A 144,179-nucleotide genomic window follows, 5' to 3' on the forward strand; every position below is an offset into this window, starting at 1 on the left:
TAATGTGGATTAATTATACTGTAAGGATAACAATGGTAATGACGGTGAAACTGAGGCTGGGAAAGTTTAAGTGATTTGACCAAGAACACACAGCTAGCACATTCTTCCGAATCTAAGACACATGTGGACCAAACTTGCTTCTTTATTTCTTAACAAATTTATTAAATGGTGATTGCATATTGAAAAATATTCTGCATATTTATATTTTGCCTCTACATTATCTTTGATTTTTTTCTTCTAATATCTTCTTCTGTATTTTTTTTCTCATATATTCTTAATTTCTGGTTTTAACTAATGGGTCCTTCATAATTTTTCCTCCTTTCTTGGAACTCTAAAGATGCATGTCTTACTCTTTTTTCTTCTAAACACACATTTTTCAGAAGTTGCTCTTGCTTGCTCTAGTTTCCAAATGAGTGAAACAATCCTGTCCTGTAGCTATCTCATGCTGACTCTCAAATATATATTTCTAGGCCTGAATTCTTATTTCATTTTCAGCCCCATATATTTAACTCTCATTTTCTTTTGTATGTTTTCCTCTCAAATTAACCTTAATATGTTAACAATGGTGTATTGTATGATCCCATTTTGTTAAAAAGACATATATGCATCCCAGCTGTGGTGACTCAGTGGTTGAGCATCAATCTATGAACCAGGAGGTCACGGTTGATTCCTGGTCAGGGCATATGCCTGGGTTGCAGGCTCGATCCCCTAGGGGACATGTAGGGGGCAGCTGATCAGTTACTCTCTTCATTGAATTTTCTCTCTCTCTCTTCCTCTCCCTACCTCTCTGAAATCAATTAAAAATATATAAAAAATACATATATGTATATAAACATCTTTTATATGAAGTTAAATGAGTAAGTGGGGGACATACAGGGAGTTGTCCCTTTTTACTTTATACTTTCGTACCTTTATACCTGCCTACATTGTATGAAGGTTATAAAACAAGTATAAGTTCATTTTAAATAAAAAAGTCACAGTTATAAGATTTTATGTCCTACAATCATGGACAAATAACATTTATATAACTATAAGCTGAGAATATACTTACACTTGACTTCAGGGCAGTGATGTGGGATTTTACCCACACATGTCCTGGGATGAATCACAAGTTAGAAGTCAGATGTGAATGAAAGATGGCATAAAACTGAACTTGTTAGCTTTCCCACCAGTACTTATTGACCTAATTATTCACAAAAACTTACAAGCTTATGAAAATTTAGTAGAAAAAAATCCCACTGATCCTGCCATATATGAGCTTATCTGTCACTTGCTACTTCTTATTTCCACATTAATTTTAAAATGCACCCTGACGTATATAATTTTATTAAGCAACGTAACTTCAATAAATTTGATACAAAATAAAAAATATAAATTGTACCCTGGCCAGTAAATTAATCCTTTGAGAGGTGATTTATTTAAGTTAAGCATACTTATAGTAGTGATAATAAAAGCATCCTCGCTTCAAAGTCTTATTTTCTCTGTTCTGACTTGTTTGAGCCGGGATATATGCTGCTTCTAATTTTATATGAGGCCGAAACATATTTTAAATGTTTGTATTTAGGGAGACCTTAAGATAATTAGTTGAGGAAAGAAATGAAAGTTCCCAGGAGGCACAAATTGAGAGTATGCTAATGAACCCTATTTGTTGAGAACTCTGGAATTGAACCTTTAATGGGAGATTGGGGAAGAAGTCCAAAGAGACGCCAAGGAATTTAACAGGAGAACATCAGGATATTAAGAAAACTTTGTGGAAACTGCAGTAATGATAATGATTAAAAATAACCATAGAAAGTAGAAAAACACGTTTATTTTGATCAGTTTACTGCATGCTGGGCATAATGCCAAACAACATATCTTTATTATATTTAAGTACAATGCTGGATAATATTTAAAAAGTCACAGTACAATGCTAGATAAAAAATTAAAAAAGTCACAGTTATAGGATTTTCTGTTCTATAATCACAGACAAGTAACATTGAATAAACTATACATTTATTATTTGTTACCGTTCATAACAGCCATATACTCCTCAAGAACAAGATAGTAGCAGTTAGAGCGTTTGTCTTCTGTTGCTGTGGTGATGTTATATTGGTCAAGTAACCTGAGATACAAGGAGGGTTTAGCATTTTCTCCATTAGTGCCTTTCCTTCTCATTAGTCTTTGGTGTCCCGATAAGTGTTCTCTGATGGAAAACTGGAGGTCCTGTGTCCTTCCTCTCTCTCCTCTAAAAGGCTTGAAAACCCTCTTCCCCTGTTCACTGCCACTCCCACGCAAACCTTTTCAAATCCACACAGTCTCAATCTCTACATCTTTACATGGAAATGGTAATTGTCATGTGGCTCTTCAAGAGCTTTCAAATAAGAAGCTCCTTGACAAAAGAATTTTCAGATTGCATGAAGCAGAGGAATATGATCTTAGAGGGATCAGCGATTGACTTCAACCAAGACCCTTTGGAGACCGGGTGTAAGCTGACAGAGTCCTTGCACCCGAAGGGACTGATAAGATTCAGTCCCCTGCTCACACAGTGTCCCCTGACTTGTTTGGACAGCAATTTCCAATTGTCAGCAGAATGAGAGTGACCTTTCTTGGCTTACCTGAAGTCTGTAACTATTTACTGAGGCTTGCTGTACTGAGAATTTGGCTTCCTGCTTTATCTCCCTTAGAGATTAAGAGGAACGGAGGGTACGTTCCTTTTGAACTGACCTCCCAGTCAGAGTTTGTGTATAGAAGGTATTGCGCAGTTAATAAAGCTGCTGCAGTCTGTCAATGGCTTGCAGTCCTCCCGATGCTGCTTTCATGTCTTTCTTTTTTTTTTTTTAAATAAATCTTTATTGTTCAGATTATTACAGGTGTTCCTCTTTTTTCCCCCCATAGCTTCCCTCCACCTGATTCCCCACCCCACCCCATGCCCTTACCCCCCGCCACTGTCTTCATCCGTAGGTGTAAGCTTTTTGTCCAATCTCTTCCCGCACCCCTCACACCCCCTGCCCCTGAGAATTGCCAGTCCACTCCCTTTCTATGTCCCTGATTCTATTATCTATTATATTCACCAGTCCATTCTGTTCTTCAGATTTTTTATTCACTTGATTTTTAGATTCACTTGTTGGTAGGTATGTATTTGTTGTCACTTTGTTCATAATTTTTATCTTTACCTTTTTCTTCTTCTTCCTCTTCTTAAAGAATACCCTTCAGCATTTCATGTAATCCTGGTTTGGTGGTGATGAACTCCTTTAGCTTTTTCTTGTCTGTGAAGCTCTTTATCTGACCTTCAACTCTGAATGATAGCTTTGCTGGGTAGAGTAATCTTGGTTGTAGGTTCTTGCTGTTCATCACTTTGAATATTTCTTGCCACTCCCTTCTGGCAAGCATAGTTTCTGCCGAGAAATCAGCTGACAGTCGTATGGGTGCTCCCTTGTAGGTAACTAACCGTTTTTCTCTTGCTGCTTTCAAGATTCTCTCTTTGTCTTTTGCCCTTGGCATTTTAATTATGATGTGTCTTGGTGTGGTCCTCTTTGGATTCCTCTTGTATGGGGTTCTGTGTGCTTCCTGAACTTGTAAGTCTATTTCTTTCACCAGGTAGGGAAAGTTTTCTGTCATTATTTCTTCTAGTAGGTTTTCAATATTTTGCTCTCTCTCTTCTTCTGGCACCCCAAAAATTCGGATGTTGGTACACTTAAAGTTGTCCCAGAGGCTCCTTACACTATTTTCATATTTTTGGATTTTTTCTTTTTGTTTTTCTGGTTGGGTGTTTTTTGTTTCCTCATATTTCATATCTTTTGATTCTTGGGGTACGTTGATCTACAGTTGAGTTTCTGTATATTCTTTATTTCATACAGTGTGTGCTTAATTTCTGACTGGTCCTTTTCTATTTTTTTGGTATTCTCATCAAGATCCTTAAAGGTCTCACTAAGTTCCTCAGCGGTTTTTAGAAGATTCTGGAGTAACCTTATAAATGTGGTTCTGAACTCTATGTCGTCCAGTAGTTTGCTTTCTTCCATTTCTCTCATTCGTGACATGTTTCTTTGTCTCCGCATTTTGTTGCTTCCTTGTGTTGATGGAGTGGCTTTGTGTGGTAGGTGACCTATAGGGGCCAGTAGCTCAGCCTCCCCAATCACTTGAGGTGGACGCCTTTGGTACATCCCTTTGTGGGCTGAGTGCAAAGTCTTGGTGTAGTTAAGCCTTGATTGCTGTTGGTACACTGGGAGGAATTGACCTCCAGGCCAATTGGCTGTGAGGACCAGCTGTGTCTATAATGGAAGAACTGCTATGCTGGAGACACGCTTATGGTGCAGGACTTGTTTCAGTGGGGCTTTGGTGCTCACTGAGTCTGCCTCTTGAAAGTGTCACTTATGGATGTGAGGAGTTGAAATCTGGTGTCTCACACTGACCACCAGGTACACTGGCTTCTGGATCTCCAATGGGGTGCAGGTCAGCTACTGTCTGAGGCCACCCAGCAGGCACTACAGCGAGAACTACAGTTTTCTCCTCTTTGCTTGGGGTTTGGAGGTTTTGGAGCTGTCTGACCCGGGCTGCAAGTTTGCTAGGTTAAGCTGCAATAGGGCAGACCATTCATATGCTAAAGCCGCTGCTTAGAGCTTGGGTGGGTTTGTAGGTTGTGCGGGGCGGGGTCTCAGGGTGTCACTAGGCTAGGGCGTGGCAAACAGCGATGGCTGCCAGAAGTCCGCTCTGCGTCTCTGACCGTGTCCCCGCGTCCCGCGCCCCAGCACAGTAAACAATTATTCCTGCGCGCAGCCCTGCAAGCAAGCCTCCCTCACTTTCCGACCCCACGGCAGATAGTCCAGCTTCTCCCCGTAAGAGTTTGGGTTTCCTGCGTCTCCCCAGAAACTGGAGTTTGGAGTAATCGGGAGCTTATCTGCCTTCGGGTTGAAAACAGCAGTGCTCCCGATTCCCGCATCTCCGTACCTCAGCTTTTCTGCGCTTGTGCACCCCTCAATGCTGTTTGCTCTTTCCTTCTAGTTGTAGAACTTCCACTCAGCCAGCTTTCCCATGGTTCTGGGTGATAGACGTTTTGTCTTTTAGTTGTAGTTTTGAAATTGTTGTGCGAGGCAGCAGTTTAGGTGTTTACCTACGCCGCCATCTTGGATCCTCTCCGTCTTTCTTTTTTTAATTCCCACCTCCCTACCTCAGTCCGGTTCACCTGTCAGGCGGGCACTGACAAGACCCTAGGTGGTATGACATTAGTTTTCTTTTTCTTTTCTTTTTTGACTTAGAGCTTTATTTTTTATTTTTTAAAAATAAATCTTTATTGTTCAGATTATTACAGTTGTTTCTCTCCCCCCCCCCCAATAGCTCCCCTCCACCCGGTTCCCACCCCAACCCATGCCCTTACCCCCCTCCCCCACTGTCCTCATCCATAGGTGTATGATTTTTATCCAGTCTCTTCCCGCCCCTCCCACACCCCTTTCCCCCCAAGGATTGTCAGTCCACTCCCTTTCTATGCCCCTCATTCTATTATATTCACCAGTTTATTCTGTTCATCAGATTTTTTATTCACTTGATTTTTAGATTCACTTGTTGATAGATAGGTATTTGTTGTTCATAATTTTTATCTTTACCTTTTCCTTCTTCTTCCTCTTCTTAAAGAATACCTTTCAGCATTTCATATAATACTGGTTTGGTGGTGATGACCTCCTTTAGCTTTTTCTTATCTGTGAAGCTCTTTTTCTGACCTTTAATTCTGAATGATAGCTTTGCTGGGTAGAGTAATCCTGGTTGTAGGTTCTTGCTGTTCATCACTTTAAATATTTCTTGCCACTCCCATCTGGCTGCATAGTTTCTGTTGAGAAATCAGCTGACAATCATATGGGTACTCCCTTGTAGGTAACTAACTGTTTTTCTCTTGCTGCTTTCAAGATTCTTTCTTTGTCTTTTGCTCTTGGCATTTTAATTATGATGTGTCTTGTTGTGGTCCTCTTTGGATTCCTTTTGTTTGGGGTTCTGTGCACTTCCTGGACTTGTAAGTCTATTTCTTTCACCAGGTAGGGGAAGGTTTCTGTCATTATTTCTTCAAATAGGTTTTCATTATCTTGCTCTCTTTTTCAGGCACTCCCATAATTCTGATGTTGGTACCCTTGAAGTTGACCCAGAGGCTCCTTACACTATCTTCATATTTTTGGATTCTTTTTTCTATTTGCTTTTCTGGTTGGGTGTTTTTTGTTTCTTTGTATTTCAAATCATTGACTTGATTCTTGCGATCCACTAGTCTGCTGTTGCATATCCTTATATTATTCTTTATTTCGGTCAGTGTATGCTTAATTTCAAGTTGGTCCTTTTTCATATCCTTGAGGGTCTCGCTAAGTTTATTGGCCTTTTCTAGGAAATTCTTGAAAAACCTTATAACCATGGTTTTGAACTCAATATCCAGTTGTTTGCTTTCCTCTCTTTCTTTCATTTGCGACCTGTTTCTTTGTCTCCACATTTTGGCTGCTTCCCTGAGTTGATAGAGTGGCTTTGTGTGCTAGGTGTTCTATAGGGCCCAGTGGCTCAGCCTCCCCAATTACCTGAGGTGGACACTCTTGGTACACCCCTTTGTGGGTTGTGTGCACAGTCTTGTTGTAGTTAAGCCTTGATTGTTGTTGGTATCAGTGGGAGGAATTGACCTCCAGGTCAATTGGCTGTGAGGATCAGCTGTGTTTACGCTGGGAGAACTTCTGTGCTGGAGACACCCTTATGAGACAGGACTTGCAAAAGTCTCTATGCTTAACTTGGATGGGGTGGAGTCTCAGGGCGGAGCAGATAGCATTGGTTTCCCATCAGCCCTGCCCTAATAGGCCCCTGTGTCTGAGTGTCCTGTGGTAATTGCTGCAAACACCTCTGAGAGAAAGCTGCCCTCGAGTTCTGCCCAGTGCCAGATAGTTCAGTTTCTCCCCGAATGAGTCTGGGTCCCCAGAGTCTCACCTGGAATTGGAGTTGAGTGCAGTCGGGAGCTTTTGTCTCCCTCCCGCTTGAGAATGCCAGTTGTGTACTCAGTTGCCTGTCCTCTCTGCGCGCGCCCTGGTACCTCTGTCTTCCACAGTTCCTTTGAGTCTCAGTGTGCTTTTGTCTTTCTAGTTGTAGAATTTCCACTCAGCCAGCCTTTCTGTGGTTCTGGATGATGTCCGTTCTGTCTTTTAGTTGTAGTTTTGAAGTTGTTGTGCGAGGCGGCAAGTTCAGGTGTTTACCTATGCCGCCATCTTGGTTTCTCCTATTTCTTTTTTAAAAAATATTTATTTTATTTTTTTGTCAGTTTACAGACATTTTATTTTATTTTTATATGTTTATTTATTTTTTATTGTTTAAAGTATTATATATTGTAGTACATATATCTCCATTTTTCCCCCCATTGACCTTCCCCCAGCCTCCCCTCCCCCTTGTCGCATGCCCTCATCCTTCCCCCCTCAGTGTCTTGTGTCCATTTGTTGTGCTTATATGCATGCATACAAGTACTTTGGTTGATCTCTTTCCCCCGCTCCCCAACACTCCCCAGCCTTCCCGCTATAATTTGACAGTCTGTTCAGTGCTTTACTGCCTCTGTATCTATCTTTTTCTTCATCAGGTAATAATGTTCTTTATTTTCCATAAATGAGTGAGATCATGTGGTATTTTTCTTTCATTGCCTGGCTTATTTCACTTAACATAATGCTCTCCAGGTCCATCCATGTTGCTGCAAATGGTAAGAAATCCTTCTTTTTTATAGCAGCATAGTATTCTATTGTGTAGATGTACCATAGTTTTCTAATCAACTCATCTGCTGATGGGCATTTAGGCTATTTCCAAATCTTAGCTATGGTGAATTGTGCTGCTATGAACATAGGGGTGCATATATCCTTTCTGATTGGTGTTTCTAGTTTCTTGGGATATATTCCTAGAAGTGGGATTACTGGGTCAAATGGGAGCTCCATTTTTAGTTTTTTGAAAAAAATCCATACTGTTCTTCACAGTGGCTGCACCAGTCTGCATTCCCACCAGCAGTGCACGAGGGTTCCTTTTTCTTCGCATCCTCACCAGTACTTGTCGTTTGTTGATTTGTTGATGATTGCCATCTGACAGGTGTGAGATGGTACCGCATTGTGGTTTTGATTTGCATCTCTTGGATAATTAGTGACTTTGAGCATGTTTTCATATGTCTCTTGGCCTTCCTTCTGTCTTCTTTCGAAAAGTACCTATTTAGGTCCGTTGCCCATTTTTTTTATTGGATCATTTATCTTCCTTTTATTAAGTTGTATAAGCTGCCTGTAGATGTTGGAGATTAAACCTTTATCAGTGATAACATTTGCAAATATGTTCTCCCATACAGTGGGGTTTCTTGTTGTTTTGTTGATGGTTTCTTTTGCTGTGCAAAAGCTTTTTATTTTGATGTAGTCCCATTTGTTTATTTTCTCCTTAGTTTCCATTGTCCTAGGAATGGTATCGGTGAAGAAATTGCTTCGGCATATGTCTGAGATTTCTCTGCCTGTGGATTCCTCAAGTATTTTTATGGTTTCCTGTCTCATGTTTAAGTCCTTGATCCATTTTGAGTTTATTTTTGTGTATGGTGTAAGTTTGTGATCTAGTTTCATTTTTTTGCATTTATCTGTCCAATTTTCCCAACACCATTTGTTGAAGAGACTGTCTTGACTCCATTGTATGTTCGTGCCTCCTTTGTCAAATATTAATTGAGCATAGTGGTTTGGGTCGATATCTGGGTTCTCTATTCTATTCCATTGGTCTATATGTCTGTTCTTGTGCCAGTACCAGGCTGTTTTGAGAACAGTGGCCTTGTAATACAGCTTGAAATCTGGTATTGAGATCCCACCTACTTTGTTCTTCTTTCTTAGGATTTCTGTGACTATTCGGGGTCTTTTTTTTTATTCCAGATGAATTTTTGGAGAGTTCTTTCTAGGTCTGTGAAATATGCCATTGGTATTTTAATGGGGAGTGCATTGAATCTATAGATTGCTTTGGGTAGTATGGACATTTTAATGATGTTGATTCTACAAATCCATGAACATGGTATGTGCTTCCATCTGTTTACGTCTTCCTCTATCCCTTTTTTCAGTGTCCTATAGTTTTCAGCGTATAGGTCTTTTACCTCCTTAGTTAAGTTTATTCCTAGGTATCTTAATTTTTTTGGTGCAATGGTAAATGGGATTGCTTTTTTAGTCTCTCTTTCTGTAAGTTCACTATTGGTGTATAGAAATGCCATAGACTTCTTGGCGTTAATTTTGTATCCTGCTACATTGCCGAATTCATTTATTAAGCCTGTTAGTTTTTTGATGGAGTCTTTCGGGTTTTTTTATGTATAATATCATGTCATCTGCAAATAAGGACAGCTTTACTTCTTCTTTTCCAATTTGGATGCCTTTTATTTCTTCTTCTTGTCTAATTGCAATGGTTAATACTTCCAGTACTATGTCGAATAGGAGTGGTGCGAGTGGGCATCCCTGCCTTGTTCCTGTTCTTAGGGGAAATGGTTTTAGTTTTTGCCCATTGAGTATGATGTTGGCTGTGGGTTTGTCATATATGGCTTTTATTATGTTGAGGTATGATCCTTCTATTCCACCCTTGCTGAGAGTTTTTATCAAGAAAGGATGTTGGATTTTGTCAAATGCTTTTTCTGCATCAATTGATATGACTATGTGGTTTTTATCTCTCAATTTGTTTATGTGATGTATCACATTATTATTGATTTGCGGATATTGTACCAGCCTTGCATCCCTGGAATAAATCCCACTTGGTCATGGTGTATGATCTTTCTGATGTACTGCTGGATCCGATTTGCTAGAATTTTGTTGAGGATTTTGACATCTATGTTCATGAGGGATATTGGCCTGTGATTGTCTTTCATTGTGTTGTCTTTATCTGGTTTTGGTATTAGGGTGATGCTGGCTTTATAGAATGAGCTTGGTAGTGTTCCTTCCTCTTGAATTTTTTGGAATAGTCTGAGAAGTATAGGTTTTAATTCTTCCTTGAATGTTTGGTAAAACTCCCCTGTGAAGCCATCTGTCCCTGGGCTTTTGTTTGCTGGAAGCTTTTTGATGACTGCTTCAATTTCTTCCATAGTTATTCACCTATTGAGATGTTTAGATTCTTCCAGATTGAGTTTTGGAAGGTTGAATTTTTCTAGGAATATGTCTATTTCCTCCCGGTTGTCCAATTTGTTTGAATTGAGTTGTTCATAGTATTTTTTTTAACAATATTTTGTATTTCAGAGGGGTCTGTTGTTATTTCTCCTCTTTCATTTCTGATTTTGTTTATTTGGGTCCTCTCTCTTTGCTTCTTGGTGAGCCTGGCTAGAGGTTCATCAATCTTGTTTATCCTTTCAAAGAACCAGCTCTTGGTTTTGTTGATCTTTTGTATTGTTTTTTGGTCTCTAGGTGGTTTATCTGCGCTTTGATCTTCATTATTTCCTTCCTTCTGCTTACACTGGGCTTTGTTATTGCTCTCTTTCTAACTCTTTGAGTTATTGGGTTAGATAATTTATTACCATTGTTTCTTGTTTTTTGCAGTAGGCTTGTAGAGCTATGAGCTTCCCTCTCAAGACTGCTTTCACTGTGTTCCATAGATTTTGGATTGTTGTATTTTCCTTGTCGTTTGTTGCCATGATGTTTTTTATTTATTCTTTGATCTCTCTGGTAACCCAGTCATTGTTTAATAGCATGCTATTTAGTTTCCATGTGTTTGATTTCTTTGGGTTGTTTTTATTGTAGTTGATTTCCAATTTTATGCCACTGTGATCTGAGAAGATGCTTGATATGATTTCTATCTTCTTGAATTTGAAGAGACTTTGCCTGTGTCCCAACATATGGTCTATCTTTGAAAAAGACCCATGTGCACTTGAGAAGAATGTATATTCTGTGGCTTTGGGGTGAAATGTTCTGAAGATGTCAATTAATTCCATCTGGTGTAGTGAGTCATTTAGGATTGATGTTTCTTTGCTGATGTTTTGTTTAGAGGATTTGTCCAATGGTGATAGTGGGGCATTAAAGTCTCCTACTATGATTGTATTGCTGTCAATCTCTCCCTTGATATCTTCCAGGAGTATTTTTATGTATTTGGGTGCTCCTGTATTGGGTGCGTATATGTTTACCATAGTTATTTCTTCTTGTTGGATTGCTCCCTTTAGTATTATGAAGTGGCCTTCCTTATCTCTTGTTATGTCCTTCACTTTGAGATCTAATTTGTCAGATATAAGTATTGCTACCCCAGCTTTTTCTTTCATTTCCATTCACCTGGAAAACCTTTTTCCATCCCTTCACTCTTATTCTGTGTGCGTCTTTTTTTCTGAGGTGGGTTTCTTATAGACAGCAGATATATGGGTCATGTTTTCTTATCTAATCCGTAACCCTATGTCTTTTGATTGGGGCATTTAATCCATTTACATTTAAAGTTATTATTGATAGGTACTTGTTTGTCGCCATTCCTATTCTTTACCCCTGTGTTCCTTCTTTGCTTCCTATTTCTTTTCTTTCTTTTTTTTTTATAGCAAACCCTTTAGCATTTCTTGCATTGCTGGTTTGGTGGTAATAAACTCCCTTAGTCCTTTTTTGTCTGTGAGGCTCCTAATTTCACCTTCAATTTTGATTCATAGCCTTGCTGGGTACAGTATTCTTGGATTCAGGCCCTTCCTTTGCATGACTTTGTATATTTCATTCCATTCCCTTCTGGCCTGATGAGTTTCTGTTGAGAAATCAGTTGCTAGTCTGATGGGGGATCCTTTGTATGTAACTTTCTGTCTCTCTCTGGCCGCTTTTAAGATTCTTACTTTGTCATTGGTGTTTGCCAGTTTAATTATAATGTGCCTTGGCGTCGGTCTTTTGGGGTTCATTTTGCTTGGGACTCTGTGAGCTTCTTGGATTTGTGTGGATTTTTTCTTCCCTATATCAGGGAAGTTTTTTGTCATTATTTCTTCAAACAGGTTTTCTATTCCTTGCTCAGTTTCCTCTCCTTCTGGAACTCCTATTATGCAGATGTTGTTTTCTTTTGTGTTGTCCCAAAGTTCCCTTAGGCTCTCCTCCTGCTTTTTAATTTTTTTTTTTCTAGAAGCTTCTCTACTTGGGTATTTTTTCCTACCTTGTCTTCTAGCTCACTGATTCGGTCCTCTGCTTCTTCTAGTCTACTGTTGATGATTTCTATTGTGTTCTTTACTGCAGCGATGTCATTTTTTATTTCTTCTTCATTCTTCTTCATTTCCTCTTGGTTCTTACACATATTGTCGAATTTGTCTTCCATTCTTTCATCCACCTTATGACCATTTCTCTGAATTCTTTCTCTGACAGGTTGCTTGCCTCCATTTTGTTTACTTCCTTTTCTGGTGATGCCTGCTTTTCTTTCATATGCAGGCTGTTTCTTTGTCTCCCCATGGTCTCTATTCTCCGGATGTCTGTTTATATAGTTCTCACTGTCCTCAGCCTTTTGGAACCACAGGTGCTTCAATCATAGAGAAATGTTCTCTTCCCTGTTTTAGGTGCTGGGGTCCCCAGCTGTTGCTGCTCTTCTTGCTGCCACTGCCGCTACCACGGCATGATTGCCTTGGAGTGACCTTGGTGCCCAGAAAGTTCCTGGGACCCAGGCTGTGAGCGCTTGTTCTGGAGTTTCTGTGTGAAGAGCAGATGTGGTGAATCCTTGAATCCTTGCCTGATGTTCTTAAAGAGAATCTCATAATTATTTCTAACTTCTATGTCTGCCCTAAACATTTTACCCAGGTAGTAAGATTTGCTCAAAGAATTTTGAAGCACAGTCTCATTCGTTTGATACAGTTTTCTTGTAAGAAAGGCTCTCCTTACTTTTTCACCTTTCTCAATGTGTTCTAGGTCTGAGGAGAGTTCTATCTCTTCACGGGGCCTGCCAGAATAGGAAGCAGAATGTTGTGTTTTGGTCATATACATGAACTCTGGATCCAGGTGACCTGGATTAAAATCACAGCTTTTCTGTCTACTAGTTGTGTATCTTAGGCTCTATGCCTCAGTTTGCTTATTTGCAATAGTAGAATGATAATGGTAGAATGTTATTATTAACTAGGGGCCCGGTGCATGAATTTGTGCATGGTTTGGGTCCAGCCAGCCAACCCTGATCGGGGGAGGGGGGAGAGGGGGAGGGCTGATCAAGGGTGGGGCCAGCTGGGGGGAAGGGCCGCAGGCAGTTGGCCAGCCGGCCCTGCGCCCTGGTTGAACTCCTGGTCAAAGGGGACAATTTGCATATTAGCCTTTTATTATATAGGACTAGAGGCCCAGTGCATGAATTAATGTACCAGTGGGGTCCCTCAGCCTTGGCCTGCGGGATTGGGACAAAAGCAGCTCTCCAACATCCCCCTGGGGTCCTAGATTGCGAGAGGGTGCAGGACGGGCCAAGGGACCCCACCGCGGCACGATCGGGACCAGCTGGGGAGGGACTGGGAGAGGGGTTCAGGGCGTGTCTGGCCCATCTCACTCAGTCCCAATCGCCTGGATCCCAGCAGCAAGCTAACCTACTGGTCGGAGCGTCTGCACCCTGGTGGTCAGTACACATGACAGCAACTGGTCGACCAGTCGACTGTTTGCCCCCTGGTGGTCAATGCACATTATAGCGAGTGGTTGAGCGACCTTAACATATCATTAGCATATTACGCTTTGATTGGTTGAAAGGCCAACCTGATGACTGGACACTTAACATATTAGGCTTTTATTATATAGGATTATAATAATACTAGCGGCCTGGTACACGTATTCGTGCACATTGAAAGGAAATTAATTAGAAGAAATATTTTAGAGACCGGGGAGGCACCGTGGGAGGTTGGCTCCAGGGCGTGTTTGGTCCGTCTCATGCAGTCCCGATCGGCCAGACCCCACCAGCAAGCTAACCTTCTGGTCGGAGCGTCTGGACCCTGGTGGTCAACGTGCGTCATAGCGACTAGTTGAGCAGTCAACCGAACGATCGACCAATTGGTTGGACACTTAGCATATTAAGCTTTTATGTATATTGATGATAATAATAACATGCAATATATAGGGTTTCTAATAGATTCTATTTTCACCACACATATTACTTAGAGCAATGCCTAGCACATAATAAATACTATAAGTGTTTTTATTATTTCACTTGACCACAGGGATCTCCCTTCTGTATTGAAAGGACACAGAATCTGTGTCATCCACATGGCACTTAAATATATGTTGCCCTGTGCAATTTCTTGTAATGTTAACATTCATGGTTGTATATTTTATATATTGCATTGTTGCCCTAGGCAGATCAATTATGTTGAATTTTCTGTACTGCACAGCAAAATGCTAAACACATATTCAAATACTTGTTTAATTATGAAAAAATGGTATTGAAGGACAGAAAATTTCTAGGGCATTTTCTTTTCTTTTCTTTTTTTTTTTTTGCATTTCAAGTGGAAGTACTTTTATTTCAAGGCACCATACTATAATGGTCTCTCTAAGAACACATCTGCTTCCCTGTATGAAATTCCTAAAACATACACAAAAAGTCCTGCATGGTGATCACAGCCACCTACTGATCAACGTTCGTGAACATGAGTGTGTTCAACAGGGCATGGGTTCTGGGGGACCTGCCACAATCATTACAACTGACAGCCTTGGAGCAGATCCCCCTGCCGAGGCCCCAAAAGCACAGAGAGATCTAACTGAACACTTGTAATTAGAAAGAGCCAGTGGGACCCTCAAAACCAAAAGTCCGTGTGAACGTGTTAGCATTGGCGTCTTCCCCTTCCTCTTCCTCCTCACTTCTCCTCCTCGCTCAGGTTGGCATTCCCCTGGAGTATGGCTGTCAGCTTGTTTTGCAAAAGGGCTGCCAATTTTTTGGATGTCTTTTTGAGAAACGCGCTGCCCGGGTGGGCACTGTTCACGTGCAGGTACAGGTCCTCCTGGGTGGGGCCTGTGTAGCCACAATCCTCACAGACCTAGAGCTTGTCCCAGCGTTGCTTGTTGGCATACAGCTGCTGCACCCCGTGGATTTTCTTCAGGTAGGACTCCAAGGAGCAGCGCTGGGTGAAGGCTTTGTTGCAGACATCACATTTGTAGGGGCAAATGCCTTGATTTTCGATCTGGCGACCGGGCGCTGCTTCGCCGCCAGGTGTCCAACGGGGTCCTCGGCATCTCCAGGCTTCAGGGTTTCGCGCTCGGGGTGCGCGTGGACGAGTTGCTCACGGTGCCTCCAGGCTCCCCCGCGCTGCTGCTGCCGCCACCACTGCTGCCGCAGTCCAGGGGTAGGGGGGGGGGGGCGGTTCGCAGAGCAGGCGGCCCAGACCCACTGGGAAGGGAGGGGCCGAGCCCAGCCCCAGAGGAGATCACCGATCCTTGTGCAACCCATGAAGGCATGGAATTGGGGCTAGGGCTTTTTCTTTTCCTAGGAGAACTGATTACCTCAGCAAGAGCCTCATTAGCATTTTGGAGGTTTTTAAAGATCCAAGTAACAAACTTTGTCTCTCTCCTCAGATGTGCCACCTTGGGACCAATTGTGCTGACAAACAATGCATTCCCTAGGGGTCCTGGTTCTGAAGGACTGATAAAGACCTTTTGTTGTCTTAAAGAATAAAATTTAAATAGTTGCTTAGCAGAAGTCAGCCAACAGAGACTGGCGAGGAAGGTACAATGGGAGCATCAAACAGGTCACCAGCAGGTTAAGGAGAAGAATGAGAGATGGACTAATGAGGTTGAAGGGCATCATTGCATTGAGTGGCCTGCAAAAGAGATCTTTAAATTTTCTTTCAAATCCATCATTTAAGTAGCCGTAGATTTTCTTAACATAGAGAAAATAGTTGTCATCTAACTTGAGGATTGTATTTATTTATTTATTTATTTTTAAAAATTTTTTAAAATTTTTATTTATTTATTTATTTTTATTAAGGTATTATATGTGTACATATCTTACCATTGCCCCCCCCACCCCACTCCCATACATGCCCTCACCCCCAATGTTTTGCATCCGTTGGTTACTCTTATATACATGCATATAAGTCCTTCAGTGATCTCTTATTTTCCCCACCTCTCCCTAACCTTACCGCTGTAATTTGACAGTCTGTTTGATGCTTTACTGCCTCTGTATCTATCTTTTTGTTCATCAGTTTATAATGTTTTTCATTATCCCCAAATGAATGAGATCATGTGGTATTTTTCTTTCATTGACTGGCTTATTTCACTTAGCATAATGTTCTCTAATTCCATCCAGGTGCCTACAAATGGTAGTAATTCCTTCCTTTTTATGGCAGCATAATATTCCATTGTGTAGATGTACCATAGTTTTCTGATCCAGTCATCTGCTGACGGGCACTTAGGCTGTTTCCAGATCTTAGCTATTGTAAATTGTGCTGCTATGAACATAGGGGTGCATATATCCTTTCTGATTGGTGTTTCTAGTTTCTTAGGATATATTCCTAGGAGTGGGATTACTGGGTCAAATGGGAGTTCCATTTTCAGTTTTTTGAGGAAACTCCATACTGTTCTCCACAGTGGCTGCACCAGTCTGCATTCCCACCAGCAGTGTACAAGGGTTCCTTTTTCTCCGCATCCTCGCCAACACTTGTCGTTTGTTGATTTGTTGATGATAGCCATTCTGACAGGTGTGAGATGGTATCGCATTGTCGTTTTGATTTGCATCTCTCGGATAATTAGTGACTTTGAGCATGTTTTCATGTGTCTCTTGGCCTTCCTTCTGTCTTCTTTTGAAAAGATTCTATTTAGGTCTGTTGCCCATTTTTTTTATTGGATCATTTATCTTCCTTTTATTAAGTTGTATAAGCTGCCTGTAGATGTTGGAGATTAAACCTTTATCAGTGATACCATTTGCAAATATGTTCTCCCATACAGTGGGGTTTCTTGTTATTTTGTTGATGGTTTCTTTTGCTGTGCAAAAGCTTTTTATTTTGATGTAGTCCCATTTGTTTATTTTCCCTTTGGCTTCCATTGCCCTACGGGCAGTATCAGTGAAAAAGTTCTTTTGGCATATGTCTGAGATTTTGCTGCCTGTGGATTCCTCTAGTATTTTTATGGTTTCCCGTCTTATATTTAAGTCCTGTATCCATTTTGAGTTTATTTTTGTGTATGGTGTAAGTTGGTGATCTAGTTTCATTTTTTTGCATGTATCTGTCCAATTTTCCCAACACCATTTATTGAAGGGACTGTCTTGACTCCATTGTATGCTCATGCCTCCTTTGTCAAATATTAATTGCGCATATTGGTTTGGGTTGATATCTGGATTCTCTATTCTATTCCATTGATCTATATGTCTGTTCTTGTGCCAGTACCAGGCTGTTTGAGGACAGTGGCTTTGTAATACAGCTTGAAATCTGATATTGAGATCCCTCCTACTTTATTCTTCTTTCTCAGGATTGCTGTGGCTATTCGGGGTCTTTTTTTATTCCAGATGAATTTTTGGAGAGTTCTTTCTAGGTCTGTGAAATATGCCGTTGGTATTTTAATGGGGAGTGCATTGAATCTATAGATTGCTTTGGGTAGTATGGACATTTTAATGATGTTGATTCTACCAATCCTTGAACATGGTATGTTCTTCCATCTGTTCACATCTTCCTCTATCTCTTTTTTCAGTGTCCTGTAGTTTTCTGCATATAGGTCTTTTACCTCCTTGGTTAGGTTTATTCCTAAGTATCTTAATTTTTTTGGTGCGATGGAAAATGGGATTGCTTTTTTAGTCTCTCTTTCTGTAAGTTCACTGTTGGTGTATAGAAATGCCATAGATTTCTTGGCGTTAATTTTGTATCCTGCTACATTGCCTAATTCATTTATTAAGCCTGTTAGTTTTTTGATGGAGTCTTTCGGGTTTTTTATGTACAATATCATGTCATCTGCAAATAAGGACAGCTTTACTTCTCCTTTTCCAATTTGGATGCCTTTTATTTCTTCTTCTTGTCTAATTGCAGTGGCTAATACTTCCAGTACTATGTCAAACAGGAGTGGTGAGAGTGGGCATCCCTGTCTTGTTCCTGTTCTTAGGGGAAATGGTTTTAGTTTTTGCCCATTGAGTATGATGTTAGCTGTGGGTTTATCATATATAGCTTTTATTATGTTGAGGTATGATCCTTCTATTCCCACCTTGTTGAGAGTTTTTTATCAAGAAAGGGTGTTGGATTTTGTCAAATGCTTTTTCTGCATCAATTGATATGACTATGTGGTTTTTATCTCTCAATTTGTTTATGTGATGTATCACATTTATTGATTTGCGGATATTGTACCATCCTTGCATTCCTGGGATAAACCCTACTTGGTCATGGTGTATGATCTTTCTGATGTACTGCTGGATCCGATTTGTTAGAATTTTGTTGAGGATTTTGGCATCTATATTCATGAGGGATATTGGCCTATAATTCTCTTTCATTGTGTTATCTTTATCTGGTTTTGGTATTAGGGTGATGCTGGCTTCATAGAAGGAGCTTGGAAGTGTTCCTTCCTCTTGAATTTTCTGGAATAGTCTGAGGAGTACAGGTTTTAGTTCTTCCTTGAATGTTTGGTAAAACTCCCCTGTGAAGCCATCTCGACCCGGGCTTTTGTTTGCTGGAAGCTTTTTGATGACTGCTTCAATTTCTTCCATAGTTATCGGCCTATTGAGATGTTTAGATTCTTCCTGATTGAGTTTTGGAAGGTTATATTTTTCTAGGAATATGTCCATTTCCTCCAGGTTGTCCAGTTTGTTGGAATAGAGTTGTTCATAGTATTTTTTAACAATCCTTTGTATTTCGGTGGGGTCTGTTGTTATTTCTCCTCTTTCATTTCTGATTTTGTTTATTTAGGTCCTCTCTCTTTGCTTCTTGGTGAGTCTGGCTAGAGGTTCATCAATCTTGTTTATCCTTTCAAAGAACCAGCTCTTGGTTTTGTTGATCTTTTGTATTGTTTTTTTGGTCTCTAGGTCGTTTATCTCCGCTCTGATCTTTATTATTTCCTTCCTTCTGCTTACACTGGGCTTTTCTTGTTGCTCTTTTTCTAATTCTTTGAGTTGTTGGGTTAGGTAATTTATTACAATTGTTTCTTGTTTTTTTGCAGTAGGCTTGTAGAGCTATGAGCTTCCCTCTCAAGACTGCTTTCGCTGTGTCCCATAGATTTTGGATTGTTGTGTTTTCATTGTCATTTGTTGCCATTATGTTTTTTATTTCTTCTTTGATCTCTCTGGTAACCCAGTCATGGTTTAATAGCATGCTGTTTAGTCTCCAAGTGTTTGATTTCTTTGTGTTGTTTTTATTGTAGTTGATTTCCAGTTTTATGCCACTGTGATCTGAGAAGATGCTTGATGTGATTTCTATCTTCTTGAATTTGAAGAGACTTTGCCTATGTCCCAACATATGGTCTATCTTTGAAAAAGACCCATGTGCACTTGAGAAGAATGTATATTCTGTGGCTTTGGGGTGAAATGTTCTGAAGATGTCAATTAATTCCATCTGGTGTAGTGAGTCATTTAGGATTGATGTTTCTTTGCTGATGTTTTGTTTAGAGGATTTGTCCAATGGTGATAGTGGGGTATTAAAGTCTCCTACTATGATTGTATTGCTGTCAATCTCTCCCTTGATATCTTCCAGGAGTTTTTTTTTATGTATTTGGGTGCTCCTGTATTGGGTGCATATATGTTTACCATAGTTATTTCTTCTTGTTGGATTGCTCCCTTTAGTATTATGAAGTGGCCTTCCTTATCTCTTGTTATGTCCTTCACTTTGAGATCTAATTTGTCAGATATAAGTATTGCTACCCCAGCTTTTTTTTCAGTTCCATTTGCCTGGAAAACCTTTTCCTATCCCTTCACCCTCAGTCTGTGTGCGTCTTTTTTCTGAGGTCGGTTTCTTGTAGACAGCAGATATATGGGTCATGTTTTCTTATCCAATCCGTTACCCTATGTCTTTTGATTGGGGCATTTAATCCATTTACATTTAAAGTTATTATTGATAGGTACTTATTTGTCGCCATTCCTATTCTTTACCCCTGTGTTCCTTCTTCGCTTCCTATTTCTTTCTTTTTTTTTTTTTTTTTTACAGCAGATCCTTTAGTATCTCTTGCATTGTTGGTTTGGTGGTAATAAACTCCCTTAGTCCTTTTTTGTCTGTGAAGCTCCTAATTTCACCTTCAGTTTTGATTGACAGCCTTGCTGGGTACAGTATTCTTGGATTCAGGCCCTTCCTTTGCATGACTTTGTATATTTCATTCCATTCCCTTCTGGCCTGATGCGTTTCTGTTGAGAAATCAGTTGCTAGTCTGATGGGGGTTCCTTTGTATGTAACTTTCTGTCTCTCTCTTGCTGCTTTTAAGATTCTTACTTTGTCGTTGGTGTTTGCCAGTTTAATTATAATGTGCCTTGGCGTCGGTCTTTTGGGGTTCATTTTGCTTGGGACTCTGTGAGCTTCTTGGGTTTGTGTGGGTTTTTTCTTCCCTATATCAGGGAAATTTTACTGTCATTATCTCTTCAAACAGGTTTTCTATTCCTTGCTCAGCTTCCTTTCCTTCTGGAATCCCTATTATGCGGATGTTGTTTTGTTTCGTGTTGTCCCAAAGTTCCCTTAGGCTCTCCTCCTGCCTTTTAATTTTTTTTTCTAGAAGTTACTCTACTTGGGTATTTTTTCCTACCTTGTCTTCTAGCTCACTGATGCGGTCCTCTGCTTTTTCTAGTCTACTATTGATGCTTTCTAATGAGTTCTTTACAGCAGCGATGTCATTTTTCATTTCTTCTTGGTTCTTCTTCATTTCCTCTTGGTTCTTGCTCATATTGTTGAATTTGTCTTCCATTCTTTCAGCCACCTTATGACCATTTCTCTGAATTCTTTCTATGGAAGGTTGCTTGCCTCCATTTCGTTTACTTCCTTTTCTGGTGATGCCTGCTTTTCTTTCATATGTGGGCTGTTTCTTTGTCTCCCCATGGTCTCTCTTCTCTGGGTGTCTGGTTATGTAGTTCTCTCTCTCCTGCGTTGATTTAAAGGCACAAAATACAGCACTACCAGGTACAACTCACAAGGCACTGAACAGAAATGTATTCACTATATTAATAACCTCCAATAAAGGTGACCACCAGAGAAAATCAAATTAGGTGATAGGAGAGAAATAAGAAGAGGAAAAAGAAAGAAGAAAAAAAAGGAGTGTCAAAATGAAATTGGGAAAAGGGAAAGAAAAAAAAAGAAAAAAAAAGTAAGAGAGACCAGAAAGAGACTAAGAGAGAAAGGGGAACAGACTATATATATTGGGGATAAAACTCCAATAGAACAATCACTAATCCCAGCAAATGCCAGCAACAAGGGCCTGGGGATTAATACAAACTACAACACCAACTAATATTGAGTGAGGCAAGGGAAAGCTGAACAAAAAAATAAACAAAAGAAGAATAAGCAAAACAATCTCACCAAAAAGCATAAAAATTCGATATAATCTACATTCAAGCGAACAACAACAAAAGGACAGAGAGAAAAACAATTTTTTGGATAGTTAAGACAGAGAATAGAGAGGTGTGTATGGACTTGGAGCAGGGGATTGGAGATTAGATATGTAAGTAGGGTGAAATTTTAACAAGGGGTAAACAGAAAGAATAGGGAAAATCTAAAGCAGGAAAGGGGTAAGATAAACAGGACACTGAAAAGGGGAAGGTTAGGAAGAGAGTGATGGCATAAAGGTAGAGTTGAGATAGAGTAAAACAATGCTAAAGGAAAGATAAAAATAGAATGTAGAACACTAATCCCAAAATAAATTGAAGAGAAAATAAAATGATACTTAAAAAAAAATAGTAGTAGTAATAATACGGATTGAAAATACAAATGTATTAATTAAAAAGGTAAAATCAAGTGATGGAAAAAAAAATAAGTTAGTTTCTTGAGTAAAAGATGCAAAAAATGAAAATAAAAAAAATAAAAAAATAAAAAATAAAAATAAAATGTGGAGTAGTGAAGGTCATTCACTTCCTCTGTTGTTCTGTTTGGCACGCCTGTTTCTCAGTCTGTACAGTATTGCAGTTCCCTGCATTCCACTGCTCTTCAGTGTTGTAAGCCAGTCCTGATTTTAAGCAGGCGGTGTGTCTTAATTTCTCGTATTCCTTTATTTTTGATTACACAAGAGTCAATTTGTGATTCAGCCCCTGGGTGGCAGTGTTTCTGGATTGACTTCTGGGTCTATCTATGGCCTCTCTAGGGAGTGTTAGAGCCTTCTTTCCCTGTGGCACTCACTACCAGTTTGTGGGAGTGGGCTGCCTCAGAGCTGGCTCTCCGATGGTCACTCCCCGCTCCAATCCCCAGGTTCCAGAAAAACAACTTTCCTCTGCAGTCTCCCAAGGTGTCCCCAACTGGGTGATCCTATGTACTGGGCTTAGTAATCAGAAGCAAGAATTTCAAGAGGAAAAAGCCCAAGTGTGCGAACTCCGGGGCTGCGCCTAAGTCTAGGCACCCGGCGAACTCCGGGGCTGTGTGTAAGGTTAGGCAGCCTGAAATTCTTAGGGTGTCCCTGCACTTCAGATCAAAATGGGTTGCTTCTTAGAAAGCCCTTCTGTTAGCAGCTCTGAGGACCCCCTTCCACATTCACAGATCACGCCAGCCCAAACAGCCACGGATTTTTCTAGGCACAGACTTCCCTGGTCCTCCAGCTCCCGCAAAACGCGTGTTCCTCTCTCCCGCCGGGACCAGAGACCTCACCTTATCCCAGGCGAAATCTGACCTTTCCGTGGTGGAGTGTAGAGCTCCTCTGAACCCGTGTGTTTGCGCCAATTGGGGACCGTTGTTCTGGGGCTCGCAGCTGTTCCGTGGGTGCCGCAGTTGTGGATTCTCAGGCTTCCGATAAGCTCCACTTTTCGGTTCAAGATGGCGCATACTCCGCGTCCAAGCCCGCAGCTCCGGGAGGGGACCCGGCCGCAGTAGGTGCTGCCCAGTCAGGGGAACCCGTCTAGCAGTCCCCCACCTTCTTCTGGAGTTCAGCTGTCTCCCAACTTGCCAACAAACACTCCTCGTGCGACCCTCAGCTGTTCTTTCTTTCTGCTCCGGGACAAGGCTCAGAACACGTCTGTCTATTCCGCCGCCATTTTTTCTCCTCCCCTCTTTTTTTCAGGATTGTATTTATTTTTAATAGACTTTATTTTCTTTAGAATGGTTTAGATTTACAGAACAATTGAGAAGATAGTATAGATTGTTCCTGTATATCATATGCTAAGCTTCTTGTATTAATATCTTATATTAGTATGATGTATTTGTTGCAATTAATAAACCAAAACCAAATCATTATTTTTCAATATTATTTTTCATTCTTTAATTTTTTAAATTGAATTAAATTCCCCCATCACCATTTATCCCACCTATACCCTCTTCCACCTCCATTCCCCCTCCCATCACCACCACAATCATCACACTGTTGTTCCTGTCAATGAGTTCTTTCTCTTTTTTCTCTTTTGCTCAATCCCTCCAACCCCCAGCTGCCACCCCTGTACAGCTGTCAGCCTGCTCTCTATCTATGAGTCTGTCTCTATTTTGCTTGTTAGTTTACTTTGTTCCACATATGAGTGAAATCATATGGTGCTTGACTTCACTGACTGGCTTATTTATCTTAGCATAAAGTGCTCTAGGTGTATCCATGCTGTTGCAAAGGGTAAAAATGCCTTCTTTTTAATGGCCAAGTAGTATTCCATTGTGTAAATATACTTTAGCTGTTTTATCCTCTCACCTACTAATGGAGCCTTGGGCTGTTTCCAGATCTTGGCTATCCTTATATATAAAAACCCTGGGTCATAATGTCAAGTAACAAGGGAGCTCGACCAATGGGAAGTCAGTCCTGCAGTTAGTACTGGGTTGCTGTGGCAACCCAGGCTGACTGCTTCTGCTGCAGGTGCAGTGCCCCAGCACTGACTGCTGAGGGGGCTGTGAATCAGGGACAGAGAGAGGCCTGAAGAGAGAAGCAGGGACTGATCCGTTGCCTCTGTGGCAGCTTTTGATCAGCACTTGCCTCTCTTTTACTCCCAGAGTGGCCAGCGGCCACACCTCCATTTCTCTCCAGGCCTCCACTGGGGCTGCTGATCTGCCACGCCTTTATGATCAGGCACCGTTGATAGGCCCAGAGACACTGACTGGCATAGAAACCGATCAGTCAGAACCAAATCTGGGTGAAGTGTGATGAGCAAATGGCTGCCTAGAGGCGGAGCTTTTTATGCTGACTGGCATAGAAACTGACCAATCAGAACCAAATTGGCTGGCAGAGGAGGGCAGGTAGGGATGAGATCAGGCCTGCAGGGGAGGACAGTTGGGGGCAAGATCATGCTTGCAGGGGAGGGTTGTTGGGGGCAAAATCACGCAGGCAGGGGAGGGCCGTTGGGGGCAACCAGGCCTGCAGGGGAGGGCCATTGAGGGTGAGATCAGGCCAACAGGGAAGGGCAGTTGGGAGTGATTAGGCAGGCAGGCAAGTGAGCAGTTAGGAGCCAGTGGTCCCGGATTGCAAGAGGAATGTCTGACTGCCGGTTTAAGCCTGATCCCCCAAATGGTCCCTGATTGGAAAGGGTGCAGGCTGGGCTGAGGAACCCTCACTCCATGAATGAATTTCATGCACTGGGCCACTAGTTGTAAATAATAGTGCAATAAACATAGGGTGCATATGTTCTTTCAAATTGTTGTTTGGGGTTATGTAGGCTCCCCTGTTGTAATTGAATTTTGATTGCTATTGGGCTGTTCATGCATGGGATCCACACTTAGGCTGCCTGCTGTGAGGCTCAGACCCCAACATGGCATGTGAGCTGCTGATCATACGATGTGGTATTCACCTCAGCAGGTTTTGGTGTCTGCTGAGATCTTGCTTTGGATATACTGTGTGTGAAGCTTATTGGATTCTGCTCTGTTGTCTGAAGCTTGTCACTGGGTGTATTGCATATGGGCCTCTTGTGGGGACTCTGATGTAGGACAATGTCAGACGTTGCCTGTGACTGGCCCTGGGCAACCTGTTTGGAGCTTTGAATGATCCACAGTTTGTGGCTGCCTCTGCTGGACTTGGGTGTGTGTGAAGAAAGGACCAAGTTGCACACCAAGTCTGGCTTTTACCAGCACTGGGCTTAGGGAAAGGCAGCAAAGTTCTCAAAGAACCAAGCCTATTTAGCTTAGTCACTGAAAGAGCCTCTGGCTGTACTCCTCAATAGGGCATAAGTTCCATAGGGTGGGGTGAGATGAATTCCACAGGGTGGAGCTATTGTTTTCCCTTAGGCTGCTAACTCATGGAGGAGAGTGCTCTGCCCAAGAAAGATGGCTTCTGCAGTGGGGGAATGACTCAGTATAGGGATCCTGGAGTCTTACCCTTCAGTGCAATACAGTCATAGTAGGGGACTTTAATATCCCACTGACACCACTGGATAAGTCCTCTAAACAAAAAAATCAGCAAAGAAACATCAATCCTAAATGACTCACTAGAACAGATGGAATTAATTGACATCTTTAGAATATTTCACCCCAAAGCCACAGAATATACATTCTTCTCCAGTGCACAGGGGACATTTTCAAATATAGACCACATATTAGGACACAGTCAAAGTCTCTTCAAATTCAAGAGGACAGAAATCATAACATGCATCTTCTCAGATCACAATGGCATAAAACTAGAAATCAACTATCATAAAAACAATGAAAAAAATCATACACTTGGAGGCTAAATAGCATGCTATTAAACAATGATTGGGTTACCAAAGAGATCAAAGAAGAAATAAAAAGCATCCTGGAAACAAATGACAATAAAAACATTACAATCCAAAATATATGGAACATGATAAAAGCAGTCCTGAGAGGGAAGTTCATAGTTCTACAGGTCTACCTCAAAAAACAAGAAAAAAAAATGGTAATAAATTATCTAACCCTGCAACTTAGAGTATTAGAAAGAGAACAACAAGAAAAGCTTATAGTATCTGAGCAGAAATAAACGACATAGAGACAAAAAAAAAAAAATACAAAAGATCAATGAAACCAAGAGCTGGTGCTTTGAAAGGATAGATAAGATTGATGAACCTCTAGCCAGGCTCACCAAGAAGCAAAGAGAGAGAACCCAAATAAACAAAATAAAAAATGAGAGGTCAAGTAACGACTGACCTCACTGATATAAAAAGGATTTAAAAAAAAATACTACGAACAACTCTACTCCAACAACCTGGATAACCTCCACGAAATAGACACATTCCTAGAAAAATACAAGCTTCCGAAACTCAATAGGAAGAATAAAAAAACCTGAATGGACTGATAACTACTGATGAAATTGAAACAGTAATAAAAAATCTTCCAGCAAACAAAAGCCCTGGACCAGATGGCTTCACAGGGGAGTTTTACTGAATGTTCATAGAAGAACTAAAACCAATCCTTCTCAGACTATTCCAAAAATTCAAGAGGAAGGAACACTTCCAAGCTCTTTCCATGAAGCCAACATCACCCTAATCCCAAAACCAGATAAAAACACCACAATGAAAGAGAATTACAGGCCAATATCCCTGATGAACATAGATGCTAAAATACTCAACAAAATCCAGCAAACCGAATCCAGCATTACATTAGAAAGATCATACACCATGACCAAGTGGGATTTATTCCAGGGATGCAAGGCTGGTACAATATCCGCAAATCAATAAATGTGATACTTCACATAAACAAATTGAGAGACCAAATTAAAATAATCATATCAATTGATGCAGAAAAAGCATTTCACAAAGTCCAACATCCTTTTCTGATAAAAACTCTCAGCAAGGTAGGAATAGAAGGATCATACCTCAATATAATAAAAGCCATATATGACAAACCAACAGCCAACAGTATACTCAATGGGCAAAAACTAAAACCATTTCCCCTAAGAACAGGAAGAAGACAGGGATGCCCACTCTCACCACTCCTGTTTGACATAGTCCTGGAAGTACTAGCCATTGTGATCAGACAAGAAGAAGAAATAAAAGGCATCCAAATTGGAAAAGAAGAAGTAAAGCTGTCTTTATTCGCAGACGACATGATACTAATAAAGGGGTAATATGCTAATTAGACCGGGAGACCTTCTGGACGTCCTTCCGGACAAAGTCATGGTGGCAAGGCAGAGGCAGAGGCAGTTAGGGGCAATCAGGCTGGCAGGGGAGGGAAATTGGAGATGAGCAGCCTGGCGGGGGGGCAGTTGGGGGTGATCAGGTTGGCAGGGTTGGGCAGTTGTGGGCAAGCAGGACAGCAGAGGGGGGGCAGTTGGGTGTGAGCAGGCCAGCAGGGGGGGCAGTTGGAGGCGATCAGGCTGGTGGGGGAGGGAAGTTAGGGGTCATCAGGCCAGAAGTGGGGGCACTTGGGAGCAATTAGGCCATCAGGCAGAGTGGTTAGGGGTATCAGGTAGGCAGACAGGTGTGTGATTAGGAGCCAGTGGTCCCGGATTGTGAGAGAGATGCCCAATCCCAGTTGGACATCCCTTGAGGGGTCCCAGATTTGACAGGGTGCAGGTGGGCTGAGGGACACCTCCCCGTGCATGAATTTCATGCACCGGGCCACTAGTAAATAATAAAAAACATAAAGCACATATGTACATACGTCAAAATTATGGAACTTTTTTCTTTTACAAATAAATGGGAGATGGCGATGTAACCACAAAACGATGTATGTCGAGTCAGACATAACCTGAGGATCGTCTGTAATCTCCAAAAAAGAATGAGAAGAGTGGTATTGTTTCACATTTTTGAAAATTTTCAAAATGTCTAGTTCAAAAATCTATTTGCTAGAAAGAAATATTTGTTTTTTAAGAAACATTTCCAATTTTTATTCATAAAATTAATCCAAACAGCAGAATAGATATACAGAGCCACATATCAGTAACAAACCAGGAAGGAAACAAAATATTCCAGAGACATCTTGAACAATTTTAAAGGAATACACACCAGGCTAAAAACCTACAGCTAAACCATGGATGCCCAACAGGTTACATTTATTCCTGCATGTTCTCAATAAGTTCTTCCTTATATTTGCCTTTTCTTTTCCATCTTGTCGAGACTTGGCTTTGTGTTCAAGAATTTTTTCCCGATCTTTGTCCAGTTTTAGCCTGGTGATAACCACCTTGCTGGGGTGAATGCCCACGTGGACAGGTGTGCCGTAGCCTTGTCACGCTGCACCCGCTCCATGCAGATGACATGTTTCTTCCTGTACACCTGCACTACCTTGTCGATTTGCTGACCTTTATAATGTCCTCGAACCACCTGGACCTCGTCGTCCATGCAGATGAGAATGGAGCAAACGTTGTACTTCTGCTGCAGCTCCTTGGAGGGCGGGGAAGACGTGATCTTGGGGCACATGTGCAAGGGGGCGTTTAAGTGGCGTTTGCGGTTTTTGCTGTGGTCCGAGGTCACGAAGGCGTTGAACTTCATGGTGACTGTCTGGCACTGGATGTGCTCAGAACTAGGAAGAAATATGTGAACTGGGTTTTTTTTTGGAAGATTTCCCCCTCATTGTCAAGTTTGAAATATAACTTTGATACCTTTTCATAATAAATTCATCTTAGATATTGTTTTAATAAGGTGGGTGTTAGAGAAGTTCTCCTGTGTTTTCATGGAGAAGAACTTTACGAATGTGTTCAGATTTTTCTTTGAGTTTGAGGTATGCTGCAACCTGCATGGCGGGGTTCAAGATCTGAAGGAGGGACCGATGCCCAAATGAAAATGCTAGACAAAAATATGAATTATTAAGGGGTGGAGGCCAGGTGGAGTTTCTTTCTTGAAGAGGCTCCTGAGACCAATGCTGTCTGCTTTTTATTCACTTTGAGTACACATTTGCCCTTTAGCAATGCATACAGGCAGATCAAAGGTAAAGTTTGGTAGGCAATGTAAAGTATCAGGTCAGGAAATTGCCTTGAGCCATTGCAATCACAGCAGGGCAGTCCATTGGCCTTCCAATGTCTCTCTGCACTTTTATGCTAATTGCTGTTTGCTTTAGCCTCCAGCAGAGGTCTTTATGTTCATTAAAGAGTCATAATCTTCCTGGTCACATCCTTGAAAGCTTGTTTTACTTGTTTATTTCTTAGAGTGTAAATGAATGGGTTCAACAAAGGGGCTACTGAGGTATTGAGCAGAGCTACTCCCTTATTGAAGGCAATTCCCTCCTTTGCTGAAGGTTTTATGTACATGAAGATGCAGCTGCCATAAGAGAGGGAAATGACAATCATGTGGGAAGAACACGTGGAAAAGGCCTTTTTCCTTTGCTGAGCAGAGGGGATCTTCAGAATGGTCCAGATGATGTTTGTATAGGAGATACTCACCAGCACCAGAGTGACCACCACAGTCACAAATGCTAAAATAAAGTCAACTATCTCCAGGAGTCTTGTGTCTGAGCATGATATCTCTATGAGGGGTCCATAGTCACAATAATAATGATTCAGTATGTTGGAGGCACAGAAATCCAGCTGACTGGTCCAGATGATTGGGGATATGATGATCAGGAAACCACCTAGCCAGGAGCAGAGAACCAGCTGGGTGCAAACCCTGCTGCTCATGATGGCTGTGTAATGCAGCGGTTTACATATGGCCACATAGCGGTCATAAGCCATGGCAGCCAGAAAGTAAAACTCTGTGGCCCCGAGGAGTATGGCAAAGAAATACTGAGTGAAGCAACCGGCAAAGCTGATGGTCTTCTTCCCAGTTAAGATGCTGAACAGTAGCCTAGGAGTGAAAGTGGTTGTGAAGGAAATTTCTAAAAAGGAGAAATTCCGGAGGAAGAAATACATGGGAGTCTGGAGGTGGGAGTCCAGTAGTGTGAGGGTGATGATGGCCATGTTTCCAATAATACTAAATATGTAGGTCAGGAAGAGAAGTATAAAGATGACAAGTTGAATTTCTGGGATGTCTGTTAGTCCCAGAAGAATGAATTCTGTCGGAAAGGTTTGGTTTTTCATCGCTAACTCTTACAGCCTAGGAAGGTACAAAGGAACAAAGTTGGTGTTTAGAAGGGAAGAAGAGCGCAGGAGCATTCAGGAGAGGCTAAGGATTTTTTGTGGAATTTATTCAACACTCTCGCCCTCCCACCCCCATCAATTTGACTCAAATGAGATTTTCTATTGGATAGAGTCTGCCTCTTCACAAAAATTTTTGTTAAATTCCCCACATAGGAGGATTTTTCTCCATGGCTCCTTTTCAGGCTCTTCATGTACTTTCTTAGCATATCTTCTAACCCAATGCCTAAGTTATCATTTTCTCCATTTAGTGTCTTTTGAAAACTAACTTTTGACCTTTTATCTGCTAATTTGGCAGTGGTGTCTCATTTCCATCACTCTCTTGGTTTTAGTGTGAGAAGAAAAGCTAACTATGTTAGCTCATAGTTGAGGGACCTTTAGGAGGGAATAAGCAATACTGTTATAACTGTGTATCCAAAGAGATCCCCAAATTCCCTTAGATTTTTAGAATTTGTGGACCATTGTGACTAACATCAGTCTCTAAATCTTTGCAGTCAGTGTCTGCTTTCCCTCCGGTCCCAGTTTGCAGATGACATGATACTGTATATAGAAAACCCTAAAGACTCTACCAAAACAACTAGAATTGACTAATGAATTCAGTAAAGTAGCAGGATACAAAATTAAAATTCAGATGTTAAATAAAGTTAATATTCAGAAATTGGGGGCATTTTTATATACCAATAATGAACTATCAGAAAGAGAAACTAAGAAAACAATCCCATTTATAATTGCAACAAAAACAATAAGGTACCTAGGGATAAATTGAACCGAAGAGGTAAAAGACCTATACTCTGAAAATTATAGGATACTAAAGAAAGAGATTCAGGAAGATACAAATGAGTGGAAGCATATTCTGTGTTCATGGATAGGAATAATTAACATATTAAAATGCACATATTACCCAAAACAATCTATTAATTCAATGCAATTCCTATTAAAATACCAATGGCATATCTCACAGAACTTGAACAAATATTCCAAAAATTTATATGGACCCACAAAGGACCTGAATAGCCTCAGCAATCTTGAGTTACAAAGAACAGGTTGGAGGAATCATGCTATCTGACATCCAACTATTCTACAAGGCCATTGTAATCAAAACAGCATGATACTGGCATAAAAACAGGCATGTAAATCAATGGGACAGAATAAAGAGCTAAACCCACACCTTTATGGTCAATTAATATTTGACAAAGCAGCCCTAGCTGGTTGGCTCAGTGAATAGAGTGTCGGCCTGTGTACCAAAGGGTCCCGGATTTAATTCCAGTCGAGGGCACATACCTCGGTTGCAGGCTCCTCCCTGGCCCGGCCCGTGTGGTGGCTTGTGCAGGAGGCAACCAATCGATGTGTTTCTCGTACATGTTTCTCTCTGTCTTTCCCTCTTTCTGCCACTCTCCCTAAAAATCATTGGAAAAATATCCTTGGGTGAGGATTAACAAAACATAAATAAATAAAGAAATAAAGGTATTAAAATTTTTTTTGACAAAGGAAGCAAGAACATACAATCGGGTAAAGAAAGTCTATTCAGCAAATGATGTTGGCAAAGTTGGAGAGATACATGCAGAAAAAAAAAGAAAAAGAAAAAAAAAAAAAGAAACTAGATCACCAACTTACACCATACACAAGAATAAACTCAAAAGGGATTTAAAGACTTAAATGTAAGTTATGAAACCTTAAAAAACCTAGAAGAAAACAGAGGCAGCAAAATATTGGACATTTTTTCATAGCGATATTTTTAATATGTTTCATGGGCAAGGGAAACAAAATAAAAATTAAACAAATGGGACTACATCAAACTAAACTGCTTTTACACAGCAAAGGAAACCATCAGCAAAATGAAAGACAACTCACTGAATAGGAGTACATATTCGTGAATGACATCTGATAAAGGGTTAATTTCCAAAATTTATAAAGAACTTATATAACTCAACACCAAGAAAACAAACAACCCAATGAAAAAATGGGCAAAGGACTTGAATAGACACTTCTTCAAAGAGGACATACAGATGGCCAGTACACATATGAAAAGATGCTCAAGGTCACTAATCATCAGAGAAATGCAAATTAAAATCACAATGAGATTTTACCTCATAGCTGTCAGAATGGCTATAACTAATAAATCAACAAACAAGTGTTGGCAAGGATGTGGAGCAAGGGGAACCCCTGTGCTCTGTTGGTGGGATTGCAGATTGGTGCAGCTACGTGGAAAACAGTATGGAGTTTCCTCAAAAAATTAAAAATGGAACTGCCTTATGACCTAGTGATTCCACTTCTTGGAATTTATCAGAAGAAACTCAAAACACTAATTCAAAAGAATATATGCACCCCTTTGTTCCTTGCAGCATTATTTACAATAGCCAAGATTTGGAAGCAGCCCAAGTGCCCATCAATAGATGAGTGGATAAAAAAGGCTGTGATACATCTACACAATGGAATGCTGTGTGGCTGTAAAAAAGAAGGAACTCTTACCTTTTGGGACAGAATGGATGGACCTGGAGAATATTATGTTAAGTGAAATAAGCCAGTCAGAGAAAGACAAATACCACATGATTTTACTTATATGTGGAATCTAATGAACAAAATAAATTAACAAAATAGAAACAGACTTATAGATAATGAGAACAGACTGACAACTGTCAGAGGTGAGGGAGGTGAAAAAGGTGAAGGTATTAAGAAGAAAAACACACACATAGACATGGATAATAGTATGGTGATTGCCATGGGGAAAGGACGTGGAGGGAGGTGGAAGTGGGCAAAGGGAGGATAATGGTGGTGATACTTGAGGTGGTTAGCACAGGATACAGTATGCAGATGATGTGCTATAGAGTTGCACACTTGAAACCTGTATGCTTTATTAACAAATGTCACCCCAATAAATTCAATAAATTTTTTAAAAAAGTTGCAAGTGTCATTTGGGAGTTTCTTTTTTCTTTTTCTTTTTAAAATATATTTTATTGACCTTTTTACAGAGAGGAAGGGAAAGGGATAGAGAGTTAGAAACATCGATGGAGAGAGAAACATCGATCAGCTGCCTCCTGCACACTCCCTATTGGGTATGTGCCTGCAACCAAGGTACATGCCCTTGACTGGAATCGAACCTGGGACTCTTGAGTTCGTAGGCTGACGCTCTAGCGACTGAGCCAAACTGGTTAGGGCTCTCTCTCTCTCTTCTTTTTTAAAATATATATTTTTATTGATTTCAGAGAGGAAGGGAAAGAGAGAGAGAGAGAGATAAAAACATCAATGATGAGAGGGAATCATTGATAAGCTGCCTCCTGCATGCCCCCTACTGGGGATTGAACTTTCAACCTAGGCATGTGGCCTTGACGGGAATGGAACCAGGGACCTTTTAGTCTACAGGCTGATGCTCTATCCACTGAGTCAAACCGGCTAGGGCTAGGAGTTCCTAATGAAGAATATAAATGACTAGGGGGCTATTCATACCATAATTAGAAAATTCAAGTAATTATTTGTTGTTTATAGCTGAGGAATAGGGTTCTTAATATTTACATAGCCATTGTAAAACTTAATTTAAATTATATTTCACTTTTATTTATTCTTCTCCATGGTTCTCAAATTCTCAAAACCATTCTCAGCAGATAACTCACCTACATTTTATTGATAATTAGTAAAATTTTCTCTGGCATGATCCTCCTGTCTACATTTCTTCTTTCAAGACAGTTCTGTCCTACACTCATCTTTTCATACTCTGTTCAAAAGAATTGATTATCCCTTTTGTGTCAAAGGTTAGTCCCTCTCTGACTTTTGAAAATAGAAACTAGTAAACATTTTACCATCTTCTAAATCAAGAAGCAGTTAATGTACATTGATTTATTTGGTTACAATTATAATAACAATAAATTATTACCATTAATTGAGAACTTACTATGTGCCAAGTCTTATCATTATTTTATTTGATACCCATAATAATCCTTTGAGAAAGGTATTGTTACTATCCCCATTGTGCAGATGAGGAAACTGAGTTTTGGAGCAGTTGATAAGTTGTTCCAGCTTCCACCGCTAGGGTACTGTGGAGTCTGACCCAGTGCCTCCTGATTCCACAGCCTGCACTCTTGACTCCCAGGTTGTGCTGATTTCCCATCCTCACAGAGGGGTAGAGCGATTATGATCATTATCTCAACCTTACAGATGAGATAATGTGGATTAATTATACTGTAAGGATAACAATGGTAATGATGGTGAAACAGAGGCTGGGAAAGTTTAAGTGATTTGACCAAGAACACACAGCTAGCACATTCTTCCGAATCTAAGACACATGTGGACCAAACTTGCTTCTTTATTTCTTAACAAATTTATTAAATGGTGATTGCATATTGAAAAATATTCTGCATATTTATATTTTGCCTCTACATTATCTTTGATTTTTTTCTTCTAATATCTTCTTCTGTATTTTTTTCTCATATATTCTTAATTTCTGGTTTTAACTAATGGGTCCTTCATAATTTTTCCTCCTTTCTTGGAACTCTAAAGATGCATGTCTTACTCTTCTTTTTTCTAAACGCATATTTTTCAGAAGTTGCTCTTGCTTGCTCTAGTTTCCAAATGAGTGAAACAACCCTGTCCTGTAGCTATCTCATGCTGACTCTCAAATAAATATTTGTAGGTCTGAATTATTAACTCTCCCATATTTTTTAATATATCTTTATTGTTCAGATTATTACAGTTGTTCCTCTTTTTTCCCCCATAGCTCCCCTCCACCCAGTTCTCTCCCCCATCTGCTCTCCACCCCCCACTGTCCTCATCCATAGGTGTACGATTTCCCATATTTTTAACTCTCATTTTCTTTTGTATGTTTTCTTCTCAAATTAACCTTACTACGTTAACAATGGTGTATTGTATGATCTCATTTTGTTAAAAAGACATATATGCAGACCAGCTGCAGAGACTCAGTGGTTGAGCATCATTCTATGAACCAGGAGGTCATGGTTTGATTTCCTGGTCAGTCAGGGCATATGCCTGGGTTGCAGGCTCAATCCTCAGTAGAGGACCTATAGGAGGCAGCTGATCAATTATTGTCTTCATTGATGTTTCTATCTCTCTCTCCCCCTCCCTTTCTCTCTGAAATCAATTAAAGATATATTGAAAAAAGACATACATGTATATAAACATCTTTTATATGATACAAAACTATATTTTCATGTATATTGTCACATACGTCTGAAAAAAATAAACAGTATTACTTCAATGAAGTTAAATGATGAAGTGGGGGACATACAGGGAGCTGTCCTTTTTTACTTTATACTTTCATACCTTTATACCTGCCTATATTGTATGAAGGTTATAAAACAAGTATAAGTTCATTTTAAATAAAAAAGTCACAGTTATAAGATTTTATGTCCTACAATCATGGACAAATAACATTTATATAACTATAAGCTGAGAATATACTTACACTTGACTTCAGGGCAGTGATGTGGGATTTTACCCACACATGTCGTGGGATGAATCACAAGTTAGAAGTCAGATGTGAATGAAAGATGGCATAAAACTGAACTTGTTAGCTTTCCCACCAGTACTTATTGACCTAATTATTCACAAAAACTTACAAGCTTATGAAAATTTAGTAGAAAAAATCCTACTGGTCCTGCCATATATGAGCTTATCTGTCACTTGCTACTTCTTATTTCCACATTAATTTTAAAATGCACCCTGATGTATATAATTTTATTAAACAACGTAACTTCAATAAATTTGATACAAAATAAAAAATATAAATTGTACCCTGGCCAGTAAATTAATCCTTTGAGAGGTGATTTATTTAAGTTAAGCATACTTATAGTAGTGATAATAAAAGCACCCTCGCTTCAAAGTCTTATTTCCTCTGTTCTGACTTGTTTGAGCCGAATATATGCTGCTTCTGATTTTATATGAGGCCGAAACATATTTTAAATGTTTGTATTTAGGGAGACCTTAAGATAATTAGTTGAGGAAAGAAATGAAAGTTCCCAGGAGGCCCAAATTCAGAGTATGCTAATGAACCCTATTTGTTGAGAACTCTGGAATTGAACCTTTAATAGGAGATTGGGGAAGAAGTCCAAAGAGACGCCAAGGAATTTAACAGGGGAACATCAGGATAGTAAGAAAGTTTTGTGGAAACTGCAGTAATGATAATGATTAAAAATAACCATAGAAAGTAGAAAAACACGTTTATTTTGATCAGTTTACTGCATGCTGGGCATAATGCCAAACAACATATCTTTATTATATTTAAGTACAATGCTGGATAATATTTAAAAAGTCACAGTACAATGCTAGATAAAAAATTAAAAAGTCACAGTTATAGGATTTTCTGTTCTATAATCACAGACAAGTAACATTGAATAAACTATGAACAAGATAGTAGCAGTTAGAGTGTTTGTCTTCTGTTGCTGTGGTGATGTTATATTGGTCAAGTAACCCGAGATAGTCTTGAGGTTTTAGCATTTTCTCCATTAGTGCCTTTTCCTTCCCATTAGTCTTTGGTGTCCCGATAAGTGTTCTCTGATGGAAGACTGGAGGTCCTGCGTCCTTCCTCTCTCTCCTCTACAAGGCTTGAAAACCCTCTTCCCCTGTTCACCGCCACTCCCACGCAAACCTTTTCAAATCCACACAGTCTCAATCTCTACATCTTTACAAGGAAATGGTAATTGTCATGTGGCTCTTCAAGAGCTATCAAATAAGAAGCTCCTTGACAGGAGAATTTTCAGATTGCATGAAGCCGAGGAATATGATCTTAGAGGGATCAGCGATTGACTTCAACCAAGACCCTAGGTGATATGACATTAATTTTCAAACTATGATTGGTGAGAGGAATGGGTCTATTGGGGTTGTTTCTAGACAAACAGCCTGTGATTAAGATTTACCTTCAGCCACCTGTGTGAGCAATCTCTCCCCCTGTTCCCAGTTTGGCTTTAGACAGACAAAACTAATGGATGAGTATGGAAAATATGGATCTTTGAGAAAGCTAATGTGCTATGACATTACGGAGCTCTTTAGGAAAGATGAACATAGATAGTCCTGAGAGATTGTTGGAGTCAGTAACATATACACCAGGAAAATAGGTGATGGGGAAAAGGCAAGAATCATGGAGGGGCAGAATAAGAGCAGTATAATGTTCAAAAGAACGGATTAATGCAATCTGGTCTAGGGCTTTAGGGGAGAGGGCATTTATTTGTGGGTTATCCTTGATGTCTGAATGCTAGACAAAGAGATAATTTTTTTAAAAATATATTTTATTGATTTTTTACAGAGAGGAAGAGAGAGGGATAGAGAGTTAGAAACATCGATGAGAGAGAATCATCGATCAGCTGCCTCCTGCACACCTCCTACTGGGAATGTGCCCGCAACCAAGGTACATGCCCTTGACCGGAATCGAACTTGGGACCTTTCAGTCCGCAAGCTGACGCTCTATCCACTGAGCCAAACCAGTTAGGGCCAAAGAGATAATTTTATATTAGATATGACAGATCTTACTTTTCTCCTAGTCCCCAGCTTCTTTTAGGAGAATTTGGCCAGAGGAGAATGACTAGGTGTAGATAGGAGCCAAATGGAGTCTATTATAGTCTCTTTTTTGAAATTTGCAGTTAGGTACAGAGTCTGGGTGGGTAAATTGACCACCTACAATTGACCACCAGCAGTGCACAAGGGTTCCTTTTTCTCCACATCCTCGCCAGCACTTGTCCTTGGTTGATTTGTTGATGATAGCCATTCTGACAGGTGTGAGATGGTATCTCATTGTTGAAGTGTTTTTAATATTGTCTCTTAATCTTATCAACCTAACTTGTAATAGCATTTACACTTTTAATTTTTCTGACAACTTCTACTGTTCCAGTTTGCTGCTTCTTATTTTAATCAACAATGTCAGAGATTATGCCTGCATCTCTAATCAGTACTTTCACAGAATTACAGAGGTGTCATACTTTTCTAATGACTTTTATAAAGGCAGCAATAGTTTTTTCTGTTCTTACTTTGGCCTTATGATTTATTTTTCAAATGTCTAAAAGCCACATTTTTTAATGAAGACAGTTCATTGGAAAAGTGAATTCCCACACTCGGCATACCTGATTGAAACATGCCAGCATCACTGTATAAACTAGAATCAGCAAGCAAAAGTTGATAAAGCTCTGAAGCATGGGGGTGTTCACTTTGTATTTTTCTGCCAAATACTGGCTGGTGATGGCTGTTCTACATGTACACAAGGACAACGTCTGACCCAGGGCAATTGTTTTCAAAATATTCCAGGTGAAGAGATTGCCCGGCAGCCTGTGCAGCGGCCGGCGACCAGTTCCACGGATTCCTGCGCCTGCGGCTGCCGCTGTGGCTGCAGTTGCGGGATGCAGGGCCCTGCCTATGGGGCTGCCTCCATCCAGGCACCTGAGGTCTCTGCGCCCGGAACCCCGCCTCCAAATTATTTCTTACTCTGACAAACTTTATGACTTAGAGTGTAAGATTCAGGAACGCATGAGCAATAAATGTGTGAGTTGAGTGTCTAAAGTGAAACTAGTTTGTGTTACAGGTCATATTATTCAAAAACTTTGTTTCTCCCTGGGTTTTAGAATCCCTCACCCTATTGACATCAGGCTTGATCTAATGGATTGCTTTAACTAGTGTTAATCAAGTGTGAGTGGAATGTTGTGCATTATTTTGGGGCAGAGGCTTTAGAGCCAACATGGGGTCCACCCTTTCCCTTCATGACAGGATGGCAATGTTCCAGATAGAAGCTACTTCATTAAGTCTAGACACTTGAATAAAAATAATGTGCAGTAGAGCTACCACAGTGGGCATGCATGCATAATGAACAAAAGACACATACCATGTAATTTCACTTCTATGTGGAATCTAAAGAACAAAATAAACAAAACAGAAACAGACTCATAGATACAAAGAACAGGCTGACAGCTATTGGAGAGGAGGGGAGTTGGGGGGCTGGGTGAAAAAGGTGAAGGGATTAAGAAAAAAATAAAAAACTCAACTCATAGACATGGACAACAGTATGGTGATTTCCAGAGGGAGTGTAGGGTAGGGGCAAGTAGAAGGAAAGGGAGGATAAATGGTGATGGACAGAGACTCGACTTGGGGTGGTGGACACACAATACAATATGCAGATGATTTATTACACAGCTGTAGACATGAAACTTGTATAATTTTATTAACTAATGCCACCCCAATACATTTAATAAAAAAAGAAATCAAGCTTTGTCTTTGTAAGCCTCTGAGATTTCAGGTTGTTTGTTATTGCAGTACAATGTATGTTTTCAGGCTGATACAGCTGGATTTGTATGTTGGAGCCCAGGGAAAATTTTGATAGTCAGTGCATTGAAAATGCAGATCACTATGACTAGTATAGAGATTTTAACAATATTAATTTTTCCAATCCATGAACACAAAATATATTTTCATCTATTTGTGTCTTTTTCAATTCTTTCATCAATGTCTCATAACTTTCAGTGTACAGAACTTTCATCTTCTTGTTTACATTAATTCCTAAGTATTTTATTGTTTTTTTTTATGCTATTGTAAAAGGGATTATTTTCCTAATTTCTCTTTCAATAGTTCATTTTTAGTGTAGAGAAGTTCAATACTTTACTGACTTTTGTATGTTGGTTTTGTATTCTGCAACTTTTCTGAATTTGTTGATTAGTTCTAACATTTTTGTGTGTAGAGTGTTTATGGTTTTCTATATATAAGGTTATGTCATCTGCAAACAGATGTCATTTTACTTTTTCCTTTCTGATTTGAATACTTTCATTTATTTTTCTTACCTAATTTCTCTGGCGAGGACTTCCAGTGCTATGTTGAATAGGAGTGGTGAGAGTGGGCACCAGGTCTTGTTCTTAACCTTAGCGTAAAAGCTTTCAACCTTTCATTGTTGAGTATGATATTAGCTGTAGGCTTTCCATATATGGCTTTTATTATGTTGAAGTCTGTTCTTTCTATACCCACTTTGTTGAGAGTTTTTATCATGAAAGGATGCTGTGTTTTTCTGCATCTATTGAGATGATCATGTGACTTTTAGTCTTCATTATGTTAATGTGATGTATCACATTTATTGATTTGCTTCTATTGAACTCCCTGTGCATCCCAGGGATAAATACTGCTTGATCATGGCATATGATGCTTTCAATGTGCTGTTGAATTTGGTCTGCTAGTATTTGAATAGAATTTTTGCATCTATATTCATAAGGGATAATGGCTTATAGTTTTCTTTTTCTGTGGTATCCTTGTCTGGCTTTGGTATCAGTGTAATGCTGACCTTGTGAAATGAGTGTGGAGTGTTCCATCCTTGTCAACTTTTTGAAGCAGTTTGAGAAGGATTGGCATTAATTCTTCCTTTAAGTGTTTGGTAGAATCCACCCCTGGAGCCATCTTGTCCTGAGCTTTTCTTTCTTGGAAAGTTTTTGATTACTGATCAAATGTCCTTACTCATTATTGGTCTGTTCAGGTTTTCATTTTTTCATGATTCATTTTGGTAGATTATATGTTGCTAGGAATTTATGCATTTCTTCTATATTGTCTAAATTGTTGGCATATTATTAGTCATAGGAGTCTCATGATCTAAAAAAGTCCATATGAGGTATGACTTGCTAATTCATTGCTCTCAGTGTATAAATTCTCAAGTGATCAAGTTTCTTCACCTTAAAAAATATTCAATTCTGGGCTCCCTCATTCATTTGTCCATCCATCCATCCATCCATCCATCCATCCATCCATCCATCCATCCATTATTCATTCATCTATTCAACAACTAATTATTGAGCAACTACCATTGCTTGGCTTTGTAGATTTAATTGTGATCGAGAAGATATTATCCCTGAACTCCTGGATCTTACAGACTACAGGTGAATACAGACTTTGATTATGTAACCATTACTTTAATATACTAGTAATGAGAAAGCACTGATACTAGTAATGAGAAACCATAGGGAACCTAAGTAGATGAATGGATACATTTTATATAATTTTCTGGCAAACATGAATATATATCTAACTAAAAGAAAAATTTTACAGAACACTTCTTACTATGTGATGCAATTTGATAGTTTAAATTTTATTTGATTAAAAATTTTTTTCCAAATGCTGGTTGCAATGAACTAAATTTGTTAAGAGGATAGATTTTTTTATATCCTTATTGTTGAGAGTATTACAGATGTCTCCCCTCCCCTCTCCCTAGATTCCCCCCCCCCCCACATTGATCTCCTCCACCCAGATCCTGCCCTGCCTCAGGCCTTCACCATCCTATTGTCTTTGTCCATGGGTAATGCAATTGAGGATGATTTTTCTCTACTTTAGTTGTAATTTCAGTTTGGTCCTGGAAGGAGGTGAGTGTAGCTTCCACTTAATCCACTGCCATCTTGGATCTTATAATCCTTTCAATATGTTGTTGAATTTGGTTTGCTAGTATTTTGTTGAGAATTTTTGCATCTATATTCATCAGTGATACTGGCCTGTAATTTTCTTTTTTTGTAATGTCTTTATCTGATTTTACTACCTAATTTTATAACACTCTTTTCATATCTACTTTCATTGCTTTCTATCTACAGATTACATGAAAAACAATTAGTCACTGAGGAGAAACCACAGGGCAGTAACAATGTTCATCCTGGTGAAATTTACACAATAACTACAGCCTTGAAATTTTGTTTTTGATTTTCCATTTTCACCTACATGTTGAGTATATTTGGAAATCTGACAATCAACTTTCTCACCTTGGTGGATTTTTCTTTAAATGGCTATGCATTTTTCTTCAAATGTTTGTTGTTAGAAATATTATTTACAACTGAATGTTTCCAAATATCTTTATGGCATATCAACTAAAATATTTGTTTAAAAATAAAACAAATATTCTTAGGTCTGTTTTAGTGAATTTTTGTTGTCGTTGCTGTTCTTGGAGGAATTTATGTAATCTCCTGGCCACCATGTTCTATGATCACTATGTGACCATCTACAAATCCCCACATTATACCACCTTTATATAAACAACAGAATCTGTAGGATCCTTGTCCTTTACCTTTGAATACTGGCATTAGTGGCTGGCTTCCAACTCTTAGTGGTTCCGAATTTGTGATTCTATGATCACTGACTATTTTATCTGTGATGTCTCTTCAATCTTAAAAGTTTGTTCTCTGACACATGGTTAGTAGGGCAGATAATTATTTTTTTTTGTGTTAACCTTAATCATAATCCTCTTGTTCTCTATATATACACTGAGTGGCCAGAGTATTATGATCTCTGAACCCATAATAATCTGGCCACTCAGTGTATATCCTATAAAATAAAAGGCTAATATGCAAATTGTCCCCTCGACCAGGAGTTCGACCAGCAGGCAGGCCTGCAAACCGCCCATGTCTGCTCTCCCTGGCCAGGCTGGCTGGACCCCATCCCACCCATACACAAATTCATGCACCGGGCCTCTAATATATACATACATATATATATATATATATATATATATATATATATATATATATATACTGAGTGGCCAGATTATTGTGCATTCAGAGATCATAAAAATCTGGCCTCTCAGTGTATATCTAAGAACAATTCAAATATAACCTCTATTCAGTAAAGGAAAGGCCTTGTTACACCCATCCTTTTCACATGATTGTGGTCACCCTTAGAAGCTGCATAGTTTTCTTTGTAAAACTTTCAGCATGTTGCTATTATTGCATCTTTTTCTCTCTAAGACTATTCCCATAGGTGTTTGGTTTAGGATGTTTTTTGGCAAAGTACATTGTATTGTAAATTCATTAGAGACTTTTGAATCAGGGCCTCCAAGGACTTTTTAATTGTTGTTTTCTGCACACCTGTTACAGGTGGAGGCCTTAAACAGGGTTGTCAGTGTAAAAACCTGTCTGTACAGAGAAATTCAGAGCACCCACTTTTGCAGCACTAGAGAGACTATTATCTTCCTTCCAGCTACCCTGAGTCCACAGAGATATTTAAAAAATTTTAATTACAATGGCATTTCTTTTAAATTCAGAAACCACATGTATATATGCGGTGAATATAAGTTCCTAGGGTTAGGGGCCTAGGATAACACTTAGATGATCCTACTGGTATGTTTTTTTTCAACTGTGAGGCCTACTCAGGTCATTTGAGGTTAGGCTTCCTAGTAAAACAATGAAGGATGTCAAAGGTATGTATTGGGATGTTTTTAAGCCAGGCATGTTTTCACAGGTAATTTATTGAGAAAGTACTGGCATTTGTGCTAAATAACAAGTAAATTACTATTTTCAATATTTGTTTGTCTTTGACATTTTATTAAGGGGGTAATTTTTGAGATTATTTAGAGAGCAGCACAAACCTGCACCAGATAAAAAATTTTATGCATCATTAAATTGATACAGTCCTATGTATAGTGATTTGATTGACACAGAAAACCCTTCCTGACCTCTCTTTCTCTATCTCTCCTTATCTCTCTGTCTCTGTCTCATTTGACTGTCAAGTATCTGTCAGTTTATATCCCATTTGTTTCAATTACCATTGGTAAACATTCCATTTTTTATATCTCCCCCCCATACCCTTTCAGTACCAGTATCACCTACTCACAAACTATTTGTCTCATAAACCCAGGTTAATGTTCCACTTTGGATCATGGTATTTGTAACCTGGCAGTGTACTGTAGTAAGTCTGTAGTTGGTAGGAGTTGATAATGCCTCACAAAGACAAAAAAGAACTTCATTTTCTTAGTTTTAAGGGGCCTATATTTCATAGACATTTGTGGGGTATATTAAAAAAGAATGAAAGCCATTTAGAAAACAAACTAATTTGTCTTATGAGAAGATCCCTTTTTAAAAGAATTGAATAATTGAAAACTGAGAACAGTATACTCCATTAGTGATATAGTGTGAGCCACACTTGTAATGTTCAACTTTCTAGTAGTATCATATAAAAGGTAAAAAACATATGTTATCTTAACTTTAATAATGAATTTTAGTTCACTTCATATATCTAAAATATTAACATTTTAAAATATATCCAGAATAAATTTTAAGTGGTATATTTTATGTAATTGTTTGCTAGGTCTTTAAATCTGATGGGTGTTTCACAGTTACAGCATATCTCAGTTTGAACTAGCTACATCTCAAGTTGTCAATAGCCATATATGACTAGTAGCTACCCTTTTGGACAGTTGAGGCCTAAAACATTGAATAAAGATAGCAAATAGCTGAATAGACTAATGTAACTAATTAGGTTATTTCAAGAGCAACTATTTCACCTCCACCCCCATTGACTCCCTCCACCCCACTCCCCATTCCTGTCCCTTCCCCAGGCTAGATCAACTCTTACATGTTGTTATTGCTCAGACCCCGAGTTACTACGCACCGTGTGATATCGCATTGAAAGATAAACTGAGTAGATAGAAAGTGTATAAATAATGACCAATTATCTGCTTGGCAGACATGATAGTTTCTTTTCTTTTTAAAATATGTTTTTATTGATTTTTAGAGATGGAGTAAAGGAGAGGGAGAGAGAGAAGCATTAACTGGTGCCTCCACACCACCTACTGGGGACGGAGTCCCCAACTCAGAAATGTGCCCTGACCGGGAATGGCAGTGGCAGCCTCTTGGTGCATGGGATGACACTCTACCAAATGAGCCACCCTGGCCGGGCATGATATATGATTTTTGACTACGTAGATTCACAATTTCCTAAAGTGAAAACTACATCAAGTGTATACTGATGGGACTGTCACTCCCAAAGAGTATGTTTCTTCCTCTTTTTTTACTATAGAGGAATATCATGTCTGTATGCTTATGCAATCAATATAGAAGAGTGGAAGAAATTGATGATGCAAGGAGAGAGAGAAAGAGAGAGAGAGAGAGATAGAGAGAGAGAGAGAGAGAGAGAGAGAGAGAGAGATTTCTTTTTTAATTTTAATAAATCTTTATTGTTCAGATTATTACAATTGTTTCTCCTTTCCGCCCCATAGCTCCCCTCCACCCGGTTACCACCCCACCCTCTGCCCTTACCTCCCTCTCACTGTCCTCATCCGTAGGTGTACGATTTTTGTTTAGTCTCTTCCCGTACCTTCCACACACCTTTCCCCTGAGAATTAACAATCCACTCCCATTCTATGCCCCTGATTCTATTATATTCACCAGTTTATTCTGTTCATAAGATTTTTAATTCACTTGATTCTTAGATTCACTTGTTGATAGATATGTATTTGTTGTTCATAATTTTTAATCTTTACTTTTTTTCTTCTTCTTCCTCTTCTTAAAGAGTACCTTTCAGCATTTCATATAATACTGGTTTGGTGGTTATGAACTCCTTTAGCTTTTTCTTGTCTGTGAAGCTCTTTATCTGACCTTCAATTCTGAATGATAACTTTGCTGGATAGAGTAATCTTGGTTGTAGGTTCTTGCTATTCATCAGTTTGAATATTTCTTGCCACTCCCGTCTGGCCTGCATAGTTTCTGTTTAGAAATCAGCTGACAATCGTATGGGTACTCCCTTGTAGGTAACTAACTGTTTTTCTCTTGCTGCTTTTTATATTCTCTTTTTGTCTTTTGCCCTTGGCATTTTAATTATGATGTGTCTTGTTGTGGTCCTCTTTGGATTCCTTTTGTTTGGGGTTCTGTGCACTTCCTGGACTTGTAAGTCTATTTCTTTCACCAGGTCGGGGAAGTTTTCTGTCATTATTTCTTCAAATAGGTTTTCAATATCTTGCTCTCTCTCTTCTTCTGGCCCCCCCATAATTCTGATGTTGGTACGCTTGAAGTTGTCCCAGAGGCCCCTTACACTATCTTCATATTTTTGGATTCTTTTTTTTTTTTGCTTTTCTGGTTGGGTGTTTTTTGCTTCTTTGTATTTCAAATCTTTGCCTTGATTCTTGTGATCCACAAGTCTGCTTTTAGATCTCTGTATATTATTCTTTATTTCAGTCAGTGTATGCTTAATTTCTAGTTGGTCCTTTTTCATATCCTCGAGGGTCTTGCTAAATTTATCGGCTTTTTCTAGAAAATTCTTGAAAACTTTATAACCGTGGTTTTGAACTCTATTTTCAGTGGTTTGCTTTCCTCCATTTCTTTCATTTGTGACCTGTTTCTTTGTGTCTGCATTTTGGTTGCTTCCCTGAGTTGGTAGAATTGTTTTGTGTGCTAGGTGTCCTATAGGGCCCAGTGGCTCAGCCTCCCCAGTTACCTGAGGTGGACACTCTTTGTGCACCCCTTTATGGGCTGTGTGCACAGTCTTGTTGTAATTAAGTCTTGATTGTTGTTGGTATCACTGGGAGGAATTGACCTCCAGGCCAATTGGCTGTGAGGATCAGCTGTGTCTACGCTGGGAGAATTTCTGTGCTGGAGACACCCTTATGGGGCAAGACTTGCTTCAATGGGGCTTTGGTGCTCACTGAGTCTGCCCTCTGAGTGTGTCCCTTATGGATATGAGGAATTGTAATCTGGATGGTCCCACTCTGACCACTGGGTACACTGGCTCTTGGATCTCCAAGGAGGTGCTAATTTAGCCTCTGCCTGAGGCCAGCCAGCAGGAGCTACAGAGAGATGTACAGATTCCTCTTCTTTGCTTGGGTTTTGGAGGTGCCCAGATGAGGCCCAGCTGTGAAGCAATGCAGGCTGCTGTGGGGCATTGGGCCTTCTTTTGGATGTTCTGGGTCTCTCAGAGTCAGCTGCAGTTTGTTATGTAATTTTATATTTCAAAGGACCAGGCCATTCATATGCAAAAGCCTCTGTGCACAGCTTGGGTGGGCCAGGGTCTCAGGTCAGAGCAAATAGCAATGGCTTCCTGTCAGCCCTGCCTCATGAGTCCCCTGGGTGTCAGTGTCCCTCGGTAATTGCTGTAAGCACCTCTGAGAGAAAGCCACCCTCGAGTTCCGCCTGATGCCAGACAGTCCAGCCTCTCCCCGTATGAGTCTGGGTCCTCAGAGTCTTGCCCGGAACTGGAGTTCAGAGCAGTTGGGAGCTTGTATCTTCCTCCCAATTGAAAAAGACAGCTGCATCCTCAGTTGCCAGCCCTCTCTGCGCACGCGCCTTTGTACCTCTGCCTTTAGTTCTGCATCTCCTCTTAGTCTCAGTGTGCTTTTCTCTTTCCTTCTAGTTGTAGAATTTCCACTCAGCCAGCCTCCCTGTGGTTCTGGATGATGTCCATTTTGTCTTTTAGTTGTAGTTGTGAAGTTGTTGTGCGAGGCAGCAAGTTCAGGTGTTTACCTATGCCACCATCTTGGTTTCTCCCCCTAATTTACATTTCAATCAACTCTCTTTAGTCTTCTTATGTATGCATTAGTTATTAGTCTTATGGGTTGAATCTACTCTGTTCATGTTATTACTTTCCCCTCCTTGCAATACAGCCTCTTTTAAAGTGCTTTCTATTTTCAGGAATGTAAGATGTTGCTTTTTAGGAAATATAAAGCTGCCCTTATCTTTAACTCTGCCTTATTTATGCTGCTTCACAATAAATATGTAGAGTTGCACAAATCCTATCTAATAAAAGAGTAACATGCAAATTGACCGTACCTCTGCTACACCCGGAAGCCACACCCACCAGCCAATCAGCAGCGAGTATGCAAATTAACCCAACCAAGATGGCTGCTGCCACAGAGAGAACAGGAGGCTTGGGTTTCCCCGGCAATGGAGGAAGCCAAGCTTTCCGCCTGCCCTGGCCTGCCTTGGCCTCCGCTTAAGGCTACAAAGTTTCAGTTATAGAAGATAAATAAATCCCAGATACCAGGGCCTCTGCTTGGGTCTCCAGGGGCATGGCCAGCCTGCAAACCACCACAGGCCCCTCTCCCAGGCCTCCCCATGCCCCAAGGGAACCCCACCCTGATCCAGGACACTCGTCTGGGCAAAGCAGTTGGCCCACACCGGAGAACCTGGCCTCTATCCTATCTAATCCTATCTAATAAAAGAATAATATGCAAATTGACTGTCACTCCAACACACAAGATGGCTGCCCCCATGTGGTCAAAGATGACTGCCCCCATGTGGGCACAAGATGGCCATCACAAGATGGCTAGCAGGGGAGGGCAGTTGGGAGGGACCAGGCCTGCAAGGGAGGGGAGTTGGGGGTGATCAAGCCTATAGGGGAGGGCAGTTATGGGTGACCAGGCCAGCAGAGGAGGGAAGTTGGGGGTGCCTGGGCCTCCAGGGAAGGGCAGTTGCGGGGACCCAGGCCTGTAGGGGAGGGCAGTTAGGGGTGACCAGGCCTGCAGGGAAGCGCAGTTAGGGGTTATCAGGCCGGCAGGGGAGAGTAGTTAGGGGCAGTCAGGCTGGCAGGGGAGTGGTTAGGGGAGCCGTGGGCAAACTACGGCCCTCGGGCTGGATCCGGCCCGTTTGGCTATTTTATCCGGCCCGCAGAACCGAAAGAGCGGAGGGTTCTCTTGCTCTCCCCTCCGCTCCTTTACTTTGAATTTATATTAGTTCACACCAACACTCCATCCATGCTTTTGTTCCGGCCCTCCGGTCCAGTTTAAGAACCCATTGTGGCCCTCGAGTCAAAAAGTTAGCCCACCCCTGGGTTAGGGGGTGATCAGTCAGGCAGGCAGAAGCGGTTAGGGGCAATCAAGAAAGCAGGCAGGTGAGCAGTTGGGAGCCAGCAGTCCTGGATTGTGAGAGGGATTTCCGACTGTCCATTAAACAGGCAGTCAGATATTTCTCGAGGGGTCCCAGATTGGAGAGAGTGCAGCCTGGGCTGAGGGACACCCCCCCCCACCCCCGTGCACGAATTTCATGCACCGGGCCTCTAGTTATAATATAATAATATTTCTTGCCTAAACTTACTAAAACACATGCAAAACTTGTTAACATAAAAATATTACCACATAGTCTTTAATGATAATTGATAGACTTCCTTTTTTGAGTAATTTTTCCAAATACAACTTGACTTGCAAAGTCAAGTCAAACACAAATATCATTGGCTTAAAGACATCAGATTTTGGCAAAATAATGAGGAATAAAGGAGCTGAGATTTTGAAGTGTAGAACTATGGAAAGATGAACCGATTGTAAATATCTGCTTTGTGCTTGAGGGCTTTTTCAGAGTCATGACTGTAGTGGATTAAAGATAATGGCAAATTCTTTGTTAATTTTCCTAATCAGAAAATGTATTTTCTTTCATCTTCCCTTTAATCTTGACTGGCTCTATGACTTGGTTTTGACCATTAGGATGTGCTAGAAGTGAAGTTGTGTGACCTCAGAGATTAGGTAATTGAAGTTTTGTAGCTTTCATCTTCTTTTTTTGGAACATATGATCTGGAGCAATCCAAGAGTCATGTGAGAAGTTCAAATACCCTGACATCACCTGCAATGCCAAGTTAGTTTGCTGAGAAGCTGGTAGAGAGAGCTCCTTGGTCAACCCCCATCTTCTGTAGCCATCTCAGCCATGGCGACCTATGACTAAAAAAAGCCATCTCAAACATCAGCTCAGTGGAGCCTTGACATGATTCCAAAATCCAATCACCATTGATTGCAACTAAATGAAAGACTCATGTGAGAACCACTTAGCTGCCCTGTCTGCTCCTGCAACGATGAGTGACAGAAAATTGTTTTATCCACTAAAGTTTTGGGTGATACATTACACAGCAATAGGTATTCAAAACTAAGATACAGGGAAAGGGCTTTGCCTGGGCAGTGGGCTACCAGGGAACCAGCAGAACCCTTGGTGGTCTCGAAAGGCTGCCGAAACCATTTTGCACATTTGAGAGGTCTGTATGAAAAATATTCAAACTGTAGAATTTTGAGTTTTTTCTTTCTTTCTGTACGGCATATTTCAAAGAGTGTTAACTGAAAACTTCAGAAAACTTTAATGGATCAAAAATAACTTCAGCCCAATGAAAATATTTGCATTTTCAAAGAATAGGATGAGAATTATAGATGTCTGGAGGAAATATATGTAATGGAGGGATTCTAAATTGACTAAGACAGCTAATTTTCAGTCAACTATTAAGTGTTTGACATTTTATATATTATTGCTAATTCTCAAAATGACATTTAGAGATTACATTATATATATATATATATATATATATATATATATATATATATATATAGTCAAATATAACATATATATGACACGGCGTGCAAAATTGTGCGGCTCTGTTCATCCACGCGTGCCCCGCCCACCCGCCCACTGCGCATCCTGACCCCCTAACCTCTCCACCCAGATCTTGAGCGTGCCTGGCCCTGCCCCCAACCCCTCCAGCCTTCTCGGGCTGCTTCAAGCCCTGCATTTGGTCCCAGGAGTCACCTTGGGCTGATCCCGTCTCCTCCTGGAACCTACCTGCTTCCGCCCAGTCTCTGGAGCATTGTGCTGGAGGAGAGCATGGAAGCCTCCTGCCTGCTGTGGAGTTTTGAGTGCCGTTTCCTGGCGGAGCATGCGCTGTGCTCCTTCCTCTGGCAGGTGGGCGGGGAGTGTGCTGAGTGTGAGTGGTGGGTGGCGAATAACTGGTGAGGGGGACGCTAGGGGCTCTCACCCCCACCCTCCCTGCCACGGGATGATCCCGCCTTCTCTAGGTGCCTCCTTGCTTCTACCCTGTCTCCTGAGCCACATGGTGTCTCTCCCTCACAGCGCACGCAGCCTCCTGCTGAACGTTCATTACGGTGTGAGGGCATCATGACCATTAGCTTATTAGCTCTTTATTATATAGGATAAACTTCCATACTGTTTTCCATCATGGCTGCACCAATTTACATTTCCACCAACTGTTTACAGAGTTCCCACATCTTCACCAACTTGGTTCTATCTCTCCCGGTATCATTTTCACCTGGTTTCTTTAAATTTCATTTACTGGAGTCCCGGTGCATGAAATTCGTGCATGGGTGGGGGGTGTCCCTCAGGCCAGCATGATCCTACCGGGATCGGGCCTAAATGGGCAGTTGGACCTCCCTCTCACAATCCAGGACTGCTGGCTCCCAAATGCTCACCGGCCTGCCTTCCTGATTGCCCCTAACCACTTCTGCCTGCCAGCCTGATCACCCCCTAACCACACCCCTGCCAGCCTGATTGATGCCTAACTGCTCCCCTGCCAGCCTGATTGCCCCTAACTGCCCTCCCCTGCAGGCCTGGTCCCTCCTAACTGCCCTCCCCTGCTGGCCTGATTGCCCACAACTTCCCTCCCTTGCAGGCCTGGTTCCTCCCAATTGCCCTCCCCTGCTGGCCATCTTGTGTCAGCCATCTTGTGTGCACATGGGGGCAGCCATCTTTGACCACATGGGGGCAGCCATCATGTGTTGGAGTGATGGTCAATTTGCATATTACTCTTTTCTTACATAGGATAGAGGCCTGGTGCATGGGTGGGGGTTGGCTGGTTTGCCCTGAAGGGTTTCCCGGATCATGGTGGGGGTTCCCTTGGGGCATGGGGCGGCCTGGGCGAGGGGCCTGTGGTGGTTTGCAGCCTGGCCACGCCCCCCGGCGACCCAAGCAGAGGCCCTGGTATCTGGGATTTATTTATCTTCTATAATTGAAACTTTGTAGCCTTGAGCGGAGGTCAAGCCAGGCCAGGGCGAGCGGGAAGCCTGGCTTCCTCCATTGCCGGGGGCAACCCAATCCTCCTGCTCTCTCCAGCTCTGTGACCGCCACCATATTTGTTGGGTTAATTTGCATACTTGCTCCTGATTGGCTGGTGGGCGTGGCTTGTGGGTGTAGAGGAGGTACGGTCAATTTGCATGTTTCTCTTTTATTAAATAAGATTATGCTTTTTACCTAGTATTTTTTACATAGTTATTTTTATAATGTTTTGTTTTCATTTTATCAGTATTATTTTTATATCTTTGAGGAAATTATATATATTTTATATTCTTGATGTTTCTTCTATAATTTTCTTTGAATCATATGTGGTCTGGTGTGTTACCTTGTCTCCTTCCTCCCCTATCCCTCCATTCACAGTGGATATATTTTTCAGATGGGGGTTATTTTTGATTCTGAACTCATGACCTCTGTATGTCTTTAGCTATACTGTCTAGTAATGTGTATGGACAGAAGCTTAAGCCATATTTTGTGATGTTCTGAGTGAATTTAACGGAATGAAAAACATGATCCTTAACCCAGAGAGCTCAAGTCATTATAGAACCGCTTTTATCTTACTTGCCTTCTTAAAAACTTCTCTTTTTATCTTTTGAATTTCATTTTATTGTAAGAAGCAGCATTGGGAAAAGACAAACTGTTTAGATTTATAACCCATAAGTCCACAGCCTCTGAGGGCTTAGGGAGAGAGAATAGAAAAATGATGCCCCAAGAGTAGCCGAGCAGCCACTGTTTTTATCTCCTTACTCTAGCACTGCTTGGATATTGTCCTCAGAATACTAGGCAGGTAAAACTGTTTCTTTTGATTCCTGTCCACAGTAATAATAGGAGGAATAAGACACACCAACTTATACATTTAGGCATTGAACATTCCAATAGCTCAGGTGCAGAATCAGTAATTTTATTTCTCTGCTTATCTATACCTTGCATTATGTTCAAAGTATGTATTAAGATAAGCCAGCTTCAATGAATAGTTTCATAAAAGCATGACATATTTTTCTTGGGCAAGCTCATTTAGAAGGAGTTACATTCCTTCTCAAATTAATTTCTAAATACTTATATTGTAAAGGCTGGGTGAAGCCCTGGCTAGTGTTCTTAAAATGTGGCTTACACCAAATAATGTTCTTTCTTACCTCAGCATACTCAGAGATATCCAGGGCATGAATCCTTGCACTGGGCCTCCAATATGCATATAAGATCTTTGGTTAATCTTTTCCTGCCCTTCCCCCTCCCCCTCTCCTCTTCCCTGTCAGATTCATAGGTCTGTTCCATGTTTCCATGCCTGTGTGTGTTGAGCGTCTGCCCCCTGGTGGTCAGTGTGCGTCATAGATACCGGTTGAACAGTCGAACAGTCAAAAGGTCACTTAAGCTTTTATATATATAGATGTGCAAGTACTCAGATTTCCAAAATGTTCCTGGTTCCATTGAAATTGAGCCCCTTCCACCACCTATTCAAATTTAAGTTGCTACACTGATCTATGTGTGGAGTTCTTGGTAGGATAGTCTATTCCTAGTTGGTTGCTAAGACTCATAATTTGGAACATTCTCGATATAAAACTGTATTGATATTATTAATTATTTTTTACTTTATGAAACAGGCATCCATGGCTTATGCTAAAAAGAAAAGCAAAAACTTGTGGAAAAGTTAAAAGAATGGAGCCATGTCACAGGATTTGTTCGTTATCTAACAAAAGTAGGCAAAAAGATAAAAATAAAACCACAATTAACAAAAAATCACCAGAATCTACCAAAAAGAGAGAAAGGGAGATATCAGCTATTAACTTAAAAAGATATGAGCTAAGAAAAGCAACAATATATCCTTTTAAGTTATGTGAAAGGCTTCTAACCTTGCCTCTAGAAACCTCTTTTAACCATAACTTCTAGAAAAATAAATGTGAGTTGACAAAAATCTTGATTATTTTTGCCTCATATGGAGAAAATTGGAGTGAATGTATATCCTTTAAGGAACGCTTCCTTTGTGGAAAGATGGAAGTTGTAATGGCTACCGTTGGAAAATAAGTGAAAAAGGGGAGGAGGATAAAAATTACTGACACTTAGAAGCATAGTCTACAGGGCTCCGTGATGAAGAGCAATGTTAATGCTAGATTTCCTTCAAGACAATGCTGGGAATATAACTTCCTTTCTGAAAACTTCAAGTAACTCTATAGCTAGTAATTGAATACCTTCATGATTTGGCCTCTCTTTTTCACTTAAAATTCATATCTTCCTAGTCTCTTAAAGAAGTAATATGCTTTTATTCTTATATGTCAAATCATTTCTGGAAAACAGTTAATTTCTCCAATTGTTTTCTATAAATTCTCATTCATCCTTCTCTAATAACACCATGTTATTTTATTTGAAAAATAAATTCATTACACAAATTTACAGTTCATACACCTTTTATCACACTAGACTATAGATTCCTTGAAATTAGGAGAGATGCTTTTCATATTTTTACCTTCAAAAGCCAGTTCAGCACTTAAAATATGGTACACTCAATACATTAAAATATATACTTTTTTTTTTAAAGTTTCACCATCTTTCTGATGGTGTCCTTGAATGCCTTCTTCACTTGCTGATTCCTTAGAGTGTAAATGAAGGGGTTTAACAAGGGAGTAACCGAAGTGATCAGCACAGCTATTCCTTTGTTGAAAGCACCTACTTCTTTTGCAGAGGGATTAATGTACATAAACATGCAGCTGCCATAAGAGAGGAGGATGACAATCAAGTGAGAGGAACAAGTGGAAAAAGCCTTTGTCCTCTGCTGGGCAGAAGGGATCCTCAGAACGGTCCTAATAATATATGTATAAGAAAGTGTCACCAGTACCAGCGTCACCACCAGAGTGACAGCAGCCAAGAAGATAACCACCAGTTCTAAGAGACTTGTATCTGAGCAGGCAAGCTCCAGGAGGGGCCCATAGTCACAGTAATAGTGATTCAGCACATTGGAGGCACAGAAATCCACCTGGCTCATCAGGAAGATTGGGGGTAAGATAGCTAGGAGTCCCCCCAGCCAGGAGCAAAACACGAGCTGTATGCAGACTCTGCCGCTCATAAGGGTCAGGTAATGCAGGGGTTTGCATATGGCCACATAGCGATCATAGGACATAGAGGCCAGGAGGTAAAACTCTGTTGCCCCAAGAAATATTGCAAAAAAATATTGAATCAAGCACCCAGCAAAGCTGATGACTTTATTTCCTGTTGTCATGCTGATCAGAAATCTGGGAATAAAAATGGATGTGAAGGAAATTTCTAAGGCAGAGAAATTCCGGAGGAAGAAATACATGGGGGTCTGGAGGTGTGGGTCTACCAGTGTGAGTATGATGATGGTCAGATTTCCGAGAACACTTAGCATGTATGTGAGGAGCATAAAGGTGAATATCATGACCTGGATTTCAGGTTGGTTTGTGAGGCCGAACAGAATAAACTCAGTAAACATGGTCCTGTTTTTCATTGTTGACCTTCAGTAGATCTAAAGAAAAAGATGAGAATGATGAAAACTGAATTTTCTCAGGGTGGGAGAGATAAAGCTGCCCGTGACTAATAGAATCAGGTCATATATTAATTACTGTCCATCTAATTGGCTCAAGCCAGTGTCCCATTGGACTGGACTAGACTCCATGGACGCCCCAGGTCTTCTACAGAAGTGACCTTTTGCTAAGTCTTACAGTTCCTCAAGTCCATCTATTCCTGTACTCTTAACAGAATATGTTACAGAAAAATTATTTTTTTCAGAAGAATATGTTTTGGAATCTATCCTTTCCCCCTAAAATCTTCAGGAAATCTCCACATTTATATCACTTTTCCCTGATTCTCCTACTTCTGTGCTCTTGGTAGAAATATCTCTATCTCATTCTGTTTTCGGTGCTTTCTTTTCCCTTCCCTGTGCATTTTCCCCTTTGTGTATTTTTCTTCTTCCTGTACTATTTGATGCTTCACTGGGTATCTGTCATAGATCCTCCTCTCCATTACTGTCCACATCTCTGATTTCCTTGTTTGGGGCACCAATGGGAATTTCCCCACACAGATTATGCTGAAGATCTTGATATATAATTGATTTTCTCTATACCTTCACTTCTTTTGTGGGATGAATTTATAATAGGCCTGTAGAACTTTTAAGATCTTGGTCCAACACTATCGTATTTTATGCCATGAGCATATTTGTCTACATGAACAAGGCTGAGGCATCAATAAATGATATTAATTAGTATTTTTATATGTTTCTCTGTCACATTCAGAGTGTCCTAGGAATTTATTTTGGATATATCTCCGAGAAAAGAGATCTTGAGAGATCCACAGGCAGCGTCTCAGAGTGGATTTTGTCCCAGTCTTAAAGGATCCTCAGTGGCAAACCAAGGACCACAATTTATTATGCCTTAAACTTTCCTGTCCTCTATTCTTGGAATACAGAATCAGGAAGAGGGAGATCCATGTTTCTAACAATAAGATTCTTTTGTAGATAAATTGGTAATCCCCAAGGAAGGAAACTTTGGTGGAGGCATTTTGTGTTCATCTTTAGGTTTTTCTGATTAAGAGGCAAAGAGAATTCACATGCATATAGGTTAGAAATATCATATCCTCGCAATCATTCTTGTCAGTCTCTCCATTATTCCATACAGCTCTTGGAGAAACTAGGTGATGTTAAACATTTATCTGAATCCCCTACAGCCCTCCCTTCTCTGTTTGTACTAACCTGTGGTCTTTGGCAAGTACTGCATTTTCATCCAGATTTTCACAATTGGTTGAGTTCATGATCCACTTTTATGGAATAACATCAGTGACTTCAAAAACATACATCCTCAACAATCGGAATGACTGCAGGGGGTGTTTATCTTACTGTTCCTAAGAGGTAAATCAAAGGTGAAATGTGCCATGTGAATCTCCAAGTAGTATAAAATGTAACATGTTTTCTATTGTCTTCCCATCCACATTGAGTCATTTTCTTAATGGAAGCAACCAAGTTTGTAGAGCTTAAGTAGGAAGGAAGTATATTACCTTTCATTCTATGAATCCAAACCAGAATCAAATCACAGTTTCTGAGAGACACAGTCCTGCACATAAGTAATAAAAAGGAAAAGTAAATAAGCTACCCCTCTCCTGGCAATGACAGAATTAGAAGAGAGGACTTCAATAGACTGAAAATTCCTTAATATTTCTGTTTTACGAGAGATTATTGTGAAGTCCTTAGAAGGCAGGGTATGAACTTTGCAGAGTCTATATTAGCCAGAGTGACAGAGCTTTTATCTGCCTTTTTTTTTTTTTTTTTTTTTTTAGAACAGGCACATGGGGATCAATTTCCTGAAGAAGCTAAAGATGCCCTGTGGACCCAAGTTCAAAATGTGCAAATAAAACTCAGTTGTTGATAATTTTGAGAACAAGTTGCAAACATATGGCTGCAGAGAGAAGTTCCTGAGAGACCATATGATAAGGATCCATGAAAATCTCTGCCACAGCCATGAGGTTTGTGGAGTTGAGAGCAATGTAGTGAGACCCCTGGGAACTGGTATGCCTGACAATGCATAGTTCCTATTATGCATTGTTCCTATTATTTTTGCCTTTAATAACCAAATTTGGCCAGTGCTCAATCTTGGTATAAAAGGATGTCACTTCACAGTGGATAACAACCATCTTAATACCATGGAATCCTTCATTAAGATTTGCATTCTCAAGTTAATACTCAATATTACAGTCAATATTACTCAAATTAATACTCTACTCATCAACTAGAAAATATTTTGCTTTTATAAATTTGGCTAGTATGTTCCATTCTATGCATAGTTCTACAGTCTCTCAGAAGCAGTTTTCTTTACTTTTGAAGAAACAATATATTTTCACTCAACTCCCCATGGGATATTTCAACAGCCCTGTCAGTGCACATACCTTTATAGGCAAGATCTTAACCACATCCAACTCATTCCAGGAACAGAGATGTGACATTATATTGATAACATCCTCTTGCAAGGAAATTCAAACAATATACACACTGACAAGGGATCTACAAACACTTGTCACAGAACTTTCCAATCAGGGTTGGGCCATTGCATCCTGTGAAATTTACTTCAGTAAAATTTCAGGACATTATTCATCAGCCCAAGGATGATTTATAACTGATGCAGTAAGGAACCAACACTTCTCTTTCATCAGCACTTTCTACTTTAAAATAGACTCAATATTTACTGTTTATTTGTTCCTCTTTTAAAAATTTTACGTCCATTATATTACTAGTTCCAGGTGTACAGCATAATGATTTGGTATCTGTATATTTTGAGAAATGATTACCACAATAAATCTATTTAGCATCCGTCATTATACATAGTTACAGATTTGTTTCTTCTTGTGATGATAACTTTTAAAATATACTTACTTAGTATCTTTCAAATATGCAACACAATATTATTAACTACTAGAGGCCCGGTGCATGGATTCATACACTGGTGGGGTTTCTCGGCCTAGCCTGCGAGGATCAGGTTGAAACTGGCAGTCCGACATCCCCTGAGGGGTCCTGGATTGCGAGAGGGCGCAGGCCAGGCTGAGGCACCCCACTGGTGCACGGGGCCTCTAGTACGCATATAGGATCTTTGATTGATCTCTTCCCACTCTCTACCTTCCCCTCCCCCTTTCCTCTTAGATTCATCACTCTGTTCCACGTTTCCATGCTTGTGCATTGAGCATCTGCCCCCAGGTGGTCAGTGTGCACCATAGCTACCGGTTGAATGGTCAAATGGATCCTTAGGTTTTTATATATATAGATAGCCATCATGTTGTACATTATATATCAGGTTCTGCAAGGCAGACAACATTCTAAGACAAGGATTATTATTAAAGTTTGCAAGACATAGTTGCCATAATCTTAGATTTAAGAATCTGGGCTACCAAAGCATATATATATATTTTGTTAAACTTCCTTGAGGATATTTTACCATTAATTTTTTTAGAGAGAGTGGAAGGGAGGGGGAGAGACAGAGAGAGTGAACCATTGATGTGAGAGAGACACATTGATTGGTTGCCTTCCTCATGCATCCCACTAGGGCTGCAACCAAGGTATGTGCCCTTGACCAGAATTGAACTCAGGATCCTTCAGTCCACAGGCCAGTGCTCTATCCATAGAGCCATATTGGCAAGGGCCAAAACATATACTTTTAAATACATTTTACTTATTTATTTATTTTATTTTATTTTATTTCATTTTATTTTATTTTATTTTTTTCCATCAACATTTTTCCCTTCTATGCCCTCTTCCACCTCCATCCCCTCACCCCCTAACACCCCAATCACCCCGATCCCTCGAGTTGTATGCCTGCTCTCTAGCTATGAGTCTGTCTCTATTTTGCGTTGTAGTTCAGAACATTCATTAAATTCCACATGTGAGTGAAATCATATGGTACTTGTCTTTTTGACTGGATTATTTCACTTAGTATAAGGTTCTCCAGTTTCATCCATGGAACAGACTGATGAATAAAGGGTAATATTGCCTTCTTTTTTGCAGTCAAATAGTATTCTATTGTGTAAATGTACCACAGCCATTTTATCTATTCATCTACTGATGGACCCTGGGGCTGCTTCCAAATCCTGGCTATTATAAAAAATGCTGCAATGAGCATAGGGGTACACATTTCTTTTGAATTAGTATTTCTGGTTTCTTTGGATAAATTTTCAGAAATGGAATCATTGGGCATAAGGTAGTTCCATTTGTAATTTTTAAAGGTAGCTTCCCAACCAAGATGGTGGCATAGGTACATGCCTGTACTCACTGTCTCCCACAACCATATCAAAATTACAACTGAAATACAGAACAACCATTGTTCAGAACATCCTGAAAGCTGGCTGAATGGAAGTCCTACAAGTAGGGAAGTAAATAAGAAAGCACACTGAGACGGGTAGGAGGGGTGGAGGCATGGCATGGGTGGTCCGACACCCACGTGTGTCGCTTTTTTGATCAGGAGGGAGATCTTCTATGTGGAGGCCCCCTGCGAGGAGCAAGGGGGTCCCAGCCCCACACCAGACCCCTAGCCCAGGTTCCCAGAGCTGGGAAGAGAAGTCCCCATAACTACAGGCTGTAAAAACCAGTGGGGATTTCAGCTCAGTGACACGGAGGCTGTTGGAGACCCAGGTGTTCCTTTTAAAGGGCTTGCACATGAACTGAACTTACAAGGTCATGAGATTTTTTTTAGTGTGTGTGTGCATTCTAAGCTTTTCCTCACTTATTTCACTTAGCATATTTTCAATATCCATCCATGTTGTCACAAATTGCAGTATTTCATTTTTTCTTATAGAGAGTAGTATTCCAATGTATATATGTAGCACATCTTCTTTATCCAATCATCTATTGAAGGACACTTTGATAGTTTTCATGTCTTGACTATTATGAATAATACTGAAATGAGCATAGGAGTGCAAATAAATGTTTTTGCATTTTTTAAGTAGACACCCAGAAGAAGGGTTCCTGGGTCATAAAATAACTCTATCCTTAATTTTTTGAGGAACCTCCATACTGTTTTCCATAATGGCTGTACCAGTCTACATTTCCACCACCAGTGAATAAGGGTTCCGGATTCTCCACAACCTCTCCAACATTTGTTACTTGTGTTGTTGGTAATAGCCATTCTAACAGGTGTGAGGTGGTATCTCATTGTAGTTTTGATTTGCATTTCCATAATAGCTAGTGAAATTGAGCATTCATATATCTGTTGGCCTTTTGTATGTCTTCTTCACCGTTTATTTTTTTTTTTTAAACCTGAATTCGGTTTTATTTATTTATTTATTTTTTTTGTTTTTTTTTTATTTTTTTAATAAATCTTTATTGTTCAGATTATTACAGGTGTTCCTCTTTTTTTCCCCCTAGCTCCCCTCCACCTGATTCCCCACCCCACCCCATGCCCTTACCCCCCGCCACTGTCTTCATCCATAGGTGTAAGCTTTTTGTCCAGTCTCTTCCCGCACCCCTCACACCCCCCCCCCTGAGAATTGTCAGTCCACTCCCTTTCTATGTCCCTGATTCTATTATATTCACCAGTCCATTCTGTTCTTCAGATTTTTTATTCACTTGATTTTTAGATTCACTTGTTGGTAGGTATGTATTTGATGTCATTTTGTTGTTCATAATTTTTATCTTTACCTTTTTCTTCTTCTTCCTCTTCTTAAAGAACACCCTTCAGCATTTCATGTAATCCTGGTTTGGTGGTGATGAACTCCTTTAGCTTTTTCTTGTCTGTGAAGCTCTTTATCTGACCTTCAACTCTGAATGATAGCTTTGCTGGGTAGAGTAATCTTGGTTGTAGGTTCTTGCTGTTCATCACTTTGAATATTTCTTGCCACTCCCTTCTGGCAAGCATAGTTTCTGCCGAGAAATCAGCTGACAGTCGTATGGGTGCTCCCTTGTAGGTAACTAACCGTTTTTCTCTTGCTGCTTTCAAGATTCTCTCTTTGTCTTTTGCTCTTGGCATTTTAATTATGATGTGTCTTGGTGTGGTCCTCTTTGGATTCCTCTTGTATGGGGTTCTGTGTGCTTCCTGAACTTGTAAGTCTATTTCTTTCACCAGGTAGGGAAAGTTTTCTGTCATTATTTCTTCTAATAGGTTTTCAATATTTTGCTCTCTCTCTTCTTCTGGCACCCCAAAAATTCGGATGTTGGTACGCTTAAAGTTGTCCCAGAGGCTCCTTACAGTATTTTCATATTTTTGGATTTTTTCTTTTTGTTTTTCTGGTTGGGTGTTTTTTGTTTCCTCATATTTCAGATCTTTGGTTTGATTCTTGGGGTAGGTTGATCTACAGTTCAGTTTCGGTATATTCTTTATTTCAGACAGTGTATGCTTAATTTCTGACTGGTCCTTTTCCATTTTTTTGGCATTCTCATTAAGGTCCTTGAAGGTCTCATCAAGTTTATCGGCGGTTTTTAGAAGATTCTTGAGTAACCTTATAAATGTGGTTCTGAACACTATGTCGTCCATTAGTTTGCTTTCCTCCATTTCTCTCATTCGTGACATGTTTCTTTGTCTCCGCATTTTGTTGCTTCCTTATGTTGATGGAGTGGCTTTGTGTGGTAGGTGACCTATAGGGGCCAGTAGCTCAGCCTCCCCAATCACCTGAGGTGGACGCCTTTGGTACACCCCTTTGTGGGCTGAGTGCAAAGTCTTGGTGTAGTTAAGCCTTGATTGCTGTTGGTACACTGGGAGGAATTGACCTCCAGGCCAATTGGCTGTGAGGACCCGCTGTGTCTATAATGGAAGAACTGCTGTGCTGGAGACACGCTTATGGTGCAGGGCTTGTTTCAGTGGGGCTTTGGTGCTCACTGAGTCTGCCTCTTGAATGTATCACTTATGGATGTGAGGAGTTGAAATCTGGTGTCTCACACTGACCACTAGGTACACTGGCTTCTGGATCTCCAATGGGGTGCAGGTCAGCTACTGTCTGAGGCCACCCAGCAGGAGCTACAGCAAGAACTACAGTTTTCTCCTCTTTGCTTGGAGTTTGGAGGTTTTGGAGCTGTCTGACCCGGGCTGCAAGTTTGCTAGGTTAAGCTGCGATAGGGCAGGCCATTCATATGCTAAAGCTGCTGCTTGGAGCTTGGGTGGGTTCGTAGATTGTGCAGGGCGGGGTCTCAGGGCGTGACTAGGCTAGGGCGTGACAAACAGCGATGGCTGCCAGTAAGCCAGCTCTGTGGCTCTGACCCGCGCCCCAGCACAATAAACAATTGTTCCTGCGCGCAGCCCTGCAAGCAAGCCTCCCTCACTCTCCGACCCCACGGCAGACAGTCCAGCTTCTCCCTGTAGGAGTTTGGGTCCCCCGCGTCTCCCCAGAAATGAGTTTGGAGTAATCGGGAGCTTATCTCCCTTCGGGTTGAAAACAGCAGCGCTTTCAGTCACCCGTCGCCAGCCCAATTCGCTCGTCTCCGTACCTCAGCTTTTCAGCGCTTGTGCACCCCTCAATGCTGTTTGCTCTTTCCTTCTAGTTGTAGAACTTCCACTCAGCCAGCTTTCCCGTGGTTCTGGGTGATAGACGTTCTGTCTTTTAGTTGTAGTTTTGAAATTGTTGTGCGAGGCAGCAGTTTAGGTGCTTACCTATGCCGCCATCTTGGTTTCTCCCACCGTTTATTTTTAACATTGCATATATGGGCTTTTAATCAATGCAATAAGGAAGGAAAATATAAAATCCATCCTGATTGTAAATAAAGCATTAAAATAGTTTTTATTTTCAGATGACATGAACATCATTATGTTAAATAAAGGGAAATATAAAGTAGCTATTAAAACTAACAAGTGAGCTTAGGACAGGAATAAGGTACAATGTCAATATAGAAACAACAATTGCATTTCAATAGACTAACAATGAACAATTAGAACTTGAAAATAAAAAAGCAGTTTATATAAAAACATGAATTACTTTGGGATAAATCTAATAAATCTATGTCATTTTTGAATGCTTAAAACTACAAGTCATTGATGGGGGAATACAGAAGACCTACATAAGTTGAGAGATGGACCATGTTCATGGATCTGAAGACTTAATTCAGATGGATATATGTAGTCATCACAATCTCCAGGTTGATATATGTAGTCATCACAATCACGATTGTGATTGATATATGTAGTCATCACAATTCTCCAGATTGATATATGTAGTCATCACAATTCTCCAGATTGATATATGTAGTCATCACAATCACAATAAAAAATTTAAACAAGCTCTCTTTTTAAGGAGAACTTGACAAGCTGTATTTACAAATTTGTATGTAAAAGCAAAGGACCTAGGTAAACAACAATTTAGAATAAGAATAACATTGGAGGGAGGTCTTTTACAATACTGATTCTCCATGTTCTTTATCTATTTGTGTCAAGAGCAGTGTATTTCCAGTCATCCAGATTTAAACTCTACGAATGACTTTATTTTCCTCTAATTTCATATTAATAAGTCAGTAAATATCATAACTATTTCTAACTTCTATGTCTGCCCTAAACATTTTACCCAGGTAGTAAGATTTGCTCAAAGAATTTTGAAGCACAGTCTCATTCGTTTGATAGAGTTTTCTTGTAAGAAAGGTTCTCTGCTACTTTTTCACCTTTCTCAATGTGTTCTGGGTCTGAGGAGAGTCTATCTCTTCACAGGGCCTGTCAGAATAAGGAAGCAGAATATTGTGTTCTAGTCATATACATGAACTCTGGTTCCAGGTGACCTGGGTTCAAATCTCAGCTTTTCTGTCTATTAGTTGTGTATCTTAGGCTCTATGCCTCAATTTGCTTATTTGCAAGAGTAGAATGATAAGGCTTCCAGGGGATGGCAGTTGGGGGTGAGATCAAGCCAACAGGGAAGGGCAGTTGGGAGTGATTAAGCAGGCAGGTAGATGATCAGTTAGGAGCCAGTGGTCCCGGATTGCAAGAGGAATGTCCGACTGCCAGTTTAGGCCTGATCCCCCAAATGGTCCCCGATTGGAGAGGATGCAGGCTGGGCTGAGGAACCCCCACTCCGTGAATGAATTTCTTGCACTGGGCCACTAGTTGTAAATAATAGTGCAATAAACACAGGGTGCATATGTTCTTTCAAATTGGTGTTTGGGGTTATGTAGGCTCCCCTGTTGTAATTGAATCTTGATTGCTATTGGGCTGTTCATGCATGGGATCCACATTTAGGCTGACTGCTGTGAGGCTCAGACCCCAACATGGCATGTGAGCTGCTGTTCTGGTGCTGATCATACAATGTGGTATTCGCCTCAGCAGGTTTTGGTGTCTGCTGAGATCTTGATTTGGATATACTGTGTGTGAAGCTTATTGGATCCTGCTCTGTTGTCTGAAGCTGGTCACTGGGTGTATTGCATATGGGCCTCTTGTGGGGACTCTGATGTAGGACAACGTCAGACGTTGCCTGTGACTGGCCCTGGGCAACTTGTTTGGAGCTACGAATGATCCACAGTTTGTGGCTGCCTCTGCTGGACTTGGGTGTGTGTGCAGAAAGGACCAAGTTGCACACCAAGTCTGGCTTTTTTACCAGCACTGGGCTTGGGGAAAGGCAGCAAAGTTCTCAAAAAACTCAGCCTGTTCAACTTAGTCACTGAAAGAGCCTCTGGCTGTACTCCTCAATAGGGCATAAGTTCCACAGGGTGGGGTGAGATGAATTCCACAGGGTGGAGCTATTGCTTTCCCTTAGGCTGCTAACTCATGGAGGAGAGTGCTCTGCCCAAGAAAGATGGCTTTTGCAGTGGGGGAATGACTCAGTATAGGGATCCTGGAGGCTTACCCTTCAGTGCTCCCCCCACAGAGTCACCAACCCCAGACTCTCCTCGTGTGGCTCTAGTCTGCTCTGCCTTCCCTCTGCCAGAGCCCAAGGTGAGTGACTGTGAATGGATTTGTATGCATTGCCTTTTTAAGTGCCATCTCTTCCTGGTGGACAGAAGCCCTGCTGCTTTTCACAGGCAGATGCTATGTACTTTCTGGCTCTGGTGCTCTAGGCTGGGAGCCTGGCTTGGGATTTAGACCCCACACTTCTCAGGGTGAACACCCCGCAGCTGACATATACCTCCAGAACCTCAGCTGCCACCTGTGGGAGCCCTGCCAATCCTCTTGCTACTTCATACTTCCTATGAGTCTCAATGTGGCTTCTTCTATAAGTCCTTGGTTGTAAGGCTTCTCTGCAGCTCTTCTTCAGGATGACTTTTCTATAATTTAGTTGTAATTTTAGTTTGGTCCTGAGAGGTGGTGAGTGTAGCTTCCACCTAATCTGCTGCCATCTTGGATCTCAAAATGTTTTGAGTCTATTTAATTATAAAACAAATTCTGTTTCCTGAGTGTGTGTGGCTGAAAGCTGTAGCTACCAGCCCTGGCAGAAGATCTTCTTTGAAGGCAGAGTGAATGACTTGACTCATTATCATTAAATGAAGTCCATAGTTTATTCAGATTTCCGTAGATTTCACCTAATCTCTCTCCCCCTTCCCCCACTCCACAATCCCCTGTAGGATACCACATTACATTTAGTTGTCCTGGGTTGGAGCCGAGAAGGATCCTGTAGCCAAGGTAGGTGCCCTTGACCTGCATGGAACCCAGGATCCTTTGATCCGCAAGCCGACACTCTATTCACCGAGCCAAATCAGCTAGGCATGACTTATGGCTATTGATGTTGACCTTGATTGCCTGATTGAGATAGTGTTTGTCAGTTTCTCCTCTGTAAAGTTTCCCCTTTTTTTGGATGGAGTATCTACATAAATTATTTGGAATACTTCTACACAGGAGATTTCTCTCTTCTCTCTCGTTTATTAATTTTTAAAATCATTTATTTATATCAGTATGGGCTCTAGGAGTTTAGAAATTTCAAATGTAAAAAGAAGAAATGTCTTGGAGAATAGAGTCCTTCTTTCCCTGAATACTTGTGAAGTCTAAAAGATGTTTGTACTTATACTTTAGCCATTATCTTATAGGAACAACTGAAAATATGATCAAAAGAAAGGTGCACTCGAGTAACTAGACGATGTTAATAGACATAGGTAATAGTTGCATATGTACTGTAAAAGCACCCAATTTTACTTTCACAATTTTAGAATCTGAAAACAACAAAATGACTTTTTATCTATTTAATGGCAAGAATTTCAATTATTTGGTCCAGGGTTCCTACATGACTATTACCCGATTTTCCACTTCTCTTCCTGTTTTCTAAGTTTATCCTTTTTTTCCACACTGTATCTGGATTTGATCTTCAGTAGTCAGTCTATGCTAAGCAATCAAATGTCTCTTAGGATGTCTTTCCCAAATTATGAGCTCCTTTGATATTTTGATTAATTCTCTCAATCTCTAATATTCTTCTTAAATCAAGGGACAATGTAAGTCTGAATATTGGAGAACTTATTTAACCAAGATTTAGTTATCCTACCCCTAAATTCAGGCTTATTCTCCTTGAGTCTATGACTTGGCACCATCAATGTTAATGTTAGAGGAAGGCATCCAGCACTTGGAAGTCCTGTTTTTTTTTTCTTCTCATATTTCACATGCAGTAGTCTTCCAGAAAGGCCAGTAGAAACACTTTTTTTTTTTTTTGGTGTGAGTAAATTATTTTAAAGAGAAAATATAATTATTTTCACTGATTTTGAAATTGCCCTATTAGCATCTTCTCATTCCTGAAAAATAGACATTTTAAAATGAGAAGAAGAGCTCTGGAATGCACACTTTTCTTTGAGATCACTTTTAAAGCTTCAGTAAAGAATCTTCAGTTACTTTTGTATAATCAGAGGCTTGTTATTGAAGTATTCTCAACAAGTGAGAAATGGTCTCTGGGCATTTATACTCCACATCACGAGAAGGCTTTATGGCCAGACAAACAACTTTATTTATTTGCTTTTTTTATGACATTGTGTATGTTGGGACTCTAGTCTCTGAAATGTGCATTTATTGAAGAAACCATTCAGAATGAAATAAATCTAAACAAAAGAGAAATAAAGAGTTTGATTTTAGCCTTTGCATGATAAGAGACAAAGGTTCCTGGAGACAGAATAGCTTGATGAATCTCAGAATAAAAAGAAAGCATTTATTTGGCAAATGCTCTAAGCCTAAACAATGGTACATAAACAACAGGGGGGTGAGGGCATGAGTTGAGGGTATGGGGGTTAGTGGGGGGATAAGGGCACATATGTAATACCTTAATCAATAAAGAAATTAAAAAAAGAATAAAAATGATGACAAACAAGTATTTATTAATAATAACATCAGAGAAACCAAGATGGCGGCATAGGTAAGCACCTAAACTGCTGCCTCGCAAAACAATTTCAAAACTACAACTAAAAGACAGAACGGACACCATCCAGAACCACAGGAAAGCTGGCTGTGTGAAAATTCTACAACTAGAAGGAAAGAGAAAAGCTCACAGAGAATTGGAGGTAAGGCAAAGGGTCTTTGTGCGCGCAGAGGAAAGGGTGGCTGAGAGCCTGGCTGACTTTCTCTGGTGGAAGGGGGAAGGAAGCCCCTGACCGCACTGAACCTCAGTTCTGACTGCACTGAACCCCAGTTCCGGGCGAGCCTCTGGGGACCCATGCTCTTACGGGGGGAGTCTGGACTCTCAGGCGGAGACTCGGGAGCCGGGAAAGGCAGAGGTCTGAAAGAGCACGCGTTCCAGTGCGCACAAAGGCTGCGGAGGTCACCACAGGCTTTCCCTAGTGGAAGGGAATCGAAGGCTCCTGACTGCACTGGGCCCCATTTCTGACTGCACTGAACCCGGTTCCAGGCGAGCCCCAGGGGACTCACGCTCTTGTGGGGGGAGTCTGGACTCTCGGGCGGAGACTCAGGAGCCGGGGAAGGCAGAGGTCTGAAGACGCACGCACGCACATGCCAGTACGCACAAAGGCTGCGGAGGTTGCCACAGGCTTTCCCTAGTGGAAGGGAGTTGGAGGCTCCTGATGGCACTGAGCCCCAGTTCTGACTGCACTGAACCCCAGTTCCAGGTGAGCCCCTGGGACCCACGCTCTTGTGGGGGGAGTTTAGACTCGCGGGCGGAGACTCGGGAGCCGGGGAAGGCAGAGGTCTACGAGTGCGCGCAAGGGCAAGGCTGACGAGAAACCAAGACTGTCTGCTCCCCCCTGAGACTCCACCCCATCCAAGCTGAGCACAGAGGCTATTGCAATTTGGCAAGTCTAATCCTATAAGGCTGTCTCCAGCACCGAACTTCTCCCAGCATAGACACAGCTGATCCTTACAGCCAGGTGGCCTGGAGGTCAATTCCTCCCAGTGATACCAACAACAATCAAGACTTCATTACAATAAGGCTGTACACACAGTCCACAAAGGGGTGCACCAAGAGTGTCCACCTCAGGTTAACTGGGGAGGCCGACCCACTGGGCCATATAGGAAACCTAGCACACAAATTTACCCTACCAACTCAGGGAAGCAGTGAAAATGCGGCGTCAAAGAAACAGATCACAACAAAAGAAATGGAGGAAAAGAAACGACTGGATATAGAATTCAAAACCACGGTTATAAGCCTTTTCAAGAATATCCTAGAAAAGGCCGATAAATATAACGAGACCCTCGAAGATATGAAAAAGGACCAACCAGAAATTAAACATACACTGACTGAAATAAAAAATATTATACAGAGACCCAACAACAGACTAGAGGAACACAAGAATCAAGTCAAAGAATTGAAATACAAAGAAGCAAAAAACACTCAACCGAAAAAGCAAAAAGCAAAAAAAAAAAAAAAAAATCCAAAAAGTTGAAGATAGTGTAAGAAGACTCTGGGACAACTTCAAGCATACCAACATCAGAATTATGGGGGTGCCAGAAGAAGAGAGAGAGCAAGATACTAAACACCTATTTGAAGAAATAATGACAGAAAACTTCCCCCACCTGGTGAAAGAAATAGACTTACAAGTCCAGGAAGCGCACAGAACCCCAAACAAAAGGAATCCAAAGAGGACCACACCAAGACACATCATTATTAAAATGCCAAGAGCAAAAGACAAAGAGAGAATATTAAAAGCAGCAAGAGAAAAACAGTTAATTACCTACAAGGGAGCACCCATACGACTGTCAGCTGATTTCTCAACAGAAACTATGCAGGCCAGACGGGAGTGGCAAGAAATTTTCGAAGTGATGAATAGCAAGAACCTACAACCAAGATTACTCTACCCAGCAAAGCTATCATTCAGAATTGAAGGTCAGATAAAGAGCTTCACAGATAAGAAAAAGCTAAAGGAGTTCATCACCACCAAACCAGTATTATATGAAATGCTGAAAGGTATTCTTAAAGAAGAGGAAGAAGAAAAAAGTAAAGAGAAAAATTATGAACAACAAATACATATCTATCAACAAGCGAACCAAAAAATCAAGTGAATTAAAAACCTGAGGAACAGAATAATCTGGTGAATATAATAGAATCAGGGGCATAGAAAGGGAGAGGACTGATAATTCTCAGGGGGAAAGGGATATGGGGGGTTCAGGAAGAGAGTGGACAAAAATCATACACCTATGGATGAAGACAGTGGGGGGGGGGAGGTAAGGGCAGAAGGTGGGGTGGGAAATGGGTGGAGGGGAGCTATGAGGGGAAAAAGGAGAAACAATTGTAATAATCTGAATAAAGATTTATTTAAAAAAAATAATAACATCAAATGTAATTAGATTCAATGCTCCAATCAAAAGGCATAGGTTAGTTGAATGGATAAGAAAACATGACTCATATATTTGCTGTCTGCTAGAGACCCACCTCAGAACAGAGGATTCACACAGAATGAGAGTGAAAGGATGGAGAAATATTTCCAGGCAAATGGAAATGAGAAAAAAGCTGGTGTTGCAATACTTATATCTGACAAAATAGACCTCAAAGTAAAGGCCATAACAAGAGATAAGGAAGTTATTACATAATAATAAAGGGAGCAATTCAACAAGAAGATACAACTCTGGTAAACATATATGCACCTAATGCAGGAGCACCCAAATACATAAAACAACTTCTGGAAGATATCTAGGGAGAGATCGATAGCAATACAGTCATAGTAGGGGACTTTAATACCCCACTGACACCACTGAATAAATCCTCTAAACAAAAAATCAGCAAAGAAACATCAATTGTAAACGACTCACTAGATCAGATGGACTTAATTGACATCTTCAGAATATTTCGCCCCAAAGCCACAAAATATACATCCTTCTCCAGTGCACAGGGGACATTTTCAAAGATAGACCACATATTAAGAAACAGGCAAAGTCTCTTCAAATTCAAGAGGATAGAAATCATAACATGCATCTTCTCAGATCACAATGGCATAAAACTAGAAATCAAGTATAATAAAAACAATGAAATAAATCAAACACCTGGAGGCTAAATAGCATGGTATTAAACAATGATTGGGTTACCAAAGAGATCAAAGAAGAAATAAAAAGCATCCTGGAAACAAATGACAATAAAAACATAACAATCCAAAATCTAGGGGACACGATAAAAGCAGTCCTGAGAGGGAAGTTCTTAGTTCTACAGGTCTACCTCAAAAAACAAGAAAAAAAATGTTAATAAATTATCTAACCCTGCAACTTAAAGAATTAGAAAGAGAGCAACAAGAAAAGCCTACAGTATCAGAGCAGAAATAAATGACATAGAGACAAAAAAAAATACAAAAGATCAATGAAATCAAGAGCTGGTTCTTTGAAAGGATAAATAAGATTGATGAACCTCTAGCCAGGCTCACCAAGAAGCAAAGAGAGAGAAGCCAAATAAACAAAATCCGAAATTAAAGAGGTGAAGTAACAACTGACCTCACTGCTATACAAAGGATTTAAAAAAAAATACTACGAACAACTCTACTCAAACAACCTGGATAACCTCCACGAAATGGACACATTTCTAGAAAAATACAAGCTTGGAAACTCAATAGGAAGAATAAAAAAACCTGAATAGTCTGATAACTAGTGATGAAATTGAAACAGTAATAAAAAATCTTCCAGCAAACAAAAGCCCTGTACCAGATGGCTTCACAGGGGAGTTTTACTGAACATTCAAAGAAGAACTAAAACCAATCCTTCTCAGACTATTCCAAAAATTCAAGAGGAAGGAACACTTCCAAGCTCTTTCTATGAAGCCAACATCACCCTAATCCCAAAATCAAATAAAGACACCACAATGAAAGAGAATTATAGGCCAATATCCCTGATGAACATAGATGCTAAAATACTCAACAAAATTCTAGCAAACCGAATCCAGCATTACATTAGAAAGATCATACACCATGACCAGATGGGATTTACTCCAGGGATGCAAGGCTGGTACAATATCCGCAAATCAATAAATGTGATACATCACATAAACAAATTGAGAGACAAAATTAAAATAATCATATGAATTGATGCAGAAAAAGTATTTGACAAAGTCCAACATCCTTTTCTGATAAAAACTCTCAGCAAGGTGGGAATAGAAGGATCATACCTCAACATAATAAAAGCCATATATGACAAACACACAGCCAACATCATACTCAATGGGCAAAAACTAAAATGATTTCCCCTAAGAACAGGAAGAAGACAGGGATGCCCACCCTCACCACTCCTGTTTGACATAGTACTGGAAGTACTAGCCATTGTGATCAGACAAAAAGAAAAAATAAAAGGCATCCAAATTGGAAAAGAATAAGTAAAGCTGTCCTTATTTGCAGATGACATGATACTAATAAAAGGGTAATATGCTAATTAGACTGGGAAAGTTTCCGGACGTCCTTCTGGACAAAGTCATGGTGGCAAGGCCGAGGCAGAGGCAGTTGGGGGTGATCAGGCCTGCAAGGGGGGCAGTTGGGGGCAATCAGGACTGCAGGGCGCATCATAGGGGCGAGCAGGCCGGCAGGGGAGGGCAGTTTGGCATGATCAAGCTGGAAGGGGAGGGCAGTTGCGGGTGATCAGGTTGTCAGGGTAGGGCAGTTGTGGGCGAGCAGGCCAGCAGCAGAGGGGGGGGCAGTTGGATGTGAGCAGGCCAGCAAGGGGGGGGGGCAGTTGGAGGCAATCAGACTGGTGCGGGGGGGGGGGAAGTTAGGGGTCATCAGGCCAGAAGGGGGGGGTACTTGGGGGCAATTAGGACATCAGGCAGAGTGGTTAGGGGTATCAGGCAGGCAGGCAGGTGAGTGATTAGGAGCCAGTGGTCCCGGATTGTGAGAGAGATGCCCCATCCCAGTTGGACATCCCCCAAGGGGTCCCAGATTGGACAGGGTGCAGGCCGGGCTGAGGGACACCCTCCTGTATACGAATTTCATGCACCGGGACACTAGTAAATAATAAAAAACATAAAGCACATATGTACGTACGTCAAAATTATGGAAGTTTTTTCTTTTACAAATAAATGGGAGATGGTGATGTAACCACAAAACGATGTACGTCTAGTCAGACATAACCTGAGGATCGTCTGTAATCTCCAAAAAAGAATGAGAAGAGTGGTATTGTTTCACATTTTTGAAAATTTTCAAAATGTCCTAGTTCAAAAATCTGTTTGCTAGATAGAAATATTTGTTTTTTAAGAAACATTTCCAATTTTTATTCATAAAATTAATCCAAACAGGAAAATAGACATACAGAACCACATATCAATAACAAACCAAGAAGGAAACAAAATATTCCAGAGACATCTTGAACAATTTTAAAGGAATACACACCAGGCTAAAAACCTACAGCTAAACCATGGTTGCCCAACAGGTTACATTTATTCCTGCATGTTCTCAATAAGATCTTCCTTATATTTGCCTTTTCTTTTCCATCTTGTCAAGATTTGGCTTTGTGTTCAAGAATTTTTTCCCGATCTTTGTCCAGTTTTAGCCTGGTGATAACCACCTTGCTGGGGTGAATGCCCACGTGGACAGGTGTGCCATAGCGTTGTCACGCTGCACCCGCTCCATGCAGATGACATGTTTCTTCCTGTACCTGCACTACCTTGTCGATTTGCTGACCTTTGTAGTGTCCTCGAACCACCTGGACCTAGACGTCCATGCGGATGGGCATGGAGCGAACGTTGTACTTCTGCTGCAGCTCCTTGGAGAGCGGGGAAGACATGATCTTGGGGCGCATGTGTACGGGGGTGTTGAAGTGGCGTTTGCGGTTTTTGCTGCTGTCCGAGGTCCCGAAGGGGTTGAACTTCATGGTGACTGTCTGGCACTGGAAGTGCTCAGAACTAGGAAGAAATATTTGAACTGGGTTTTTTTTTTGGAAGATTTCCCCCTATTGTCAAGTTTGAAATATAACTTTGATACCTTTTCATAATAAATTAATCTTAGATATTGTTTTAATAAGGTGGGTGTTAGAGAATTTCTCCTGTGTTATCATGGAGAAGAACTTTACGAATGTGTTCAGATTTTTCTTTGAGTTTGAGGTATGCTGCAACCTGCATGGCGGGATTCACGATCTGAAGGAGGGACCGATGCCCAAATGAAAATGCTAGACAAAAATATGAATTATTAAGGGGTGGAGGCCAGGTGGAGTCTTTCTTGAAGAGGCTCCCGAGACCAGTCCCATCTGCTTTTTATTCACTTTGAGTACACATTTGCCCTTTAGCAATGCATACAGGCAGATCAAAGGTGAAATTTGTTAGCAATGTAAAGTATCAGGTCAGGAAATTGCCTTGAGCCATTGCAATCACAGCAGGGCAGTCCATTGGCCTTCCAGTGTCTCTCTTGCACTTTTATGCTAATTGCTGTTTGCTTTAGCCTTCAGCAGAGGTCTTTATGTTCATTAAAGAGTCATAATCTTCCTGATCACATCCTTGAAAGCTTGTTTTACTTGTTTATTTCTTAGAGTGTAAATGAATGGGTTCAACAAAGGGGCTACTGAGTTATTGAGCAGGGCGACTCCCTTATTGAAGGCAATTCCCTCCTTTGCTGAGGGTTTTATGTACATGAAGATGCAGCTGCCATAAGAGAGGGAGATGACAATCATGTGGGAAGAACACGTGGAAAAGGCCTTTTTCCTTTGCTGAGCAGAGGGGATCTTCAGAATGGTCCAGATGATGTTTGTATAGGAGATACTCACCAGCACCAGAGTGACCACCAAGGTCACAAATGCTAAAATAAAGTCAACTATCTCCAGGAGTCTTGTGTCTGAGCATGATATTTCTATGAGGGGCCCATAGTCACAATAATAATGATTCAGTATGTTGGAGGCACAGAAATCCAGCTGACTGGTCCAGATGATTGGGGATATGATGATCAGGAAACCACCTAGCCAGGAGCAGAGAACCAGCTGGGTGCAAACCCTGCTGCTCATGATGGTTGTGTAATGCAGCGGTTTACATATGGCCACATAGCGGTCATAAGCCATGGCAGCCAGAAGGTAAAACTCTGTGGCCCCGAGGAGTATGGCAAAGAAATACTGAGTGAAGCAACCGGCAAAGCTGATGGTCTTCTTCCCAGTTAAGATGCTGAACAGTAGCCTAGGAGTGAAAGTGGTTGTGAAGGAAATTTCTAAAAAGGCGAAATTCCGGAGGAAGAAATACATGGGAGTCTGGAGGTGGGAGTCCAGTAGTGTGAGGGTGATGATGGCCATGTTTCCAATAATACTAAATATGTAGGTCAGGAAGAGAAGTATAAAGATGACAAGTTGAATTTCTGGGATGTCTGTTAGTCCCAGAAGAATGAATTCTGTCGGAAAGGTTTGGTTTTTCATCGCTAACTTTTACAGCCTAGGAAGGTACAAAGGAACAAAGTTGGTGTTTAGAAGGGAAGAAGAGCACAGGAGCATTCAGGAGAGGCTAAGGATTTTTTGTTGAATTGATTGAACACCCTCGTCTCCCACCCCCCGTCAATTTGACTCAAATGAGATTTTTTATTGGATAGAGGCTGCCTCTTCACAAGAATTTTTGTTAAATTCCCCACATAGGAGAATTTTTCTCCATGGCTCCTTTTCAGACTCTTCATGTACTTTCTTAGTGTATCTTAACCCAATGCCTAAGTTATCATTTTCTCCATTTAGTGTCTCTTTGAAAACTGACTTTTGACCTTTTATCTGCTAATTTGGCAGTGGTGTCTCATTTCCATCACTCTCTTGGTCTTAGTGTTAGAACAAAAGCTAACTATGTTAGCTCATAGTTGAGGGCCTATAGGAGGGAATAAGCAATCCTATTTAATAAAAGAGTAATATGCAAATTAACCGTCACTCTGCTACACACAAGCCATGCCCACCAGCCAAACAGGATCGAGTATGCAAATTAACCCAACCAAGATGGCTGTGGCCATGGAGCGAGCAGGAGTATTGGGTTTGCCCAGATATCGAGTAAGCCAAGCTTTCCACACACCCTGGCTGGCCAAGCCTCCACTCAAGGCTACAGAATTTTAATTATAGAAGATAGATAAATCCCAACAAAAATGGCGGCAGCCACCTAGCTGGAGAGAGCAGGAGGCTTGAGTTGCCCCTGGCGATGGAGGAAGCCAAGCTTCCGCAGTCCTGTCCTGCCTTGATCTCCGCTTAAGAATACAAAGTTTCAATTATAGAAGATAAATAAATCCCACCAAAAATGGCTAAGGCCATGGAGCAAGCAGGAGGCTTGGCTCCGTTCAAAGCTACAAAGTTTCAATTATACAAGATAAATAAATTACACGTCACACGGCCTCGGTTTGAGTCGCCGGGGGGCGTGGCCAGCAGGGGACGGCAGTTGGGAGGGATCAGGCCTACAAGGGAGGGCAGTTGGGGATGATCAAGCTTGCAGGAGAGGGCACTTGGGGGGGGTTACCAGGCCTGCAGGAGAGGGCAGTTAGGGATGACCAGACCTGCAGAGGACAGCAGTTAGGGTCAAAGAGGCTGGCAGGGGAGCAGTTAGGCATCAATCAGGCTGCCAGGGGAGTGGTTAGGGGGTGATCAGGCTGGCAACAGAAGTGGTTAGGGGCAATCAGGAAGGCAGGTAGGCGAGCAGTTGGGAGCCAGCAGTCCTGCGTAGTGAGAGGAATGTCCGACTGCCCGTTTAGGCCCGTTTAGGTCATACATCCCTCGAGGGGCTGCAGATTGGAGAGGGTGCAGGCTGGGCTGAGGGACATTCCCCCCCCCCCCCGTGCATGAAATTTGTGCACTGGGCCCCTAGTACTATTATAACTGTGTATCCAAAGAGATCCCCAAATTCCTTTAGATTTTTAGAATTTGTGTACCATTGTGACTAATATCAGTCTCTAAATCTTTGCAGTCAATGTCTGCTTTCCCTCAGGTTCCAGTTTGCAGATGACATGACACTCTATATAAAAAACCCTAAAGACTCTACCAAAAACAACTATAATTGAGAAATGAGTTCAGTAAAGTAGCAGGATACAAAATTAATATTCAGATGTTAAAAAAAGTAAAGTTAATATTCAGAAATTGGGGAAATTGTTAGATCCAATAATGAACTGTTAGAAAGAGAAACTAAGAAAACAATCCCATTTACAATTACAACAAAAACAATAAGGTACCTAGGGATAAATTGAACCGAAGAGGTAAAAGACCTATACTCTGAAAATTATAGGATACTAAAGAAAGAGACTGAGGAAGATACAAATGAGTGGAAGCATATTCTATGTTCATGGATAAGAATATTTAAGATAATACAAATGCATATATTCCCCAAAGAAATCTATTAATTCAGTGCAATTAAAACACCAATGGCATATCTCACAGAACTTGAACAAATATTCCAAAAATTTATATGGACCCACAAAGGACCTGAATAGCCTCAGCAATCTTGAGTTACAAAGAACAGGTTGGAGGAATCATGCTATCTGACATCCAACTATTCTACAAGGCCATTGTAATCAAAACAGCATGATACTGGCATAAAAACAGGCATGTAAATCAATGGGACAGAATAAAGAGCTAAACCCACACCTTTATGGTCAATTAATATTTGACAAAGCAGCCCTAGCTGGTTGGCTCAGTGAATAGAGTGTTGGCCTGTGGACCAAAGGGTCCCGGATTTAATTCCAGTTGAGGGCACATACCTCGATTGCAGGCTCCTCCTTGGCCCGGCCCGTGTGGTGGCTTGTGCAGGAGGCAACCAATCGATGTGTTTCTTTTACATGATGTTTCTCTCTGTCTTTCTCTCTTTCTGCCACTCTCCCTAAAAATCAATGGAAAAATATCCTTGGGCAAGGATTAACAAAACTTAAATAAAGAAAGAAATAAAGAAATTAAAATTTTATTTTGACAAAGGAAGCAAGAACATACAACGGGGTAAAGACAGTCTCTTCAGTAAATGGTGTTGGCAAAATTGGACAGATACATGCCAAAAAAAAAAAAAAAAAAAAAAAAAAAGAAAGAAGAAACTAGATCACCAACTTACACCATACACAAGAATAAACTCAAAAGAGATTTAAAGACTTAAATGTAAATCATGAAACCTTAAAAAACCTAGAAGAAAACAGAGGCAGCAAAATATTGGACATTTCTCATAGAAATATTTTTAAATATAATTCATGGGGAAAGGGAAACAAAATAAAAATTAAACAAATGGGACTACATCAAACTAAAATGCTTTTATACAGCAAAGGAAACCATCAGCAAAATGAAAGACAACTCACTGAATAGGAGTACATATTTGTGAATGACATCTGATAAAGGGTTAATTTCCAAAATTTATAAAGAACTTATATAACTCAACACCAAGAAAACAAACAACCCAATGAAAAAATGGGCAAAGGACTTGAATAGACACTTCTTCAAAGAGGACATACAGATGGCCAGTACACATATGAAAAGATGCTCAAGGTCACTAATCATCAGAGAAATGCAAATTAAAATCACAATGAGATTTTACCTCATAGCTGTCAGAATGGCTATAACTAATAAATCAACAAACAAGTGTTGGCAAGGATGTGGAGCAAGGGGAACCCCTGTGCTCTGTTGGTGGGATTGCAGATTGGTGCAGCTACGTGGAAAACAGTATGGAGTTTCCTCAAAAAATTAAAAATGGAACTGCCTTATGACCTAGTGATTCCACTTCTTGGAATTTATCTGAAGAAACCCAAAACACTAATTCAAAAGAATATATGCACCCCTTTGTTCCTTGCAGCATTGTTTACAATAGCCAAGATTTGGAAGCAGCCCAAGTGCCCATCAATAGATGAGTGGATGAAAAAGGCTGTGATACATCTACACAATGGAATGCTGTGTGGCTGTAAAAAAGAAGGAACTCTTCTTACCTTTTGGGACAGAATGGATGGACCTGGAGAATATTATGTTAAGTGAAATAAGCCAGTCAGAGAAAGACAAATACCACATGATTTTACTTATATGTGGAATCTAATGAACAAAATAAGTTAACAAAATAGAAACAGACTTATACATAATGAGAACAGACTGACAGCTGTCAGAGGTGAGGGGGGGTGAAAAAGGTGAAGGTATTAAGAAGAAAACACACACATAGACATGGACAATAGTATGGTGATTGCCATGGGGAAAGGACGTGGAGGGAGGTGGAAGAGGGCAAAGGGAGGATAATGGTGGTGATACTTGGGGTGGTTAGCACAGGATACAGTATGCAGATGATGTGCTATAGTGTTGCACACTTGAAAGCTGTATGCTTTATTAACAAATGTCACCACAATAAATTAAATAAAATTAAAAAAAAGTTGCAAGTGTCATTTGGGAGTTTCTTTTTTCTTTTTCTTTTTAAAATATATTTTATTGACTTTTTTACGGAGAGGAAGGGAAAGGGATAGAGAGTTAGAAACATCGATGGAGAGAGAAACATTGATCAGCTGCCTCCTGCACACTCCCTATTGGGTATGTGCCTGCAACCAAGGTACATGCCATTGACTGGAATCGAACCTGGGACTCTTGAGTTCCTAGGCTGACGCTCTATCGACTGAGCTGAAGTGGTTAGGGCTCTCTCTCTTTTTAAAAAAAATATATATTTTTATTGATTTCAGAGAGGAAGGGAGAGAGAGAGAGAGATAAAAACATCAATGATGAGAGGGAATCATTGATAGGCTGCCTCCTGCATGCCCCCTACTGGGGATTGAACTTTCAACCCGGGCATGTGCCCTTGACTGGAATCGAACCTGGGACCTTTTAGTCTACATGCCGATGCTCTATCCACTGATCCAAACCGGCTAGGGCTAGGAGTTCCTAATGAAGAATATAAATGACTAGGGGGCTATTTATACCATAATTAGAGAATTCAAGTAATTATTTATTGTTTATAGCTGAGGAATAGGGTTCTTAATATTTACATAGCTATTGTAAAATTTAAATTTTATTTCACTTTTATTTATTCTTCTCCATGGTTCTCAAATTCTCAAAACCATTCTCAGCAGGTAACTCACCTACATTTTATTGATAATTATTAAAATATTATCTGGCATGATCCTCCTGTCTACATTTCTTCTTTCAAGACAGTTCTGCCCTACACTCACCTTTTCATACTCTGTTCAAAAGAATTGATTACCCCTTTTGTGTCAAATGTTAGTCCCTCTCTGACTCTTGAAAATAGAAACTAGTAAACATTTTACCATCTTCTAAATCAAGAAGCATTTAATGTACATTGATTTATTTGGTTACAATTATAATAACAATAAATAATTACCATTAATTGAGAACTTACTATGTGCCAAGTCTTGTCATTGTTTTATTTGATACCCATAATAATCCTTTGAGAAAGGTATTGTTACTATCCCCATTGTGCAGATGAGGAAACTGAGTTTTGGAGCAGTTGATAAGTTGTTCCAGCTTCCACCGCTAGGGTACTGTGGAGTCTGACCCAGTGCCACCTGGTTCCACAGCCTGCACTCTTGACTCCCAGGTTGTGCTGATTTCCCATCCTCACAGAGGGGTGGAGCGATTATGATCATTATCTCAACCTTACAGATGAGATAATGTGGATTAATTATACTGTAAGGATAACAATGGTAATGACGGTGAAACAGAGGCTGGGAAAGTTTAAGTGATTTGACCAAGAACACACAGCTAGCACATTCTTCCGAATCTAAGACACATGTGGACCAAACTTGCTTCTTTATTTCTTAACAAATTTATTAAATGGTGATTGCATATTGAAAAATATTCTGCATATTTATATTTTGCCTCTACATTATCTTTGATTTTTTTCTTCTAATATCTTCTTCTGTATTTTTTTCTCATATATTCTTAATTTCTGGTTTTAATTAATGGGTCATTCATATTTTTTCCTCTTTTCTTCGAACTCTAAAGATGCATGTCTTACTCTTTTTTCTTCTAAACACACATTTTTCAGAGGTTGCTCTTGCTTGCTCTAGTTTCCAAATGAGTAAAACAACCCTGTCCTGTAGCTATCTCATGCTGACTCTCAAATATATATTTCTAGGCCTGAATTATTAACTCTCCCATATTTTTTAATATATCTTTATTGTTCAGATTAGTACAGTTGTTCATCTTTTTTTCCCCCCATAGCTGCCCTCCACCTGGTTCTCTCCCCACCTCTACCCTCCCCGCCACTGTCCTCATCCATAGGTGTACGATTTCCCATGTTTTTAACTCTCATTTTCTTTTGTATGTTTTCCTCTCAAATTAACCTTAATACGTTAACAATGGTGTATTGTATGATCCCATTTTGTTAAAAAGGCATATATGCAGCCCAGCTGCAGAGACTCAGTGGTTGAGCATCAATCTATGAACCAGGAGGTCATGGTTTGATTCCTGGTCAGTCAGGGCATATGCCTGGGTTGCAGGCTCAATCCTCAGTAGAGGACCTATAGGAGGCAGCTGATCAATTATTCTCTTCATTGAAGTTTCTATCTCTCTCTCCCCCTCCCTTCCTCTCTGAAATCTATTAAAGATATATTGAAAAAAGACATATATATATATATATATATATATATATATATATATATATATATAAACATCTTTCATATGATACAAAACTATATTTTCATGTATATTGTCACATATGTCTAAAAAATAAATAAACAGTATTACTTCAATGAAGTTAAATGACGAAGTGGGGGACATACAGGGAGTTGTCCCTTTTTACTTTATACTTTCATACCTTTATACCTGCCTACATTGTATGAAGGCTATAAAACAAGTATAAGTTCATTTTAAATAAAAAAGTCACAGTTATAAGATTTTATGTCCTACAATCATGGACAAATAACATTTATATAACTATAATCTGAGAATATACTTACACTTGACTTCAGGGCAGTGATGTGGGATTTTACCCATACATGTCCTGGGATGAATCGCAAGTTAGAAGTCAGATGTGAATGAAAGATGGCATAAAACTGAACTTGTTAGCTTTCCCACCAGTACTTATTGACCTAATTATTCACAAAAACTTACAAGCTTATGAAAATTTAGTAGAAAAAAATCCTACTGGTCCTGCCATATATGAGCTTATCTGTCACTTGCTACTTCTTATTTCCACATTAATTTAAAATGCACCCTGACGTATATAATTTTTTTAAGCAATGTCACTTCAATAAATTTGATAAAAATAAAAAAATAAATTGTACCCTGGCCAGTAATCCTTTGAGATGTGATTTATTTAAGTTAAGCATACTTATAGTAGTGATAATAAAAGCACCCTCGCTTCAAAGTCTTATTTTCTCTGTTCTGACTTGTTTGAGCCGGGATATATGCTGCTTCTGATTTTATATGAGGCTGAAACATATTTAAAATATTTGTATTTAGGGAGACCTTAAGATAATGAGCCTAGGAAAGTAATGAAATGTCCCAGGAGGCCCAAATTGAGAGTATGCTAATGAACCCTATTTGTTGAGAACTCTGGAATTGAACCTTTAGTAGGAGATTGGGGAAGAAGTCCAAAGAGACGCCAAGGAATTTAACAGGAGAACATCAGGATATTAAGAAAGCTTTGTGGAAACTGCAGTAATGATAATGATTAAAAATAACCACAGAAAGTAGAAAAATGCATTTATTTTGAGCAGTTTACTGCATGCTGGGCACAATGCCAAACAACATATCTTTATTATATTTAAGTACAATGCTGGATAATATTTAAAAAGTCACAGTACAATGCTAGATAAAAAATTAAAAAAGTCACAGTTATAGGATTTTATGTTCTATAATCACAGACAAGTAACATTGAATAAACTATACGTTTATTATTTGTTACCGTTCATATCACCCATATACTCCTCAAGAGCAAGGTAGTAGCAGTTATAGCGTTTGTCTTCTGTTGCTGTGGTGATGTTATATTGGTCAAGTAACCTGAGATACAAGGAGGGTTTAGCATTTTCTCCATTAGTGCCTTTTCCTTCCCATTAGTCTTTGGTGTCCTGATAACTGTTCTCTGATGGAAGACTGGAGGTCCTGTGTCTTTCCTTTATCTCTACGAGGCTTGAAAACCCTCTTCCCCTGTTCACCGCCACTCCCACGCAAACCTTTTCAAATCCACACAGTCTCAATCTCCACATCTTTACATGGAAATGGTAATTGTCATGTGGCTCTTCAAGAGCTTTCAAATAAGAAGCTCCTTGACAAAAGAATTTTCAGATTGCATGAAGCAGAGGAATATGATCTTAGAGGGATCAGCGATTGACTTCAACCAAGACCCTAGGTGATATGACATTAATTTTCAAACTATGTTTGGTGAGAGGAATGGGTCTAGTGGGGTTGTTTCTAGACAAACAGCCTGTGATTAAGATTTACCTTCAGCCACCTGTGTGAGCAATCTCTCCCCCTGTTCCCAGTTTGGCTTTAGACAGACAAAACTAATGGATGAGTATGGAAAATATGGATCTTTGACAAAGCTAATGTGCTATGACATTACGGAGCTCTTTAGGAAAGATCAACATAGATAGTCCTGAGAGATTATTGGAGTCAGTAACATATACACCAGGAAAATAGGTGATGGGGAAAAGGCAAGAATCATGGAGGGGCAGAATAAGAGCAGTATAATGTTCAAAAGAACAGATTAATGCAATCTGGTCTAGAGCTTTAGGGGAGAGGGCATTTATTTGTGGGTTATCCTTGATGTCTGAATGCTAGACAAAGAGATAATTTTATATTAGATATGACAGATCTTATTTTTCTCCTAGTCCCCAGCTTCTTTTAGGAGAATTTGTCCAGAGGAGAATGACTAGGTGTAGATAGGAGCCAAATGGAGTCGATTATAGTCTCTTTTTTGAAATTTGCAGTTAGGTACAGAGTCTGGGTGAGTAAATTGACCACCTACAATTGACCACTAGCAGTGCACAAAGGTTTCTTTTTCTCCACATCCTCGCCAGAACTTGTCCTTGGTTGATTTGTTGATGATAGCCATTCTGACAGGTGTGAGATGGTATCTCATTGTTGAAGTGTTTTTATTTTTATTTTTTTTAAATAAATCTTTATTATTCAGATTATTACAGATGTTCCTCTTTTTTCCCCCCCATAGCTCCCCTCCACCTGATTCCCCACCCCACCCCATGCCCTTACCCCCAGCCACTGTCTTCATCCATAGGTGTAAGATTTTTGTCCAATCTCTTCCCGCACCCCTCCCACCCTCTTCCCCCTGAGAATTGTCAGTCCACTCCATTTCTATGTCCCTGATTCTATTATATTCACCAGTCCATTCTGTTCTTCAGATTTTTTATTCACTTGATTTTTAGATTCACTGTTGGTAGGTATGTATTTGATGTCATTTTGTTGTTCATAATTTTTATCTTTACCTTTTTCTTCTTCTTCCTCTTCTTAAAGAATGCCCTTCAGCATTTCATGTAATCCTGGTTTGGTGGTGATGAACTCCTTTAGCTTTTTCTTGTCTGTGAAGCTCTTTATCTGACCTTCAACTCTGAATGATAGCTTTGCTGGGTAGAGTAATTGTGGTTGTAGGTTCTTGCTGTTCATCACTTTTAATATTTCTTGCCACTCCCTTCGGGCCTGTATAGTTTCTGCCGAGAAATCAGCTGACAGTCGTATGGGTACTCCCTTGTAGGTAACTAACCTTTTTTGTCTTGCTGCTTTCTAGATTCTCTCTTTGTCTTTTGCTCTTGGCATTTTAATTATGATGTGTCTTGGTGTGGTCCTCTTTGGATTCCTCTTGTATGGGGTTCTGTGTGCTTCCTGAACTTGTAAGTCTATTTCTTTCACCAGGTAGGAAAAGTTTTCTGTCATTATTTCTTCTAATAGGTTTTTAACATTTTGCTCTCTCACTTCTTCTGGCACCCCAAAAATTCTGATGTTGGTACGCTTAAAGTTGTCCCAGAGGCTCCTTACACTATCTTCATATTTTTGCTTTCTTTTTTCTTTTTGTTTTTTTGGTTGGGTGTTTTTTGGTTCCTCATATTTCAGATCTTTGGTTTGATTCTTGGGGTACGTTGATCTGCAGTTGAGTTTCTGTATATTCTTTATTTTAGACAATGTATGCTTAATTTCTGACTGGTCCTTTTCCATTTTTTTGATATTCTCATTAAGATCCTTAGAGGTCTCACTAAGTTCCTCAGAGGTTTTTAGAAGATTCTTGAGTAACCTTATAAATGTGGTTCTGAACTCGATGTCGTCCAGTAGTTTGCTTTCCTCCATTTCTTTCATTCGTGACATGTTTCTTTGTCTCTGCATTTTGCTGCTTTGCTGTGTTGATGGAGTGGCTTTGTGTGGTAGGTGACCTCTAGGGGCCAGTAGCTTAGCCTCCCCAATCACCTGAGGTGGATGCCTTTGGTGCACCCCTTTGTGGGCGGAGTGCAAAGTCTTGTTGTAGTTAAGCATTGATTGCTGTTGCTACACTGGGAGAAATTGACCTCCAGGCCAATTGGCTGTGAGGACCTGCTGTGTCTATAATGGAAGAACTGCTGTGCTGGAGACACACTTAGGGGGCAGGACTTGTTTCAGTGGGGCTTTGGTGCTCACTGAGTCTGCCTCTTGAATGTGTCACTTATGGATGTGAGGAGTTGAAATCTGGTGTCTCACACTGACCACTAGGTACACTGGCTTCTGGATCTCCAGTGGGTGCAGGTCAGCTACTGTCTGAGACAACCCAGCAGGCGCTACAGTGAGAACTACAGTTTTGTCCTCTTTGCTTGGGGTTTGGAGGTTTTGGAGGTGTCTGGCTGGGCTGCAAGTTTGCTATGTTAAGCTGCTATAGGGCAGGCCATTCATACGCTAAAGCCGCTGCTTGGTGCTTGGGTGGGTTTGTAGGTTGTGCGGGGCGCGGTCTCAGGGTGTCACTAGGCTAGGGCGTGGCAAATAGCAATGGCTGCCATTCAGCCGGCTCTGCGTCTCTGATGGCGTCCTCACATCCCGCCCCAGCACAGTAAACAATTATTCCTTTGCGCAGCTCTGCAAGCAAGCCTCCCTCACTTTCCCACCCGATGGCAGACAGTCCAGCTTCTCCCTGTAGGAGTCTGGGTCCCCCGTGTCTCCCCAGAAACTGGATTTCAGAGTAATCGGGGGCTTGTCTCCTTGGGGTTGAAAAAAACAATGCCTGTTGCCAGCCCGGATAGTGCGCCTCCGTACCTCAGCTTTTCAGCGCTTGTGCACGTCTAGATGCTCTTTTCTCTTTCCTTCTATTTGTAGAACTTCCACTCAGCCAGCTTTCCCGTGGTTCTGGGTGATAGATGTTTTGTCTTTTAGTTGTAGTTTTGAAATTGTAGTGTGAGGCAGCAGTTTAGGTGTTTACGTACGCTGCCATCTTGGATCCTCCTCTCTGAAGTGTTTTTAATATTGTCTCTTAATCTTATCAACCTAACTTGTAATAGCATTTACACTTTTAATTTTTCTGACAACTTCTACTGTTCCAGTTTGCTGCTTCTTATTTTAATCAACAATGTCAGAGATTATGCCTGCATCTCTAATCAGTACTTTCACAGAATTACAGAGGTGTCATACTTTTCTAATGACTTTTATAAAGGCAGCAATAGTTTTTTCTGTTCTTACTTTGGCCTTATGATTTATTTTTCAAATGTCTAAAAGCCAAATTTTTTAATGAAGATAGTTCATTGGAAAAGTGAATTCCCACATTCGGCATACCTGATTGAAATGCCAGCATTACTGTATAAACTAGAATCAGCAAGCAATTATTGATAAAGCTCTGAAGCATGGGGGTGTCCACTTTGTATTTTTCTGCCAAATACTGGCTGGTGATGGCTGTTCTACATGTACACAAGGACAACGTCTGACCCAGGGCAATTGTTTTCAAAATATTCCAGGTGAAGAGATTGCCCGGCAGCCTGTGCAGCGGCCGGGGACCAGTTCCACGGATCCCTGCGCCTGTGGCTGCTGCTGTGGCTGTAGCTGCGGTGTGCCGGGCCCTGCCTATGGGGCTGCCTCCATTCGGGCGCCCGCGGCCTCTGCGCCCCGAACCCCGCCTCCAAATTATTTCTCACTCTGACAAAGTTTATGACTTAGAGTGTAAGATTCAGGAACGCATGAGCAATAAATGTGTGAGTTGAGTGTCTAAAGTGAAACTAGTTTGTGTGACAGGTCATATTCAAAAACTTTATTTGTTTCTCCCTGGGTTTTAGAATCCCTCACCCTATTGACATCAGGCTTGATCTAATGGATTGCTTTAACTAGTGTTAAGTAATCAAGTGTGAGTGGAATGTTGTGCATTATTTTGGGGCAGAGGCTTTAGAGCCAACATAGGGTCCACCCTTTCCCTTCATGGTAGGATGGCAATGTTCCAGATAGAAGCTACTTCATTAAGTCTAGACACTTGAATAAAAATAATGTGCAGTAGAGCTACCACAGTGGGCATGCATGCACAATGAACAAAAGACAAATACCATATAATTTCACTTATATGTGGGATCTAAAGAACAAAATAAAATAGAAACAGACTCATAGATACAAAGAACAGGCTGACAGCTATTGGAGAGGAGGGGAGTTGGGGGGCTGGGTGAAAAAGGTGAAGGGATTAAGAAAAAAATCAAAAACTCAACTCATAGACATGGACAACAGTATGGTGATTTCCAGAGGGAGTGTAGGGTAGGGGCAAGTAGAAGGAAAGGGAGGATAAATGGTGATGGACAGAGACTCGACTTGGGGTGGTGGACACACAATACAATATGCAGAGGATTTATTACACAGCTGTAGACATGAAACTTGTATAATTTTATTAACTAATGCCACCCCAATATATTTAATAAAAACAAGAAATCAAGCTTTGTCTTTGTAAGCCTCTGAGGTTTCAGGTTGTTTGTTATTGCAGTACAATGTATGTATTCAGGCTGATACAGCTGGATTTGTATGTTGGAGCCCAGGGAAAATTTTGATAGTCAGTGCATTGAAAATGCAGATCACTATGACTAGTATAGAGATTTTAACAATATTAATTTTTCCCATCCATGAACACAAAATATATTTTCATCTATTTGTGTCTTTTTCAACTCTTTCATCAATGTCTCATAACTTTCAGTGTACAGAACTTTCATCTTCTTGTTTACATTAATTCCTAAGTATTTTATTGTTTTTTTATGCTATTGTAAAAGGGATTATTTTCCTAATTTCTCTTTCAATAGTTTAATGTTAATGTAGAGAAGTTCAATACTTACTGACTTTTGTATGTTGGTTTTGTATTCTGCAACTTTTCTGAATTTGTTGATTAGTTCTAACATTTTTGTGTGTAGAGTGTTTATGGTTTTCTATATATAAGGTTATGTCATCTGCAAACAGATGTCATTTTACTTTTTCCTATCTGATTTGAATACCTTTCTTTTATTTTTCTTACCTAATTGTTCTGGCGAGGACTTCCAGTGCTATGTTGAATAGGAGTGGTGAGAATGGGCACCAGGTCTTGTTCTTAATCTTAGAGTAAAAGCTTTCAACCTTTCACTGTTGAGTATGATATTAGCTGTAGGCTTGCCATATATGGCTTTTATTATGCTGAAGTCTCCTCTTTCTATACCCACGTTGTTGAGAGTTTTTATCATGAAAGGATGCTGTGTTTTTCTGCATCTACTGAGATGATCATGTGACTTTTAGTCTTCATTATGTTAATGTGATGTATCACATTTATTGATTTGCTTCTATTGAAGTCCCTGTGCATCCCAGGGATAAATACTACTTGATCATGGCATATGATCCTTTCAATGTGCTGTTGAATTTGGTCTGCTAGTATTTGAATAGAATTTTTGCATCTGTATTCATAAGGGATATTGGCTTATAGTTTTCTTTTTCTGTGGTATCCTTGTCTGGCTTTGGTATCAGTGTAATGCTGACCTTATGAAATGAATGTGGAATGTTCCATCCTTGTCAACTTTTTGAAGCAGTTTGAGAAGGATTTGCATTAATTCTTTTTTTAGGTGTTTGGTAGATTCCACCCATGGAGCCATCTTGTCCTGAGCTTTTCTTTCTTGGAAAGTTTTTGATTACTGATCAAATGTCCTTACTCATTATTGGTCTGTTCAGGTTTTCATGATTCATTTTGGTAGATTATATGTTGCTAGGAATTTATGCATTTCTTCTAGATTGTCTAAATTGTTGGCATATTATTAGTCATAGGAGTCTCATGATGTAAAAAAGTCCATATGAGGTATGACTTGCTAATTCATTGCTCTCAGTGTATAAATTCTCAAGTGATCAAGTTTCTTCACCTTAAAAAATATTCAATTCTGGGCTCCCTCATTCATTTGTCCATCCAAACATCCATCCATCCATCCATCCATCCATCCATCCATCCATCCATTATTCATTCTTCTATTCAACAACTAATTATTGAGCAACTACCATTGCTTGGCTTTGTAGATTTAATGGTGATCGAGAAGATATTATCCCTGAACTCCTGGATCTTACAGACTGCAGGTGAATACAGACTTTGAATATGTAACCATTACTTTAATATACTAGTAATGAGAAAGCACTGATACTAGTAATGAGAAACCATAGGGAACCTAAGTAGATGAATGGATACATTTTATATAATTTTCTGGCAAACATGAATATATATCTAACTAAAAGAAAAATTTTACAGAACACTTCTTACTATGTGATGCAATTTGATAGTTTAAATTTTATTTGATTAAAATTTTTTTTCCAAATGCTGGTTGCAATTAACTAAATTTGTTAAGAGGATAGATTTTTTTTATATCTTTATTGTTGAGAGTATTACAGATGTCTCCCCTCCCTTCTCCCTAGCATCCCCCCCCCCCCCCCGCATTGATCTCCTCCACCCAGATCCTGCCCTGCCTCAGGCCTTCACCATCCTATTGTCTTTGTCCATGGGTAATGCTATTGAGGATGATTTTTCTATACTTTAGTTGTAATTTCAGTTTGGTCCTGGAAGGAGGTGAGTGTAGCTTCTACTTAATCCACTGCCATCTTGGATCTTATAATCCTTTCAATATGTTGTTGAATTTGGTTTGCTAGTATTTTGTTGAGAATTTTTGCATGTATATTCATCAGTGATACTGGCCTGTAATTTTCTTTTTTTGTAATGTCTTTGTCTGATTTTACTACCTAATTTTATAACACTCTTTTCATATCTACTTTCATTGCTTTCTATCTGCAGATTACATGGAAAACAATTAGTCACTGAGGAGAAACCACAGGGCAGTAACAATGTTCATCCTGGTGAAATTTACACAATACCTACAGCCTTGAAATTTTGTTTTTGATTTTCCATTTTCACCTACATGTTGAATATATTTGAAAATCTGACAATCAACTTTCTCACCTTGGTGGATTTTTCTTTAAATGGCTATGCATTTTTTTCAAATGTTTGTTGTTAGAAATATTATTTACAACTGAATGTTTCCAAATATCTTTATGGCATATCAACTAAAATATTTGTTTAAAAATAAAACAAATATTCTTAGGTCTGTTTCAGTGAATTTTTGTTGTTGTTGCTGTTCTTGGAGGAATTTATGTAATCTCCTGTCCACCATGTTCTATGATCACTATGTGACCATCTACAAATCCCCACATTATACCACCTTTATATAAACAACAGAATCTGTAGGATCCTTGTCCTTTACCTTTGAATACTGGCATTAGTGGCTGGCTTCCAACTCTTAGTGGTTCCGAATTTGTGATTCTATAATCACTGACTATTTTATCTGTGATGTCTCTTCGATCCTAAAAGTTCGTTCTCTGACACATGGTTAGTAGGGAAGATAATTATTTTTTATGTGTGTTAACCTTAATCATAATCCTCTTGTTCTCTATATATACACTGAGTGGCCAGAGTATTATGATCTCTGAACCCATAATAATCTGGCCACTCAGTGTATATCCTATATAATAAAAGGCTAATATGCAAATTGTCCCCTCAACCAGGAGTTCGACCAGGAGGCAGGCCGGCCAACCGCCCATGTCCCCTCTCCCTGGCCAGGCTGGCTGGACACCACCCATACACAAATTCATGCACCGGGCCTCTAAGATATATATATACACACACACACACACACACACACACACACACACACACACACACAGACACACACACACACGCACTGAGTGGCCAGATTATTATGCATTCAGAGATCATAATAATCTGGCCTCTCAGTGTATATCTAAGAACAATTCAAATATAACCTCTATTCAGTAAAGGAAAGGCCTTGTTACACCCATCCTTTTCACATGATTGTGGTCACCCTTAGAAGCTGCATAGTTTTCTTTGTCAAACTTTCAGCATGTTGCTATTATTGCATCTTTTTCTCTCTAAGACTATTCCCATAGGTGTTTGGTTTAGAATGTTTTTTGGCAAAGTAAATTGTATTGTAAATTCATTAGAGACTTTTGAATCAGGGCCTCCAAGGACTTTTTAATTGTTGTTTTCTGCACACCTGTTATAGGTGGAGGCCTTAAACAGGGTTGTCAGTGTAAAAACCTGTCTGTACAGAGAAAGTCAGAGCACCCACTTTTGCAGCACTAGAGAGACTATTATCTTCCTTCCAGCTACCCTGAGTCCACAGAGATATTTAAAAATTTTTGATTACAATGGCATTTCTTTTAAATTCAGAAACCACATGAATATATGCGGTGAATATAAGTTCCTAGGGTTAGGGGCCTAGGTAACACTTAGATGATCCTACTGGTATGTTTTTGTTCAACTGTGAGGCCTCAGGTCATTTGAGGTTAGGCTTCCTGGTAAAACAATGAAGGATGTCAAAGGTATGTATTGGGATGTTTTTAAGCCAGGCATGTTTTCACAGGTAATTTATTGAGAAAGTAGTGGCATTTGTGCTAAATAACAAGTAAACTACTATTTTTAATATTTGTTTGTCTTTGACATTTTATTAAGGGGGTAATTTTTGAGATTATTTAGAGAGCAGCACAAACCTGCACCAGATAAAAAATTTTATGCATCATTAAATTGATACAGTCCTATGTATAATGATTTGACTGACACAAAAAACCCTTCCTGACCTCTCTTTCTCTATCTCTCCTTCTCTCTCTGTCTCTGTCTCATTTGTCTGTCAAGTATCTGTCAGTTTATATCCCATTTGTTTCAATTACCATTGGTAATCATTCCATTTTTTATATCTCCCCCCCGCCTCTTTCAGTACCAGTATCACCTACTTACAAACTATTTGTCTCACAAACCCAGGTTAATGTTCCACTTTGGATCATGGTATTTGTAACCTGGCAGTGTACTGTAGTAAGTCTGTAGTTGGTAGGAGTTGATAGTGCCTCACAAAGACAAAAAAAGAACTTCATTTTCTTAGTTTTAAGGGGCCTATATTTCATAGACATTTGTGGGGTATATTAAAAAAGAATGAAAGCCATTTAGAAAACAAACTAATTTGTCTTATGAGAAGATCCCTTTTTAAAAGAATTGACTAATTGAAAACTGAGAACAGTATACTCCAATAGTGATATAGTGTGAGCCACACTTGTAATGTTCAACTTTCTAGTAGTATCATATAAAAGGTAAAAAACATATGTTATCTTAACTTTAATAATGAATTTTAGTTCACTTCATATATCTAAAATATTAACATTTTAAAATATATCCAGAATAAATTTTAAATGTTATATTTTATGTAATTGTTTGCTAGGTCTTTAAATCTGATGTGTGTTTCACAGTTACAGCATATCTCAGTTTTTACTAGCTACATTTCAAGTTGTCAATAGCCATATATGACTACCGTGTTTCCCCGAAAATAAGACATCCTCAGAAAATAAGACCTACTTACAGGTTTCCTTCTGGGTGAAATATAAGGCATCCCCCGAAAATAAGGGCCCCAGGCTCTGTCTCAGAATGAAAATTAATTTACCGTAAACTGGTCGCTAGCGCCGCCCCAACTGGCGTCTAGCAACCAGTGACGTTACGCAGAGTCCTGACGTCACTGCTGTGTGGAGGTGGAGAGGAGGTCAGAGTGAGCGGTGAGCATGGGGGCGGGAGAGAGGAGGAGACTTTCGCAGATGCGTGTAGAAGAACAGGAGGATTAGAGCGGACGGGACACGGCGAAGGTGGTGAGTCCTGGTCTGTCTCTGGTGACACAACCTGATGCTCGTGGCACCCTTCATGATGACTGAAGGTTCTCAGTCAGTGGCAGACCCTGCTCCAGCCCAGATCCAGGCCCCAGAAAGCCCAGTGACAGTCCCCAGGCAGGCCCCAGGGGGGTAAGTGTCTGATAAAGGGGTAGGGGGGATGTCTGGTGAAGGTGTTCAGTGGCACAGGGGTGGGGGGAGGGGGATCACTTAAAATGACACAGGAGGATCAGAGGGGGCAATCAAAATGACACAGGAGGATCAGAGGGGACAATCAAAATGACACAGGAGGATCAGAGGGGACAATCGAAATGACACAGGAGGATCAAAAGGGGTTACTAAAATGGTAATCCCCCCTCTGATTATCCTATGCCATTTTGATTCCCCCCTCTGGTCCCCCCTGTGTCATTTTGAGTGATCCCCCTCCCCCACCTTGATACCCCAATTCCTTTTTTTTAACCCCTAGAAATGAGCGCAAAAAAAAAAAAGCTACTCCGTGGAGTACAAGAAAAGAATCGTGGAAGACTCTTGGGGCCAAAATCTTACTGCTTTCTGCAAAGAGAAGATGTTGAGTATCCGATTGGTCCGAAAATGGCAAGCAGAGTATGGTAACCTCATTGAACAAGTGGACAAGGGAAATGCTAAAAAGCGCAAGTGTGGATCAGGTCGGCAACCATTATTTTCCGAGCTGGAAGACCTGATCTGTGAATGGGTTGTTGACAGGAGAGCAAAGGCTTTGGTTGTGAATAGGGCTCAGATTCAAGAATTTGCCCTTGCAATGGCACCACAGTTTGACATAGCCCCCGAAGACTTCAAAGCATCACAACACTGGCTGGATAATTTCCTTCAGCGAAGTGAACTGTCTTTAAGAAGATCTACAACATTGTTTAGGTTGGAAGATACTCAAGTTATTAAGCGAGCACTTGCATTCAAGTCCTTTATTGATGATGCTGACTTCTCTAAATACAATCTTTCCAACATGATTGCTATGGATGAAACTGCAGTGTTTATGGGCCAATCATCTCAAACAACAATTGAACAGCGGGGTGCCTCCTTGGCGTACATTCCCCCCATGCTCACCGAAAGTGCACGTGTTTCCTGTATTTTGGCAATTCGTCTGCATGGCACTAAAATCCCACCTTTAATCATTTCTAAGGGCAAGAAGGAAAAGATTGAACGTGTTTTGGGCATTTTTATTCTTGAAACTGAAAAAGTCTGGGCCACACAAGCAGTTATAAGGAAGTGGGTCGATTTAATGCTGCCGCTTGTTATGCGAGGGAGCCAAAGAGGTCTGCTAGTCTGGGATGCAGCCAGCACTCACCACGCTAAAGACATGAAGACATTTCTTCACGAAAGAAAAATAGATCAGATAATGATTCCCGCAGGAATGACGGCCTATCTCCAGACTCTTGATATTGCAATAAACAAGCCATTCAAAGACAATTTGCGCATGGAAATTAATGACTACATTGAAAATAGAATGGAGAGAAATCAGCGTGGAAACTTTGTGAAACCTAAACTGCAAGAAGTTGTGACTTGGGTGAAGAATTCATGGGAGAAAATCACTGACAGTTGCATTGCAAATGCACTGCGAGCAGGCTACCTTGACAAGAAGTACTCATTTAAAGACAGTGCTATTGCTAAACATGAGAGATTTGGTCCACTGACTCTGAAAGAAATGGAGTCACAAGAAATTCACCAGGAAATTCAGGAATTGGATTGTTATGATGATGTTCCAGAAGATGATGTCATGATTGTCATTGAATAAATGAGTAAATTCTTGATACTGTAGGATTCACAGTTTGTCTGGTTTGTGTTGACAACTACCGTACTACTGTACCGTATACAGGTAATAAATTTCCTTTATTTTCATTTAACAATAAATATGTACCGTATTCTTCTTCATGGAAAAATAAGACATCCCCTGAAAATAAGACCTAGCGTGTCTTTGGGGGCAAAAATTAATATAAGACACTGTCTTATTTTCGGGGAAACACGGTAGTAGCTACTCTTTTGGACAGTTGAGGCCTAAAACATTGAATAAAGATAGCAAATAGCTGAACAGACTAATGTAACTAATTAGGTTATTTCAAGAGCAACTATTTCACCTCCACCCCCATTGACTCCCTCCACCCCACTCCCCATTCCTGTCCCTTCCCCAGGCTAGAACAACTCTTACATGTTGTTATTGCTCAGACCCCGAGTTACTACGCACCGTGTGATATCGCATTGAAAGATAAACTGAGTAGATAGAAAGTGTATTAATAATGACCAATTATCTGCTTGGCAGACATGATAGTTTCTTTTCTTTTTAAAATATGTTTTTATTGATTTTTAGAGATGGAGTAAAGGAGAGGGAGAGAGAGAAGCATTAATTGGTGCCTCTACACCACCTATTGGGGACTGAGTCCCCAACTCAGAAATGTGCCCTGACCGGGAATGGCAGTGGCAGCCTCTTGGTGCATGGGATGGCACTCTACCAAATGAGCCACCCTGGCCGGGCATGATATATGATTTTTGACTATGTAGATTCACAATTTCCTAAAGTGAAAACTACATAAAGTGTATACTGATGGAACTGTCACTCCCAAAGAGTATGTTTCTTCCTCTTTTTTTACTATAGAGCAATATCATGTCTGTGCTTATGCAATCAATCTAGAAGAGTGGAAGAAATTGATGATGCAAGGAGAGAGAGAGAGAGAGATTTCTTTTTTTATTTTAATAAATCTTTATTGTTCAGATTATTACAATTGTTTCTCCTCCCCCCCCCCCCATAGCTCCCCTCCACCCGGTTCTCACCCCACCCTCCGCCCTTACCTCCCTCCCACTGTCCTCATCCGTAGGTGTACGATTTTTGTCCAGTCTCTTCCCGTACCCCCCCCACACCTTTCCCCCTGAGAATTATCAATCCACTCCCATTCTATGTCCCTGATTCTATTATATTCACCAGTTTATTCTGTTCATCAGATTTTTAATTCACTTGATTCTTAGATTCACTTGTTGGTAGATATGTATTTGTTGTTCATAATTTTTAATCTTTACTTTTTTTCTTCTTCTTCGTATTCTTAAAGAATACCTTTCAGCATTTCATATAATACTGGTTTGGTGGTTACGAACTCCTTTAGCTTTTTCTTATCTGTGAAGCTCTTTATCTTACCTTCAATTCTGAATGACAGCTTTGCTGGGTAGAGTAATCTTGGTTGTAGGTTCTTGCTATTCATCAGTTTGAATATTTCTTGCCACTCCCGTCTGGCCTGCATAGTTTCTGTTTAGAAATCAGCTGACAATTGTATGGGTACTCCCTTGTAGGTAACTAACTGTTTTTCTCTTGCTGCTTTTTATATTCTCTTTTTGTCTTTTGCCCTTGGCATTTTAATTATGATGTGTCTTGGTGTGGTCCTCTTTGGATTCCTTTTGTTTGGGGTTCTCTGTGCTTCCTGGACTCATAAGTCTATTTCTTTCACCAGGTGGGGGAAGTTTTCTGTCATTCTTTCTTCAAATAGGTGTTCAATATCTTGCTCTCTCTCTTCTTCTGGCACCCCCATAATTCTGATGTTGGTACGCTTGAAGTTGTCCCAGAGGCTCCTTACACTATCTTCATATTTTTGGATTCTTTTTTCTTTTTGCTTTTCTGGTTGGGTGTTTTTTACTTCTTTGTATTTCAAATATTTGACTTGATTCTTGTGATCCACTAGTTTGCTGTTGGATCTCTGTATATTATTCTTTATTTCAGTCAGTGTATGCTTAATTTCTAGTTGGTCCTTTTTCGTATCCTCGAGGGTCTTGCTAAATTTATAGGCCTTTTCTAGAAAATTCTTGAAAACTTTATAACCGTGGTTTTGAACTCTATTTTCAGTGGTTTGCTTTCCTCCATTTCTTTCATTTGTGACCTGTTTCTTTGTGTCTGCATTTTGGTTGCTTCCCTGAGTTGGTAGAATTGTTTTGTGTGCTAGGTGTCCTATAGGGCCCAGTGGCTCAGCCTCCCCAGTTACCTGAGGTGGACACTCTTTGTGCACCCCTTTATGGGCTGTGTGCACAGTCTTGTTGTAATTAAGTCTTGATTGTTGTTGGTATCACTGGGAGGAATTGACCTTCAGGCCAATTGGCTGTGAGGATCAGCTGTGTTTACACTGGGAGAACTTCTGTGCTGGAGACACCCTTATGGGGTAACACTTGCTTCAGTGGGGCTTTGGTGCTCACTGAGTCTGCCCCCTGAGTGTGTCCCTTATGGATCTGAGGAGTTGTAATCTAGATGGTCCCACTCTGACCACTGGGTACACTGGCTCTTGGATCTCCAAGGAGGTGCTAATTTAGCCTCTGCCTGAGGCCAGCCAGCAGGAGCTACAGAGAGATGTACAGATTCCTCTTCTTTGCTTGGGTTTTGGAGGTGCCCAGATAAGGCCCAGCTGTGAAGTAATGCAGGCTGCAGTGGGGCATTGGGCCTTCTTTTGGATGTTGTGGGTCTCTCAGACTCAGCTGCAGTTTGTTAGGTAATTTTATATTTCAAAGGACCAGGCCATTCATATGCAAAAGCCTCTGTGCACAGCTTGGGTGGGCCAGGGTCTCAGGTCAGAGCAAATAGCAATGGCTTCCTGTCAGCCCTGCCTCTTGAGTCCCCTGGCTGTCAGTGTCCCTCGGTAATTGCTGCAAGCACCTCTGAGAGAAAGCTGCCCTCGAGTTCCGCCTGATGCCAGACAGTCCAGCCTCTCCCAGTATGAGTCTGGGTCCTCAGAATCTTGCCCAGAACTGGAGTTCAGAGCAGTTGGGAGCTTGTATCTCCCTCCTAATTGAAAAAGACAACTGCATCCTCAGTTGCCAGCCCTCTCCGCGCGCACACCTTTGTACCTCTGCCTTTACTTCCTCACCTCCTCTGAGTCTCAGTGTGCTTTTCTCTTTCCTTCTAGTTGTAGAATTTCCACTCAGCCAGCCTTCCTGTGGTTCAGGATGATGTCCATTTTGTCTTTTAGTTGTAGTTGTGAAGTTTTTGTGCGAGGCAGCAAGTTCAGGTGTTTACCTATGCCACCATCTTGGTTTCTCCCCCTAATTTACATTTCAATCAACTCTATTTAGTCTTCTTATATATGCATTAGTTATTAGTCTTATGGGTTGAATATACTCTGTTCATGTTATTACTTTTCCCTCCTTGCAATACAGCCTCTTTTAAAGTGCTTTCTATTTTCAGGAATGTAAGATGTTGCTTTTTGGGAAATATAAAGCTGCCCTTATCTTTAACTCTGCCTTATTTATGCTGCTTCACAATAAATATATAGATTTGCACAAATTCTATCTAATAAAAGAGTAACATGCAAATTGACCATACCTCGGCTACACCCGGAAGCCACACCCACCAGCCAATCAGGAGCGAGTATGCAAATTAACCCAACCAAGATGGCTGCTGCCACAGAGAGAGCAGGAGGCTTGGGTTTCCCCGGCAATGGAGGAAGCCAAGCTTTCTGCCTGCCCTGGCCTGCCTTGGACTCCGCTTAAGGCTACAAAGTTTCAGTTATAGAAGATAAATAAATCCCAGATACCAGGGCCTCTGCTTGCGTCGCCAGGGGCGTGGCCAGCCTGCAAACCACCATAGGGCCCTCGCCCAGGCCTTTCCATGCCCCAAGGGAATCCCCACCCTGATCCAGGACACCCTTCTGGGCAAAGCAGTTGGCCCACACCGGTGCACCTGGCCTCTATCCTATCTAATCCTAGCTAAAAAAAGAATAATATGCAAATTGACTTTCACTCCAACACACAAGATGGATGCTTCTATGTGGTCAAAGATGACTGCCCCCATGTGGGCACAAGTTGGCCACCACAAGATGGCCAGCAGGGGAGGGCAGTTGGGAGGGACCAGGCCTGCAAGGGAGGGGAGTTGGGGGTGATCAAGCTTGTAGGGGAGGGTAGTTATGGGTGACCAGGCCTGCAGGGGAGAGTAGTTAAGGGCATTCAGGCTGGCAGGGGAGTGGTTAGGGGAGGCGTGGGAAAACTATGGCCCGCGGGCTGGATCCGGCCCGTTCGGCTATTCTATCCGGCCCGCAGAGCCGAAAGAGTGGAGGGTTCTCTTGCTCTCCCCTCCGCTCCTCTTCTTTGAATTTATATTAGTTCACACAAACACTCCATCCATGCTTTTGTTCCGGCCCTCTGGTCCAGTTTAAGATCCCATTGTGGCCCTCGAGTCAAAAAGTTAGCCCACCCCTGGGTTAGGGGGTGATCAGGCTGGCAGGCAGAAGCGGTTAGGGGCAATCAAGAAAGCAGGCAGGTGAGCAGTTGGGATCCAGCAGTCCTGGATTGTGAGAGGGATGTCCGACTGTCCATTAAACAGACAGTCAGACATTTCTCAAGGGGTCCCAGATAGGAGAGAGTGCAGCCTGGGCTGAGGGACACACCCCCCAGTGCACGAATTTCATGAACCGGGCCTCTAGTTATAATATAATAATATTTCTTGCCTAAACTTATTAAAGCACATGCAAAACTTGTTAACATAAAAATATTACCAAATAGTCTTTAATGATAATTGATAGACTTCCTTTTTTGAGTAATTGTTCCAAATACAACTTGACTTGCAAAGTCATGTCTAACACAAATATCATTGGCTTAAAGACATCAGATTTTGGCAAAATAATGAGGAATAAAGGAGCTGAGATTTTGAAGTGTAGAACTATGGAAAGATGAACTGATTGTAAATATCTGCTTTGTGCTTGAGGGCTTTTTCAGAGTCATGACTGTAGTGGATTAAAGATAATGGCAAATTATTTGTTAATTTTCCCAATCAGAAGATGTATTTTCTTTCATCTTCCCTTTAATCTTGACTGGCTCTATGACTTTGTTTTGACCATTAGGATGTGCTAGAAGTGAAGTTGTGTGACCTCAGAGATTAGGTAATTGAAGTTTTGTAGCTTTCATCTTCTTTTTTTGGAACATATGATCTGGAGCAATCCAAGAGTCATGTGAGAAGTTCAAATACCCTGACATCACCTGCAATGCCAAGTTAGTTTGCTGAGAAGCTGGTAGAGAGAGCTCCTTGGTCAACCCCCATCTTCTGTAGCCATCTCAGCCATGGCGACCTATGACTAAAAAAAGCCATCTCAAACATCAGCTCAGTGGAGCCTTGACATGATTCCAAAATCCAATCACCATTGATTGCAACTAAATGAAAGACTCATGTGAGAACCACTTAGCTGCCCTGTCTGCTCCTGCAACGATGAGTGACAGAAAATTGTTTTATCCACTAAAGTTTTGGGTGATACATTACACAGCAATAGGTATTCAAAACTAAGATACAGGGAAAGGGCTTTGCCTGGGCAGTGGGCTACCAGGGAACCAGCAGAACCCTTGGTGGTCTCGAAAGGCTGCCGAAACCATTTTGCACATTTGAGAGGTCTGTATGAAAAATATTCAAACTGTAGAATTTTGAGTTTTTCTTTCTGTACGGCATATTTCAAAGAGTGTTAACTGAAAACTTCAGAAAACTTTAATGGATCAAAAATAACTTCAGCCCAATGAAAATATTTGCATTTTCAAAGAATATGATGAAAATTATAGATGTCTGGAGGAAATATATGTAATGGAGGGATTAAAGACTAAGACAGCTAATTTTTAGTCAACTATTAAGTGTTTGACATTTTATATATTATTGCTAATTCTCAAAATGACATTTAGAGGTTCCGATATATATATATATATATATATATATATATATATATATATATATATATATATATATATGTATATTCAAATACAACATATATATGACACGGCGTGCAAAATTGTGCGGCTCTGCTCACCCACGCGTGCCCCCCCCACCTGCCCACTGCCCATCCTGACCCCCTAACCTCTCCACCCAGAGCTCGAGTGTGCCTGGCCCTGCCCCCAACCTCTCCAGCCTTCTCTGGCTGCTTCAAGCCCCACATTTCGTCCCGGGAGTCACCTTGGGCTGATCCCGTCTCCTCCTGGCACCTACCTGCTTCCGCCCTGTCTCTGGAGCATTGTGCTGGAGGAGAGCATGGAAGCCTCCTGCCTGCTGTGGAGTTCTGAGTGCCGTTTCCTGGCAAAGCATGCGCTGTGCTCCTTCCCCTGGCAGGTGGGCGGCGAGTGTGCTGAGTGTGAGTGGTGGGTGGTGAATAACTGGTGAGGGGGATGCTAGGGGCTCTCACCCCCACCCTCCCTGCCACGGGATGGTCCTGCCTTCTCTGGGTGCCTCCTTGCTTCTACCCTGTCTCCTGAGCAACGTGGAGGCTCTGCCCCACCGCGCACACAGCCTCCTGCTGAACGTTCATTACGGTGTGAGGGCATCACGACCATTAGCATATTAGCTCTTTATTATATAGGATAAACTTCCATACTGTTTTCCATCATGGCTGCACCAATTTACATTTCCACCAACTGTTTACAGAGTTCCCACATCTTCACCAACTTGGTTCTATCTCTCCCAGTATCATTTTCATCTGGTTTCTTTAAATTTCATTTACTGGAGTCCCGGTGCATGAAATTCGTGCATGGGCGGGAGGTGTCCCTCAGGCCAGCACGATCCCACCGAAATCGGGCCTAAATGGGCAGTTGGACCTCCCTCTCACAATCCAGGACTGCTGGCTCCCAACTGCTCGCCGGCCTGCCTTCCTGATTGCCCCTAACCACTTCTGCCTGCCAGCCTGATCACCCCCTAACCACTCCCCTGCCAGCCTGATTGATGCCTAACTGCTCCCCTGCCAGCCTGATTGCCCCTAACTGCCCTCCCCTGCAGGCCTGGTCCCTCCTAACTGCCCTCCCCTGCTGGCCTGATTGCCCACAACTTCCCTCCCTTGCAGGCCTGGTTCCTCCCAATTGCCCTCCCCTGCTGGCCATCTTGTGTCAGCCATCTTGTGTGCACATTGGGGCAGCCATCTTTGACCACATGGGGGCAGCCATCTTGTGTGTTGGAGTGATGGTCAATCTTATTTCCTTGTTTGGGGCACCAATGGGAATTTCCCCACACAGATTATGCTGAAGATCTTGATATATAATTGATTTTCTCTATACCTTCACTTCTTTTGTGGGATGAATTTATAATAGGCCTGTAGAACTTTCAAGATCTTGGTCCAACACTATCTTATTTTATGCCATGAGCATATTTGTCTACATGAACAAGGCTCAGGCATCAATAAATAATATTAATTAGCATTTTTATATGTTTCTCTGTCACATTCAGAGTGTCCTAGGAATTTATTTTGGATATATCTCCGAGAAAAGAGATCTTGAGAGATCCACAGGCAGCATCTCAGAGTGGATTTTGTCCCAGTCTTAAAGGATCCTCAGTGGCAAACGAAGGACCACAATTTATTATGCCTTAAACTTTCCTGTGCTCTATTCTTGGAATACAGAATCAGGAAGAGGGAGATCCATGTTTCTAACAATAAGATTCTTTTGTAGATAAATTGGTAATCCCCAAGGAAGGAAACTTTGGTGGAGGCATTTTGTGTTCATCTTTAGGTTTTTCTGATTAAGAGGCAAAGAGAATTCACATGCATATAGGTTAGAAAAATCATATCCTCGCAATCATTCTTGTCAGTCTCTCCATTATTCCATACAGCTTTTGGAGAAACTAGGTGATGTTAAACGTTTATCTGAATCCCCTACAGCCCTCCCTTCTCTGTTTGTACTAACCTGTGGTCTTTGGCAAGTACTGCATTTTCATCCAGATTTTCACAATTGGTTGAGTTCATGATCCACTTTTATGGAATAACATCAGTGACTTCAAAAACATACATCCTCAACAATCGGAATGACTGCAGGGGGTGTTTATCTTACTGTTCCTAAGAGGTAAATCAAAGGTGAAATGTGCCATGTGAATCTCCGAATAGTAGGAAATGTAACATGTTTTCTATTGTCTTTCCATCCACATTCTGTCATTTTCTTAATGGAAGCAACCAAGTTTGTGGAGCTTAAGTAGGAAGGAAGTATATTACCTTTCATTCTATGAATCCAAACCAGAATCAAATCACAGTTTCTGAGAGACACAGTCCTGCACATAAGTAATAAAAAGGAAAAGTAAATAAGCTACCCCTCTCCTGGCAATGACAGAATTAGAAGAGAGGACTTCAATAGACTGAAAATTCCTTAATATTTCTGTTTTACGAGAGATTATTGTGAAGTCCTTAGAAGGCAGGGTATGAACTTTGCAGAGTCTATATTAGCCAGAGTGACAGAGCTTTTATCTGCCCTTTTTTTTTTTTTTTTTTTTTTTTTTTTTTTTTTAGAACAGGCACATGGGGATCAATTTCCTGAAGAAGCTAAAGATGCCCTGTGGACCCAAGTTCAAAATGTGCAAATAAAACTCAGTTGTTGATAATTTTGAGAACAAGTTGCAAACATATGGCTGCAGAGAGAAGTTCCTGAGAGACCATGATAAGGATCCATGAAAATCTCTGCCACAGCCATGAGGTTTGTGGAGTTGAGAGCAATGTAGTGAGACCCCTGGGAACTGGTATGCCTGACAATGCATAGTTCCTATTATGCATTGTTCCTATTATTTTTGCCTTTAATAATCAAATTTGGCCAGTGCTCAATCTTGGTATAAAAGGATGTCATTTCACAGTGGATAACAACCATCTTAATACTATGGAATCCTTCATTAAGATCTGCATACTCAAGTTAATACTCAATATTATAGTCAATATTACTCAAATTAATACTCTACTCATCAACTAGAAAATATATTGCTTTTATAAATTTGGCTAGTATGTTCCATTCTATGCATAGTTCTACAGTCTCTCAGAAGCAGTTTTCTTTACTTTTGAAGAAAGGATACATTTTCACTCAACTCCCCATGGGATATTTCAACAGCCCTGTCAGTGCACATTCCTTTACAGGCAAGATCTTAACCACATCCAACTCATTCCAGGAACACAGGTGTGACATTAAATTGCTAAAATCCTCTTGCAAGGAAACTCAAACAATATTCACACTGACAAGGTATCTACAAACACTTGTCACAGAACTTTCCAATCAGGGTTGGGCCATTGCAACCTGTGAAATTTACTTCAGTAAAATTTCAGGACATTATTCATCAGCCCAAGGATGATTTATACCTGATGCAGTAAGGAACCAACACTTCTCTTTCATCAGCACTTTCTACTTTAAAATAGACTCAATATTTACTGTTTATTTGTTCCTCTTTTATAAATTTTAAGTCCATTATATTACTAGTTCCAGGTGTACAGCATAATGATTTGGTATCTGTATATTTTGAGAAATGATTACCACAATAAATCTAATTAGCCTCCTTCATTATACAAAGTTACAGATTTGTTTCTTCTTGTGATGATAACTTTTAAAATATACTTACTTAGCAACTTTCAAATATGCAACACAATATTATTAACTACTAGAGGCCCGGTGCACGGATTCATACACTGGTGGGTTTCTCGGCTTGGCCTGCGAGGATCAGGTTGAAACTGGCAGTCCGACATCCCCTGAGGGGTCCTGGATTGCGAGAGGGCGCAGGCCAGGCCGAGTCACCCCACTGGTGCACGGGGCCTCTAGTACGCATATAAGATCTTTGATTGATCTCTCCCCACTCTCTACCTTCCTCTCCCCCTTCCCTCTTAGATTCATCACTCTGTTCCACGTTTCCATGCTTGTGCATTGAGCATCTGCCCCCAGGTGGTCAGTGTGCACCATAGCTACCGGTTGAATGGTCAAATGGATCCTTAGGCTTTTATATATATAGATAGCCATCATGTTGTACATCATATATCAGGTTCTGCAAGGCAGACAACATTCTAAGACAAGGATTATTATTAAAGTTTGCAAGACACAGTTGCCATAATCTTAGAATTAAGAATCTGGGCTACCGAAGCATATATATATATTTTGTTGTTGTTAAACTTCACTTGAGGATATTTTACCGTTAATTTTTTTAGAGAGAGTGGAAGGGATGGTAGAGACAGAGAGAGAGAAACATTGATGTGAGAGAGACACGTTGATTGGTTGCCTTCCTCATGCACCCCACTAGGGCTGCAACCGATGTATGTGCCCTTGACCAGAATTGAACCCAGGATCCTTCAATCCACAGGCCTCTTCCACCTCCCTCCCCTCACCCCCTAACACTCCAGTCACCCCGATCCCTCGAGTTGTATGCCTGCTCTCTAGCTATGAGTCTGTCTCTATTTTGCGTTGTAGTTCAGATCATTCATTATATTCCACATGTGAGTCAAATCATATGGTACTTGTCTTTTTGACTGGATTATTTCACTTAGTATAAGGTTCTCTAGTTTCATTCATGGAATAGACTGATGAATAAAGGGTAATATTTCCTTCTTTTTTACAGCCAAATAGTATTCTATTGTGTAAATGTACCACAGCCATTTTATCCATTCATCTACTGATGGACTCTGGGGCTGCTTCCAAATCCTGGCTATTATAAAAAATGCTGCAATGAGCATAGGGGTACACATTTCTTTTGAATTAATATTTCTGGTTTCTTTGGATAAATTTTCAGAAATGGAATCATTGGGCATAAGGTAGTTCCATTTGTAATTTTTAAAGGTAGCTTCCCAACCGAGATGGTGGCATAGGTACATGCCTGTACTCACTGTCTCCCACAACCATATCAAAATTACAACTGAAATACAAAACAACCACTGTTCAGAACATCCTGAAAGCTGGCTGAATGGAAGTCCTACAAGTAGGGAAGTAAATAAGAAAGCACACTGAGACGGGTAGGAGGGGTGGACGTGTGGAATGGGTGGTCCGACACCCACGTGTGTCGCTTTTTTGATCAGGAGGGAGATCTTCTCTGTGGAGGCCCCCTGCGAGGAGCAAGGGGGTCCCAGCCCCAAACCAGACCCCTAGCCCAGGTTCCCAGAGCTGGGAAGAGAAGTCCCCATAACTACAGGCTGTAAAAACCAGTGGGGATTTCAGCTCAGTGACACGGAGGCTGTTGGAGACCCAGGTGTTCCTTTTAAAGGGCTTGCACATGAACTGAACTTACAAGGTCCTGAGATTTTTTTTAGTGTGTGTGTGCATTCTAAGCTTTTCCTCACTTATTTCACTTAGCATGATATTTTCAATGTCCATCCATGTTGTCACAAATGGCAGTATTTCATTTTTTCTTATAGAGAGTAGTATTCCAATGTATATATGTAGCACATCTTTATCCAATCATCTATTGAAGGACACTTTGATTGTTTTCATGTCTTGACTATTATGAATAATACTGAAATGTGCATAGGAGTGCAAATAAATGTTTTTGCATTTTTTAGGTAGACACCCAGAAGAAGGGTTCCTGGGTCATATAATAACTCTATTCTTAATTTTTTGAGGAACCTCCATACTGTTTTCCATAATGGCTGTACCAGTCTACATTCCCACCAGCAGTGAATAAGGGTTCCGGATTCTCCACAACCTCTCTAACATTTGTTACTTGTGTTGTTGGTAATAGCCATTCTAACAGGTGTCAGGTGGTATCTCATTGTAGTTTTGATTTGCATTTCCCTAATAGCTAGTGAAATTGAGCATTCATATATCTGTTGGCCTTTTGTATGTCTTCTTCACCGTTTATTTTTAACATTGTATATATGGGTTTTTAATCAATGCAACAAGGAAGGAAAATATTAAATCCATCCTGATTGGAAATAAAGCATTAAAATAGTTTTTATTTTCAGATGACATGAACATCATTATGTTAAATAAAGGGAAATATAAAGTAGCTATTAAAACTAACAAGTGATCTTAGGACAGGTATAAGGTACAATGTCAATATAGAAACAACAATTGCATTTCAATAGACTAACAATGAACAATTAGAATTTGAAAATAAAAAAGCAGTTTATATAAAAACATGAATTACTTAGGGATAAATCTAATAAATCTGTGTCATTTTTGAATGCTTAAAACTACAAGTCATTGATGGGGAATACAGAAGACCTAAATAAGTTGAGAGATGGACCATGTTCATGGATCTGAAGACTTAATAGAGTGACGACTACAATTCTCCAGATTGATATATGTAGTCATCACAGTCACAATAAAAAATTTTAACAAACTCTCTTTTTAAGGAGAATTTGACAAGCTGTATTTACAAATTTGTATGTAAAAGCAAAGGACCTAGGTAAACAACAATTTAGAATAAGAATAACATTGGAGGGAGGTCTTTTACAATACTGATTCTCCATGTTCTTTATCTATTTGTGTCAAGAACCGTATATTTCCAGTCATCCAGATTTAAACTCTATGAATGACTTTATTTTCCTCTAATTTCATATTAATCAGTCAGTAAATATCATAACTATTTCTACCTTCTGTGTCTGCCCTAAACATTTTACCCAGGTAGTAAGATTTGCTCAAAGAATTTTGAAACACAGTCTCATTCGTTTGATAGAGTTTTCTTGTAAGAAAGGTTCTCTGCTTACTTTTTCACCTTTCTCAATGTGTTCTGGGTCTGTGGAGAGTTCTATCTCTTCACAGGGCCTGTCAGAATAAGGAAGCAGAATATTGTGTTCTGGTCATATACATGAATTCTGGATCCAGGTGACCTGGGTTCAAATCTCAGCTTTTCTGTCTATTAGTTGTGTATCTTAGGCTCTATGCCTCAATTTGCTTATTTGCAAGAGTAGAATGATAATGGTAGCAGGTTATTATTAACTAGGGGCCTGGTGCATGAATTTGTGCACGGTTGGGTTCCAACCAGCCCACCCTGATCAGGGGTGGGGCCAGCTGGGGGGAGGCACCACAGGTATTGACTGTCTCGCCCCACCCCTTGGTCAAACTCCTGGTCGAGGGGACAATTTACATATTAGCCTTTTATTATATAGAACTAGAGGTCCAGTGCACAAATTCATGTACCAGTGGGGTCCCTCTGCCTGGCCTGAGGGATTGGGATGAAACCAGCTCTCCAACATCCCCCGAGGGGTCCTAGATTGCGAGAGGGTGCAGGCCAGGCTGAGGGACCCCACCCCTGCACAATCGGGGCCAACTGGAGAGTGACTGGGGGAGGGCTCCAGGGCGTGTCTGGCACGTCTCACTTAGTCCCAATTGGCTGGATCCCAGCAGCAAGCTAACCCACCGGTCAGAGCATCTGCCCCCTGGTGGTCAATGTGCATCATAGTGACTAGTTGAGCGGTCGACCAAAAGATCGACCAATTGGTTGGACACTTAGCATATTAAGCTTTTATATATATAGATGTTGATGATAATAGTAATATGCAATATATAGGGTTTCTAATAGATTCTATTATCACCACACATATTACTTAGAGCAATGCCTGGCACATAGTAAATACTATAAGTGTTTTTATTATTTGACTTGACCACAGGGATCTCCCTTCTGTATTGAAAGGACACATAATCTGTGTCATTCACATGGCACTTAAATATATGTTGCCCTGTGCAATTTCTGTAATGTTAACTTTTTTCATGGTTGTGTATTTTATATATTGTATTGTTGCCTTGGGCAGATCAACTTTGTTGAATTTTCTATACTGAGTAGCAAAATGCTAAACACATATTCAAATACTTGTTAAAGTATGAACAAACGGCATTGAAGGACAGATAATTTCTAGGGCTTTTTCTATTCCTAGGAGAACTGATTACCTCAGCAAGAGCCACATTAGCATTTTGGAGGTTTTTAAAGATCCAAGTAACAAACTTTGTCTCTCTCCTCAGATGTGGCCACTTTGGGACCAATTGTGCTGACAAACAATGCATTCCCTAGGGGTCCTGGTTCTGAAGGACTGATATAGACCTTTTGTTGTCTGAAAGAATAAAAATTAAATAGTTGCTTAGCAGAAGTCAGCCAACAGAGACTGGCGAGGAAGGTACAATGGGAGCATCAAACAGGTCACCAGCAGGTTAAGGAGAAGAATGAGAGATGGAATAATGAGGTTGAAGGGCATCCTCACATTGAGTGGCCTGCAAAAGAGATCTTTAAATTTTCTTTCAAATCCATCATTTAAGTAGCCAAAGGTTTTCTCAACATCAAAAAAAATAGTTGTCATTTAACTTGAGATTTGTATTTATTTTTAATAGACCTTATTTACTTTAGAATGGTTTAGATTTACAGAACAATCGAGAAGATAGTATAGATTGCTCCTGTATATCATATGCTAAGCTTCTTGTATTAATATCTTACATTAGTATGATGTATTTGTTGCAATTAATAAACCAAAACCAAATCATTATTTTTCAATATTATTTTTCATTCTTTTATTTTTTAAATTGAATTAAATTCCCCCATCACCATTTATCCCACCTATACCCTCTTCCACCTCCATTCCCCCTCCCATCACCACCACAATCATCACGCTGTTGTCCCTGTCAATGAGTTCTTTCTCTTTTTTTCTCTTTTGCTCAATCCTTCCAACCCCCGGCTCCCACCCCTGTACAGCTGTCAGCCTGCTCTCTATCTATGAGTCTGTCTCTATTTTGCTTGTTAGTTTACTTTGTTCATTAGATTCCACATATGAGTGAAATCATATGGTACTTGACTTCACTGACTGGCTTATTTATCTTAGCATAAAGTGCTCTAGGTGTATCCATGCTGTTGCAAAGGGTAAAAATGCCTTCTTTTTAAAGGCCAAGTAGTATTCCATTGTGTAAATATACTTTAGCTGTTTGATCTTCTCACCTACTGATGGAACCTTGGGCTGTTTCCAGATCTTGGCTATCCTTATATATAAAAACCCTGGGTCATAATGCCCAGTAACAAGGGAGCTCGACCAACAGGAAGTCAGTCCTGCAGTCATCACTGGGTTGCTGTGGCAACCCAGGCTGAACTGCTTCCGCTGCAGGTGCAGTGCCCCAGCACTGACTGCTGAGGGTGCTGTGAGTCAGGGACAGAGAGAGGCCTGAAGAGAGAAGCTGAGACTGATCCATTGCCTCTGTGGCAGCTTTTGATCAGCACTTGCCTCTCTTTCTCTCCCAGTCTGGCCAGCAGCCACACCTTCATTTCTCTCCAGGCCTTCACTGGGGCTGCTGATCAACCCCGCCTTTCTGATCAGGCCCCGTTGATAGGCCCAGAGACACTGACTGGCATAGAAACCACCAATCAGAACCAAATCTGGGTGAAGTGTGATGAGCAAATGGCTGCCTAGAGGCAGGGCTTTTTATGCTGACTGGCATAGAAACTGACCAATCAGAACCAAATCTGGGTGAAGTGTGAGGATCCAATGGCTGTCTAGGAGGCAGAGCTTTTGACACTGACTTGCATAGAAACTGACCAATCAGAACCAAATCTGGGTGAAGTGTGAGGAGCCAATGGCTGCCTAGGAGGTGGAATATTTGATGCTGACTGGCATAGAAACTGACCAATCAGAACCAAATTGGCTGGCACAGGGGGGCAGTTAGGGATGAGATCAGGCCTTCAGGGGAGGACAGTTGGGGGCAAGATCAGGCTGGCAGGGGAGGGCTGTTGGGGGCAAGATCACGCAGGCAGGGGAGGGCCATTGGGGGCGAGATCAGGCTGGCAGGGGAGGGCAGTTGGGGGAAACAAGGCCTGCAGGGGAGGGCAGTTGGGGGTGAGATCAAGCCAACAGGGAAGAGCATTGGGGTGATTTGGCAGGCAGGCCGGTGAGCAGTTAGGAGCCAGTGGTCCCAGATTGCAAGAGGAATTTCTGACTGCCAGTTTAAGCGTGATCCCCCAAAGGGTCCCCGATTGGAGAGGGTGCAGGCTGGGCTGAGGAACCCCCACTCCATGAACGAATTTCATGCACTGGGCCACTAGTTGTAAATAATAGTGCAATAAACACAGGGTGCATATGTTCTTTCAAATTGGTGTTTGGGGTTATGTAGGCTCCCCTGTTGTAATTGAATCTTGATTGCTATTGGGCTGTTCATGCATGGGATCCACACTTAGGCTGACTGCTGTGAGGCTCAAACCCCAACATGGCATGTGAGCTGCTGTTCTGGTGCTGATCACACAATGTGGTATTCGCCTCAGCAGGTTTTGGTGTCTGCTGAGATCTTGATTTGGATATACTGTGTGTGAAGCTTATTGGATTCTGCTCTGTTGTCTGAAGCTGGTCACTGGGTGTATTGCATATGGGCCTCTTGTGGGTACTCTGATGTAGGACAATGTCAGACGTTGCCTGTGCAACCTGTTTGGAGCTATGAATGATCCACAGTTTGTGGCTGCCTCTGCTGGACTTGGGTGTGTGTGCAGAAAGGACCAAGTTGCACACCAAGTCTGGCTTTTACCAGCACTGGGCTTGGGGAAAGGCAGCAAAGTTCTCAAAGAACACAGCCTGTTCAACTTAGTCACTGAAAGAGCCTCAGGCTGTACTCCTCAATAGGGCATAAGTTCCACAGGGTGGGGTGAGATGAATTCCACAGGGTGGAGCTATTGCTTTCCCTTAGGCTGCTAACTCATGGAGGAGAGTGCTCTGCCTGAGAAAGATGGCTTCTGCAGTGGGGGAATGACTCAGTATAGGGCTCCTGGAGGCTTACCCTTCAGTGCTCCCCCCACAGAGTCACCAACCCCAGACTCTCCTCGTGTGGCTCTAGTCTGCTCTGCCTTCCCTCTGCCAGAGCCCAAGGTGAGTGACTGTGAATGGATTTTTATGCATTGCCTTTTTAATAGCCATCTCTTCCTGGTGGGCAGAAGCCCTGCTGCTTTTCACAGCCAGATGCTATGTGCTTTCTGGCTCTGGTGCTCTAGGCTGGGAGCCTGGCTTGGGATTTAGACCCCACACTTCTCAGGGTGAACACCCCACAGCTGACATATACCTCCAGAACCTCAGCTGCCATCTGTGGGAGCCCTGACAATCCTCTTGCTACTTCATACTTCCTGTGAGTCTCAATGTGGCTTCTTCTATAAGTCCTTGGTTGTAAGGCTTCTCTGCAGCTCTTCTTCAGGATGACTTTTCTATAATTTAGTTGTAATTTTAGTTTGGTCCTGAGAGGTGGTGAGTGTAGCTTCCACCTAATCTGCTGCCATCTTGGATCTCAAAATGTTTTGAGTCTATTTAATTATAAAACAAATTCTGTTTCCTGAGTGTGTGTGGCTGAAAGCTGTAGCTACCAGCCCTGGCAGAAGAGCTTCTTTGAAGGCAGAGTGAATGACCTGACTCATTATCATTAAATGAAGTCCATAGTTTATTCAGATTTCCGTAGATTTCACCTAATCTCTCTCCCCCTCCCCCCACTCCACAATCCCCTGTAGGATACCACATTACATTTAGTTGTCCTGGGTTGGAGCCGAGAAGGATCCTGTAGCCAAGGTAGGTGCCCTTGACCTGCATGGAACCCAGGATCCTTTGATCCGCAAGCCGACACTCTATCCACCGAGCCAAATCAGCTAGGCATGACTTATGGCTATTGATGTTGACCTTGATTGCCTGATTGAGATAGTGTTTGTCAGTTTCTCCTCTGTAAAGTTTCCCCTTTTTTTGGATGGAGTATCTACATAAATTATTTGGAATATTTCTACACAGGAGATTTCTCTCTTCTCTCTCATTTATTAATTTTTAAAATCATTTATTTATATCAGTATGGGCTCTAGGAGTTTAGAAATTTTAAATGTAAAAAGAAGAAATGCCTTGGAGAATAGAGTCCTTCTTTCCCTGAATACTTGTGAAGTCTAAAAGATGTTTGTACTTATACTTTAGCCATTATCTTATAGGAACAACTGAACATATGATCAAAAGAAAAGGTGCACTCGAGTAACTAGACGATGTTAATAGACATAGGTAATAGTTGCATATGTACTGTAAAAGCACCCAATTTTACTTTCACATTTATAGAATCTGAAAACAACAAAATGACTTTTTATCTATTTAATGGCAAGAATTTCAATTATTTGGTCCAGGGTTCCTACATGACTATTACCCGATTTTCCACTTCTCTTCCTGTTTTCTAAGTTTATCCTTTTTTTTCCACACTGTATCTGGATTTGATCTTCAGTAGTCAGTCTATGCTAAGCAATCAAATGTCTCTTAGGATGTCTTTCCCAAATTATGAGCTCCTTTGATATTTTGATTAATTCTCTTAATCTCTAACATTCTTCTTAAATCCAGGGACAATGTAAGTCTGAATATTGGAGAACTTACTTAACCAAGATTTAGTTATCCTACCCCTAAATTCAGGCTTATTCTCCTTGAGTCTATGACTTGGCACCATCAATGTTAATGTTAGTGGAAGGCATCCAGCACTTGGAAGTCCTGTTTTTTTTTTCTTCTCATATTTCACATGCAGTAGTCTTCCAGAAAGACCAGTAGAAACACTTTTTTTTTTTTTTTGGTGTGAGTAAATTGGTTTAAAGAGAAAATATAATTATTTTCACTGATTTTGAAATAGCCCTATTAGCATCTTCTCATTCCTGAAAAATGGACATTTTAAAATGAGAAGAAGAGCTCTCGAAAGCACACTTTTCTTTGAGATCACTTTTAAAGCTCCAGTAAAGAATCTTCAGTTACTTTTGTGTAATCAGAGGCTTGATATTGAAGTATTCTCAACAAGTGAGAAATGGTCTCTGGGCATTTATACTCCACATCATGAGAAGACTTTATGGACAGACAAACAACTTTATTTATTTGCATTTTTTTATGACATTGAGTATGTTGGGACTCTAGTCTCTGAAATGTGCATTTATTGAAGAAACCATTCAGAATGAAATAAATCTAAACAAAAGAGAAATAAAGAGTTTGATTTTAGCTTTTGCATGATAAGAGACAAAGGTTCCTGGGGACAGAATAGCTTGATGAATCGCAGAATAAGAAGAAAGCATTTATTTGGCAAATGCTGTAAGCCTAACCAATGCGACATAAACAACAGGGGGGTGAGGGCATGAGTTGAGGGTATGGGGGTTAGTGGGGGGATAAGGGCACATATGTAATACCTTAATCAATAAAGAAATTAAAAAGGAATAAAAGTGACGACAAACACTTATTTATCAATAATAACATTAAATGTAATTAGATTAAATGCTCCAATCAAAATGCATAGGGTAGTTGAATGGATAAGAAAACATGACCCATATATTTGCTGTCTACAAGAGACCCACCTCAGAACAGAGGATTCACACGGACTGAGAATGAAGGGATGGAAAAATATTTCCAGGCAAATGGAAATGAGAAAAAAGCTGGGGTTGCAATACTTATATCTGACAAACTAGACCTCAAAGTAAAGGGCATAACAAGAGATAAGGAAGTTACTACATAATACTAAAGGGAGCAATTCAACAAGAAGATACAACTCTGGTAAACATATATCCACCTAATGCAGGAGCACCCAAATACATAAAACAACTTCTGGAAGATATCTAAGGAGAGATCAATAGCAATACAGTCATAGTAGGGGACTTTAATTCCCCACTGACACCACTGGATAAATCCTCTAAACAAAAAATCAGCAAAGAAACATCAATCCTAAATGACTCACTAGATCAGATGGACTTAATTGACATCTTCAGAATATTTCGCCCCAAAGCCACAGAATATACATTCTTCTCCAGTGCACAGGGGACATTTTCAAAGATAGATCACATATTAGGACACAGTCAAAGTCTCTTCAAATTCAAGAGGATAGAAATCATAACATGCATCTTCTCAGATCACAATGGCGTAAAACTAGAAATCAACTATAATAAAAACAATGAGATAAATCATACACTTGGAGGCTAAATAGCATGCTATTAAACAATGATTGGATTACCAAAGAGATCAAAGAAGAAATAAAAAGCATCCTGGAAACAAATGACAATAAAAACATTACCATCCAAAATCTATGGGACATAATAAAAGCAGTCCTGAGAGGGAAGTTCATAGTTCTACAGGTCTACCTCAAAAAACAAGAAAAAACATGGTAATAAATTATCTAACCCTGCAAGTTAAAGAATTAGAAAGAGAGTAACAAGAAAAGCCTACAGTATCAGAGCAGAAATAAACGACATAGAGACAAAAAAAAAAAAATACAAAAGATCAATGAAACCAAGAGCTGGTTCTTTGAAAGGATAAATAAGATTGATGAACCTCTAGCCAGGCACACCAAGAAGCAAAGAGAGAGGACCCAAATAAACAAAATCAGAAATTAAAGAGGTGAAGTAACGACTAACCTCACTGATATACAAAGGATTTAAAAAAATACTGTGAACAACTCTACTCCAACAACCTGGATAACCTCCACGAAATGGACACATTTCTAGAAAAATACAAGCTTGGAAACTCAATAGGAAGAATAAAAAAACCTGAATAGTCTGATAACTAGTGATGAAATTAAAACAGTAATAAAAAATCTTCCAGCAAACAAAAGCCCTGGACCAGATGGCTTCACATGGGAGTTTTACTGAACATTCAAAGAAGAACTAAAACCAATCCTTCTCAGACTATTCCAAAAATTCAAGAGGAAGGAACACTTCCAAGCTCTTTCTATGAAGCCATCATCACCTTAATCCTAAAATCAGATAAAGACACCACAATGCAAGAGAATTATAGGCCAATATCCCTGATGAACATAGATTCTAAAATACTCAACAAAATTCCACCAAACCGAATCCAGCATTACATTAGAAAGATCATACACCATGACCAAGTGGGATTTATTCCGGGGATGCAAGGCGGGTACAATTTCCACAAATCAATAAGTGTGATACATCACATAAACAAATTGAGAGACAAAATTAAAATAATCATATCAATTGATGCAGAAAAAGCATTTGACAAAGTCCAACATCCTTTTTTGATAAAAACTCTCAGCAAGGTGGGAATAGAAGGATCATACCTCAATATAATAAAAGCCATATATGACAAACCCACAGCCAACATCATACTCAATGGGCAAAAACTAAAATGATTTCCCCTAAGAACAGGAAGAAGACAGGGATGCCCACTCTCACCACTCCTGTTTGACATAGTACTGGAAGTATTAGCCATTGTGATCAGACAAGAAGAAAAAATAAAAGGCATCCAAATTGTAAAAGAAGAAGTAAAGCTGTCCTTATTTGCAGATGACATGATACTAATAAAAGGGTAATATGCTAATTAGACTGGGAAACTTTCCGGACGTCCTTCTGGACAAAGTCATGGTGGCATGGCCGAGGCAGAGGCAGTTGGGGGTGATCAGGCCTGCAGCGGGGGGGCAGTTGGGGGCAATCAGGACTGCAGGGCGCATCATAGGGGGAAGCAGGCTGGTGGGGCGGGGGGCAGGAGGAATTGGGGGCGAGCAGGCCTGCAGGGGAGGGCAGTTGGGCATGATCGAGCTGGCAGGGGAGGGCAGTTGCGGGTGATTAGGTTGGCAGGGTAGGGCAGTTGTGGGCAAGCAGGCCAGCAGAGGGGGGGGGGGGCTGTTGGGTGTGAGCAGGCCAGCAGGTGGGGGGGCAGTTGGAGGCAATCAGACTGGTGGCGGGGGGAAGTTAGGGGTCATCAGGCCAGAAGGGGGGGGCACTTGGGGGCGATTAGGCCATCAGGCAGAGTGGTTAGGGGTATCAGGCAGGCAGGCAGGTGAGTGATTAGGAGCCAGTGGTCCTGGATTGTGAGAGAGATGCTCCATCCCAGTTGGACATCCCCCAAGGGGTCCCAGATAAGACAGCGTGCAGGCCAGGCTTAGGGACACCCCCCTGTGTACTAATTTCATGCACCGGGGCACTAGTAAATAATAAAAAACATAAAGCACATATGTACTTACGTTAAAATTACGGAACTTTTTCCTTTTACAAATAAATGGGAGATGGCGATGTAACCACAAAACGATGTACGTTGAGTCAGACATACATAATCTGAGGATCGTCTGTAATCTCCAAAAAAAAAATGAGAAGAGTGGTATTGTTTCACATTTTTGAAAATTTTCAAAATGTCTAGTTCAAAAATCTATTTGCTAGAAAGAAATATTTGTTTTTTAAGAAACATTTCCAATTTTTATTGATAAAATTAATCCAAACAGCAGAATAGATGTACAGAGCCACATATCAATAACAAACCAGGAAGGAAACAAAATATTCCAGAGACATCTTGAACAATTTTAAAGGAATACACACCAGGCTAAAAACCTACCAACAGGTTACATTTATTCCTGCATGTTCTCAATAAGTTCTTCCTTATATTTGCCTTTTCTTCTTTATCTTGTCGAGACTTGGCTTTGTTTAAGATTTTTTTCCCGATCTTTGTCCAGTTTTAGCCTGGTGATAACCACCTTGCTGGGGTGAATGCCCACGTGGACAGGTGTGCCGTAGCCTTGTCACGCTGCACCTGCTCCATGCAGATGACATGTTTCTTCCTGTACCTGCACTACCTTGTCGATTTGCTGACCTTTGTAGTGTCCTCGAACCACCTGGATCTCGTCGTCCATGCGGATAGGCATGGAGCGAACGTTGTACTTCTGCTGCAGCTCCTTGGAGAGCGGATAAAACATGATCTTGGGGCGCATGTGCAAGCGGGCGTTTAATTGGCATTTGCGGTTTTTGCTGCGGTCCGAGGTCATGAAGGGGTTGAACTTCATGGTGACTGTCTGGCACTGGAAGTGCTCAGAACTAGGAAGAAATATTTGAACTGGGTTTTTTTTTTGAAGATTTCCCCCTCATTGTCAAGTTTGAAATATAACTTTGATACCTTTTCATAATAAATTCATCTTAGATATTGTTTTAATAAGGTGGGTGTTAGAGAATTTCTCCTGTGTTTTCATGGAGAGGAACTTTACGAATGTGTTCAGATTTTTCTTTGAGTTTGAGGTATGCTGCAACCTGCATGGCGGGGTTCAAGATCTGAAGGAGGGACCGATGCCCAAATGAAAATGCTAGACAAAAATATGAATTATTAAGGGGTGGGGGCCAGGTGGAGTCTCTTTCTTTAAGAGGCTCCCGAGACCAGTCCCATCTGCTTTTTATTCACTTTGAGTACACATTTGCCCTTTAGCAACGCATACAGGCAGATCAAAGGTAAAGTTTGGTATACAATGTAAAGTATCAGGTCAGGAAATCGCCTTCAGCCATTGCAATCACAGCAGGGCAGTCCATTGGCCTTCCAATGTCTCTCTTGCACTTTTATGCTAATTGCTGTTTGCTTCAGCCTTCAGCAGAGGTCTTTATGTTCATTAAAGAGTCATAATCTTCCTGATCACATCCTTGAAAGCTTGTTTTACTTGTTTATTTCTTAGAGTGTAAATGAATGGGTTCAACAAAGGGGCTACTGAGGTATTGAGCAGAGCTACTCCCTTATTGAAGGCAATTCCCTCCTTTGCTGAGGGTTTTATGTACATGAAGATGCAGCTGCCATAAGAGAGGGAGATGACAATCATGTGGGAAGAACACGTGGAAAAGGCCTTTTTCCTTTGCTGAGCAGAGGGGATCTTCAGAATGGTCCAGATGATGTTTGTATAGGAGATACTCACCAGCACCAGAGTGACCACCAAGGTCACAAATGCTAAAATAAAGTCAACTATCTCCAGGAGTCTTGTGTCTGAGCATGATATTTCTATGAGGGGCCCATAGTCACAACAATAATGATTCAGTATGTTGGAGGCACAGAAATCCAGCTGACTGGTCCAGATGATTGGGGATATGATGATCAGGAAACCACCTAGCCAGGAGGAGAGAACCAGCTGGGTGCAAACCCTGCTGCTCATGATGGTTGTGTAATGCAGCGGTTTACATATGGCCACATAGCGGTCATAAGCCATGGCAGCCAGAAGGTAAAACTCTGTGGCCCCGAGGAGTATGGCAAAGAAATACTGAGTGAAGCAACCAGCAAAGCTGATGGTCTTCTTCCCAGTTAAGATGCTGAACAGTAGCCTAGGAGTGAAAGTGGTTGTGAAGGAAATTTCTAAAAAGGCGAAATTCCGGAGGAAGAAATACATGGGAGTCTGGAGGTGGGAGTCCAGTAGTGTGAGGGTGATGATGGCCATGTTTCCAATAATACTAAATATGTAGGTCAGGAAGAGAAGTATAAAGATGACAAGTTGAATTTCTGGGATGTCTGTTAGTCCCAGAAGAATGAATTCTGTTGGAAAGGTTTGGTTTTTCATCGCTAACTTTTACAGCCTAGGAAGTTACAAAGGAACAAAGTTGGTGTTTAGAAGGGAAGAAGAGTACAGGAGCATTCAGGGGAGGCTAAGGATTTTTTGTTGAATTGATTGAACACCCTCGTCTCCCACCCCCCGTCAATTTGACTCAAATGAGATTTTTTATTGGATAGAGGCTGCCTCTTTACAAAAATTTTTGTTAAATTCCCCACATAGGAGGATTTTTCTCCATCGCTCCTTTTCAGGCTCTTCATGTACTTTCTTAGTGTATCTTCTAACCCAATGCCTAAGTTATCATTTTCTCCATTTAGTGTTTCTTTGAAAACTGACTTTTGACCTTTTATCTGCTAATTTGGCAGTGGTCTCTCATTTCCATCACTCTCTTGGTCTTAGTGTTAGAATAAAAGCTAACTATGTCAGCTCAGAGTTGAGGGCCTATAGGAGGGAATAAGCAATCCTATTTAATAAAAGAGTAATATGCAAATTAACCATCACTCTGCTACACACAAGCCACGCCCACCAGCCAAACCGGATCAAGTATGCAAATTAACTCAACCAAGATGGCTGTGGACATGGAGCGAGCAGGAGGATTGGGTTTCCCTGGAAATCGAGTAAGCCAAGCTTTCCACACACCCTGGCTGGCCAGGCCTCCACTCAAGGCTATAGAGTTTCAATTATAGAAGATAAATAAATCCCAACTAAAATGGCGGCAGCCACGGAACTGGAGAGAGCAGGAGGCTTGAGTTGCCCCTGGCGATGGAGGAAGCCAAGCTTCCACAGCCCTGGCCTGCCTTGATCTCCGCTTAAGGATACAAAGTTTCAATTATAGAAGATAAATAAATCCCAACAAAAATGGCCGCGGTCATAGAGCAAGCAGGAGGCTTGGCTTTGTTCAAGGCTACAAAGTTTCAGTTATAGAAGATAAATAAATTCCACATCACAGGGCCTCTGTTTGGGTCGCTGGCGGGCGTGGCCAGCAGGGGATGGCAGTTGGGAGGGATCAGGCCTGCAAGGGAGGGCAGTTGGGGGCAATCAAGCCTGCAGGGGAGGGCAGTTAGGGGTGACCAGGCTGGTGAGGAGGGAAGTTGGGGGCCACTGGGCCTGCAGGGAAGAGCAATTGGGGGAGACCCAGGTCTGCAGGGGAGGGCAGTTGCGGGGGGAACCAGGCCTGCAGGAGAGGGCAATTAGGGGTGATCAGACCTGCAGGGGATGGCAGTTAGGGTCAAAGAGGCTGGCAGGGGAGCAGTTAGGCATCAATCAGGCTGGCAGGGGAGTGGTTAGGGGGTGATCAGGCTGGCAACAGAAGCGGTTAGGGGCAATCAGGAAGGCAGGCCGGCGAGCAGTTGGGACCCAGCAGTCCTGGATTGTGAGAGGAATGTCCGACTGCCCGTTTAGGCCCGTTTAGGTCATACATCCCTCGAGGGGTCCCAGATTGGAGAGGGTGCAGGCTGGGCTGAGGGACACACCTGCCCCGTGCACGAATTTTGTGCACTGGGCCCCTAGTACTATTATAACTGTGCATCCAAAGAGATCCCCAAATTCCCTTAGATTTTTAGAATTTGTGTACCATTGTGACTAATATCAGTCTCTAAATCTTTGCAGTCAATGTCTGCTTTCCCTCACGTTCCAGTTTGCAGATGACATGATACTCTAAATAAAAAACCCTAAAGACTCTACCAAAAACAACTAGAACTGAGAAATGAGCTCAGTAAAGTAGCAGGATACAAAATTAATATTCAGATGTTAAAAAAAAGTAAAGTTAATATTCAGAAATTGGGTACATTGTTACATACCAATAATGAACTATTAGAAAGAGAAGCTAAGAAAACAATCCCATTTACAATTGCAACAAAAACAATAAGGTACCTAGGGATAAATTGAACCAAAGAGGTAAAAGACCTATACTCTGAAAATTATAGGATACTAAAGAAAGAGATTCAGGAAGATACAAATGAGTGGAAGCATATTCTGTGTTCATGGATAAGAATATTTAAGATAATAAAAATGCATATATTACCCAAAGAAATCTATTAATTCAGTGCAATTAAAATACCAATGGCATATCCCACAGAACTTGAACAAATATTCCAAAAATTTATATGGACCCACAAAGGACCCTGAATAGCCTCAGCAATCTTGAGTTACAAAGAACAGGTTGGAAAAATCATGCTATCTGACATCCAACTATTCTACAAGGCCATTATAATCAAAACAGCATGATACTGGCATAAAAACAGGCATGTAAATCAATGGGACAGAATAAAGAGCTAAACCCACACCTTTATGGTCAATTAATATTTGACAAAGCAGCCCTAGCTGGTTGGCTCAGTGAATAGAGTGTTGGCCTGTGTACCAAAGGGTCCCAGATTTAATTCCAGTCGAGGGCACATACCTCGGTTGCAGGCTCCTCCCTGGCCCGGCCTGTGTGGTGGCTTGTGCAGGAGGCAACCAATCGATGTGTTTCTCTTACATGTTTCTCTCTGTCTTCCCTCTTTCTTCCACTCTCCCTAAATCAATGGAAAAATATCCTTGGGCGAGGATTAACAGAACATAAATAAAGAAAGAAATAAAGAAATTAAAATTTTATTTTGACAAAGGAAGCAAGAACATACAATGGGGTAAAGACAGTCTCTTCAGTAAATGGTGTTGGCAAAATTGGACAGATACATGCCAAAAAAAAAAAAAAAAGAAAGAAAGAAAGAAAGAAAGAAAGAAAAAACTAGATCACCAACTTACACAATACACAAGAATAAACTAAAAAGAGATTTAAAGACTTAAATGTAAATCATGAAACCTTAAAAAACCTAGAAGAAAACAGAGGCAGCAAAATATTGGATATTTCTCATAGGAATATTTTTAAATATAATTCATGGGGAAAGGGAAACAAAATAAAAATTAAACAAATGGGACTACATCAAACTAAAATGCTTTTACACAGCAAAGGAAACTATCAGCAAAATGAAAGACAACTCACTGAATAGGAGTACATATTTGTCAATGACATCTGATAAAGGGTTAATTTCCAAAATTTATAAAGAACTTATATAACTCAACACCAAGAAAACAAACAACCCAATGAAAAAATGGGCAAAGGACTTGAATAGACAGTTCTTCAAAGAGGACATACAGATGGCCAGTAGACATATGAAAAGATGCTCAAGGTCACTAATCATCAGAGAAATGCAAATTAAAATCACAATGAGATTTTACCTCATAGCTGTCAGAATGGCTATAACTAATAAATCAACAAACAAGTGTTGGCAAGGATGTGGAGCAAGGGGAACCCTTGTGCACTGTTGGTGGGATTGCAGATTGGTGCAGCTACGTGGAAAACAGTATGGAGTTTCCTCAAAAAATTAAAAATGGAACTTCCTTATGACCTAGTGATTCCACTTCTTGGAATTTATCAGAAGAAACTCAAAACACTAATTCAAAAGAATATATGCACCCCTTTGTTCCAGGCAGCATTATTTACAATAGCCAAAATTTGGAAGCAGCCCAAGTGCCCATCAATAGATGAGTGGATGAAAAAAGCTGTGATACATCTACACAATGGAATGCTGTGTGGCTGTAAAAAAGAAGGAACTCTTACCTTTTGGGACAGAATGGGTGAACCTGGAGAATATTATGTTAAGTGAAAAGAGCCAGTCAGAGAAAGACAAATACCACATGATTTTACTTATATGTGGAATCTAATGAACAAAATAAATTAACAGAATAGAAACAGACTTATAGATAATGAGAACAGACTGACAGCTGTCAGAGGTGAGGGGGGTGAGAAAGGTGAAGGTATTAAGAAGAAAAACACACACATAGACATGGACAATAGTATGGTGATTGCCATGGGGAAAGGACGTGGAGGGAGGTGGAAGAGGGCAAAGGGAGGATAATGGTGGTGATACTTGGGGTGGTTAGCACAGGATACAGTATGCAGATGATGTGCTATAGAGATGCACACTTGAAACCTGTATGTTTTATTAACAAATGTCAACCCAATAAATTCAATAAAATTTTTTTAAATGTTGCAAGTGTCATTTGGGAGTTTCTTTTTTCTTTTTCTTTTTTAAACATATTTTATTGATTTTTTTACAGAGAGGAAGGGATAGGGATAGAGAGTTACAAATATCGATGGAGAGAGAAACATTGATCAGCTGCCTCCTGCACACTCCCTATTGGGTATGTGCCTGCAACCAAGGTACATGCCCTTGACTGGAATCGAACCTGGGACTCTTGAGTTTGTAGGCTGACGCTCTAGTGACTGAGCCAAACTGGTTAGGGCTCTCTCTCTTTTTTTTAAAAAAAAATATTTTTATTGATTTCAGAGAGGAGGGGAGAGAGAGAGAGAGATAAAAACATCAATGATGAGAGGGAATCATTGATATGCTGCCTCCTGCATGCCCCCTACTGGGGGTTGAGCTTTCAACCTGGGCATGTGCCCTTGACTGGAATCGAACCTGGGACCTTTTAGTCTACAGGCCGATGCTCTATCCACTGATCCAAACCGGCTAGGGCTAGGAGTTCCTAATGAAGAATATAAATGACTAGGGGGCTATTCATACCATAATTAGAAAATTCAAGTAGTTTTTTGTTGTTTATAGCTGAGGAATAGGGTTCTTAATATTTACATAGCTATTGTAAAATTTAAATTTTATTTCACTTTTATTTATTCTTCTCCATGGTTCTCAAATTCTCAAAACCATTCTCAGCAGGTAACTCACCTACATTTTATTGATAATTATTAAAATATTATCTGGCATGATCCTCCTCTCTACATTTCTTCTTTCAAGACAGTTCTGTCCTACACTCACCTTTTCATACTCTGTTCAAAAGAATTGATTACCCCTTTTGTGTCAAAGGTTAGTCCCTCTCTGACTCTTGAAAATAGAAACTAGTAAACATTTTACCATCTTCTAAGTCAAAAAGCAGTTAATGTACATTGACTTATTTGGTTACAATTATAATAACAATAAATAATTACCATTAATTGAGAACTTACTATGTGCCAAGTCTTGTCATTATTTTATTTGATACCCATAATAATCCTTTGAGAAAGGTATTGTTACTATCCCCATTGTGCAGATGAGGAAACTGAGTTTTGGAGCAGTTGATAAGTTGTTCCAGCTTCCACCGCTAGGGTACTGTGGAGTCTGACCCAGTGCCTCCTGGTTCCACAGCCTGCACACTTGACTCCCAGGTTGTGCTGATTTCCCATCCTCACAGAGGGGTGGAGCGATTATGATCATTATCTCAACCTTACAGATGAGATAATGTGGATTAATTATACTGTAAGGATAACAATGGTAATGACGGTGAAACTGAGGCTGGGAAAGTTTAAGTGATTTGACCAAGAACACACAGCTAGCACATTCTTCCGAATCTAAGACACATGTGGACCAAACTTGCTTCTTTATTTCTTAACAAATTTATTAAATGGTGATTGCATATTGAAAAATATTCTGCATATTTATATTTTGCCTCTACATTATCTTTGATTTTTTTCTTCTAATATCTTCTTCTGTATTTTTTTCTCATATATTCTTAATTTCTGGTTTTAACTAATGGGTCCTTCATAATTTTTCCTCCTTTCTTGGAACTCTAAAGATGCATGTCTTACTCTTTTTTCTTCTAAACACACATTTTTCAGAAGTTGCTCTTGCTTGCTCTAGTTTCCAAATGAGTAAAACAACCCTGTCCTGTAGCTATCTCATGCTGACTCTCAAATATATATTTCTAGGTCTGAATTTTTAACTCTCGCATATTATTTAATATATCTTTATTGTTCAGATTAGTACAGTTGTTCATCTTTTTTCCCCCCCATAGCTGCCCTCCACCTGGTTCTCTCCCCCCCTCTGCCCTCCCCGCCACTGTCCTCATCCATAGGTGTACGATTTCCCATATTTTTAACTCTCATTTTCTTTTGTATGATTTCCTCTCAAATTAACCTTAATACGTTAACAATGGTGTATTGTATGATCCCATTTTGTTAAAAAGGCATATATGCAGCCCAGCTGCAGAGACTCAGTGGTTGAGCATCAATCTATGAACCAGGAGGTCATGGTTTGATTCCTGGTCAGTTAGGGCATATGCCTGGGTTGCAGGCTCAATCCTCAGTAGAGGACCTATAGGAGGCAGGTGATCAATTATTCTCTTCATTGATGTTTCTATCTCTCTCTCCCCCTCCCTTTCTCTCTGAAATCTATTAAAGATATATTGAAAAAAGACATACATATATATAAACATCTTTCATATGATACAAAACTATATTTTCATGTATATTGTCACATATGTCTAAAAAAATAAATAAACAGTATTACTTCAATGAAATTAAATGACGAAGTGGGGGACATACATGGAGCTGTACTTTTATACTTTATACTTTCATACCTTTATACCTGCCTATATTGTATGAAGGTTATAAAACAAGTATAAGTTCATTTTAAATAAAAAAGTCACAGTTATAAGATTTTATGTCCTACAATCATGGACAAATAACATTTATATAACTATAAGCTGAGAATATACTTACACTTGACTTCAGGGCAGTGATGTGGGATTTTACCCACACATGTCGTGGGATGAATCACAAGTTAGAAGTCAGATGTGAATGAAAGATGGCATAAAACTGAACTTGTTTGCTTTCCCACCAGTACTTATTGACCTAATTATTCACAAAAACTTACAAGCTTATGAAAATTTAGTAGAAAAAAATCCTACTGGTCCTGCCATATATGAGCTTATCTGTCACTTGCTACTTCTTATTTCCACATTAATTTAAAATGCACCCTGACATATATAATTTTTTTAAGCAATGTCACTTCAATAAATTTGATAAAAATAAAAAAATAAATTGTACCCTGGCCAGTAATCCTTTGAGATGTGATTTATTTAAGTTAAGCATACTTATAGTAGTGATAATAAAAGCACCCTCGCTTCAAAGTCTTATTTTCTCTGTTCTGACTTGTTTGAGCCGGGATATATGCTGCTTCTGATTTTATTTGAGGCTGAAACATATTTAAAATATTTGTATTTAGGGAGACCTTAAGATAATGAGCCTAGGAAAGTAATGAAATGTCCCAGGAGGCCCAAATTGAGAGTATGCTAATGAACCCTATTTGTTGAGAACTCTGGAATTGAACCTTTAATAGGAGATTGGGGAAGAAGTCCAAAGAGACGCCAAGGAATTTAACAGGAGAACATCAGAATAGTAAGAAAGCTTTGTGGAAACTGCAGTAATGATAATGATTAAAAATAACCACAGAAAGTAGTTTATTTTGAGCAGTTTACTGCATGCTGGGCACAATGCCAAACAACATATCTTTATTATATTTAAGTACAATGCTGGATAATATTTAAAAAGTCACAGTACAATGCTAGATAAAAAATTAAAAAAGTCACAGTTATAGGATTTTATGTTCTATAATCACAGACAACTAACATTGAATAAACTATATGTTTATTATTTGTTACCGTTCATAACACCCATATACTCCTCAAGAGCAAGGTAGTAGCAGTTAGAGCGTTTGTCTTCTGTTGCTGTGGTGATGTTATATTGGTCAAGTAACCTGAGATACAAAGAGGGTTTAGCATTTTCTCCATTAGTGCCTTTTTCTTCCCATTAGTCTTTGGTGTCCCGATAAGTGTTCTCTGATGGAAGACTGGAGGTCCTGTGTCCTTCCTCTCTCTCCTCTACAAGGCTTGAAAACCCTCTCCCCTGTTCACTGCCACTCTTACGCAAACCTTTTCAAATCCACACAGTCTCAATCTCCACATCTTTACATGGAAATGGTAATTGTCATGTGGCTCTTCAAGAGCTTTCAAATAAGAAGCTCCTTGACAAAAGAATTTTCAGATTGCATGAAGCAGAGGAATGTGATCTTAGAGGGATCAGCGATTGACTTCAACCAAGACCCTAGGTGATATGACATTAATTTTCAAACTATGTTTGGTGAGAGGAATGCGTCTATTGGGGTTGTTTCTAGACAAACAGCCTGTGATTAAGATTTACCTTCAGCCACCTGTGTGAGCAATCTCTCCCCCTGTTCCCAGTTTGGCTTTAGACAGACAAAACTAATGGATGAGTATGGAAAATATGGATCTTTGAGAAAGCTAATGTGCTATGACATTACGGAGCTCTTTAGGAAAGATGAACATAGATAGTCCTGAGAGATTGTTGGAGTCAGTAACATATACACCAGGAAAATAGGTGATGGGGAAAAGGCAAGAATCATGGAGGGGCAGAATAAGAGCAGTATAATGTTCAAAAGAACGGATTAATGCAATCTGGTCCAGAGCTTTAGGGGAGAGGGCATTTATTTGTGGGTTATCCTTGATGTCTGAATGCTAGACAAAGAGATAATTTTATATTAGATATGACAGATCTTACTTTTCTCCTAGTCCCCAGCTTCTTTTAGGAGAATTTGGCCAGAGGAGAATGACTAGGTGTAGATAGGAGCCAAATGGAGTTGATTATAGTCTCTTTTTTGAAATTTGCAGTTAGGTACAGAGTCTGGGTGAGTAAATTGACCACCTACAATTGAGCACTAGCAGTGCACAAGGGTTTCTTTTTCTCCACATCCTCGCCAGAACTTGTCCTTGGTTGATTTGTTGATGATAGCCATTCTGACAGGTGTGAGATGGTATCTCATTGTTGAAGTGTTTTTATTTTTTATTTTTATTTTTTAAATAAATCTTTATTGTTCAGATTATTACAGGTGTTCCTCTTTTTTTTCCCCCCATAGCTCCCCTCCACCTGATTCCCCACCCCACACCATGCCCTTACCCCTAGCCACTGTCTTCATCCATAGGTGTAAGATTTTGTCCAATCTCTTCCCGCACCCCTCACACCCCCTTCCCCCTTGGAATTGTCAGTCCACTCCATTTCTATGTCCCTGATTCTATTATATTCACCAGTCCATTCTGTTCTTCAGATTTTTATTCACTTGGTTTTTAGATTCACTGTTGGTAGGTATGTATTTGATGTCATTTTGTTGTTCATAATTTTTATCTTTACCTTTTTCTTCTTCTTCCTCTTCCTAAAGAATACCCTTCAGCATTTCATGTAATCCTGGTTTGGTGGTGATTAACTCCTTCAGCTTTTTCTTGCCTGTGAAGCACTTTATCTGACCTTTAACTCTGAATGATAGCTTTGCTGGGTAGAGTAATCTTGATTGTAGGTTCTTGCTGTTCATCATTTTTTTTAATTATTATTATTATTATTTTTTAAATAAATCTTTATTCAGATTATTACAATTATTTCTCCTTTTCCCCCCCATAGCTCCCCTCCACCCATTTCCCACCCCACCTTCTGCCCTTACCTCCCCACCACTGTCCTCATCCATAGGTGTATGATTTTTGTCCATTCTCTTCATGAACCCCCCATACCCCTTTCCCCTGAGAATTATCAGTCCACTCCCTTTATATGCCCCTGATTCTATTATATTCACCAGATTATTCTGTTCCTCAGGTTTTTAATTCACTTGATTTTTAGGTTCGCTTGTTGATAGATATGTATTTGTTGTTCATAATTTTTCTCTTTACTTTTTTCTTCTTCCTCTTCTTTAAGAATACCTTTCAGCATTTCATATAATACTGGTTTGGTGGTGATGAACTCCTTCAGCTTTTTCTTATCTGTGAAGCTCTTTATCTGCCCTTCAATTCTGAATGATAGCTTTGCTGGGTAGAGTAATCTTGGTTGTAGGTTCTTGCTATTCATCACATTGAAAATTTCTTGCCACTCCCGTCTGGCCTGCATAGTTTCTGTTGAGAAGTCAGCTGACAGTCGTATGGGTGCTCCCTTGTAGGTAATTAACTGTTTTTCTCTTGCTGCTTTTAATATTCTCTCTTTGTCTTTTGCTCTTGGCATTTTAATTATGATGTGTCTTGGTGTGGTCCTCTTTGGATTCCTTTTGTTTGGGGTTCTGTGCGCTTCCTGGACTTGTAAGTCTATTTCTTTCACCAGGTGGGGGAAGTTTTCGGTCATTATTTCTTCAAATAGGTTTTCAGTATCTTGCTCTCTCTCTTCTTCTGGCACCCCCATAATTCTGATGTTGGTACGCTTGAAGTTGTCCCAAGTCTTCTTACATTATCTTCAACTTTTTGGATTTTTTTTTTTGCTTTTTGCTTTTTCGGTTGAGTGTTTTTTGCTTCTTTGTATTTCAATTCTTTGACTTGATTCTTGTGTTCCTCTATTCTGTTTCTGGGTCTCTGTATAATATTTTTTATTTCAGTCAGTGTATGTTTAATTTCTAGTTGGTCCTTTTTCATATCTTCGAGGGTCTCGTTATATTTATCGGCCTTTTCTAGGATATTCTTAAAAAGTCTTATCACCGTGGTTTTGAATTCTATATCCAGTCGTTTGTTTTCCTCCATTTCTTTCGTTTGTGATCTGATTCTTTGACCCCGCATTTTCACTCATTCCCTGAGTTGGTAAGGTAGATATTTGTGCTAGGTTTCCAATATGGCCCAGTGGGTCTGCTTCCCCAGTTAACCTGAGGTGGACACACTTTGTGCACCCCTTCGTGGACTGTGTGTACAGCCTTGTTGTAATTAAGTCTTGATTGTTGTTGGTATCACTGGGAAGAATTGACCTCTGGGCCAGTTGGCTGTAAGGATCAGCTGTGTCTATGCTGGGAGAAGTTCGGTGCTGGAGACAGCCTTATAGGATTAGACTTGCCAAATTGCAATAGCCTCTGTGCTCAGCTTGGATGGGGTGGAGTCTCAGTCTTGGCTTCCTGTCAGCCTTGCCCTTGCGCGCATGTGCGCTTTCAGTCCTCCGCCTTCCCCAGCTCGAGTCTCCGCCTGAGAGTGCAGTCTCCCCCCACAAGAGCGTGGGTCCCCAGGGGCTCACCTGGAACTGGGGTTCACTGCAGTCAGAACTGGGGCTCAGTGCCGTCAGGAGCCTCTGACTCCCTTCCACTAGGGAAAGCCTGTGGCAACCTCCGCAGCCTTTGTGCGCACTGGCACGCGCGCGCGTGCGCACTTTCAGTCCTCTGCCTTCCCCGGCTCCTGAGTCTCCGCCCGAGAGTCCAGACTCCCCCCACAAGAGCGTGGGTCCCCAGGTGCTCGCCTGGAACTGGGGTTCACTGCAGTCAGAACTGGGGCTCAGTGCAGTTAGGCTCCTCTGACTCCCTTCCACTAGGGAAAGCCTGTGGCAACCTCCGTAGCCTTTGTGCGCACTGGCCCACCTGCGCCTTCAGACTTCTGCCTTTCCCAGCTCGAGTCTCCGCCCGAGAGTCCAGACTCCCCCCGTAAGAGCGTGGGTCCCCAGGGTTTCGCCTGGAACTGGGGTTCAGTGCAGTCAGAACTGGGGTTCAGTGCGTTCGGAGGCTTCCTTCCCCCTTCCGCCAGAGAAAGTCAGCCAGGCTCTCAGCCGCCCTTCCTCTCTGCGCGCACAAAGCCCCTTTGCCGTACCTCCAATTCTCTCTGAGCTTTCTCTTTCCTTCTAGTTGTAGAATTTTCACTCAGCCAGCTTTCCTGTGGTTCTGGATGGTGTCCGTTCTGTCTTTTAGTTGTAGTTTTGAAATTGTTGTGCGAGGCAGCAGTTTAGGTGTTTACCTATGCCGCCATCTTGGTTTCTCCGCTGTTCATCACTTTTAATATTTCTTGCCACTCCCTTCGGGCCTGCATAGTTTCTGCCGAGAAATCAGCTGACAGTCGTATGGGTACTCCCTTGCAGGTAGCTAACCGTTTTTGTCTTGCTGCTTTCAAGATTCTCTCTTTGTCTTTTGCTCTTGCTATTTTAATTATGATGTGTCTTGATGTGGTCCTCTTTGGATTCCTCTTGTATGGGGTTCTGTGTGCTTCCTGAACTTGTAAGTCTATTTCTTTCACCAGGTAGGAAAAGTTTTCTGTCATTATTTCTTCTAATAGGTTTTTAATATTTTGCTCTCTCTCTTCTTCTGGCACCCCAAAAATTCGGATGTTGGTACGCTTAAAGTTGTCCCAGAGGCTCCTTACACTATCTTCATATTTTTGCTTTCTTTTTTCTTTTTGTTTTTTTGGTTGGGTGTTTTTTGTTTCCTCATATTTCAGATCTTTGGTTTGATTCTTGGGGTACATTGATCTGCAGTTGAGTTTCTGTATATTCTTTATTTTAGACAGTGTATGCTTAATTTCTGACTGGTCCTTTTCCATTTTTTTGATATTCTCATTAAGATCCTTAAAGGTCTCACTCAGTTCCTCATAGGTTTTTAGAAGATTCTTGAGTAACCTTATAAATGTGGTTCTGAACTCTGTGTCGTCCAGTAGTTTGCTTTCCTCCATTTCTCTCATTCGTGACATGTTTCTTTGTCTCCGTATTTTGCTGCTTTGCTGTGTTGATGGAGTGGCTTTGTGTGGTAGGTGACCTCTAGGGGCCAGTAGCTCAGCCTCCCCAATCACCTGAGGTGGATGCCTTTGGTGCACCCCTTTGTGGGCTGAGTGCAAAGTCTTGTTGTATTTGAGCATTGATTGCTGTTGCTTCACTGGGAGGAACTGACCTCCAGGCCAATTGGCTGTGAGGACCTGCTGTGTCTATAATGGATGAACTGCTGTGCTGAAGACACACTTAGGGGGCAGGACTTCTTTCAGTGAGGCTTTGGTACTCACTGAGTCTGCCTCTTGAATGTGTCACTTATGGATGTGAGGAGTTGAAATCTGGTGTCTCACACTGACCACTAGGTACACTGGCTTCTGGATCTCCAATGGGTGCAGGTCAGCTACTGTCTGAGACAACCCAGCAGGTGCTACAGTGAGAACTACAGTTTTGTCCTCTTTGCTTGGGGTTTGGAGGTTTTGGAGGTGTCTGGCCCGGCTGCAAGTTTGCTATGTTAAGCTGCGATAGGGCAGGCCATTCATACGCTAAAGCAGCTGCTTGGAGCTTGGGTGGGTTTGTAGGTTGTGCGGGGCACGGTCTCAGGGTGTCACTAGGCTAGGGCGTGGCAAACAGCAATGGCTGCCAAGAAGCTGGCTCGGTGTCTCTTACGGAGTCCCCACATCCTGGGCCCCAGCACAGTAAACAATTATTCTTTCGCGCAGCTCTGCAAGCAAGCCACCCTCACTTTCCCACCCGATGGCAGACAGTCCAGCTTCTCCCTGTAGGAGTTTGGGTCCCCCGTGTCTCCCCAGAAACTGGATTTCAGAGTAATCGGGGGCTTGTCTCCTTGGGGTTGAAAAAAACAATGCCTGCTGCCAGCCCGGATAGTGCGCCTCCGTACCTCAGCTTTTCAGCGCTTGTGCACGTCTCGATGCTCTTTTCTCTTTCCTTCTATTTGTAGAACTTCCACTCAGCCAGCTTTCCAGTGGTTCTGGGTGATAGATGTTTTGTCTTTTAGTTGTAGTTTTGAAATTGTTGTGTGAGGCAGCAGTTTAGGTGTTTACCTACGCCGCCATCTTGGATCCTCCTCTCTGAAGTGTTTTTAATATTGTCTCTTAATCTTATCAACCTAACTTGTAATAGCATTTACACTTTTAATTTTTCTGACAACTTCTACTGTTCCAGTTTGCTGCTTCTTATTTTAATCAACAATGTCAGAGATTATGCCTGCATCTCTAATCAGTACTTTCACAGAATTACAGAGGTGTCATACTTTTCTAATGACTTTTATAAAGGCAGCAATAGTTTTTTCTGTTCTTACTTTGGCCTTATGATTTATTTTTCAAATGTCTAAAAGCCACATTTTTTAATGAAGATAGTTCATTGGAAAAGTGAATTCCCACATTCGGCATACCTGATTGAAATGCCAGCATCACTGTATAAACTAGAATCAGCAAGCAATTATTGATAAAGCTCTGAAGCATGGGGGTGTTCACTTTGTATTTTTCTGCCAAATACTGGCTGGTGATGGCTGTTCTACATGTACACAAGGACAACGTCTGACCCAGGGCAATTGTTTTCAAAATATTCCAGGTGAAGAGATTGCCTGGCAGCCTGTGCAGCGGCCGGCGACCAGTTCCACGGATCCCTGCGCCTGCGGCTGCTGCTGTGGCTGTAGCTGCGGTGTGCCGGGCCCTGCCTATGGGGCTGCCTCCATCCGGGCGCCCGCGTCCTCTGCGCCCCGAACCCCGCCTCCAAATTATTTCTTACTCTGACAAAGTTTATGACTTAGAGTGTAAGATTCAGGAACGCATGAGCAATAAATGTGTGAGTTGAGTGTCTAAAGTGAAACTAGTTTGTGTGACAGGTCATATTCAAAAACTTTATTTGTTTCTCTCTGGGTTTTAGAATCCCTCACCCTATTGACATCAGGCTTGATCTAATGGATTTCTTTAACTAGTGTTAATTAATCAAGTGTGAGTGGAATGTTGTGCATTATTTTGGGGCAGAGGCTTTAGAGCCAACATAGGGTCCACCCTTTCCCTTCATGGTAGGATGGCAATGTTCCAGATAGAAGCTACTTCATTAAGTCTAGACACTTGAATAAAAATAATGTGCAGTAGAGCTACCACAGTGGGCATGCATGCACAATGAACAAAAGACAAATACCATATAATTTCACTTATATGTGGGATCTAAAGAACAAAATAAAATAGAAACAGACTCATAGATACAAAGAACAGGCTGACAGCTATTGGAGAGGAGGGGGTTGGGGGGCTGGGTGAAAAAGGTGAAGGGATTAAGCAGAAAAACAAAAACTCACCTTATAGACATGGACAACAGTATGGTGATTTCCAGAGGGAAAGAAGGGTAGGGGCAAGTAGAAGAAGGAAAGGGAGGATAAATGGTGATGGACAGAGACTCGACTTGGGGTGGTGGACACACAATACAATATGCAGAGGATTTATTACACAGCTGTAGACTTGAAACTTGTATAATTTTATTAACTAATGCCACCCCAATACATTTAATAAAAACAAGAAATCAAGCTTTGTCTTTGTAAGCCTCTGAGGTTTCAGGTTGTTTGTTATTGCAGTACAATGTATGTATTCAGACTGGTACAGCTGGATTTGTATGTTGGAGCCCAGGGAAAATTTTGATAGTCAGTGCATTGAAAATGCAGATCACTATGACTAGTATAGAGATTTTAACAATATTAATTTTTCCCATCCATGAACACAAAATATATTTTCATCTATTTGTGTCTTTTTCAATTCTTTCATCAATGTCTCATAACTTTCAGTGTACAGAACTTTCATCTTCTTGTTTACATTAATTCCTAAGTATTTTATTGTTTTTTTATGCTATTGTAAAAGGGATTATTTTCCTAACTTCTCTTTCAATAGTTTAATGTTAATGTAGAGAAGTTCAATACTTACTGACTTTTGTATGTTGGTTTTGTATTCTGCAACTTTTCTGAATTTGTTGATTAGTTCTAACATTTTTGTGTGTAGAGTGTTTATGGTTTTCTATATATAAGGTTATGTCATCTGCAAACAGATGTCATTTTACTTTTTCCTTTCTGATTTGAATACCTTTCTTTTATTTTTCTTACCTAATTGCTCTGGCGAGGACTTCCAGTGCTATGTTGAATAGGAGTGGTGAGAATGGGCACCAGGTCTTGTTCTTAATCTTAGAGTAAAAGCTTTCAACCTTTCACTGTTGAGTATGATATTAGCTGTAGGCTTGCCATATGTGGCTTTTATTATGTTGAAGTCTCCTCTTTCTATACCCACTTTGTTGAGAGTTTTTATCAGGAAAGGATGCTGTGTTTTTCTGCATCTACTGAGATGATCATGTGACTTTTAGTCTTCATTATGTTAATGTGATGTATCACATTTATTGATTTGCTTCTATTGAACTCCCTGTGCATCCCAGGGATAAATACTACTTGATCATGGCATATGATCCTTTCAATGTGCTGTTGAATTTGGTCTGCTAGTATTTGAGTAGAATTTTTGCATCTATATTCATAAGGGTTATTGGCTTATAGTTTTCTTTTTCTGTAGTATCCTTGTCTGGCTTTGGTATCAGTGTAATGCTAACCTTGTGAAATGAATGTGGAGTGTTGCATCCTTGTCAACTTTTTAAAGCAGTTTGAGAAGGATTGGCATTAATTCCTCCTTTAGGTGTTTGGTAGAATCCACCCCTGGAGCCATCTTGTCCTGAGCTTTTCTTTCTTGGAAAGTTTTTGATTACTGATCAAATGTCCTTACTCATTATCGGTCTGTTCAGGTTTTCATTTTTTCATGATTCATTTTGGTAGATTATATGTTGCTAGGAATTTATGCATTTCTTCTATATTGTCTAAATTGTTGGCATATTATTAGTCATAGGAGTCTCATGATGTAAAAAAGTCCATATGAGGTATGACTTGCTAATTCATTGCTCTCAGTGTATAAATTCTCAAGTGATCAAGTTTCTTCACCTTAAAAAATATTCAATTCTGGGCTCCCTCATTCATTTGTCCATCCATCCACCCATCCATCCATCCATCCATCCATCCATCCATCCATCCATTATTCATTCATCTATTCAACAACTAATTATTGAGCAACTACCATTGCTTGGCTTTGTAGATTTAATTGTGATCGAGAAGATATTATCCCTGAACTCCTGGATCTTACAGACTACAGGTGAGTACAGACTTTGAATATGTAACCATTACTTTAATATACTAGTAATGAGAAAGCACTGATACTAGTAATGGGAAACCATAGGGAATGTAAGTAGATGAATGGATACATTTTATATAATTTTCTGGCCAACATGAGTATATATCTAACTAAAGGAAAAATTTTACAGAACACTTTTTACTATGTGATGCAATTTGATAGTTTAAATTTTATTTGATTAAAATTTTTTTTCCAAATGCTGGTTGCAATTAACTAAATTTGTTAAGAGGATAGATTTTTTTTTATATCTTTATTGTTGAGAGTATTACTGATGTCTCCCCTCCCCTCTGCCCCCCTCCCTCCCCATTGATCTCCTACACCCAGATCCTGTCCTACCCCAGGCCTTCACCACCCTATTGTCTTTGTCCATGGGTAATGCTATTGAGGGTGATTTTTCTATACTTTAGTTGTAATTTCAGTTTGGTCCTGGAAGGAGGTGAGTGTAGCTTCCACTTAATCTACTGCCATCTTGGATCTGCATTCAGAGATCATAATAATCTGGCCTCTCAGTGTATATCTAAGAACAATTCAAATATAACCTCTATTCAGTAAAGGAAAAGGCCTTGTTACACCCATCCTTTTCACATGATTGTGGTCACCCTTAGAAGCTGCACAGTTTTCTTTGTCAAACTTTCAGCATGTTGCTATTATTGCATCTTTTTCTCTCTAAGACTATTCCCATAGGTGTTTGGTTTAGGATGTTTTTTGGCAAAGTACATTGTATTGTAAATTCATTAGAGACTTTTGAATCAGGGCCTCCAAGGACTTTTTAATTGTTGTTTTCTGCACACCTGTTACAGGTGGAGGCCTTAAACAGGGTTGTCAGTGTAAAAACCTGTCTGTACAGAGAAAGTCAGAGCACCCACTTTTGCAGCGCTAGAGAGACTAATTATCTTCCTTCCAGCTACCCTGAGTCCACAGAGATATTTAAAAATTTTTGATTACAATGGCATTTCTTTTAAATTCAGAAACCATATGAATATATGCAGTGAGTATAAGTTCCTAGGGTTAGGGGCCTAGGTAACACTTAGATGATCCTACTGGTATGTTTTTTTTCAACTGTGAGGCCTACTCAGGTCATTTGAGGTTAGGCTTCCTGGTAAAACAATGAAGAATGTCAAAGGTATGTATTGGGATGTTTTTAAGCCAGGCATGTTTTCACAGGTAATTTATTGAGAAAGTACTGGCATTTGTGCTAAATAACAAATAAATTACTATTTTCAATATTTGTTTGTCTTTGACATTTTATTAAGGGGGTAATTTTTGAGATTATTTAGAGAGCAGCACAAACCTGCACCAGATAAAAAATTTTATGCATCATTAAATTGATACAGTCCTATTTATAGTGATTTGACTGACACAGAAAACCCTTCCTGACCTCTCTTTCTCTATCTCTCCTTCTCTCTCTGTCTTAGTCTCATTTGTCTGTGAATTATCTGTCAGTTTATATCCCATTTGTTTCAATTACCATTGGTAAACATTCCATTTTTTATATCCCCCCCCCCCTTTCAGTACCAGTATCACCTACTCACAAACTATTTGTCTCATAAACCCAGGTTAATGTTCCACTTTGGATCATGGTATTGGTAACCTGGCAGTGTACTGTAGTAAGTCTGTAGTTGGTATGAGTTGATAGTGCCTCACAAAGACAAAAAAGAACTTCATTTTCTTAGTTTTAAGGGGCCTATATTTCATAGACATTTGTGGGGTATATTAAAAAAGAATTAAAGCCATTTAGAAAACAAACTAATTTGTCTTATGAGAAGATCCCTTTTTAAAAGAATTGCCTAATTGAAAACTGAGAACAGTATACTCCAATAGTGATATAGTGTGAGCCACACTTGTAATGTTCAACTTTCTAGTAGTATCATATAAAAGGTAAAAAACATATGTTATCTTAACTTTAATAATGAATTTTAGTTCACTTCATATATCTAAAATATTAACATTTTAAAATATATCCAGAATAAATTTTAAGTGGTATATTTTATGTAATTGTTTGCTAGGTCTTTAAATCTGATGGGTGTTTCACAGTTACAGCATATCTCAGTTTGAACTAGCTACATCTCAAGTTGTCAATAGCCATATATGACTAGTAGCTACTCTTTTGGACAGTTGAGGCCTAAAACATTGAATAAAGATAGCAAATAGCTGAATAGACTAATGTAACTAATTAGGTTATTTGAAGAGCAACTATTTCACCTCCACCCCGATTGACTCCCTCCACCCCACTCCCCAATCCTGTCCCTTCCCCAGGCTAGAACAACTCTTACATGTTGTTATTGCTCAGACCCCGAGTTACTACGCACCGTGTGATATCGCATTGAAAGATAAACTGAGTAGATAGAAAGTGTATTAATAATGACCAATTATCTGCTTGGCAGACATGATAGTTTCTTTTCTTTTTAAAATATGTTTTTATTGATTTTTAGAGATGGAGTAAAGGAGAGGGAGAGAGAGAAGCATTAACTGGTGCCTCCACACCGCCTACTGGGGACGGAGTCCCCAACTCAGAAATGTGCCCTGACCGGGAATGGCAGTGGCAGCCTCTTGGTGCATGGGATGGCACTCTACCAAATGAGCCACCCTGGCCGGGCATGATATATGATTTTTGACTACGTAGATTCACAATTTCCTAAAGTGAAAACTACAGAAAGTGTATACTGATGGGACTGTCACTCCCAAAGAGTATGTTTCTTCCTCTTTTTTTACTATAGAGGAATATCATGTCTGTATGCTTATGCAATCAATCTAGAAGAGTGGAAGAAATTGATGATGCAAGGAGAGAGAGAGAGAGAGAGAGAGAGAGAGAGAGAGAGAGAGAGAGAGAGAGAGATATTTCTTTTTTTATTTTAATAAATCTTTATTGTTCAGATTATTACAATTGTTTCTCCTTTTCCTCCCCATAGCTCCCCTCCCCCCAGTTACCACCCCACCCTCTGCCCTTACCTCCCTCCCACTGTCCTCATCCGTAGGTGTACGATTTTTGTCCAGTCTCTTCCCATAGCCCCCACACACCTTTCCCCCTGAGAATTATCAATCCACTCCCTTTCTATGCCCCTGATTCTATTATATTCACCAGTTTATTCTGTTCATCAGATTTTTAATTCACTTGATTTTTAGATTCACTTGTTGATAGATATGTATTTGTTGTTCATAATTTTTAATCTTTACTTTTTTTCTTCTTCTTCCTCTTCTTTAAGAATACCTTTCAGCATTTCATATAATACTGGTTTGGTGGTGATGAACTCCTTTAGCTTTTTCTTGTCTGTGAAGCTCTTTATCTGACCTTCAATTCTGAATGATAACTTTGCTGGGTAGAGTAATCTTGGTTGTAGGTTCTTGCTATTCATCACTTTGAATATTTCTTGCCACTCCCGTCTGGCCTGCATAGTTTCTGTTTAGAAATGAGCTGACAGTTGTATGGGTGCTCCCTTGTAGGTAACTAACTGTTTTTCTCTTGCTGCTTTTTATATTCTCTTTTTGTCTTTTGCCCTTGTCATTTAATTATGATGTGTCTTGGTGTGGTCCTCTTTGGATTCCTTTTGTTTTGGGTTCTGTGCACTTCCTGGACTTGTAAGTCTATTTCTTTCACCAGGTCGGGAAAATTTTCTGTCATTATTTCTTCAAATAGTTTTCAATATCTTGCTCTCTCTCTTCTTCTGGCCCCCCCATAATTCTGATGTTGTTACTCTTGAAGTTGTCCCAGAGTCTTCTTACACTATCTTCAACTTTTTGGATTCTTTTTTCTTTTCTTTTTTTTTTTTTTTTTTTATTGAAGAGTTTCTTTTATTTTTTTTCAAATTTTTATTAAGGTATTATATGTGTACGTATCTTACCATTGCCCCCCCCCCACCCCACTCCCATACCTGCCCTCACCCCCCAATGTTTTGCATCCGTTGGTTACTCTTATATGCATGCATGCAAGTCCTTCAGTTGATCTCTTATTTCCCCCACCTCTCCCTAACCTTACTGCTGTAATTAGACACTCTGTTTGATGCTTTACTGCCTCTGTAACTATCTTTTGGTTCATCAGTTTATAATGTTTTTCATTATCCCTAAATGAGTGAGATCATGTGGTATTTTTCTTTCATTGACTGGCTTATTTCACTTAGCATAATGTTCTCTAATTCCATCCAGGTGCCTACAAATGGTAGTAATTCCTTCTTTTTTATGGCAGCATAGTATTCCATTGTGTAGATGTACCATAGTTTTCTGATCCAGTCATCTGCTGACGGGCACTTAGGCTGTTTCCAAATCTTAGCTATGGTAAATTGTGCTGCTATGAACATAGGGGTGCATATATCCTTTCTGATTGGTGTTTCTGGTTTCTTAGGATATATTCCTAGGAGTGGGATTACTGGGTCAAATGGGAGTTCCATTTTCAGTTTTTTGAGGAAACTCCATACTGTTCTCCACAGTGGCTGCACCAGTCTGCATTCCCACCAGCAGTGCATGAGGGTTCCTTTTTCTCCGCATCCTCGCCAACACTTGTCGTTTGTTGATTTGTTGATGATAGCCATTCTGACAGGTGTGAGATGGTATCGCATTGTTGTTTTGATTTGCATCTCTCGGATAATAAGTGACTTTGAGCATGTTTTCATGTGTCTCTTGGCCTTCCTTCTGTCTTCTTTCGAAAAGATTCTATTTAGGTCCGTTGCCCATTTTTTTATTGGATCATTTATCTTCCTTTTATTAAGTTGTATAAGCTGCCTGTAGATGTTGGAAATTAAACCTTTGTCAGTGATACCATTTGCAAATATGTTCTCCCATACAGTGGGGTTTCTTGTTGTTTTGTTGATGGTTTCTTTTGCTGTGCAAAAGCTTTTTATTTTGATGTAGTCCCATTTGTTTATTTTCTCTTTGGCTTCCATTGCCCTAGGGGCAGTATCACTGAAAAAGTTCTTTTGGCATATGTCTGAGATTTTGCTGCCTGTGGATTCCTCTAGTATTTTTATGGTTTCCCGTCTTATATTTAAGTCCTGTATCCATTTTGAGTTTATTTTTGTGTATGGTGTAAGTTGGTGATCTAGTTTCATTTTTTTGCATGTATCTGTCCAATTTTCCCAATACCATTTATTGAAGAGACTGTCTTGACTCCATTGTATGCTCATGCCTCCTTTGTCAAATATTAATTGCGCATATTGGTTTGGGTCGATATCTGGATTCTCTATTCTATTCCATTGATCTATATGTCTGTTCTTCTGCCAGTACCAGGCTCTTTTGAGGACAGTGGCTTTGTAATACAGCTTGAAATCTGGTATTGAGATCCCTCCTACTTTATTCTTCTTTCTCAGGATTGCTGTGGCTATTCGGGGTCTTTTTTTATTCCAGATGAATTTTTGGAGAGTTCTTTCTAGGTCTGTGAAATATGCTGTTGGTATTTTAATGGGGAGTGCATTGAATCTAAAGATTGCTTTGGGTAGTATGGACATTTTGATGATGTTGATTCTACCAATCCATGAACATGGTTTGTTCTTCCATCTGTTTACATCTTCCTCTATCTCTTTTTTCAGTGTCCTGTAGTTTTCCGCATATAGGTCTTTTACCTCCTTGGTTAGGTTTATTCCTAAGTATCTTAATTTTTTTGGTGCGATGGAGAATGGGATTGCTTTTTTAGTCTCTCTTTCTGTAAGTTCACTGTTGGTGTATAGAAATGCCATAGATTTCTTGTTGTTAATTTTGTATCCTGCTACATTGCCGAATTCATTTATTAAGTCTGTTAGTTTTTTGATGGAGTCTTTCGGGTTTTTTATGTACAATATCATGTCATCTGCAAATAAGGACAGCTTTACTTCTTCTTTTCCAATTTGGATGCCTTTTATTTCTTCTTCTTGTCTAATTGCAATGGCTAATACTTCCAGTACTATGTCAAACAGGAGTGGTGAGAGTGGGCATCCTTGTCTTGTTCCTGTTCTTAGGGGAAATGGTTTTAGTTTTTGCCCATTGAGTATGATGTTAGCTGTGAGTTTATCATATATAGCTTTTATTATGTTGAGGTATGATCCCTCTATTCCCACCTTGTTGAGAGTTTTTATCAAGAAAGGGTGTTGGATTTTGTCAAATGCTTTTTCTGCATCAATTGATATGACTATGTGATTTTTATCTTTCAATTTGTTTATGTGATGTATCACATTTATTGATTTTCGGATATTGTACCATCCTTGCATTCCTGGAATAAACCCTACTTGGTCATGGTGTATGATCTTTCTGATGTACTGCTGGATCCGATTTGCTAGAATTTTGTTGAGGATTTTGGCATCTACATTCATGAGGGATATTGGCCTGTAATTCTCCTTCATTGTGTTGTCTTTATCTGGTTTTGTTATTAGGGTGATGCTGGCTTCATAGAAAGAGCTTGGAAGTGTTCCTTCCTCTTGAATTTTTTGGAATAGTCTGAGGAGGATAGGTTTTAGTTCTTCCTTGAATGTTTGGTAAAATTCTCCTGTGAAGCCATCTGGCCCCGGGCTTTTGTTTGCCGGAAGCTCTTTGATGACTGCTTCAATTTCTTCCATAGTTACTGGCATATTGAGCTGTTTAGATTCTTCCTGATTGAGTTTTGGAAGGTTATATTTTTCTAGGAATATGTCCATTTCCTCCAGGTTGTCCAGTTTGTTGGAATAGAGTTGTTCGTAGTATTTTTTAACAATCCTTTGTATTTCGGCGGGATCTGTTGTTATTTCACCTCTTTCATTTCTGATTTTGTTTATTTGGGTCCTCTCTCTTTGCTTCTTGGTGAGCCTGGCTAGAGGTTCATCAATCTTGTTTATCCTTTCAAAGAACCAGCTCTTGGTTTTGTTGATCTTTTGTATTGTTTCTTTGGTCTCTATGTCGTTTATCTGTGCTCTGATCTTTATTATTTCCTTCCTTCTGCTTACACTGGGCTTTTCTTGTTGCTCTTTTTCTAACTCTTTGAGTTGTTGGGTTAGGTAATTTATTACCCCTGTTTCTTGTTTTTTGCAATAGGCTTGTAGAGCTATGAACTTCCCTCTCAAGACTGCTTTCGCTGTGTCCCATAGATTTTGGATTGTAGTGTTTTCATTGTCATTTGTTGTCATGATGTTTTTTATTTCTTCTTTGATCTCTCTGGTAACCCAGTCATGGTTTAATAGCATGCTGTTTAGTCTCCATGTGTTTGATTTCTTTGGGTTGTTTTTATTGTAGTTGATTTCCAGTTTTATGCCACTGTGGTCTGAGAAGATGCTTGATATGATTTCTATCTTCTTGAATTTGAAGAGACTTTGCCTATGTCCCAACATATGGTCTATCTTTGAAAATGACCCATGTGCACTTGAGAAGATTGTATATTCTGTGGCTTTGGGGTGAAATGTTCTGAAGATGTCAATTAATTCCATCTGGTCTAGTGAGTCATTTAGGATTGATGTTTCTTTGCTGATTTTTTGTTTAGAGGATTTGTCCAATGGTGATAGTGGGGTATTAAAGTCTCCTACTATGATTGTATTGCTGTCGATCTCTCCCTTGATATCCTCCAGGAGTTTTTTTATGTATTTGGGTGCTCCTGTATTGGGTGCATATATGTTTACCAGAGTTATTTCTTCTTGTTGGATTGCTCCCTTTAGTATTATGAAGTGGCCTTCCTTATCTCTTGTTATGTCCTTCAGTTTGAGATCTAATTTGTCAGATATAAATATTGCTGCCCCAGCTTTTTTTTCAGTTCCATTTGCCTGGAAAACCTTTTTCCATCCCTTCACCCTCAGTCTGTGTGCGTCTTTTTTTCTGAGGTGGGTTTCTTGTAGACAGCAGATATATGGGTCATGTTTTCTTATCCAATCCATTACCCTATGTCTTTTGATTGGGGCATTTAATCCGTTTACATTTAAAGTTATTATTGATAGGTACTTATTTGTCGCCATTCCTATTCTTTATACCTGTGTTCCTTTTTCGCTTCCTATTTCTTTTTTTTTACAGCAGACCCTTTAGCATTTCTTGCATTGCTGGTTTGGTGGTAATAAATTCCCTTAGTCCTTTTTTGTCTGTGAAGCTCCTGATTTCACCTTCAATTTTGATTGACAGCCTTGCTGGGTACAGTATTCTTGGATTCAGAACCTTCCTTTGCATGACTTTGTATATTTCATTCCATTCCCTTCTGGCCTGATGAGTTTCTGTTGAGAAATCAGTTGCTAGTCTGATGGGGGTTCCTTTGTATGTAACTTTCTGTCTCTCTCTGGCCGCTTTTAAGATTTTTACTTTGTCATTGGTGTTTGCCAATTTAATTATAATGTGCCTTGGCGTCGGTCTTTTGGGGTTCATTTTGCTTGGGACTCTGTGAGCTTCTTGGATTTGTGTGGGTTTTTTCTTCCCTATATCAGGGAAATTTTCTGTCATTATTTCTTCAAAGAGGTTTTCTATTCCTTGCTCAGCTTCCTTTCCTTCTGGAACCCCTATTATGCGGATGTTGTTTTGTTTCATGTTGTCCCAAAGTTCCCTTAGGCTCTCCTCCTGCCTTTTAATTTTTTTTTCTAGAAGTTGCTCTACTTGGGTATTTTTTCCCATCTTGTCTTCTAGCTCACTGATGCGGTCCTCTGCTTCTTCTAGTCTACTCTTGATGCTTTCTATTGAGTTCTTTACAGCAGCGATGTCATTTTTCATTTCTTCTTGGTTCTTCTTCATTTCCTCTTGGTTCTTGCTCATATTGTTGAATTTGTCTTCCATTCTTTTCAGCCACCTTATGACCATTTCTCTGAATTCTTTTTCTGGAAGGTTGCTTGCTTCCATTTCGTTTACTTCCTTTTCTGGTGATGCCTGCTTTTCTTTCATATGCGGGCTGTGTCTTTGTCTCCCCATGGTCTCTCTTCTCTGGGTGTCTGGTTATGTAGTTCTCTCTCTCCTGCGTCGATTTAAAGGCACAAAATACAGCACTACCAGGTACAACACACAAGGCACTGAACAGAAATGTATTCACGATATTAATAACCTCTAATAAAGGTGACCACCAGAGAAAGGCAAATTAGGGGATAGTAGAGAAAGAAGAAGAGGAAAAAGAAAGAAAGAAGAAGAAGAAGAAAAAAAGGGGTGTCAAAATGAAATTGGGAAAAGGGAAAAAAAGAAGAAAAAAAAGTAAGAGAGACAAGAAAGAGACTAAGAGAGAAAGGGAAACAGACTATATATATTGGGGATAAAACTCCAATAGAACAATCACTTATCCCAGCAAATGCCAGCTACAAGTACCTGGGGATTAATACAAACTACAACACCAACTAATATTGAGTGAGGCAAGGGAAAACAGAAGCACTAAACAAACGAAAAAATAAACAAAAGAAGAATAAGCAAAACAATCTCACAAAAAAGCATAAAAATTCGATATAATCTACATTCAAGCGAACAACAACAAAAGGGCAGAGAGAAAAACAATTTTTTGCATAGTTAAGACAGCGAAGAGAGAGGTGTGTATGGACTTGGAGCAGGGGATTGGAGATTAGATATATAAGTAGGGTGAAATTTTAAAAGGGGGTAAACAGAAAGAATAAGGAAAATCTAAAGCAGGAAAGGGGTAAGATAAACAGGACACTGAAAAGGGAAAAGTGAGGAAGAGAGTGATGGCATAAAGGTAGATTTGAGATAGAGTAAAATGATGCTAAAGGAAAGATAAAAATAGAATGTAGAACATTAATCCCAAAACAAAATGAAGAGAAAATAAAATGACACTTAAAAAA

The 144,179-nt window shown here is 40.4% G+C and overlaps 4 protein-coding genes and 3 pseudogenes across 7 annotated transcripts; all 7 read right to left on the minus strand.

Annotated features, from left to right (window-relative positions):
* Positions 1–14,701: 14,701 nt before the first annotated feature.
* Positions 14,702–15,645, minus strand: LOC308244230 (transcription factor Ovo-like 2; annotated as a pseudogene). The gene is made up of 2 exons: positions 15,588–15,645; positions 14,702–15,231 (listed from the first exon to the last, which is right to left on the minus strand). The product of its transcript is annotated as a transcription factor Ovo-like 2 (transcript).
* Positions 15,646–27,839: 12,194 nt separating this feature from the next.
* LOC308243368 (ribosomal protein uL24-like) lies at positions 27,840–72,909 on the minus strand (annotated as a pseudogene). The gene is made up of 2 exons: positions 72,748–72,909; positions 27,840–28,119 (listed from the first exon to the last, which is right to left on the minus strand). The product of its transcript is annotated as a ribosomal protein uL24-like (transcript).
* Positions 28,866–29,795, minus strand: LOC308243363 (olfactory receptor 6C4-like; the record flags this gene model as incomplete). Its single annotated transcript, XM_080658666.1, has 1 exon — positions 28,866–29,795. One exon carries the CDS (start codon positions 29,793–29,795, stop codon positions 28,866–28,868), a length of 930 nt encoding a protein of 309 aa, XP_080514792.1.
* LOC308243365 (olfactory receptor 6C4) lies at positions 53,853–54,782 on the minus strand (the record flags this gene model as incomplete). Its single annotated transcript, XM_080658668.1, has 1 exon — positions 53,853–54,782. One exon carries the CDS (start codon positions 54,780–54,782, stop codon positions 53,853–53,855), a length of 930 nt encoding a protein of 309 aa, XP_080514794.1.
* Positions 72,910–73,491: 582 nt separating the features above from the next.
* LOC308243364 (olfactory receptor 6C4-like) lies at positions 73,492–74,421 on the minus strand (the record flags this gene model as incomplete). Its single annotated transcript, XM_080658667.1, has 1 exon — positions 73,492–74,421. One exon carries the CDS (start codon positions 74,419–74,421, stop codon positions 73,492–73,494), a length of 930 nt encoding a protein of 309 aa, XP_080514793.1.
* A 41,607-nt stretch (positions 74,422–116,028) lies between these two features.
* Positions 116,029–116,466, minus strand: LOC308243369 (ribosomal protein uL24-like; annotated as a pseudogene). Its single transcript has one exon. The product of its transcript is annotated as a ribosomal protein uL24-like (transcript).
* A 585-nt stretch (positions 116,467–117,051) lies between these two features.
* LOC308243362 (olfactory receptor 6C4-like) lies at positions 117,052–117,981 on the minus strand (the record flags this gene model as incomplete). The annotated part of the gene is made up of 1 exon (XM_080658665.1): positions 117,052–117,981. The coding sequence occupies one exon, from the start codon at positions 117,979–117,981 to the stop codon at positions 117,052–117,054; it is 930 nt and encodes a 309-aa protein (XP_080514791.1).
* Positions 117,982–144,179: the final 26,198 nt, after the last annotated feature.

The sequence above is a fragment of the Plecotus auritus genome, assembly GCF_963455305.1.
Source record: "Plecotus auritus genome assembly, chromosome: 3".
Taxonomy (NCBI): Eukaryota; Metazoa; Chordata; class Mammalia; order Chiroptera; family Vespertilionidae; genus Plecotus; species Plecotus auritus.